The sequence below is a fragment of the Sorex araneus genome, chromosome 4 (assembly GCF_027595985.1).
Source record: "Sorex araneus isolate mSorAra2 chromosome 4, mSorAra2.pri, whole genome shotgun sequence".
NCBI lineage: Eukaryota > Metazoa > Chordata > Mammalia > Eulipotyphla > Soricidae > Sorex > Sorex araneus.
The window spans coordinates 73,351,904-73,493,202 of NC_073305.1; the positions used below are offsets into that span (position 1 = coordinate 73,351,904).

At 50.9% G+C, this 141,299-nt stretch overlaps 2 protein-coding genes across 12 annotated transcripts; one reads left to right on the forward strand and one right to left on the reverse strand.

Annotated features, from left to right (window-relative positions):
• Positions 1-11,227: 11,227 nt before the first annotated feature.
• On the forward strand, positions 11,228-88,516 carry EPN2 (epsin 2). Of its 10 annotated transcripts, XM_055134685.1 has the most exons (13): positions 11,236-11,365; positions 24,230-24,538; positions 33,562-33,625; positions 49,776-49,947; positions 52,044-52,810; positions 54,956-55,126; positions 69,278-69,390; positions 71,486-71,578; positions 72,435-72,609; positions 82,679-82,834; positions 83,183-83,269; positions 85,186-85,401; positions 86,063-88,516. In XM_055134685.1, exons 5-13 carry the CDS (start codon positions 52,216-52,218, stop codon positions 86,332-86,334), a joined length of 1,878 nt encoding a protein of 625 aa, XP_054990660.1. In that variant the 5' UTR covers positions 11,236-11,365; positions 24,230-24,538; positions 33,562-33,625; positions 49,776-49,947; positions 52,044-52,215; the 3' UTR covers positions 86,335-88,516. The 10 variants fall into 10 exon arrangements, with proteins under 10 accessions (XP_054990661.1, XP_054990663.1, XP_054990666.1 ...); XM_055134688.1 differs by lacking the exon at positions 24,230-24,538 and having other exon boundaries at positions 11,231-11,365; XM_055134689.1 differs by lacking the exon at positions 49,776-49,947.
• A 3,821-nt stretch (positions 88,517-92,337) lies between these two features.
• On the reverse strand, positions 92,338-106,479 carry B9D1 (B9 domain containing 1). 2 transcript variants are annotated; one of them, XM_004612868.2, is made up of 7 exons: positions 106,271-106,479; positions 104,779-104,847; positions 101,787-101,898; positions 96,184-96,280; positions 95,934-95,996; positions 94,781-94,848; positions 92,338-94,664 (listed from the first exon to the last, which is right to left on the reverse strand). In XM_004612868.2, the coding sequence occupies exons 1-7, from the start codon at positions 106,331-106,333 to the stop codon at positions 94,522-94,524; spliced, it is 615 nt and encodes a 204-aa protein (XP_004612925.1). In that variant the 5' UTR covers positions 106,334-106,479; the 3' UTR covers positions 92,338-94,521. The 2 variants fall into 2 exon arrangements, with proteins under 2 accessions (XP_004612925.1, XP_054991191.1); XM_055135216.1 differs by lacking the exons at positions 92,338-94,664; positions 94,781-94,848; positions 95,934-95,996 and adding an exon at positions 101,165-101,354 and having other exon boundaries at positions 96,250-98,274.
• Between the last annotated feature and the right edge of the window lie 34,820 nt (positions 106,480-141,299).

Below are 141,299 nucleotides of genomic sequence, written 5' to 3' on the forward strand. Positions count from 1 at the left end.
CACTCCATCAGCGAAGCCCTGCGGTGCCCTCCAGATTCAAGGCCAACCTTCTGGATCTATTCCCAACAACACTAATTTATGAGGTTTGTGGCGCCTGCTCTCACCAGCACTGTTCTACCATATTTCTCTGCATAATCATCAAGATTTTATACCTCTCTATCCCCACAGTTGTTTTTTTTTTTCCAAAAAGTAGGGTGTGACAATATGTCAAACTTTACAAAAAAAAAAAATGTGCGAGTATTACTTAAAAGTAGTATGACTATCTTTTTTAAGCGTGTGGCAGTTATTTGGTGACATACGGTAAACGTTCTGCAAGTTTGTTACCAAGCTGGTATTTTTAATTTCATTTTACAGATAGTGAAGCTTGAGGCTCAGAGAGGAACAGTGACTGGTCTAAGGTCCCTCATCCTTCAAGTGACCAAGTCTGGATTCAGTCATCCACTTCCCTTGTCCCCAGGACCTGTATTTTCAACCACTTATGTGTCCCTACAAATTATGCATGTAGAAAGAAGAGCTTCAAGGTGGAAGAATGAGGCACCAGAAAGTACAATGGGCAGGGCGCTTGCCTTGCAGATGGTTGACATGGGTTGATCAGTCCTCAAAACCCCATATGGTCCCCTGAATCCCACCAGGAATGATCCCTGAGCACAGAGATAGGAGTAAGATCCAAACAAAATTAAACTAAACAAAAACTAAACAGAAAATGGGTAATGTAAGCAATTCCCTCAGTACCAACATATTCCTTTCTACCAAAAATTCCTGCAAATTCTTAGGGTTTTTATTTTGTTGTTTGTGTAGGGCGTTTGCCTTGCACTCGGTCAACCCGGGTTTGATTCCTCCGCCCCTCTCGAAGAACCCGGCAAGCTACCGAGAGTATCTCACCTGCACGGCAGAGCCTGGCAAGCTACCTGTGGCGTATTCAACATGCCAAAAACAGTAACAAACAGGTTTCACAATGGAAGCGTTACTGGTGCCCTGTTGAGCAAATCGATGAGCAACGGGATGACAGTGACAGTGACAGTGCTAAATCCAGTGGTGCTCAGGGGTTACTCCTGGCTCTGCACTCAGCAATTACTCCTGGTAGTACTCAGAGGACCGTAGGGGATGCTGGGGCTTGAACCCAGGACGGCTGAGTGCATGGTAAGCACCTTAGGCCTTGTACTATCTCTGTCCCTGCCAAGACACACCTGGGTTTTATTTTCTTATCTCTGAAGTGGTTCAGTAACCCTGTCTGGCCTCCAGCTAGGATGAAAATACTGGGGACAGAGCTTGGCCCCACAAGCCCTGGGGGCTGGGAGAGGAGCATTGATTCTTTGCCAATACGCCAGGTGTAAGGGTCCTGGAGAAGCTTGGCTCAGCCCTGCACAGACTTCGATAAATGCAGGAGCACATCATTCCTTGCACTTTCCTAGTCTGTGTAACCCAGGTGTCCCTGTCACCATGCCCCACCCCTGCCATTTGACATCTGCCACTGCAGAGGTGCAGTGCGCTGAGTCTGAGGTGGCCCCACCATCAGAGCTGCCCTTTGCCCTGTGGTTTCTGCGAGGCGCAGGCTCTGCAGCATCGGCACTTGATCCCGCAGGTTGCAGGCTTTCCACTTCCCCTCCCCCTTTCCCTCTGAGGAGCAGTGAGGCAAACAACGGGATTTGGGATTCGGGAAGCAGGAAAGCAACAGGGCAGTCTAGCACCTCCCCCATCTTGCCTTCACATGACTCTAAAAGGTCCTCAGTGATATGGGGTTGGGGTGATAAACCCCATGGGACAGGCTGGAAGATTTGGGTCCTCAAAAATGGTGAAACTGGTGAAGACGTGCTTGAATCCTGATTTTTCCTTCAATTTCATGCCCTTGACATTGAAGAGCATTGAAGAGAATGTATGCCTGACCTTTTTGTTCAACACCATTAGCTGGTGCTGATGGAAGAGTATAATGCAGGTCCAGAGTGATGGGACACATCTATTTTTTTCTTTCTGTTTTTTTTTCTTTTGGGCTACATCCAGCAGTACTCAGGGATCACTCCTGGCTCTATGCTTAGGGATAACTCTTGGAGGTTCTCAGGGGACCATATGCAATACTGGGGATTCAACCCATGTCAACAGTGGCCAAGGCAAGTCCCTTACTCTCTGTACTATCTCTTCTGTTTGCTATTTCTGCCTCTTCATATCAAAGAGTAATATTTTGGTAAGATAAGCAGATAATGGTTTTACTACTAAACAAAGAAACTGGGGAGCAGAGACAGAGACACAGAGAAAGAGAAAGAGAAATGGAGAGATAGAGAGGGAGAGGGAGGGAGGAGAGAGAGAGAGGGAGAGGGAGAGGGAAAGAGACGAGAGACAGAGACAGAGAGAGAGATAGCTCAATGTGCTGAATGAATGCTTTGTATGCAAAAATCCCAGGTTCAGTTTGTCAAGAGCAGCCTGGAGCAAGAGCTGGGAGTAACTCCTAGCACTGCAGAGTATGTGCCCAAAACAAACACAATTATGGAGAAAACTTTTTTGTTGTTGTTGTTATTTGTTTGTTTTTGGGACACACCCTGCAGTGGTCAGGCTTACTGCAGACTATACTCAGGGATCACTCCTGGCAGGCCTGGGGACCATATGGGCTGCCAAGGATTGACCTGTGTTGGTCAGTATGCAAGATAAGCGCCCTACCCACTGTTCTACAGCTCTGGCGCAAGGGAAGGCTCAAATTGGCTGGAATTGTCACATGCCCATTTCTGAACCAATCATTATAGCCAGAGAGATGCAGCATTCTAATTGGTCAGTAAACTCTCTTGCCCCCACCCCCAAATGCTAGTGGGAAGTGTTGTTCTTCACCCATATAAATATGCATGGTCCTGGCCCCTTCCCTCCTATTACCTCTGTGCCTCCCTTTTGTACATCCTACTGTCCTGCTAAAACGATGAGGGGTCCATGATATTCCTCCTTCTGGTGTTTTACCGGCCTATCCCTCTCCCTAGCTCTTGTTCCCCTCCTATAACTGCCTTGAATCCAGGGTGAGCTATAATTGGTCTATGTCAATCACCCTAATTCCCTGCATCTAATTCCCCACAGCTGGCTCAGGGATATGCAGGTGATCCAAGTTCTTCTAATCAGGAGGAGCCTCAGGTATCAATCTGCTGGTGGGGAGAAAGAAACACTGCCAGTGGGTAATATGGCAACAGATGTGGGCTGTGGCTCTGCTATGGCCAAATTAAAGCCAGTCAAGGCATTTGTAGCAGGACATATGGACATCAAAGAAATGGATCCAGGACCTTGGTCATACTGCACCTGAAGCCCCAGTGCTGGTTATTTTAGTTAATTAGGTTATTGATACCAATCATGTCATTCAGGTTGAGTTTTCTACCAAACTAGTTGCAAGGGATGTAGTGACTTGTGTGCTAGAAAGCCCAGGGTGTGGTTGTGAGAATATGGCTCAGAGGGGTGCAGCGCATTACTGGCATGTGTGAGGCCCCAAATTTGGTCTCCAGCAGGGTAGGATGCCCAGAGCATTGCCCGGTGTGGCCCAAATGGCCCACAGCACCACTGGGCTGGGCTTGCATTTGGTCACCAGGAGTGGTCACAGTTTTTAAAAAATGTCCAGGGTAGAATCTTTACATAGCACCAGGTGCTCAAATAATGTCATGGAATCTTATCCTTTCTTTCTTCTATGCTATCCTCTCTGCTTGCTTTGTTTTTGTTCTCAGTCTGGCTCTTTCAGCGTGGAACTGTTCCAGGTTTCTGCTCCCTAGATCAGCAGCCTAATGGAATGGTTCTCAGTGGTTTCCACAGAAGATTGGCTGGTGTGTCTGTTCTGTGAGCTGGGACACAGACATGGGTTGGCTCAGATCTCGTTCTATCAACCTCCGGAACTAGAGGAGAGGCAGAATCTCTCCGACTATTTAAATCGGGCTCTAGAACTTAATTTTGAGGTGAGGGGGAATGAAGATCAGAGACTAAAAGAGACATAGTGACAGTGGTGGAGGATCCTGGACCACTTTGGTGGTGGTGGGTACAATAACTTTGTACATTAGAGCCATAAAATTTAACACTACTGTAACCATGGCTTTTTTTTTTTTTTTTTTTTGCTTTTTCGGTCACACCCAGTGATGCACAGGGGTTATTCCTGGCTCTGCACTCAGGAATTACCCCGGCAGTGCTCAGGGGACCATATGGGATGCTGGGAATCGAACCCGGGTCGGCTGCATGCAAGGCAAACGCCCTACCCACTGTGCTATCACTCCAGCCCCCAACCATGTGGTTTTTTTAAACATTGTTTTTTGTTTTGTTTTGTTTGTTGTTTTTGTTTTTGTGCCACATCAGCCCTTTTCACTGTGGCTCTGTGCTCAGGGATCACTCTTGGGATACTCAGGGGACCATATGGGATTCCGGGGATCAAACCAAGGTTGGCTGCATGCAACACAAGTTCCCCACCTGCTGTACTATCATTCTGGTCCCTGAATCACAATATTTAAGGAGTTTTATTTTGGGGGGCTAGAGCAATAGTACAGCTGTAGGGCATTTGCTTTGTATGCAGCTGGCTTGGTTTAATTCCCAGCACCTCATATGGTCCCTTGAGTCTGCCACGAGTGATGTCTCCACAGAGCCTGCACTCAGGAACCACCCCTGGTGGTGCTCAGGGGACCATATGAGATGCTGGGAATCGAACTTGGGTTGGCTACATGCAAGGCAAATGCCCTACCCACTGTGATATGGCTTCAGCCCCTAATATATATATATATATATATATATATATATACATAATCTATCTCTCATCTATCTGTCAAGGGGCCACTCTCAGCAGTGGTCAACAGTGGTTCTTGGGAGCCACTAGGGCTATATTTGGTGTCCAGACCAGCTGTGCTTTTGGGACCTCTGGGACAATACCCAGCAGTGTCGGGACAACTAGGGCCACAGCCAGCGGTGCTCAAGGAGCCACGTAGTGTCAGGGATCAAATCTGGGACTTTGCACAGGTTAGATATGTGCTCTGATGCTTGAACTATCTTCCACCTCCCTGCTCCCCCCAACCCCCCCACACTGATGTTTTTTCTTTTCTTGGCCACACCCAGCTCAGGGCTTAGTCCTGGCTCTGCACTCAGGATTCACTCCTGATGGGGCTCAAGGAACAAGCATCTGTGGTGCTGAGGACCGAGTCTTGCTTGGCTACCTGGAAGGCAAGCACCTTATCCACTATTCTGTCCCTCCAATTTACCCTAACAAATTTTTATCTGTAGTTTCAGCTCTTATATATTTATAACTCCTGACTTTTTAGGGTAAAGATTTTATTTTATTATTTTTAAAGGTTTTATTTATTTTTTTTTAAAAAAAGGAATTACATACCCTAAAAGGAGAGGCAGGTGACATAGATTGGGGTTGCATGATGCTTGTCTTTGCAAAGATGATATTATAGAGTTTATTTTCCAAACTGCCCCTTGCTTGGGGCTTTTTTTGTAGAGTCTATTGCTAGGGTCATAGGGGAGTCTTTGGTGACCTTCTCTCTGGTTCCTATCACCACCTTTTGTTTTTTTAGAAGTTTCTCCTTTTCAGAGGGGTCCAACCTTCTATGGGTGGAGCCAGTTAATCTTATCATGACTCAGTTTTGCATCTCCAAGAGGGGTCCAGGCTTTGGCTTGGCAATAGGACAACTTCTCTAGTATTTCCCAATAAACACCTTGCCAGGCATCCCCTATATACCTTCCTCTTTCAGCTTTATCTGTCTTAATTACAGCAAATATAAAACTCAGCTAAAGTTTTATATTTTCCAAAGCATGTTCTTCTTTTTTTTTTTTTTTTTTTTTGGTTTTTGGGTCACACCCGGCAATGCACAAGGGTTACTCCTAGCTCTTCACTCAGGAATTACCCCTGGCGGTGCTCAGGGGACCATACGGGACGCTGGGATTAGAACCCGGGTCGGCCGCGTGCAAGGCAAACGCCCTACCCGCTGTGCTATCGCTCCAGCCCCCAAAGCATGTTCTTCTTGACATTTTCATCAGAACCCTCATGAGGTGGAGGTATAACTAGTCTCCCTTCACACATGGAGACAGAGAGAAGTGCCATAAGCAAGAGCAAGCAACATATTGGTGGGCAAGAAATTAGGTGTTTCGGGATCAGAGAGATACTTCAAGAGACCGGAGCACAGATTTCCCATGTGGGTGTCCTGCATTTGATCCCTGGAACTGGATGGTCCTGGGAGCAGCCTTGAGCATCACGCCAGTACCCCCTGACCACCACTGAGTGTGATCCCCAAACCCATGAAAATAAGTAAGAAGTCAGGCTTTTCTGGCTCCAGCTCACCTTTTTTGCAGGACCATTGAGCTGAGACTTCAAAGCTTTTTTTCTTTTTCCTTTTGCTTTTTGGGTCATACCCAGTGATGCTCAGGGGTTACTTCTGGCTCTGCATGCAGGAATTACTCCTGGCAGTGCTTGGGGGACCATATGGGATGCTGGGAATCGAACCTGGGTCGGCCTCGTACAAGGCAAAAAATGCCCTACCTGCTGTGCTATTTTTCTAGCCCCAAGACTTCAAACCTTTAAATTGAGACTGCAGAGCTCTCCCTCTGTGGGTGGTGGACAGGCTCCCCTTGCTACACATCCCTTACCACGCACCCACCTCCACCCCAGGCACCTTCTTTCCTGAACCCCAGCGATAGCCATCTCTTTCTGCTCCTAAAGTCCCGCTCCTCCCAGGCTTCTAGAACCGACCTCCAAATCTGAGGAAGGAGAGCTGGGTACCCCTGCCCTAGTACTGCTCTGGGCTGGAGCAAAGCCTACTTGGCAATGCCCCTCACATGCTCGCTCGGGGAGCCGCCTGGCCCACACTGTCACATGCTGCCTATGTCCTCATCTGTAAAATGTGAGCTGAGCTGCTGAAGACAAGGGTTTGTTAGGAGGCTGATTTCATAGGAGCAAGAAAAGAGTGGGGGCTCAAGAAGAATGTCCCCGCCGGTTCCCTACTCTCCGGAGGCCTGCCTGGATTCCCTAGCCTGGTCCAGGTTTCCTGGCTTCCTGGGCTACCCTTACCTCAACACCCCCTTATCTGTGTCCAGATCTCTTTCTCAAGCTTGAGTCTCCTATCAGGCTTATCAGAGACTTGTTAGATTGGGTGGGGAAGGGAATGGGCTTTGCACCTAGGACAATCAGTCTGGGTGACCAAACTACTCTCGACCTCATTCTCTTGTTTGTAAAATGGGTCAATAAGGATGGTTACACCTCCCCGGCTTGAGAGATAGCATAGCAGGTAGGGTGTTTGTCTTGCACACAGCCACCTCAGTTTTAATACCCGGCATTCCAAATGTTCCTTCCGAGCCCCATTGGGAGTGATTCCTGAATGCACAGCCAGGAGTAACCCCTGAGCATCACTGGGTGTGGCACCCTCTGAAACTAAACTAGACCAAAACAAAACAAAACAAATAATAGTTATACCTCACTCAAGTTAGAGAGGCAGTATAGCAGGTAGGACATTTGCCTTGCACATGGCTGACCTGGGTTAGAGCCTTGGTATCCCATTTGGTTGCCCGAGCACTCTGCCAGTAGTAATTGCTGAGTACAGAGCTAGGAATAACCCCTGAGTATCACTGGGTGTGGCACGCCCCTGAAAAACAAAACAAAACAAAGCACAAGCAAAGAAAGAATAGTTGCAGCTCCTCCTTCCCCCCCCAAATGAATAGTAGGACTGTGGTGTGGTGTAAGCATAAGACTTTTAATTAATTCATTCAAGTTAAATAATGTCTTCAAAATCAGCTCCTGTAGGGACTAGACAAATAGTACAGTGGATAGAGTGCTTGCCTTGCATGTGTGTAAAAAACTAAAGCTCGCTGAGGGGCGAGTGCACTCTCGGGCTCTCCGGGCAGCTCTGTCTCACCGCCCGAGTTCAGTGCCCCGGAACCGCTGTGTGTGCTGTCCTGTCGGTCAAGGGCAGGCGACGGAAGGAAGAAGGAAGAAGGCCAAACTGGTTGCTCGATCCGTTTATTTCATTCTCTCTCTCCGCTTCTCTCCCACTCTCGTGGATCTCTCTGGATCTGTGGATCTGACCCCCATGGATCTGCCCCCGTGGATCTGGCCCCATGGATCTGGCCCCGTGGATCTCGCCCCCCAACCCACTCTTCCAGCCTAGTTAAATCTCCACAGCATGAGGGGGTTGGGGCGTACACATAGGTGTGGTCACCATCTATAGGGTAAGGTCCTTTCCCTTAGGGGATGCTTCTCCTAGGACTTAATTCTCTTTCAGCAGGAGGATCCACCCAAGGGCGGAGTCCCATGAATGTTTCTCTTCTCCTCAGCCAGCAAACATATAAGAATTCATAATATTAATTATTTTGTATGGACACAATAAGAGATGCATTAAAGCTTATAGAATTGCTTTCCTGGGGCCATCTCAATCTCAGACTACAGTGCTCAGGCCAGATCAGTCTTTCCTATCCCTGGCAGGGTCCCAGTCTCATAATTACTATTGGATCATGACAGCATTTGTCTATGATCAAGCTCTTAACTTATAGTTAAGAATTAGGCACTTTGGCCAGGCCCATCTCGATGCCAGGGTAGCACACAACTCACCTCTTGCCCTGGGTCCTTCTCGTCCCACGTCGGGGACCCTGCTTTGGGGTGCTAGGAACTGAGGGCAACTGAGGCTTAAGTGGAGAAAGCAGATGCCCGGGAGGGAATACTATTCGAGGCCAATTAATTCCCAAGTTATAAAAACATAATATTGTCTTCTTGTGTCTATACAAAACAGTCATAGCTTTAAAGTAAATTATTCAAAAGGCACAAGAAGAGGAGAAAGGTAATATTAACTTATATAATATAAATTCAGTATCCTAGGAAGGTCTGACCTTGCAAATTAGCAGAGTCAGATTAAGGGAAAACCTCGGATTAACTGTTTTGGGGAAGAGAGCCTGGAGAAGGCTAAACAAAGGGATGGGAGAGATTCGGGAACACCTTGATGGGTGTGACTGGGGTAAGCCTAAACTCTAGGTAAAACCGGGACAAGCTACTTGTGGCAAGGAGGGAAAAGACAAAGTAATGTCATCCTACACATGTGGATGACCCAGGTTTGATCCCCGGCATCCCATATGGTCCCCTGAGCTTGCCAGGAGTAGTCCCTGAGCACAAAGTCAGGAATAAGTCCTAAGCACCACTGGGTGTGGCCTCCCAAAAAACCAAAAAAAAAATAGCACTTTGTGTAAAGCACTCAGCCTACACCAGGCATCCATACAGACATACTTCATCTGAACCTGCAAGTGTCTTGTGAGCAGGGGCCGGCACTTTGTCCACTGCTGCTCAGAAGACCCGGCCTGCACAGAAGCTGAGGAGCAGTGTTGGACAGGCTCAGGATGGAGGTGAACACAATTAAAAATGGATTTCTGGGGGCTGGAGTGATAGCACAGCAGGTAGAGCGTTTGCCTTGCATGCGGCTGACCCGGGTTCATTCCCCAGCATCCCATATGGTCCCCTGAGCACCGCTAGGAGTAATTCCTGAGTGAAGAGCTAGGAGTAACCCCTGGCATTGCCGAGTGTGACCCAAAAAAGAAAAAATAAAGGATTTCCGGAGTCAGAGAGAGAGTTTTGGGGTTAAGGTGTTTGCCTTGCAACCCATGACGCCAGTTTGATCACTGGCACCACGTGTATTTTCCTGAGAACCACCAGGACTCACTCCTGAGAACAAAGCCAATAATATCCTTGAACACCACTAGGTATGACTCTCAACACCTTCCCAAGATACAAAATGGATTTCTTTTCTTTTCTTTGTTTTTCTGGCCACACTTGGTGGGGCTTACTCTTTACTCTGCATTCGGGGATCATGCCTGACTCTGTTCAGGGGACCACATGGGGTGCTGAGGATCAAGCTCATTGTCTGCATGCAAGGCAAGCCTCTAGCTATTGTACTAGCCCAAGGGGCTGCAAATTTGGGAGACAGGTTTCTAGCACCTAGAACTCTCTGTATTGGCCATCTCCAAGTTCAAAAGCAACATTGGACGGTGAATGAACCATCCTTCTCGTTAGCCCTGCTGCGTCCCCAGGAGCAACGCATCCAGGCTCTGGGAAGCAGATACTTGCTCCTTGTGAATGAGGGTTGAGCAGGCACTTCTGGACACAACTTCTTTTAAAGGACAGCTTGGTAGAGAAGTCATATTATTGGAATGTCTTTGGCACAGATAACAGGTATGGAGCCCTCTGAACACCTGAAGCAGCTCTCAGACTGACTGTCTAGGGTCTTTGCTGCTCCTACCCTGGGCGGGGTAGGTTGGTCTGCTGTGTAGGCTCATAATATCTAATTTGTTTGTTACTGGGGTCACTCCCAGTGGTGTTCAGGGCTTAGTTCTGATTCTGCGCTCAGGAATCATTCCAGGTGGGGCTCAGGAAAGCTTATCTGCTGCGCTATAGCTCCAGCCTCAGAGCATTTAGGATCAGTCTCAGGAGCTATGTGCTCTACTCCTGTCCCCTACACCATGGTGGGAAGGCTGAACCGAAGGATAAAGATCTTTCCTGTTGCAGGGGTGAGAGTGTAAGGCTGGATGAAGAGTCACGGTGACAGACAAAAAGGGCTGTGCTATTTTTTTTTTCAAGGGACACACGGCCATGCTAAGTAAAGCATTACTCCTGGCCGTGTGCTCAGGCAGCACTCCTGGCGGGGCTCGGCGGACCATATGGGATGTAGAGATCGAACCGGGTGGACCACGTGCAAGGCAAACGCCCCACCCGCTTGACTATCTCTCCGGCCCAGGGCTGCACTTTTTGTGTCCGGACCCCTTTGGCGTCTAGTAAGGCCTCTTCTCAAGATAATCTGGGGGCATGTCGTATTGACGTGTAACACTATAGAATAGTGCAGACATCTGTAGTGGGCACCAGTGAACTTCCACCAAGTGGACACAGCACCAGATCAAGGATCACCCAGCAGCCCCCTCGCCCCTTCCAGGCTCCACCTCCCGAGGGGAGCGAGATCCTGGAGCGGGAGCTTGGCGTCAGGGATGCGGTGCGCGGAGTGAGGGGGTGTCTGTGTGCAGGGGCTGGTCTGAGTGGAGGTTGTCGAGTGCGTGGGTTCGGGCTTGAACTTGACACGGTGTGGCGGCTGGGGGACGCGGGATGCGCGTGTGGCACGTGAGAGGCTGACGCTGAGCCACTGTTCCAGGGGTGCTCAGCAGCCTACCGTGGGTCCCGCGGCCGGGGGCGGGGCCTCGCGGGCCTGAGGGGCGGGGCCTGAGGGCGGGGCGGGGCCTGAGGCGCGCGCGCTCACGCCGCCGGCGCGCCCCCTCCCGGCCGCCATGTTGGCTGGTGTGTGGGTGTCAAACGGAGCTGGACGCGGCGGCGGCTCCGCGGGTTCTGGTCGCCCCCACGTCTCCGGCGCCGCCGGCGTCTGCGGCCGTGCACGCAGGCCGGCCGGGAGGAGCGGAGGTGAGCGAACCCTTCCCCTCTCGGGCTCACGCGCGGGAGCCACCCGCCGCCCCCGTTAAGTCCCGTCGCGGCGGGACCCGGGACTTGTGGCGCCGGCGGCCTCGGGCGGCAGCGGGCCCTGAGCTGCTGGACCTCGCGCTGCGGGACGCGCAGCCCCTCCGCGGGGCTCTCCGTGTAGCCTGGCGTTGGGGGCTCTCGAGAGCCCCGCGGGCTGGGGCGGTCCCGCCCGTCCTGCCCGCGCGCTTTCCCCCGCCCGGCCGGCGTCCGGCCCCGTACAGCGGCCGGCCTCTCGCCGCGGCCCGGGCTCCCGCCGGCGCGGACGGTCCGGCGTGCGAAGCCGGCCGCCGCGGTCCCCGCGCACCCGGTGCGCCCCGCGCTCCCCGCGCTCTCTGTGCTCCCCGGGCTCCGTGCGCTCCCCGTGCCCCCCGCGCTCTCGGTCTCCCGAGCTCCCCGTATCCCCGCACTCCCGGTGCTCCCAGTGCTCGGAGAGGCAGGCTGCGGCTGCCTTTGTTCCGGGGGCGGCCGAGACTATCCTGCCCTGGCCCGCGGCGCGCCCGGACCCCGCGCCTGGAGAGCCGGCCCTTCCTGCAGGAATTCGTGCCAACAGGTTTTTGTTCGCAACCTGAAGTTGGCCTGGTGGCCGGACCACCGGCGGGGCGCGGTGGGGGCGGGGCGGCCTCCCTCTGCCCCGGGCGCCTCCAAGGTCGGGGTTTCCGAGAGGAGTCGGGAGTGGGGGGAGACCTGGAGATGGAGTGATTTACCCGAAGCCCTGCAGCGGATTGTGTCAGCGTGAGAATGGACACTCGGCCTGGCTCCCGACAGTTGGCAATTTAGGAAGATGTTCAGACCCCTCGTTTATTTTTAGCATTCACACGAGAAAATGCATGGGGAAAAGATGAGAAGTAGAAAGTCTTTACACCTCCGGGAAATGAAAAGAAGGGATCAGAATGGGGACTGACGACTGAAAAGATGAACTTGATGCCCCTCCCCCCACACTTCATAAAGATTTGGTGGAAAACCTCTGCATCTTCCAGCTCTAGACACAGGGTGATGGATGATGCCGAAAAATTCATACACCGAAGCTTGCACTGCAATGATGGAGTTTGCAGATAATTTTCATCCATACTATTTTTTTTTTTTTTTTGAAACCACACCTCTGGACTAGGGATCTGACAGGGGCCTCGGACCTGGGATTCCTCTGTGCATGCTCTGGCATCTCCAGCTAGCTCCTGGGTCCTTGGATGTTTTGAAGACTATCCATCTACAGTCTGTTTCCAAAATGGGCCTTGTTCTAGTGGTTAGGCTTGGAAAAGCTACCAAGATCTACTCAGTCCGACTTGCATTTGTACATTTTTTTACAAACCTATTTTTTTTTGTTTTAATATTGTTGGTCGTCCTTCCCAGTTCACCGGACTGCTCTTTTATAAGTGTCAGATGAGATATGGGACACTAAAGATAAAACGTAAAGGACTGGAAGGTGCCTTTCCGGCTGCCTCCAGATGCCCCTGACTCTGCAAGTTTGGATAATCCTGTGGGCTGAAGTGCTCAGGGATGGGTTGTGGTTTGTGAGCAGACTTCTGCCCCCTGAACCTTGAGCACTGAAGACAGGGAGCCATGGAGATCTCTCCCAGCAGCTGCTTCCTCTCAAGCATGAGGTGGGAAAGGATATCAGATTGGCAAATGAGCATCCTTACTGTGCTGTGTGCAGTCTTGAAAAATGACCCATCTTTTGCAGAAACTTTTTTTTTTTTTTAAATACCTTTGGTCTCCCAAGTGGTGCCTGAAGCCACTGCCAGCAGTACTTGACCCCGTCTTGTCAGGCTACTAGGACCACTGTATTGATGCTTGGGAACCACGTGGAGCCAGGAATCAAAACTAGGGCCCACATGCCTGGCCTGTGCTCCAGCCTGGCAAGAGTTTTCTGAGTTCTTTGAATTAGCCTAGTCCTGCAGAAATTGTATGTAGAATTATTGTTGCTCCTTTATATTAGCTTTCCTCCTTAATACTATTTTGGTATGGGTTTCCTGAGTTGGGATTCTGGTAAGAGTCTGACCAGATGAAAGGTCTTTGGGCGTCTGCTTTATTTTAGTGACTTGGCTTTTCCTGAATGTATGTCAGACTGAGCAGATCTTGGTAGCTTTTCCAAGCCTAACCACTAGAACAAGGTCCATTGTGGAAGCAGACTGTAGATGGATCGTCTTCAAAAATGACAAGTGGACTTTTTTTTTATATATATATTTCATTAGAAGCAGCAGTATTCAGGTCTTTGTGGATTAAAAGTGCCAAGACATATCAATGCATGAAATTGTCGTCCTCCTCCTCCTCGGAACTATGTTCATATTTCCAAAGGACTGGAGAGATAGCTCAGTGGGCCAGGCACATATTCTGCCCACAGAAGGTTGGGGTTGGTTCCTAGCTACATAGCCCCTCCCCAGCCACTTCAGGAGGGACCTTGTGCGCAGAGATGGGAGTAGGTCCCCAGCAGCACCAGGTGTGGCCCAGCATCCTATTAATATCCTCAGAGCTCTGGGCAGTGGTTCTTCTTGTTCCTAGCACTTCAGAGACCAGTGGGTGTCTAGCCTCTGGCTGTTGTCATTTTGTGATGTGAGGTCTATCCCCCTGCATCTTGGAGTAGTTGGAGGGTTGGGTTGGGCATCCGGGAGGACATGAGGAACTGAGCGAGCACGCCTCACCCATTGCTAGACTTGCTGCTCCAGTGTCTGGGGGGAAACGCTTCTCTGTCAAGTCTTTGCCAAACAGTTCTGCCAGTATTTGGGCCCTTCTCACTCTGCTCTGCAAACTTCAAAAGCCTTGTCTATTGAAGCATTTGCCACCTGGGGCTTTTTTGTTTTTGTTTTTGTTTTGTGGGTCACACCCAGCTGTGGTTAGGACTTTCTCCTGGCTCTGTACAAAGTATGGGATGTTGGGTTTAAACCTGGATTAACTGTGTACAAGGAAGACACGTGCTTTAGCCTCTGTGTCGGTGCTCTGTCTGTCCCCATCATGTGTCCCTCCAGCCTCACTTTTTACCCAGGTAGGCCTCTGACTAGATGATTAGAGAAGGCAGTTGTATGTATGCCTCCTGCCGCCTTCGCTATCCTATCTTGCTTTTGCAGAAACCACTCTGCTAGGTGAGCATTCATGTCACTGCCATAAAAATTATCCATTCCCCTGACACAGATGAGGAGACAGGAAGACAGGCTTTCTTTTTCCTTTTTTTTTTTTGTGGATGGTCACCTTGGATGTACCCAGGGCTGACTGCTGGCTCTGTGCTCATGATCACTCTTGACAGGGCTTGAGGGACCATATGGAATGCCAGGGATTGAATTTGGGTCAACTGTGTGCAAGGCAAGTGCCCTCTCCACTGTACTATCTCTCTGGGCCTAGGCTTAATTTAAGTCTTGTACCCAAGTTTATACAACCAGTAAGTGATGGGGCTGGGATTTGATGTGATTTTGCACATCTGGGAGTGGGGTGGGGGCACACCCAGCAGTTCTCAGTGCTTACTCCAGTGTTGTGCTCAGGGATACTCCTGGTGGGGCTGGGGGATGATACAGGGTGCCTGGGATTGAGCCCAGGTCACATGTGTACAGGGCAAGAGCCTTTCTGCTGTTCTGTCTCTCTGGCTCCGGACCCCGACTTGTGAATTCCAACACAGAACTGTTATCTCATTTGAGAAACTGAGTCTTAACTGGGGTTAAGGGATTTGCAAAAAACTATTACAAATGGACAAGGGACCAAGCCCTGCGGGGTGTCTCATTAAGGAGTGGGGTAGGAGAGTACTTCCCCTCCCCCCATGCATTGCGAGAAGAATGTTTACATCAATCAGTCTGTTGAGGTTTTGCAAAAGGACTCTTCTGCTAAGTTCATCAATGGAATGTTCTGTCTAAAAATAGAAAGTTAGGAAAACATTGAAATAAGTGTGTGGCTGGTTGAATGTATTAATTTGCAACATTTGTTTGACCTGGTCTTCATTTTAAGTAAAAAAAAAAAAAAGTTTAGAAAAATATTTTTTAGGGCCACACCAGGAGTTAGGTTGGGGCTAACTCCTGCCTGACTCTCTACTGAGGGATCACTCCTAGCTGGGGATTGGAGGACCATCTCGGGTGCTGGAGATCTAATTCCCATTGGCTATGTGCAAAGCAAGCACCCTGTACTATTAGGTATCCTGGTTATGTTTTTGATGTCTCGAAGTTCAGAGTTGTTTTTATTTTTTTATTTATTTATTTATTTTTTTTGCGTCACACCCAGCAATGCTCAGGGGTTACTCCTGGCTCTGCACTCAGGAATTACTCCTGGCAGTGCTTGGGGGACCATATGGGATGCCGGGGATCGAACCCGGGTCGGCCGCGTGCAAGGCAAACGCCCTACCCGCTGTGCTATCGCTCCGGCCCCTCAGAGTTGTTTTTAATCAAACTTCTTTTTTTTTGCTTTTTGGGTCACACCTGGCAATGCACAGGGGTTACTCCTGGCTCTGCACTCAGGAATCACTCCTGGCTGTGCTCAAGGGATCATATAGGATGCTGGGAATCGAACCCGGGTCGGCCGCGTGCAAGGCAAACGCCCTACCAGTGTACTATCACTCCAGCCCCATTTTTATCAAACTTCTTTAAACAAAACAAAACACAGTTGCCTTTATCTCTGTCTAACATAGGCATTACCACCTGTGTGTAGATACAGAGAGAGGCCAGAGGAGGCATTAGCCAACCTCAGCCTAGTTTGCGTCTCTTCTGTACTATCCACTCCTCTAGAGAGCCAGAGAACCTCAGAGACACATTTGCCATCTGAAAATCAATCATCAAGTTTGTTTGGAAGGCTGAAAATTGTCAGTGAGCTTTGTTTTTCCTAACCTTAGGAGCTGTGAAAGCCACTTGAAGTTTGCATTTAATAGATCACTTATACTGATAGAGACCAGACTTAGGTTTGATGAGGAAAAAGAAAAAGTACCTGTGTGCTTAGAACCAGATCTGAAACATTGTTCAGTGCTCCCTGAACTTGTATTGAGTTCTTTGTGGTGGCTCGTTCTTGGCATAGGCAGGTCTGAGAGTCATTGCAAAGATAGTGGGGTCTGGGGCTGGAGAGATAGCACAGGGGTAGGGCATTTGCTTTGCACATGGCCGACCTGGGTTCGATTCCCAGCATCCCATATAGCCCCCCGAGCACCGCCAGGAATAATTCCTGACTGCATGAGCCAGGAGTAACCCCTGAGCATTGCCAGGTGTGACCCAAAAAGAAAAAAAAAAGATGGGGGTCTGAGGGCCGACTCTCAGCATCTCATGCCTTGCGTCTGTTTATAGATCCTGGATGTTCTGACTCATCCAGTTTTGCCTTCCCCTTCCTCCCCAGATGACCTGTCTGCTAGTAAACTGTTTCTAGCATAGGGGCGAGAAAAGATCCCTGATCTGGGCAGGATGTGTTGCAGTCCCAGCCCTCCAGAGACATACTGGCCACTGGTGTTCCTTTTTAGTCAGGGCTGTGCGAGGCATTGGGTAGTGGGTATTGGAGGATGTAAAGGAAAGGTCCCTCACCCTCACCCCGCCCACTTGTACTAGGAACTGACAAATGGAGCTGGGAAAAGCAAGCTTATCCTGGGCAATGACTGGCCATCTAGGCTGGATTTATTTTTTATTTTTTAATTTTTTTAATTAAAACATTTTTTCCTTTTTGGGTCAAATCCAGCAATGCACAAAGGTTACTCCTGGCTCAAGCACTCAGGAATTACTCCTGGCAGTTGGATTTATTTTTATTTATTGTTTTTTTGCTTTTGGGTCACACCCAGTGATGCACAGGGGTTTTCCTGGCTCATACAGTCAGGAATTACTCCTGGAGGTGCTTTGGGGACCATATGGGATGCTGGGAATTGAACGCAGGTGGGCTGTGTGCAAGGGAAACGCCCTCTAGGCTGGGTTAAAAAGCACCTGTAATCCCATCAGAGTGTGGCCTCCATCCTTGCACTCCCGCCCCTCCTGAGGTAGTGGCTTGGTAGCTGAGAGCCCCCAGTGGCATAAACAGGCTGGCTACAGAAGCCTTGTGGAATCAGATGTGGGTACAAATTGGCCTCCTGGCTGACCACTCTAATCTCTGAACTTGATTTCTTCATCTCTAAATGGGAACCAACTCTGCATGTGTCTCAGACTCCAGTGCACACCAGAACCTCCCAGGGAGCAGCTGAGCACATTTACTGGCCCCACCCTGAGAGTCTCCTCTTCAGCTGGTGTGGGGCGGGGCTTGGGGGTGCGTCTGGAACCACTTCCCGGGGCGCTTCTGTGAGGGGCCAGATCAGGCGTAGCTCCGATGAGGTTGACATTGTTGGCAGTGTGTGGAAGGAAGCGCAGCCGCGCCGCTGGCCCGCGTAGCTCTCCTGAAATGCCTCTGATTGTCACTCACAGGATGATGCATGACGTTTGGGACTGGGTTTGATTTCTCAGAGACTTGATTTTGTTCCTAGGCGATGGTAATTTGGCCTCTGGTCACAGGCCCTATGTAGGTTAGCTGGATGTTGTCGTTAATGAAGGGAATGTAGGAGATCAGGAATCTTCAAAAAGCCTGTAAATCTGTGATTCTGTTTGTACGAAAAAACCACCTTATTGTTACCCTACATCAAGGGAGATGTTTACTGGCCAGACTTGTTAGAGATCTGCTGGGAAAGCTTTGGGGGAGTGATAGGCTGAGCCGACTCCCACAGGACCATTAGGGTGGCCACTGGCCTTAATGGAAGGTGCTGTAGTTCCACCCACAGTTCAGATACATTTAATGTCCTAAATGTGCTGAGTGTCAACTCTCCACCCCCCCATAGTAATTACATCAAAAGCAAAGGTGGATGTGGATGTGAACCCTGATGAGTTTTGTTGTTATTTTTATTTGGTTTCTGGGCTACACATGGTGGTGCTCAGGATTACTCCGGGCTCCATGCTCAGGAATCACTCTTTGTGGTGCTTGGCGACCAGATGCAGTGCCAGAGATCAAAAGGGGCCAGCTGTATGCAGGGTAAGCACCTTACCCCCTGCACTCTCTCTCTGGCTTGGCCCAGATGTTTCCTCAATGCCAGAACCTGTGCTCTTAATACTAAATCTTTTTTTGGGGGACTTTGTGGGTGTGCTTGTGAGGGTTGAGGATGGAACCCCTGTCTTGTACGTGAAAGTATATGCTCTTCCGCTGAGTCACAGTGCGGGCCCTGCTGTTCCTATTATGAATCTTTTTTTGTGTTGTTTTGTTTTGGGGCCACACCTGGTGATGCTCAGGGTTACTCCTGGTTCTGCACTCAGGAATCGCTTTTGGAGGTGCTCAGGGGACCATATGAAATGCTGGAGATAGAATCTGTGTCGGCTGCTTGCAAGGAAAGTGCTCTGTCCTCTATATTATCTCTCCAGCCCTATGCACAACGTTATTATTATTATTATCATTATTATTGGTTTTGGGCCACACCTGGCAGTACTTAGGGCTTACTCCTGATTCTGTGCTCAGGGATCACTCCTGGAAGGCTCAGGGGATCATTATGGGGTGCCAGGAATTGAACCCAGGTTGGCCACATGTAAGGCAAGAACCCTACCCTTGAGAGCACTATTGCTCTGACCCTCTTATATACAACATTAGATTTTATTTTCATTGTGATCCTCTAAAGTGCTTATCCCCTTTTCTTATATGTAAAAGCTGAGACTCAGAGGGGTGCAGCCACCTGCCTTGACCCCTCACCATTTGTCATCTGTGTCAGATCCAGACCACTTTATTTCCCTCACCTGCTGCCAGCAAGGTCCTCTCTTTGCTTGTATACCTTTGGCAGCTCTGAAAGGGAAACATTCAAGCTGAAGCTTCCAGACCTGTCCAGTGGTTGGCACAGTTCTACACACCTGTCTGATTTTAAAGCATCCTGAGGCCTTCCCCCCGCCCTCCTTCCCTCCTCCTCTTCCTTCTTAACACTCATTTGTGCTCAGAGACTTCTGACTCTGTGCTTGAGGGTCACTCCCAGCAGTGCTCAAGGGGACAATGTGTTGCTGAGGGTTGAACTGGATTTACCACATGTACAGGCAATTTCTTAACCCCTGTACGGCCCCGCAAAAGTCAATTCTAAGATGATGCTGTCCACATGTGTATCGCATGAACTGGAGCCCATGCTGACTTGGCTGGAGGAAATCTGTGTGGACAAAGCTTATGTTAAGGGATGGCCCACATTGCTCTTTGGGAAATTCGTTTTCTTTTTCCCTCCAGCCCTACTCAGTACACTGGTTTTATATATGTGACATACAGGATCCCTGGGCCAGGGATCACTCCTGACTGGACCAAATGGGATGCCAGTGATCAAATCTGGGTTGGCTGTGTGCAAGGCAAGCTTCCTAGCTGCTGTACTGTTTCTCAGAACTCATAACTTGCTAGTTTTATGACCTTCATTAGGGCCAGTGAAAGGGTAAGAGTAAGGGGGTTGCCTTGCAGACAGCCAGTGCTGATTCAGTTTCTGAGCACAGTAGGCGTGGCCTCCCATCCAAGTGTTACATGTAAGTAAAAATGTGAAATGAGTCCTTCCTCAGTAGGCATGAAAGCAAGCTCTCGGGACCCTTTTTGTTTTGGGCTCACAGTGTACCAGGAGACTGGGGTGCGATCATTTTCCCAAGGCTTGGGAATAGCCTGCGGCTCCCAAGCTGAGTGATGGCAAATTTGATGTGTTGGTACCTGCAACTTGGCAGGCGCTGCAGGTTTGGCCTCACATTTGTTTTGTAAACTGGTTTAGATTCTGAGGTGACTAAGTCATGAAACCTACAGGTTGGCATTGGATGCCCACCCTCTTCTGTTCCTTTGCCAACAGTGAGTCGTGGCAGTAGAGGAGTATGTTTTCACGGCCAGAGTGAAGGCACAGTAGGCAAGGCACTTGCTTTGCACGTGTCCGGCCTGGGTTTGGTCCCTAGCATCCTGTACGATCCTCTAAGCACCGCCAGGAGTAATTCCTAAGAGCAGAGCCAGGAGTAACCCCTTAGTGTGTGTGTGTGACTCAAAAATAACAACAACAAAAATCATGTTTTCACTTGTATGAGACCTGGGCTCACTCCCTGCATCGCCCCACCTGCCCCTCCAGTCACATATTTTACTTGAAAGTATATCTTCCCTGGAGTGTCTGCAGTGCTGTCCTGGGCTAGAATGACTATACTTTATACCAAAAAATTTGGGGAAATATCAGAAAAAAAGTCTTCACTACTGCTTTGTGGGAGAAACTCTGATTGAAGTAGAATTACATGCATCAGAGATGATTTCATGACCATCGGGCAGTACATTTGAGGTCAGTGTCAAGCTGAAAAATATGTGATGCTCGAGTGTGAAATGGTGGGTGTGGTGGGATATTGTTTCTTGCCCGTAGAATGTTGTCGAGGGGGTTGAGAGAGTGCAGGGTTAGAATAGTTGCCCTGCAGATGGTTGAGCCAGGGTCAACTGCTCAAACTGCATATGGCATCTCCAGGAGGAAGCCCTGAGGAACACCAGGTGTGTCCAAGTCCCTGGTGACCCAAAGAGCACTGGCTGATTGAGAAAATAGAAATTGGTGGTGTGCTGCAATTTTGATTACTTGTTAGGAGATAGATCAGGAATGGAACAAAGTATGGGGGAGCCAGGAGGGTTGGCAGGGCTAGGCAGGGAGCAGCGCCCTGGGAGGAAGGCAGAGGGGAGGCATTTCAGTGTGAGGGAACTGCAGGAAGGGAATCTTGACCTTAATGCCTGCCGTGTGTGTGTGCGCGTGTGTGTCTGTGTGTCTGTGTGTCTGTGTGTCTGTGTCTGTGTCTGTGTGTCTTTGTGTCTTTGTGTCTTTGTGTGCGTGCATGTGGGACTTGCTGGCAGGGTGACTCTTGAGAAGTCTGCTGCCTTAAGTGTTTTGGGAGGGGCTCCTTGGCAGGGGCTCCTGGCACAATGGCATCATTGTGTGGGCGAGGGCCAGACTGGCTTCCTGAGCTCGGGCACATGCTGAAACCAGCACACGGGTGCACATCCGAGCCTGCTTCTCGGGGAGTGTGGAGGTGATGCCCTGAGAGGAGCAGTTCTTTGGCTGTCCCTGCAGATCACAGGGCCTGGGAAGCCTGTGGGAAAGGCCGGGAGCCTCAGGCACCGGGTGGGGAGTGCCCCGGGGCACTGCTAGGCGTGGCCCTCAAACCCAGTGCTTCATGCCAGTGATAGGGCCAGCCTCCAGGCCATAGAGAAGGAGCCGATACTATTTTGGGAGGTATGAACCACACCTAGCTGTGCTCGGGCTGTTCCTGGCTGTGTGCCCAGGAACGGCCCCTGTGGTGTTTGGGGGGCCGGGGTGGTGGTGGTGCCTGAGCCAGGGTCGAGGCTGCCATGCCATGTGCAAGCCTTGTTGCCTGTGTGATCGTTTGAAGGACTCCTGCTGGTCTGTGTGGGTTGAGAAGTTAATTGGTCTTCTGGGAGCTTTTGGGAGCTTCCGGATTAGGTGAGAGAATATGGGTGTCAGAATCAGAATGAGTGAGGAGGTGCAGGAACTAGGGCCCCAGCTGCATGGAGTGTGGACTGGCTGGAGAAAGGGGAGGCGGTGACTGTGGAGGAGAGTGGGCCGTGAACCAGCTTTGGGAGGGGGCTAGTTCCACAGGTAGGCAGACCAGCCCCTGTCTGGAGGCCTCCTGGCCTTAGCCCCCCTCCCCTCTTCAGAGACTTAGAAACAGCCTCTTCCTGTGCCTGATCTGAATGACTATAGCAGACACCTTATTTTTGGTGGTTGTTTGCTTGTTTTGTTTTGGGGCCACACCCAGTGATGCTCAAGGCTTATTTTTAGCTCTGCACTCAGGGATCACTTGGGGAACTTGGTGCTGGGAATCATACCCATGTCAGGCTTGTGCAAAGCAAATACAGAGCCAAGAGTAAGCCCTGAGCACTGCCCGGCATGATCTGACTCCGTACCTTGCCTCCCCCAACTACTGAGCACATATATTGTGTGTTATAGCTGAGCATACATAGATGTTAAGTGGGAAGTTCTTTTTAGGTGTTTTGTGGGGGGAGGGGTACAGCTGGCAGTGCTCAGGGCTGACTCCTGGTTCTGTGCTCAGGAATCACTTTTTTTTTTTTTTTTTGCTTTTTGGGTCACACCCAGCAATGCACAGGGGTCACTCCTGGCTCATGCACTCAGGAATCACCCCTGGCGGTGCTCAGGGGACCATATGGGATGCAGGGATTTGAACCCGGGTTGGCCGCGTGCAAGGCAAATGCCTTACCTGCTGTGCTATCACTCCAGCCCCTCAGGAATCACTCTTGGTCAGGCTCAGGGGACTATATGGAGTACTGGGGATCAAACCCAGGTGGGCTGTGTGAAAGACAAGTGCCCTCCCCACTCGACTCTGCTCCAGCCCCAAGAAGAATAAAGTCAGTTCCGTCCTCAGTGAAGTATGTTGTGTGGTTAGCGGTGTGGGCAAGTCATATCAATCCCCCGGAAGAGAGAATCTGAGAATAAATCTGATGATACAGGAGTCTTCAGAGGAACTGATGTGTGAGTGCAGTCTTGAAGGAGACTGGGAGTGTGGAGTGGCTGGGCCAGGTGTGCAGGTGAAGTGTCACGTTCTGGTTGAGAAAGGGTAAGAGGAGGGATGCCATGTGTCTGAGGCCAGTGAGAGGTCCACGGTTTGAGTGGGGCTCAGTTCTGATAGCATCTTTCATTCTGGTGCTGAGCCGCAGAGCCAAAGGCTCTGTGCGTCCCTCTGACCCGAGCAGCTCAGCTTGAGTCTTGGAGAGGAAGTGCATTTGCTTAGCTGTAGCTCTGGCTGGCCCTGTAGCTGTGGTGTTTTTTTTTTTTTTTTTGCTTTTTGGGTCACACCTGGCGATGCACAGGGGTTACTCTGATGCACTCAGGGATTATTCCTGGCGGTGCTCAATCAAACCCGGGTCGGCCACGTGCAAGGCTAACGCCCTACCCACTGTGCTATCGCTCCAGCCCCTGTAGCTGTTTTCAGAAACTGAAGAGAGCCCAGCTCTCAGAGCTGGAAAAGTAAGAGTCTGCTTTGGCTGGGGGTGAGGGGTTAGGAGAAGGACCTGCCCTTTGAGAATCCTGCAGGAAGTCTCTTGCTTTCATGTGTTGGACTCGAGTTCGAGTCCCGATTCCTGGCATCTGGTCCCCCAGCACTGCCAGGAGTGATGCCTGAGCACAGAGCCAGGAGTAAGCCCTGAGCACCGCAGGGCATGGCCCCAAAACAAAAATCACGTAAGAGAAGATGACAACGGTTCTGACCAGTTCCAGTTTGCCAGGTTTCAGGGGACAGTCATCTGTGCTGACACTGGTGAACAGGTCCCTTGGGAGCAGAACACCTGAACAGAACACCTGTTTTCTAGAAGTTTCTGGAGAAGGTCATGAGCAGCTGGTAATAGTAAGGGGCCTGTTGGGTCACTTGGGCCACGAGTCAGGAGGCTCTCCAATGTCTGGTGCTGAGGCTGTGGCCCTAGACCTCTCCTCATTGAAGCTAGATGCAAGCTGCTGAGTCAGAACCGATTGCGAGAGTGAAAGGTTTCTCTCTCTCCCTCTCTGTCTCTCGCTCTCTTTCCTTTGGTTCTTAGGGTCATACCCAGTGGTGCTCAGGTTTAACTCCTAATTCCAAACTAAGGTTACTCCAGGCAGGGCTGGGAGAACATACATGGTGCCAGGCATTGAACCCTGGTTGGCTACATGCAAGACAAGCGCCCTGCCTGCTGCACTATTACTCTGACCCCAGTCTTTTATTTATTTTATTTCCGGTTTGTGGACCACTGCTCAGGACTCACTCCTGGCAGTGCTTGCGGTATCATATGGGATGCAGGGGACTGAGCCCAGGGTCGGTTGCTTGCAAGACAAACATTCTGCCCACTGTGCTATTGCTCTGGCTTCAGCCTCTATTTCTTTTTCTTTTTTTGCAGTGCTGGAGATCAAACCTTGGGCTTCCCGCATGCATGGCAAGTGTTCTACCACTGAGCTACATCCTCGACTCCTCTCCCTGTTTTAAGGCCAGCTGCCTAGAAACCTTAATTCCATCTGCTACCTGAATTCCCCTTTGTCACACAACTGGGATTAGGATGTGGACATCTTTGGGAGGCCATTGTTCCATATCGGTCGCAGTTGCTAGCAGGAGAATCAGGAGATCTCACATTGTGCTCCAGACTTCCAGCTTCATTGACGAATCAGAAGGCTTGGCAGCCAGGGACCGGGCTGTTGCCTGGCAGCAGCGGGTCAGTGCCAGTGTTGGTGCCGTCTCTGGATGGGCTTATGCTTGCTCATCAGCTCTCCACAGCTCTCTTCCTCCCTGGGCCCGACACTTCCCTTCCACGCCTGGCTCTGCTCTGGGACCCAAGCCTTACACCGGGTGCAGACGTGGCAGTGTCTGATGTTAGGGTTGGTGCACTTGCTCCCCTCCTTGGTGCCCTTCTCCTGACCCTGCACCCCGACCCTCCCAGCCCCCTGGCAGCACCCATTCCTCTTCTCCTTAACCCCCCTCTTCCTGACTCAGGGCCCTACATTCCAGAGCCTCTCTGATGCTATTTTAGTGGTATTGTTTGGATTGTGATTCTTTGCCTCTTGTCCCTGTCTTTTCTGGCACCCAGTACCAGTACATTCTTGTTCCTTCCATCATATGTTTTCTATTGGCATTTGTGAAATTTAAGTCTTTTTCATGCATGACTAGAGTGATCCATTGAAAGCCTGGACCCCAGGTAGCTGGGGTGTGGGCTAAAAGGGCTGGAGCGCATGCTTTGAATGTGGGAGGCCAAGGTTTGATCTCCACTGCCATGTGATCTGCCAGTGATACAAGGAAAGTGACCCCTGAACTGGGAGTAGCCTCGAGTACTGCTGAGCGTGGCCCTCAAACTGAACCAAGCAGTTTAATGCTGAAAAATGGCGTCTTGTACGAAACGTCTGTCTCCGAGGGGTGCCAAGGACTCTTCTGGTGGCTCTTGCTTCTTTGGACAGTCAGACCTGCATCCAGGCAGCTCTCTGAGGGACACACCCTGGTTCTCAGTGCCAGGTGACCATGACTGGGGGTCGAAGGCGGGCATTGGCCTGGCTCACACTGGCTCTGTGGGCTCTCCTGAGTTCTGGGCATGGGCTTGGGCTTCCCACGGAAGGGCCAGTTTCCCAGATATAGGTCAGGCCAGTGCTTTTGTCTCTGTGCTGGTCGGTGAGTCAGTCCGCCCGTGGCCTTCACAGCAGTGGCTGGGGTGTAGACAGAGGCACTGTTGTTGGGTGGAGAGGGAAGTTGGTTGGTAGCTTGCTCTGTACGTGCCGGCTTTGCTTTCCACTAGGCGTCGATTTCCAGTGGGTATCCCAGTGCTGACCAGGGGCACCCTCTCAGTGACTGACCCATGAGGCAAGGTGTGTGGCCTGCAGCCTGTGGGTGGTTATTGATGGGTGAGGGGTGGGGAACCCACTGCCCCACTTCCTGCTGTGTGTCCCCTTGGGAGGGAGTGAGGGACTTTGATCTCAGGCCCCAGAACAAGGGGACTCTTCCCTGTGGGCCTGACTGGGGAAGTGTGAGTCTTTCTTGCTTAGTCTTTGGGAAGCTCGGCTCAGGCAGGCTTTGTCCTTCCTCTGGCAGGTCTCTGCCTCATCCCTCCTGTTTCCTAGCCCGTCTTCTCCCTGTTACCTGGTGTCTTAATTGTGTTGATTGACTTTCTCTGAGCCGTTGATTCTCAGCTGATCCAACTGGACTTTTTTTTTTTTTTTTTTTTTTTGCTTTTTTTGGGTCTCACCCGGCGATGCACAGGGGTTACTCCTGGCGGTGCTCAGGGGACCATATGGGATGCTGGGGATCGAACCCGGGTCGGCCGCGTGCAAGGCAAATGCCCTACCCGCTGTGCTATCGCTCCAGCCCCCCAACTGGACTTTAATTACTTGGGAGATCCTTTTAAATTTTATTTTGTTTTGGGGTCACGCCCAGTGACGCTCAGGGATCACTCCTTGTGGCGCTCAGGGGACTATATGGGATGCCAGGCAAGTACCTTACCCCTGTACTATTTCTCTGGCCCTTATTATTATTATTTTTAAATTTTATTGAATCACCATGTTCTATTATTTTTTATTATTTTTTAATAGAACAGTATATTGGAAAGTAGAAGTTTAGAAAAGGAAGGAAACTCCCCAACAGGGGAATAACTTAGCATAGGGTTAAGTTCTGGGGTTCTTTTTTAAAGTGCAGATCCTTGGTCCCCATTGCCTTCTGGGTTGTTAACATATTTGTTTGCTTGTTTTTGCTTTTGAGCCACACTTGGTGGTGCTCAGGGGTTATTCCTGGGTCTGCACTCAGCAGTTACTACTGGTGGGCTCTGGGGACCATATGGGATGCCATACAAGGCAAACACCCTAGTTGTTTGCCTTGTACTATCTGGCCCATCGCCTTTTAGTGTGTGTGTGTGTGTATGTGTGCTTTTTTTTTTTTTTGTCTTTATCACAGCTGGTGATACAGGGGTTACTCCTGGCTCTGAACTCAGGAATTACTCCTGGTGGTGCTCAGGGGCCCACATGGGGATTGAACCTGGGTCGGCCACGTGCAAAGGCAAGCATCCTACCTGCTGTCCTATCTCTCTGGCCCTTATCACTTTCTGTCTTAATTGTTCTGGATGGGGCCATGGCCTCACTTTGTTTCCTTGGAGATGTGATGTACGGGTGAGCCAGGGCTGTGCCAAATCACCACTGGAGGCTATTTCTTCTTTTTTTTTTTAATTTTTATTGAATCACCATGTGGAAAGTTACAAAGTTCTCAGGTTTATGTCTCACTTATACCGTATTCAAACACCCATCCATTCACCAGTGCCCATATTCCACCACCAAAAACCCCAGTACACCCCCTCCCCCGCCCCCCCCATCCCTTCATTTTCTCTTTACCTTCATTACGTTCCATATTTCAACACAAAACTCACTATTGTTGTTGGAGTTTCCCACCAAGAAAGACAGCCCTACTACCAAGGAAGCATTTGATAATTAGTTTTCCATTAAAAGATTGTATGTTTTCAGTTTTTAGAAAAGGTCACGCGGCCGCGTTAGCAGCCGCGAGGTTCGGAGTTGTCCCAGTCCCACGTCCCGGAGCCGTTTTAGTTGCTGCTCAGTGACGCCGGGGCTCCATCTGGAGAAGGTGTGCTGGCTGTACCTCCTCCGTCTGGATCCCCGGTGTTGCTGGCCCTGTCTCGGGTCCGGAGCATTCTCCGGCCGCGTTGCTCACCAGAAGCTGGAGGCTATTTCACATCTTACTAGCAACCAGGCGGAGATCCATAGATGGGTGGAAGTGGGGAGGAGAGTAGCACTGTGGTCTGGGACAGGAGGTTTATGTGGCTTCCAGTGGTTTTCCTGCCCTTGGTAACCACTGGGCAGTGCTGAGGGGCTTCTTGTCCTTGGTCAAGTCATCGAAGAGCAACTTCTAGACCAGATGCCCAGATATAGGCTTGGTTTGGATCCCTGTGAACAGCCGCGCCCACTGGGGTTAGGCCTGCCTAGGAGAGATGGGTTGCCCTGGGCTGGGGTGGGGGCTCAGGCTGGAGCTCACACTGACCAGGGTTCCAGCTCCAGCATGGCCCTGACACTGACGGTTGTGGCCCCAGACAGATAAACATGGGCATCCGCTGCCTTGCTTTGCCACGTGCTGGTGGAGACTGCGCTTGGACAGATGTGTCACATCACCTCCCCCAGGGGCCCGTTTGCATTTGTGTGCCGCGTCTCACAACATCTGCTGGATATTTTAGAAATCCAAAGGCTACTATGAAAGACTTTGTTTTTCATTTAGATGAGAAATAGGATCCCTTTAAATTTAAAGGGTGAAAATGCTCTCCTGTGAAGAACCTACTTATTTAACATACTGACTTATGTACGGATAGTTTGGAAAAATAAAAACTTTTCCATGAGGCTCATAGAAATAATTTGGTACCAGTCAGCCTAAGGTTTTTCTCCTTAAGTCAGTGATGTGGAAATATGGTTTTTGCTATGGTCTTCTTTTCTTTTTCCCTTGTTTTTCCTTTGGACCCCACTCGGTGTTTACAGGACTTACTCCTGGCTCTGTGCTCAGGGATCACTCCTGGCAGCGCTCTGGGGAGCTGAGTATTGAACCTGGGTTGGTTGCGTCAAAGCAGCACCCTTTTTTGCTGTACTGTTTTTTTGCTGCTTTTTTGAATTCAGGAGCATTACCTTGTTTGGAATCTTTTGACCCCTGATTCAGCTCAGGGGGAAATTTCCAGACAAACATGATCTCTTTGAGAGCCAGAGTCTTTCTTTTCCCCTTGCCACTCTTGTTTTCCCTTTATATACTTGCCCTGTTCCCTGCTTAATAGAGGCCAGGTTGGCTGGGCCTGCCAGAGTGAGGAGAGCTGAGTTCCAGGGGAAAGGCCAGCCAGTGCCTGGAGTGAGAGATGCAACTGCTCATAAGGGTTGGCCTGGAGCTAGAGCTCTCCCAGCGTGAATGCCTGTGGAGAGGCCAGTTGCTCTGTCACTGGCATATAGGACCATCCCTGCTGACCTTTGGGTGGGTGGGCATGATGAACACAACTGGTCATCCTAAGTGTCTACTTCTTGAGGTATTGGGGGGCCAGGAGGTGGGGGGGGATGAAACTCTGCGGCACCCTCTCCCCCTCCAACCTGCCTTTGTTCTAGACCTTTGAGTCTTCTCCCTGGCCTTTGTTCTCACCTCCTGGCTTTACACTCATTTATACTGTGCCAGTCCTTTTTTTTTTTTTTTTTTTGCTTTTTGGGTCACACCTGGCAACGCACAGGGGTTACTCCTGGCTCTGCACTCAGGAATTACCCCTGGCTGTGCTCAGGGGACCATATGGGATGCTGGGATTTGAACCCGGGTCGGCCACGTGCAAGGCAAACGCCCTACCTGCTGTGCTATCTCTCCAGCCCCAGTGTGCCAGTCCTTTTGCGTGGGCTGTCCCTTGCCCGCTGCTCACCACCTGCTATCTCTGCTGAGTCTGGCCTGTGCCCCCATGGCCTCCCTCAGCTGTCTTCGTTCTCCCTGCTTCTTGTAGACGGCTTCCTGTGACCCAGGCACCCCTAGCTGCTGCCCGGCTAGTGCTGAGGCTGGGCCGATGGTGCAGGGCGGTGCTCTGAGGCCTGTGCTTGCCCCAACCTCCCAGCACCTGAGAGGCACAGGGCCGTGTTGAGCGCTGCCGTGGGGTTGCCGCCCAGTCCAGGGGGCACAGGGGGAGGGAGAAAGAGCTTCAGGCCGGCCGGCATCGTGGGTCAGGAGGGGAAGACTGGACTAAGGGTTTCCTGGGCTGTCTTTTTGCCCCCAGTCTCATCAGCCTTCTCCCTGCGTGTTTTGTACTGTGGATAGCCCTCCAGTGTTTCTTCACACAAATGCAGACAGTGATTGTTTTTGTTTGGGGGCCACATAAGACTTCGCTTATAATGTAGCCTAGAGATTTAGCATGTTGTAGTTGAAAAATCATTGTCATTCTTTTAGCCTTAAAGTATTGTGAAATTGTTCTTTTTGTGTTTCTTTGGTTCTTTTTCCTCCCCCTAGGTACAGAATGTCAATTAAATGGTTTTCAACATACCTTTTCCTGGTGACCTCAGGGGGCTTGGGGCCACCTGTGCCCTTGGCTCAGCCCGGCTGGAGGGTTCTGTCGGGGTCTGAGGATGTGCTGTTGCTCAGGCCCTTGGTGGACACCACTAGGGCTTTCCCCGGCGTTCTTTGGGCCTCCAGGACTGGCCTGGGGGTGCTGGGCAGTGGGGGCTGGGGACCTGCCCTGGGATTAACCCAGGTCCTGCACATGCAGAGCCTGTGCCCCTGCTGGTTGTTTACCTCCTGGCCCCCAGCTTGCTTTTGATGGTGTGTCCACGAGGACTTGCCTTGCTTCCGCATCACCGCCCCTTGCCCCTGCACCATGTCCATCTGTGTGTTGGCTCCTGTGGAAACCCGGGGGCGTGGCTGGGCCAAGGTAAACACGCCTGTCTATTGCTGGGTCTCGCCAAATCGATCTCTGCAGGGGTCCGGCCAGGTCGCACACTCACCAGCTTGTGTGAGTGCCCATTTCTCCAGTTTCCCCCACAGGACACCAGCTGTTTGGATTCTTGAAAATCTGACAGAGGACAAGTGTCTTTCTATGTGGTAGAATTTGTGTTTTTATTTTTTGTTTGTTTTTGGGGACACCCCTGGTTGTGCTCAGGACTTCTGGGTCTGTGCTCAGGAATTACTCCTACAGGGCTTGACCATATGGGGTCCAGGTTGGCCATATGCAAGTCAAGAGCCCTACCCACTGTACTGTCTCTGTATCCCACTTCATTCTTTTTTGTTTGTTTGTTTGGGGCCACACCTGTCAATACTTACTCCTGACTACTCAGGAATCACTCTTGGCGGTGCTTCGGGGGCCATATGGGATGCTGGGAATTGAACTTGGGTCGGCTGTGTGCAAGGCCAGTGTCCTGTCCTCTGTACTATCACTGCAGCTCCAGTACTGCGTGTGTATGTTTGTTTTGGGGCCACAACCAGCAGTTCTCAGGGGTTACTCTTGGTTCTGGACTCACAATTATTCCTGGTGTGCATGGGGGGACCATATGGGATGCCAGGGATCAAACTCAGGTCAGCTGTGTGCAAGGCAAGCGCTCTGCCTGCTGTGCTATCTTTCTGGCCCAGCTTCATCCTTTTTTTTTGGCTTTTTGGGTCACACCCGGCAATGCACAGGGGTTACTCCTGGCTCTGAAGTCAGGAATTACTCCTGGCGGTGCTCAGGGGACCATATGGGACGCTGGGAATTGAACAGTTGCATGCAAGGCAACGCCCTACCCAGCTTCATCCTTTTTAAAGGCTAAATGGTATGGACATGCTACACTTTAGTCATTGTTTGCTGAGGGACAAAGTTGTTTCCACTCTGGCTTTTATAAGCACAGTTGCTGTGAGCTTTGCTACCCAGGTCTGTGTGTGGAGGCTTTTCTTTCTCTGGGGTAATTTCAGGGACTCCATCCTGACAAAAACTTCCACTGTTAGCTTGTGCTGGGAATGGGATATGGAGCAGTCGTGTTGCCACCCTGCCCCTGGGGCTGGGACCTGAACCCTGGTCTCCTAGGCTGAGCAGGTGCTCTGCCCTGGCTCTGTTTCAGACCTATAGTTGACTTTTATTGATTTTGTTTTTGTTTTTGGATCACATCCGGCTGTGCTCATGGCTTACCCTAGGTTCTGTGCTCAGGGATTGCTCCTGGCAGTGCAGGAGATCAAGCCAGGCCCCTTAGTACCTGGACTGTACCTCTGGCCTGCACTGGCTTGTACAATGTTTGGCAGGACGAGGAGGCCCAGAGTAACAGTGGCGAGTGCATCGGCCCCCATGTCCTCTGAGCATGAGCTCAACAGTCCTGTTGTTTGGGACCCTGTGCCACAGCAAAGTGCAGTCTCCACTGAGCATCGGTCACGTGTGTGCCTTCAGCAAGCACCACAAGCTTGTGGTGGGCATCAGGACCAAGTACAGGTGAAATGCTGTCATCAAAGCAACAGAGCAGGAGGGAAGGGGGAATTTGAAATAAGCCAGTAAAGTGTTTGAAGGGACTCGGGGTGGAGCTCACTGGTAGATTTGTGTGCTTTGCATGTATGAAGCGCAGGATTGGAACTCTGGCACTTTATATAAAAGAGCGTCATTTTGTGGGCCAAAATGACTGTGGTAGTAGATCACTCGCCTTGCAAGTGACTGATCCAGGCTCAATTCCTGACGCTACGTACAGTTCCTTGAGCAATTCCAGGAATGATCCCTGAGTGCAGAGCCAGGAGTAAACCCTGAGCACTTTCGAGTGTTGCCCAAGTTTCCCACCCCCACTTTCAAAATTTGGGCTGAGATTTTGGGCCACATCTGAAGGTGCTTGGGGGGCTTTGGGACAGTTTGGGTGGTCTCAGGAAACTGCAGTGCTGGGGATTGAACTGGGAGCAACTGCATGGAGTCAGGAGCCCTGACCTTTGTGGGTCCCTCTGCCTCAAAGAGGTTACTTTTTGGTAAAATGAAGTGAGAGAATGAGATACATAACTTCTATCACATTTTATAGAAGGGGGTGGGATAATGCAGACTGTCATAGATCTGGAAGGAGCTGAATTAATGGATTTTCCTGGACAGTTGCTTGGTGGAAAGACTACGTCTTCCAAGGACTGTCTTTTGGGACTGAGGATCTGGCTTGGTGGTAGAGCACTTGCCTTGCCTGTGTGAGTGAGACCTGGAATTTGATTCCTGACACTGCAAAATGCGTGCACGTGTGCGCGCGTGCGCGCACACACACACACACACACAGATACACACAGACACACACACACACACGAAACAAATAGACCAAAGAAATGTTTCTAAGGATAAGATAGCACTGGAGGGACTGGAGTGATAGCACAGTGGGGAGGGCGGTTGCCTTGCATGCAGCTGACCCAGGTTCCATTCCCAGCATCCCATATGGTCCCCCGAGCACTGCCAGGAGCAATTTCTGAGCTCAGAGCCAGTAGTAACCCCTGAGCATTGCTGGGTGTGACCCAAACAGCAAAAAAAAAAAAAAAAAAGCACTGGAGAAGAGGACAGACCAGTCAGTGGAAGTAATGGTAAATTGGCTGAGGTTTAGGAAAGGGATTGTGCGAATTTTTATAGAAAGTGTGGCACACACACGTTTGTGAGGCTGTTTGCGGCTGATCGACCACTATCCAGAGGCCAGCTAGACTACTTTTGGTACCAGCAGCTACTCGCAGAAATGTCCCTAGACAGTGAACTAAGCCATAGCCCCATGCTGCCCCAGGAAGGGAAATGATACAATTTCTAACATAAATCTCCCGGACTTAGTTACTAAAATACAGAAATCCTAAACAGCTTGTCTGCTATTGCGGCTGCACAACTTTGTATCTCTTCATTCTCAGCAATGGAAAACTATCAAATGCTTCCTTTTCAGCAGGGCTGTTTTTTGGGGGGTGGGGAACTCCAGCAACAATAGTGAGTTTTGTATTGAAATATGGAATATAATCAAGGTAAAGAAACTGAAGGGAAATGTATCAGCTACACAAGCGGGGCGGGAGGTATACTGGGGTTTTTGGTGGTGGAATATGGGCACTGGTGAAGGGGTGGGTGTTCGGGTGTTCGAGCATTGTGTAACTGAGACATAAGCCTGAAAGCTTTGTAACTTTCCACAGGGTGATTCAATAAAGTAAATAAATTAAAAAATTAAAAAAAAAAACCAAAAAAGAAAGTGTGGCACAGGAAAGGAGCCCAGACCTGACCTATCTTGGCTCTTGCTTGCTCACATCTTTCTTCTCACCCTTCAGGTGCCTTCTCTGCAGAATCGTCACCCAGAGTAGGCGTGCAGTAGCAGCCAGTCTGTGCCCCTGGGTGAGTAGCTCCCACTTGCCCAGGCCCGGTTGTGTGGAGGCCCGCCCCCTTCTTGTGGCCTCTTTTCCCCAGACTGACCATGGAGAAAGCTGGTTAGATGTGGAGGCATGTGAGCAGTTCTTCCCAGCCTCTGAACAGTGGCTTCCGAAACTGGAGGCATTTCTCGGTGCTCAGAGGCTGGCTGCTCTTGGACTGGTCTGTGAGCTGGAAACGCACCCTCTTATTATTTCTCTAAACAAAGCAGGACAATAGCATTGTGAACACTTGAATAGGAGCACTTGGCGAATGGAGATAAAACCAAGAGGAAAATAACAACTTTGATTTCTTTTTGGTTTATGTGTTTTGACTTTTGGCAACATACTTTTAGTCTTTCAAGAATTAGAAAAATTATATGCTGTGCAGACTTCTGTTTGTTTCAGCATATTTAATTTAGTGTGAAATTGACTCAGAAATCGGTCCCCCACTCCTTTTTTGCCCCCTCTCCCAGTTGGGAATCAACCTTGCTTTCATCCTGCTTTTCTCTTCAGGGTGGTGAGTTGGTCCAGTTCACAGTAAAATCAGAGGTGTCCCCTTAGGTCACACAGCTCATTCATGTCCATTTTCCTGTGGACTCTCACAGTTTCCATTTCCAGAGGCAATTCAGCAAGGTCACTGAGAGTTGGTGGGAGAGAGGCCAGCTCTCCACTGGACTGGGTCATTTTGATCCCTCCCTCCCTATTATAACTCGCAGTGCTCAGACCTTACTCTTGGCTTTGTGTTCCAGGATCACTCCTGGTGGGTTTGAGGACCCATATGGGGTGTTGTGGATATAACTGTTTGGCTGTGTGTAAGGCAAGAACTATACCCACTGTACTATCACTCTGGTCCCTGATTTCTTTCTCTTTTCTTGGTCTTTTCCTAGTTCAATACCTGGAGGTTGCTCCTGGCAGTGCTCGAGGCGGCCATATGGTACCAGGGATTGATCCTGGAGCTCCTACATGTAGAGCTTGTACCCCCAGTCCCTCGAACTATCTCTTTTGCCCCTGAATTGTTTTTATTTATTTTGGTTTTAGGGCCATGTTGGCTTTGTGCTTAAGGATCATCTTGACAGTCAAGGTGACAGTGCCCAGGGGAGTGTCTCTGGGTCCTTGTTTTGGGAGTTTGGTGGGAGGGGAGAGTGCTGGAGTATGGGCGAGCACCTGAGCAGATGCAGCTGGCACTCAGCCCTGTGGAGCTGTTCATCCTGCAGCAGATGTGTGCCAGGCCCTGTGCTAGCAGCCTTGCAGACAGTTGGGGCCTCTGTCTGCCTGAGATACTGCCGTCCAGAGGGCGTGGGAGGAAGGAGGCCAGATGGAGGGAGCAGCCTGGCTCTGTCCGCGGGCTGCAGGTGGTGGGCACCCTCCCTCACCAAGAGCTCTGTAGAGCTGGGGGTGCTGTCGGCCTTGTCCTGAGCCTGGGGTGAGGGATGTGGCCCCCACCACTTGAGTATATGGCCTTGGACTGGCATCACTAAGAGGGAGCTCTGCCCGCTCTCCGCTGCTCTGGGGGCTGGCGGGTGGGGAAGCAAGCATGTTCCTCCTGAGTCCTTCGTGCACTCCTCTGCCCAGAGAGTGCCATCCTCCCCCTCCTGTCACTCTTCTGGAGCTTCGATTTTCCCCTTTTTGGCTGAGGTGGGATGGGGGTTGCCACACCTAGTAGTGCTCAGGTCTTACTCCTGGCTTTTGTGCTTAGGGATCCTATGTGGATGCCGGCGCGAGGTTTGGCAGTGCATAGGTCAAGTGCCTTAATCCCCATCTCTCTCGCCCCCGCCAGCGCTCTTCTGCTTCTTAACTTTGGGCCCTCCGTGCTCTTCCCAGCTCGGCGTCCCGTGAAGGGCGCCCCAGTCCCCTGCCGCTCCCCTCCTCTGCCTCATCTCACACTGACCTTTAGCTGGCACGGGTTGAGTCTCCGGCCTTGTTTGTTCTCTGCTGCCCTTTTCTGTCCAGAGTCAGGTCTTCATCTCCTCATCACCTTGTGGTGTGTTGGTGATCTTCTGGTTCTCACCATCGGCCTCTCCCCTGCCGAGTCATTTTCCTGTGGTGCCCTTAGTCAAGATCGCAGACTCCTCTGCTCTCAGATTCAAAACTGACTTCAGTCTAGCTCCTTCTCAGCATTATTACCTAAAGTAATTTTTTTTTTTGGGCTTTTTGGGTCACACCTGATGATGCTCAGGGGTCACTCCTGGCTCTGCACTCAGGAATTGCTCCTGCAGTGCTGAGGTGACCGTATGGGATATCAGGGATTGAACCCGGGTCAGGTGCATGTAAGGCAAACACCCTCCCTGCTGTACTATGGCTCCAGCCCCATCCCTAAATTAACTTTAATGGTATTAGTTGTTGTTTTTTTTTTTTTTTCTGCTTTTTGGGTCACACCCCGCAATGCACAGGGGTTACTCCTAGCTCTGCACTCGGGAATTACCCCTTGTAGTGCTCAGGGGACCATATGGGATGCTGGGAATCGAACCCGGGTCAGCCGCGTGCAGGGCAAACGCCCTACCCGCTGTGCTATCGTTCCAGCCCCTAATGGATATTAGTTTTAATAGTTCTTGAGCTTGTTTGTTTTGCTTTTGGGGCTGCATCCAGCCGTGCTCAGGGGGCTAGTCTCAGATCAGGAATTGGGGGTCACTTCTAGGTGTTCTTGGAAAATTCCCCGCTTCCTCATGCAAAGCATATACACAAACCCTTTGAACCATCTTCCCAGCCCTCATTTGAATACTTCCTTAATCTTAAAAAATTCTGTAGTATACTGTGAGGTTTCTTCCAGTGTTAAAGAGTTGACCACGCAATTCCAGCCTTTGGCATTTGAAAATGAGTCTCTGCGAGAGCTTGTACATGGGTGTTCACAGCAGCATTTCCCACCAAATTATAGCCCCAAAGAAGGAAAATGACACCAGTTCATATTCGATGTCCTCCACCTGATAAGTGGATAAACAAAGGGTGATGTATCTGTGTGATGGGAAATCACTCTGCCACATAAAGGAATGAAATACTGGTGAGTAATACAATGTGGATGAATCAAACTATGCTGATTGAAGAAGCCAGTCACAAAAGGCCATGTGCTTGTATTTACATGGATGTGACTGTAGATAACAGGCATATCTGTGAATCTAGTGGGTGCCAGAGGCCACTAGTAGTCACTACTAAAATACAAGACTTTGGATGGTGGGGGGAGAAATGGAAATACTGTGGAATTAGTTGTAATAATTGTACAACATTTTGAATATACTTAAAAAAACACCACTGAATTGTGTGCTTTAGGCTATGTGAATTTTCCCTCATTAGAAACAAGATGACCTCTCCAACATACCAGCAATTACACCTCCTTTCATACATATTATATTGCTTAAAATGGGTATTTTTTTATTAATTATTTTTTTAAAATAGTGAGTCACCGTGAGGGTACAGTTACAGGATTTACATATTTTCATGCTTGTGTTTCAGTCATACAATGCTCGAGTACCCATCCCTCCCAGTATCCCTCCCATCCCCCAACTCCATCACCCCCCGTGCCCCCGCCCCTGGCAGGGCATTCCCTTTGTTCTCTCTCTCCTTTTGGGTGTTGTGGTTTGCAATAGAGGTATTGAGTGGCCATCGTGTTCAGTCCATAGTCAACTTTCAGCACACATCTCCCATCCCGAGCGGGTCCTCCAACCACACTTTACTTGGTGTTCCCTTCTCTGTCTGAGCTGCCTTTTTTTCCCTCAGCTTGTGAGGCCGACTTCCAAGCTGTGGAGCCAACCTCCTGGTACTTATTTCTACTATTCTTAGGTGTTAGTCTCCCATTCTATTATTTTATATTCCATAGATGAGTGCAATCTTTCTATGTCTGTCTCTCTCTTTCTGGCTCATTTCATTAGCATGATACTTTCCATGTTGATCCACTTATATGCAAAGTTCATGACTTCATGTTTTTTAATAGCTGCATAGTATTCCCTTGTGTAGATGTACTCAAGTTTCCTTAACCAGTCATTTGTTCTTGGGCACTCAGGTTTTTTCCAGATTCTGGCTATTGTAAACAGTGCTGCGATGAACATACAAGTGCAGATGTCATTTCGACTATACTTTTTTGCCTCTAAGAGATATATTCCCAGAAGTGATATTGCTGGGTCAAATGGGGGTATTTTTTTTTTTTTTCAAATTTAATTTTTGGGTCACACCCACCAGTGCTCAGCGGTTACTCCTGACCCTGCACTCAGGAATCACTCCTGGTGGGGCTCAGGGGACCATATGGGATGCCCAGTTGATTTCCCAGTTTGGCCATATGCAAGGGAAATGCCCTATCCACTGTACTAACTCTGGCCCTTGTCTTTCTATTTAAAGGCAAATTAATTTGTAGCCAAATAGTATCCCTGTTTGTAGGAAGAGTTCATTGAGTAAATGGTTAAGATTGCTGACACACAGCAAGTGCTCGGCATAAGGGGTTTTTGTTTTGTTTTGGGCCTCACTCTCAATGACACTCAGGGTTTATTCCTGCTCTGCACTCAGGAAGTACTCCTGGTGAGCTCAGGGGATCATTTGGGGTGGTCGCGTGCGAGACAAACACCCCACCTGCTGTATCATCCTTGTGGCCCTCAAGTCCTCATATCATGCGGAGGACCATGCAGTCCCCTGTTCGTTCCTCCTCCTGTGCCCTCTAGACCTCACGGTCCGTGCTGCCTGTACTGTGGGTGCTCACTGTCCTCTGCCCACCCCTTTCACGCTTCATTTTTTAGCACCTGCCCCACTAACAGCGCCCCCGCCCTTCCCCGTCACTCCACATCCCAGAGCTGCCTGGAGCACCCGCATGACTCTTGGATGCTGGGTCTGTGGTTATTTTAACTTGAGTCAGGGCTGAAAGCCATGTCTTGTGCTTTCCTAAATCCCTGCACATGTTCACATTGTTTACACACAGTGTCTGAAGGACCCAATCAGCTGTCATGTCTAGATTGCTCTGTAGTGATTGAGTGGTATTATGAAGCAGGACAGCAGATAAGTGTATATTATGATGTGGACCAGACGCAGAGGTGCTCAGGGCTTACTCCTGGCTCAGGAGTCTTGGAGCTCCCCTTAGGTTCTTGGAGGACACTCTGGTGCTGGGGATTAAACCCTGGTTGGGTGTGTGCCAGGAAGGTGTCTTACCTATTGTAATATCTCTCCAGCCCCATGTGTGTTTTGTTTTGTTTGCTTTTTGGTTCACACCCGGCGATGCTCAGGGGTTACTCTTGGGTCTGCACTCAGGAATTACTCCTGGCGGTGCTCTAGGGTCCATATGGGGTACTGGGAATCGAACCCGAGTCTGCTGCATGCAAGGCAAATGCTCTACCCACTGTGCTATTGCTCCAGCCCCTGGGTTTCATTTTTAAAGCAAGGGACAGAAGAACCCAGAACCTAAGGTGTTGGCCTGAGTAATACAGGTGGGGAAAGGAGGGAGTCCTGGATGGGCACCTGTGGTCATACTCTGGTTCAGAGGGTTTACTTTGTGTGTTCTACATATGTTCTTTATTAGGTGCTTGATAGTGCATTAGGGTTGGCTCCTCCTTTTTTTTCTTTTTGGGTCACACCCAGCAATGCTAAGGGGTTATTCCTGGCTCTGCACTCAGGAATTAGTCCAGGAGTGGTGGTACTTGGGGAACCATATGGGATGCTAGGAATCGAGCCAATGCCCTACCCTCTGTGTTATCAGTCCGGCCCAGGACTCCTGCTTTTTGGGGGTAGACCCTGACATTTAAGAGTTAGAGGGAACATTGCCTCCTAACGTATCCAGTCAGTATTGCAGAGTAAATAAAACCCTGGGACTGTTTCCAGCAAGAGGAGGAAGGAGGGAATTTATATTTTTATTCCGTACCAAAAAAGGAAATTTACCTTTTAGCTCTGGGACCAGCTTTTTTTCTGAGTGGTGCTTCAGATGACGGTAGCTATTTTATTTAATATCACTCGCTTAGGGTGTGGCGGGAGGGCATGCCCATGCTGGGGCTACTCGAGGTGCAGTGTGGGGATTACTTTTGAAGGGCGGGCGGGCTGGGGCTGGGGCTGGGGCTGGGGCTGGGGTTGGGGAGGCACCCTGTGGCGCCTGGGTTTGAGCCCGTGCATTGCTGAAATCGGTCGAATTGACTTAGCGGAAGTCACTATTCATCGACAGAGACATAGTTCTTTCTTTCTTTCAAGTGAAAATAAATCACTTATTCCTTTGAATGTTGAAATGAGACATTTCTTTTTTCTTTTTTTTTTTCTTAAATTTTTTTTTTTTTTCTTTTTGGGTCACACCTGGCGATGCACAGGGGTTACTCCTGGCTCTGCACTCAGGAATTACCCCTGGCCGTGCTCAGGGGACCATATGGGATGCTGGGAACCGAACCCAGGTGGGCCGTGTGCAAGGCAAACGCCCTACCCGCTGTGCTATCTCTCCAGCCCCTTCTTAATTTATTTTTTAATTGAGTCACCGTGGGAACAGTTACAGGGCTTTTAGGATGGAGTCTTAGTGATACTATGCTCAAACACCCATCCCGTCACCAGTGCACATGTTCCACCACCAAAAACCCCAGCATACCCCCCTCCCACTCCCCCTCTGCCTGTGTGACAGATGATTTTCACTTTACTCTTTCCTTACTTTGATTACATTCAGTTTTCGACAGGAAATGCACTATTGTTATTTGGAATTTCTCCTCTAACAGTCAGACCTGTCGGAATGGCATCATTAGATTGTATGTTTTCTATTTCAGGAAAAGTCGCATGGCCGAGTTAGCGGCCGCTTGGTTTGGAGATGTCCCAGTCCCGCATTCCGGAGCTGTGTTAGTAGAAGCTCAGTGTTGCTGGGGCTCCATCTGGAAAAGGCGTGCTGGCTGTACCTTCTCCGTCTGGCACCCCAGTGTTGTTTGCCCAGTCTGGGGGTCCGGAACACTCTCCGGCTTGTAGTGCCTGCTGGAATGCCCGGATTCTTCTGTTGGCTGTGGCAAGATGGTGCCGAGGGCGGGTCGAGGGCGTGACTTCCGGTGGCCGAGGCAAATTGGAAACTGGGCTGGTTCCAGTGTGCCCCCTTCCCGCCTCGGTTTGGAGATGTCCCAGTCCCGCATACCGGAGAGACATTTCTTAAAGATGTGAGTTCTGCAGAGCACATTTGGAAAGACAGGTGTCTCTGTAGTTGGTTTCCTACTTCCATCCTGTCTGATTCCATGGTGTTGGATCCTGAAGCAGGCTTCCTGCGAGGCTTGTGGAGGCCTCTCGTCCCTCACCTGCAGGCCTGGGAGTGCCTCGTCTGCGCGTGGAGGAGCAGTGGCACCTGGGGCACGTGTCTGTGTGGAGTCTGGAAGCCTCCACCTTGACACTGCCTGCTGTCTGGGAAAGGCATCCTGGGAGCACTTGGGCGTGGTAGGAAACCATGCGTCTTCTCTCTAGGCCTTTCCTGTGCCTGGACAAGAGGGTTTCTGGTCCTGCAGACTTGGCAAGGAAAACTCCATTGTTCTGAGGACTTTGAGCTCTGGGGCTTTCTAGAGCCAGATTTAAAAAACTAGGGATTAAGAGGTGGGACCAGACATGGGGGACAGGTTTGATTCTAGTGCTTGCGGGCACTGTGCTTTGGCTCCTTGGCTTCTTCCTCTGTGAACTGATGATAACAAACATCTCCTAGGGTTGCTGGGAGAGTCAGCGGTAGGCGTGGGCGATGCTTTTAGAGCATGTCTGGTTCCTGCTTAGGGCATGCTTGTGTCTGCTGGCTTCTGTGTGGAGAGCCTCTTCCATTTCCGGTTCCCTTCTCCCTGGTGCCTCCCTGTGCTGACGTCCCGGCATGGGCATGTCTCTGCCTGGAGGAGACCTGGGCTGGGGCTGTATGGTCAGACAGAGGCTGGGGCTGGTGCCGCTGGGAAGCTGGCCCGCCTTCCCATGGGCACGTCCCTGTGGCCGTCCTTTCCGCTGCTCTGGGGGCCTGCTGAGATGCGCCTGCGCAGACAGAGTTGGCAGGGCCGGGGTGGGGGGGGAGCAGTGCTTTAGCTCTGTCCTTTGCGGGGGCTTCACTTTCTCGTGAAGCCCTGGACAGTGGCTGTCATTGCTTTCCAGGCCCAGCAGGTGCCCCAGCTTGCTCCAGACGGCCCGCAGGGTCCGTGGCCGTGTGCCGCCCTGCAGCCACTGTCCTGTGCTGTGGCGCGTGTTCACCAGGCACCGATGCTTGCTGTCAGGTGGACAGTACAAGCAGTTCTCCAGCTCACTTTACCCCTGGACGTAGAGCCCGAAAGCGAACCAGGAACTAGAAGAACAGGGGACCAGAGCAATAGCACAGTAGGGAGGGCGCTTGCCCTGCCCACGGCTGGCCCCGGCTCGACCCTGGGACTCCATATGGTCCCTCAGGCCTGCCAGGAGTTGTCCCTGAGCCAAAAGTCACTCCCCTGAGATTACACGATGTGACCCCCAAAAACCAAAAACAACAGAAAACTGGGAGAGTAGCTCTCCGTGGTATAATTCTGGTTTCTAAGTCAGCAAGGCTGGAGTCATCTTTTGTTTTATATATTTTTAGCCTCTTCACTCAGCTCACATTTTTTTGAGTGGTCTCTGTGTGTCAGCCTCTGTTCTTGGATCTAAGAGATGTGCTGAAGGCCTACCGAGCCCTTTTTCATGGTGACTGTAGGGATGCCTGGGAATAAACAGGTGAGCAAGGGTGTCAGCATGGAAAGATCCCAGGAAGAGTCTGCGGAGGAGGGGAAGCGGGCTGGTTCTGCGCAGGTGTAAGTGGGGACTAAGGGACAAGAAAGAGAATAGTGCAGTGATGGTGATGGGGAGAATTGAGCAGGCCAGGCTCGCAGCACACTCCTTGTTCTCTCAGGAGTCTGAGCAGATTGGTTCAGTAATGTGGAGAGTAAGTGAAGAGAGAAGGGTGTGGGGAGGGGGAGGGATACTGGGGATGTTGGTGAGGGGTGGGTGTTCGATCAGTGTATGATTGAAGCTCACTCATGAAAACTTTGTAACACCGAGATACTCATGGTGATTCAATTTAAAAAAAAGAGAGAAAATAAACTGTACCGGGTGCATGTGGAAGGGCCACACTGGTTACCTCAGGCCCACAGTTAGGGTGACCCAGCTTCTCATTTGGCCTTCTGTGGTATGGACCTGACCTGATGGTGGGACAGAGACCATCTCCTGGCGATGCAGGGGAGTCAGCGGTGACCAGGGATGCCCGTGGCGGCCCTACCTTCCCTGCTCGCCTGGAAGCGAGCCTGAGACTCTACACCGCCCCGCACTCTCTCTTGGCTTCCACTCTCCCGCTGGCTCCTCAGGAGATGGCGACAGCCCAGTTCTTAGCGCCACCACTGCCACCAGCCAGGTCTAAATTAAGCATGAAATCATGGGAATTCTACAATTTCCCATGCACCCTCTCGCCCCTTCCCAAATGTCACAAACTGGAAATGATACTGGTTAAACCAGAATCCATAGCAGGCCTGTCCCTTGGAGTGGCGGGGTGCCGTCTGGCTCCTGGTCTCTGCTGGCTTTCCTGTTTCCCGGGCGGGAGGGGGTCTTCAGACTGGCAGTGGGAGCCCTGCCTTTGGGACCCCGTGGAGTCCAGCAAAGCATCTGTGTCTAGATTTGTGCTGTTGGTCAGAGCGTGGGCTGTCTGTGATCCCAGGGCTCTGGGAGAGGGCCGGGCCCTGGGCTGTTGGTCAGAGAGGGGGTCTGTGGAAGGCTTTGAGAAAGGCCTGTCATCTTGACCACCTGGCCACAGCTTGCTCATGTGTTCAGTACTGGATCCCTTATTCTGTGAGCTTGACCACAACTTACAGTTTCCTTTTTGCATGATTTTTATTTTTTAATTAAAAAATTATTTTTTGTTTGGGGGTCCATCCTGGCAGTGCTCAGGGCTTACTCCTGGCTCTGTGCTCATGGATCATTCCTGGTCCATGACCGCTTGGGGACTCTTCCTCTCCTGGAGTAGAAGAATGTGCAAGGGCAGTTTATCTGGACCTGCTTTATTACCTAGAAATGCAGTTTGTTTTTTAAGGCCATGTCTGTGTAACAATATAGAAATTGTTTCCTTTTCCTTTTTTGGGCCACAGGTGTTGATAGTGAGGTTACTCCTGGCTCTGCACCCAAGGATTACTCCTGGCAGTGCTCAAGAGACCATGGGGGGTGCTGGGGGTCGAACCTGGGTCTGCTACATGCAAGGTGAGCGCCCGCCCTGCTGTACTATCTCTTTGGCCCCTAGGATTTGTTTTTTTTACCCAGAGAGAAGTTCTTGGAATGTAGAGGCCCATGTCCATCTAGTAAAGAGGTTTCTTTGAGGGACCATCATTGTTTTTCTGGTGCGTGTGAGAGAAAGGACGACTTTTCCCCTTTCTGTCCTCATATGCCTGAGCCGTGGTCACTGGGCTCTGAGCTGTTGCTCGCTTGATCTGTGCAGAGTCATAATAGTCCTTTCTCTTTTGGCTGAAGTGATCGCTGTGGAAAAGAATGTGTCACTGTCCAGATTGTTCTAACTGGGCTGTTGTCTCCCGGAGTGCCAGCGTGGTGTGGTCCCAGGAACTGCAGTCTCAGCCACCCTCTGACCGAGCCTCCTGGTTATGGTGTGGTACTCTAGAACCCCAGCAGGGAGGTGGAGATGTTCCCTTACTCACAGACCACATACAGGAAGCATTCAGGCTGGGTGACTAATGAACGTTTGCTAAGCGTTTCTTCAGTGTTGTGTTTAGGCACCTCACAGCAGTGCCCGGCATCTGAGCATTGAGTCCACTTCTGCTGTGACTGCACTTGGGGACAGTCTCCAGGAGATTCTGGGATGCAGGAGCAGGGGCTGCATTGAGGTCACTTGGTAGGAGAGGGGGCTGTGACCTGCCTGGACAGAGGTTGGCCCCTTTGCGTTCCCCCTGTGGCAGCTCAGGAAGGGGCTGAGTGAGCAGAAGTGCCAGCACCAGTGTGTTACATCCATGGAAAGTCACTGAAGGCTGCTGGATAGAAAGCTTGAGCTGACATCGGGGCAGGGTCTTTGGTTTCCCTTGCGTCCAGCAGTTTGGGTCATGACCATGTTGTCACAGACCTGGATCTGTTGGGTGTCAGGGCAGGCGGAGACAGTCATGACTATGTTTTCTTTTTTTTTTTTTTTCTTTTTGGGTCACACACAGCGATGCTCAGGGGTTACTCCTGGCTTTGCACTCAGGAATTACTCCTGGCGGTGCTTGGGGGACCATATGGGATGCCGGGGATCAAACCCGGGTCGGCCGAGTGCAAGGCAAACGCCCTACGCACTGTGCTATCGCTCTGGCCCCTCATGACTATGTTTTCATAGTTGGATTTGGTTCTCTATACTAGCCCTGGACCCCCACAGACATAGGATGGGGTACATCGCTTCACACGTTGCCAGCTGGACTGTACAGCTGGGGGCTGTCATCAGGGGCCTGCCTGGCTGGGAATCTTGTTGGTGCCCCCCTGCCGCCAAACTTCCCCCCTCCATCCTCTCTCCCAGATCTTCGTCCATGATCAGTTCTAGATTTGGAAGGAATTTCCCCACCCAGCTTCACAGTCCTTGGAGCACATTTTTATGGAATTCCTCTTCCCTCTAGGGGCATCATTTTCCCTTGCCTTGGTATTTGATGTTTGTTTGTTTAATTTTGTTCTGTTTGCTGTTTTAGTCTGTTTCCAGTCTCTGCTGGAAGGCTCATGGGACCTGAAGGAAAAGGGACATTTCTGCTGGAGGCCCTGAGGCAGCGTCGGGTGTGTGACGTGCGGAACATGGAGTTTGCCCGGTGCCTGTGACTCTACTAGGCCCTGCCCAACTCCTCTTGGGTGCGCGTTGCACTGGCCTGATGGCGGAAGCAGTCTGCTCTACATCTGCCCGAACTGACTCACACCACCAAGCAGTCCAGGGACCAATGGCCTGAGCCAGCAGATAGAGGGTCTGAGGAGCTAGTACAAGGGCAAAGGCTCTTGCTTTGCGCTTGGTACGGCATATGTACCCCCTGCACTCCCAGTCACTCCTGAACTAGGAATAGCCCCCGAGCACTTCTGGGTATGGCCCAGAACAAACAAAAAGATAATGACTGGTAAACCAGAAGTTCAGAGGACTTCTTTCTTGCTCTGCTTCTTTCCCTTCCCTGAGCTCTGTGTGTCTCAGACCTGGATTAATGCCTGACTCCTAGCAGCCCAGACCCGTGCTGGTTTCCTAGTAGTTTCAAGGTCTCATCCAGGTACTGTCTCTCTTGACCTCCCTTGGGTCTCTGGGGTTACAGTTGTTCTCCAGTAGTGACCATGAGGTACAAGGAATTCAGCCCATGCTTTATGCCCTTTGAGCCGCACCCCTGGCGTGCAGTCAGCACGATCAGGAGGACGGTGCTTGCCGCTCTGAGTGTGTGCCCACAGTGCCCCGACTGTCTGAGACTGCCCCTGGCCTCCTCTCCCACAGAACACAGAGGAGCTTCCCAAGACAGGGAGAGTGTTTTGTTTAGATAGATGCCTTTCTCACCCTCCCTACTCTGTTGTCTCTGCAATGTTGGTGGCGGGTTTGGGGGCATGTGCTTGGGAGTTCTGGGGAGAATGCACCTGGAGCACTTGGCTGGATGATCCAGTGTGTGAACCTGGTGGCGCTGTGTCGCTCAGGCCTGGCATCAAAGTCATTCGGGGGTGGGGATCAAGTCCTAGAGCCTTGCACATGCTTCCCTGACCCTTGAGCTATCTCCCCTGGGTCTGAAGGCAAGCATATTTTGCCACTGGGCCCTCTCCTTTACAGGGGTATTTTGAATATTGCAGCAGATTCCCTTTTTTTTGGGGGGGGGGGGTCATACCTGGCAACACACAGAGGTTACTCCTGGCTCTGCACTCAGGAATCACCCCTGGCGGTGCTCAGGGGATCATATGGGATGCTGGGAATCGAACCCGGGTCGGCCGCGTGCAAGGCAAACGCCCTACCCGCTGTGCTATTGCTCCAGCCCCCAGATTCCATTTTTCAGATGGAAATACTGTTAAGAATCTTTACTAGGGCCAGAGAGAGAGTGAATGAGCTAGGGGTTAAGGCATTTGCCTTGCATGTGACCAACTTCCATTTCAGCTCTGGCACTGCTTTGTCCCCTGAGCAATGCTGGGATTGACAGCTCCCTGCTCTTCCTCCAAACAAAAACAAGCCAGTTATTCCTGGCTCTATGCTGTGAAGGGAGCCCTGATGGTGCTCAGGGGCTCGTGTGAAGTGCCAGGGATCCACTCTAGGTAGTTTGTTTCAGGGACCATGCACCTGCCAGGTCCTTCCTGTGAGGGTCCACATAGGCCAGGCTCACCTGCTCACCTGTACTGTGGGCATGCCCACTGTGGTCGGTGCTGTGATTCTGGCCCAGTGTGTGTGGTGCTCAGGGTCCATCAGGACCAAACTTGCAGGAGTGAGAGCATGTGATTCCAGGGATTGAATCTGGACCTTGAGCTCACTGGCTGAATGCTTTGTCATCCGTGCAGTCTTTCCAGTTCCAGCTTTCTCATGTGTATCAAAAACTGATTTTTTAAAAAAAATTTTGGGTCCCAGCAGATGGTTTCCAGGGCTTTTTTATGGCTCTGTGCTTAGTTATCTCTTTCTGGGCTTGGGGTACCATGTGGGGTGCCGGGCATTAGCCCCAAGTTGCCTGTGTCAAGGCAAGAGACTTGCTACCCACTGTACTATCTCCCCAGCCCCAGAAACTGAGCCTTAATAAAATGCATTCACAGTGCATCCTTCTCTCTCGCCCTCCCCTGGGGTGCTCTGGGGTTAGGCCTAGCGCGTCTCGGAGGCTGTTCTCTAGTCGTGCATGAGGAATTCAGCCCGGGCTTTGTGCCCTTTGAGCCACCTCCATGGCTTGCAGTTACTACCATTTCATAACAGCCTGTCAGGCTGTGGCTGGATTGAGGTGTCGTGGGGATTGGGAACTCATGGCTGTCTCATTTGGGGGAATGGATGGGTATCCTCAGGGCTTGCCTGGGTCTTGCTTGTAGCTCTTTCGGTATAGTAGGTGCAAAAAAAGACTTGTCTTGAGCCCCAATACAAAGTTAAAATTTAAAAAGAAAATTTTAAGAAAGGGTTGTAACAGAATTGTACAAACTCAGTTCTTTTACTTACCACAAAATAATTTTTTAACAAGTTGTTGGGCCACACTGCTGACCAAATTCGCGGACCACATAGGGTACCGGGTAAGGCCAGCTTCATATACTGTCTCTCTGCCTAGTACTATCTCTGTACCCTGGCCTTTAAATTTTTTTTCTTCTAGCTTGAGTGAGAAAAACGTTTGTTTATTCAGTGCCCCTCCTCCCCTTCTTCATCTCACTGTGCTTGTTGTGTGATGGGACATAGGTCTGCCTGGCTATGCCCACGGGGCTCACATACTGCTGTGCTCAATGGGGTTGTGTCCCACGGGTTTGCCTAGGTGAGCATTCAAAAGACACGGTGGCACTCAGCACGTGATCACTCCAGGTGGCACCTCCCTGCCACAGTACAGGCACCTCTTTTAGCTGGAGTGCTCCCCAGGGGTCACAGCTCTGTTTGTGGTGCTTGCACACAGTGGCTGCCAGTATCCTGTGTGGCGCACATGGGACTCTGGGGTTGGACTTTATGAGCACACACTTTTTGCAAGGCAGGTGCTCCAAGCCCCGTACCTTTCCTCCAGGCCCAGCATGAGGTGGTTTTTGTTGCTGGTGTTGTTTGGTGGTTCGTTCTGCCTTTGACGCCCAAGCAATGCTCAGGGGCCGAGGGCTGTGCCCATCTATGGTCAGTCTGGCTCTTTGGGCCCATGGTTCAGCACTTTGTGTCCCCTGATGCTGTTCTAGGGGCTCGCAGGGCTGTACTTGGTGTGCACACGTAATGCTGGGGGTCGACTCAGGAACGAGGGGGTGGCACTGGACAGTAGTAAGTGGGCTTCGAGGTGGATGTGTGCCACAGAGCCGTGCCTGTCACCGCCTCCCCATGGGCAGCGCCTCTGCCCAGGAGGTCTGTGTGTCCTGGGCTCTCCGGGGCAGAATTGTAGGTGTCGCTGCAGGGTCTAGGCTGAGGCTTGTGTGGCCCTGGAGGCACTTGGATGTCCCTTTCCACAGGAGGTTTTGGGCTTGGCTTGGTTTTGGGGTCACACTTGGGGGTGCTCGCTGCTTACTCCTTGCTCTGGCTCAGGGATCACTCGTGGTGGACTCGGGGGCCTTATGGGGTGCCAGGGATCAAACCTGGGTCTGCCGTGTGCAAGGTGAGCACCCTTCCTACCCTGCGATTGCTCTGTCCCTGAAGGGTTACCCTTACTTTTCCCTTGTCTCTTGAAGGCCACCTCCTCTATGAAAGTTCTGTGAAAGTGGCAGGCAACCATTTAAAGAATATTTATTTGCTGCGCTGCTGCTGCTGCTGCTTCCTTCTTCCTCCTCTTCCTTCCCCCTTTCCCTCCTCCCTCCCCCTCCTTCCTCCTCCTTCCACCCTCCTCCCCCTTCCTCCTTTTGGCTCTCACTTAGGAGTTACTCCTGGTGGGGCTTGGGGGACCAGGTGGGATGTGGGGAACCCAGGCCAGCTGCATTCAAAGCAGATGCCCTCCCCACTGTTCTGTCACTGTCCCTACTCTGGGTTTCTTCTGTCTTACACTCATGCTGTATTGAGTCATCCTTCCGAGGACTCTGTGTTTTAGAGACTCCAGCAGATCTTATGGGGCGGGTCCTGCCCAGAGGTGCTGTTCTGACTGGCTGTAGTCCATGTCAGAGGCGGCTGGCCTCTTCCTCCAGAGGCCCAGGGGCTCAGCGGTGCCCTGGTGACCTGGTGGCTCTCCTGCAGGGACGTGGGGTCCAATTAGAGCTCTCAGGGCTCACCCGAAGATGCCAGGACAAAGTGGGTGCAGCTGTGCCCTTGGCATCATATCTCCCTCAGGAAAAAGTTGTTTTAATTCATCATTGTATTCACCTGGGGCCATTTTTCCTGTTTCTGATTGGACGATTTGTGCTTGTGCTTAATCAAAACAGCTTCATGCATGTTCTGGGGAGAAGGGTGGCAGAGGGCCTTTTGCCGGCTTCTCTGAGAATCGGGGCAGTGGTGCTTGCTGTGTGTCAGCTGGAATGACAAACGGAAGTGCTGGTGGTCCCTGTACAGGCTGGGGCAACGGGCACTCAGTGCATCTGATGCCGTTGCTGACTGTGATGAGCATTTGCAGGACTTGCAGCTGGGAGGTGCTCATTAAAAACCAAAGTCCTCTCTTTTCCTTTTCCAGGTCTGTCCCATCTCTGCCAGCAAGTCTCTGAATCCGCCAGAAATCTCTGAATGTTGCTGTGAATGAAAGGCCCAATTAACTCAGATGTGCAGGTCACTGTGGAAGATTTTAATCCCTTGCTGCCCTGAGAGGCTTTAGAAGATTTCTTAGCGCTGGTCAGATCAGTGAAGAGGTAGGATATGTCTCCTTCAGCAGAAGCCCAGGTCCGGGCTTAGTGTGGAGGCAGGGTTCTTGGCATATTTGAGGGTGCGAGGTGGAGGCTGTAGTGGCTGGAGCAGATGTGGCGATTGTCACCGGATGAAACTCCTCCATTTCTGTATTGCTGCATGTGGTCAGTGGGCATTGTGTGTCCCGTGTGCCCTCCCGCCACTCACCTCTGTCCGCTGGCTTTCCACATGCTGTGTGTGTGGGAGACCTGGCCCTGGGGAGGTGGTTCCCCAGCATGCGCCGCACATACGCCCTGGGCTGCAGGGACTGCGTGGGAGAAGGGCCCCGACCTAGGAATGTCCATTTTGAAATTGGCCCTACATCCTCCTCTCTCACAGGAAACACAGTCCTGGCCTGGCGGGGGTTTATGATTTTTAAGGGAGACAACCTGACGAGTGGTTGCCTGGGCCCCTTACCCAACCTGGAGGAGCCCAGCAGACTGTGGTAGGGTGGAGTGGAGGGCATTGTCTGTGTGCCCCAGACCCTAGCCAGGCTGTGATCTCCTCCCTCTCCCCCCTCCGCGCCCCCCCCCCCCCCCGGCAGTCCTTGGAGCCCTCCTGATTCATAGTGGACTGGTGACTGAGATCACCGCGTCCCCTTTCCCACTCAGTTCCCCACTTCCCTCAGTTCTAACGACCACGCTGCGGCTTCTTTCTGGGAGTGTCTAGATGGCCCCCAGCACCGCGCGCTGGGTTGGTGGTTCTGTCGTTGGCGTCCAGAGCTGCTCAGTGCTCACCTTTGTCTCCTGCCAGATAGAGGGCAGAGACTTCTCATCTGTTTCATTGGTTAACTCCAACATCCATCCTTGCGCCTATTGAGGTGCCCTGGTCTGGATCTGCAGTACTATTTTTTTTTTCTTTTTGGGTCACACCGGCATTGCTCAGGGCTTACTCCTGGCTCTGTGCTCAGGAATTACACCTGGCGGTGCTTGGGGGATCATATGGGATGCTGGGAATCGAACCTGGGTCAGCTGCGTGCAAGGCTAACACCCTACCCGCTGTGCTATTGCTCCAGCCCCTGCAGTACTAGTAACGAGAGTGTCCGGCATCCATTATTGCACCTCAGTGTCCTCTTCCCCCCACCGGTGTATAAGGCCTTTATCCACGCTCAGCTCTGTAGCCGGCTCTCAGCTCTTCTCTGTGTCAGGCAGAGTGCTAGTTCTCTTGGTACTTTGTGAACAGAAGTGATGGGGTCCCCAGAGTCACAGACTCAAGCCTGCTGTTGGGGACGCAGACCTCACTGACTTGGGGAATGTTTCTTCTGGGGAGAGAAGTGTGGACACATGTATTTGTGCTGGGTGAATCCTTTAAGGTGTAACCCTTTCAGAAATGACGGGATTGGGTAAGAACGATGTGGGGGTGGAGGTACAGGAGATAAACCCATAGAACCAGATTATTTTTATTTCTCCAATAGGAGCTACCTCCAGTGGTTCTGGGGAAGCAGCCTGGGGCTGCTTCTGGCACTGCTGAGCCTACTGGTACTTGGCTAGCGGTGCTCGGGCTCCACAGAACTTGAGACCTAACTTAGTACACGCGAGGCCATGTGTGGACTCTTCCATTTGAGCTCTTTCCCCCAGTCCAGAGCCAGACTGTTACTATAGTCTGTAGGGAACAGTGTTGAGATAGAGCTGTAGTGCTCACGGTCTCTTCCTGGGATCTGTGCTCAGGTGTTTGGTGGTTTTCTTTTCTTCTTTAGAAAAAATTTTTTTAATTAAAAGAAGTGTTTTTGTGTCTGGTTCACACCCGAATGGTGCTCCTCAGGGTTTGCTCCTGGCTCTGTGCTCAGGAATCACTCTTGCTGGCTCGGGGGCAGTAAGAGTTAATGAGGATCGAACCCAGGTCAGCCATGTACAAAGCCAACGCCCTACCTGCTATATGCTCTCTCCAGTTCAGTTCTTGTAGTTTTGCAAGAAAGATGGAATCTCATCTTCCTAGGGAGGAAGGGGTAGTCTGTCATCTCCTCCTGACACCTCTGTACCTGCTGGTGACAGAAATGTCTCACTGTTGCTTGCTTTTGGCCCTGGGAGTGGTGGCACAGTCAGTATTTTCTTTCTTTCTCTAGGTCATGGCTTCCAGCCCTTCAGACTTGAACCTCAAGAGGAGGAAATGACCGTCAGGGCACTTGCTCCGGATCTGTTTTAAAGACTAAACTTTGCGGGGCTCAGACTTGCCCAGGACAGAAAATTGGCTTTTTCTGAAGGGCTTTACATTGTTCTGTAACTAGGAGAAGAAAAATGACGACTTCATCCATTAGACGGCAGATGAAAAACATTGTGAACAATTATTCGGAAGCGGAAATCAAAGTCCGGGAAGCCACCTCCAATGACCCCTGGGGCCCCTCCAGCAGCCTGATGACGGAGATTGCGGACCTGACCTACAATGTGGTGGCCTTCTCCGAGATCATGAGCATGGTGTGGAAGCGGCTCAACGACCATGGCAAGAACTGGCGCCACGTGTACAAGGCGCTGACGCTGCTGGACTACCTCATCAAGACCGGCTCTGAGCGGGTGGCCCAGCAGTGCCGCGAGAACATCTTCGCCATCCAGACCCTGAAGGACTTCCAGTACGTCGACCGTGACGGCAAGGACCAGGGTATCAACGTGCGTGAGAAGTCAAAGCAGCTGGTGGCCCTCCTCAGGGACGAGGAGCGGCTGAAGGCGGAGCGGGCCCAGGCCCTCAAGACCAAGGAGCGCATGGCCCAGGTGGCCACAGGCATGGGCAGCAACCAGATCACCTTCGGGCGAGGCTCCAGCCAGCCCAACCTTTCCACTAGCTACTCGGAGCAGGAGTATGGCAAGGCCGGGGGGTCGCCCGCTTCCTACCATGGCTGTAAGTAGTGGAAATGCTCCCTGTGCCCTTCGAGGGTGCTGGCTGTGGCAGGCCAGGTAGTGCCTAGGGGCTGGAGGAGGACTTGCTTCTGTGCATGGCCCAGGCCATACACGCTCTGGTCTGCACTGTTATGACTCCACAGTGGACTTGGGGTCCTCGGGTACCCGACTCACGGTCTGGAGACCTGCTCTGTGTCCTGGGCCTGCCCGTGTGTGCAGGGGTGCATGGAAGGAAGTTGGGCACAGCAGGCAGGCGGGGCGTGCCTGTCGCTGCCTCAGGGGTCAGCCTGCTGCTAAGTCTGGGGAAAGAGTGCGGGGTGCAATATTTGGAGGAACAGATGCTGTTTCCTTATAATCCTGTTCCTTCTTCTCGTACGAAATGTCTGTGACTGGGCTGCAGGTCTCCTGACTGGCTCAGTGTTTGCTTCTGCTTCTGCGGCACCAAAGGTGAGACATGGGGTGTTGGTGTCTCCAAACGAGGGAGCAAGCACAAACCCCTGCAGGCGTCCACAGGACGAGGCTCCCTCCATCGAACGTGGGGAAGCATTTTCGGTGATGTGGCTGCATGGCTAGATCTGCTGGGTGGGGCTTCTCTGGGCTCTTGTTTTGCATGTCACATTACTCTGGGCTTTTGCCCAGTGTTCAGAGGAGATATCAGCTGACAGAAGTGGGGTTCAGAACCCCTGGATGTTGGTCCTCATAAACCACATTGCATTGGCATCCTGCCCACTCGATGGCAGTGGCCCAGCATGTGCTCCCTTCTGCCATGCCACACAGCCAGTGTGGTGGCCCTGGCAGTCTGTGGTGTGGGGTGGGCATGCAACACTTGGGTCTTCGGGCTCTGAAGACACGACACTGGTCCCTGCACCCGTGCTTTCTTTATTCTTTTTTTAAAATTAGTGACACTTTGTCAGCATAGCTGAACTTTTTCTTTCCCCCACCTTGTATTTTTGTTGTTGTTTTTTGTTTTGGGCCACACCCAGAGGCGGTCAGGGCCTACTCAGGTTTGGGGCTTGGGGCTCTCTTCAGGCAGTGCTCAGGTCATCTTGTGGTTCTGGGGGCAAAGCCTGGACCTCATACCTGCAAGGACATAATTAGCCCATTGAGCTATTTCTCTGGCACCAGATTTTTTTTTTTTAAAGAAAATTGTTATTTGCTTAGTCAGTGGTATTATTTATCGTTTATTTATTATTTCTTAGTTAGTTCTACTACCAGACCACCTCCTAATATTTCCTGCTTTTGCAGGTTTTAGCTGGTTCTAAGCAGCATTGTGAGAAATAATGTCAAATGTATCAAATAGGAGATTTCGTATAAAATCACACTCCCCACCTTGAGGAATTATTAGGAATTATTGCTATCCAGTTTGAAGTAGGTTAGCATTTTCTTGTCCCCTTACTGGCTGTTGCCATTCCAATCCCCTTAGTTTGAGTTGCTCTGTTGTGACTTTGTGAGACCACTTCAGGGCCAGAGAAGAGTGGGAGGGGCTGGCGCCATAGTACAGTGGCAGGTGCTTGCCTGGCGTGCAGCTCCCTGGGTCAATCCCAAGTATCCCATGTGCTCCCTCCCCCCAGCTCCTTAGGAGTGGTCCTGAGTGCAGAGCTGAAGTCCCCAGAACTGCTGGTGTGGCCCCCAAAACACAAAAAGAGGGTGGGGGGTATTGTGGGGTGGGGTGATGTGGGATTTTCCAGAAATTTCCCCTTGGGCTCAGTTACACCAAAAAGCGAAGCTGCCCTTTCAGAAGTAAAGTTGTGTGTGTCTCAGGGCGCCCAGACACCCTTACTGTGGGCCTCGGCTGCCATGGCTTCCCCTTCGGCGAGTGGCCGTGTGTGAGAGACGCTCTGCCCAGCACAGCCCTGCGGCCAGTATTCTCGGGGCTGGGGAGTCCTCGCAAGTAGTGGCGGTGTGGCCCGCTTCATTCGAACTTTGTGGGGCGTGCAGGGGTGTGCCTGGGCCGGCCTGGACTGGCCTCTCATCACAGGCGCGTTGTGCCCCCAGCGGGTCGGCTGCCGAGCCAGGCTCCCTGCTTCGTGACTCCTGGCCCACAGGCTGCACTCCAGGCACCAGCCACCAGCCTTGCCTGCACCTCTGCTGCTCCCTCCCTCTAATGGCCTGTCTCTCTCTGTGTGTGTGTGTCCCTGCCCCACAGCGCCCGAGGCCTCGCTGTGCCCTCAGCACCGCACGGGGGCCCCGCTGGGTCCGAGCGAGGAGCTTCAGCCACTGAACCAACGCCACCCTTTCCTGCCGCACCTGGGGCTGGCCTCCCGCCCAAATGGTGACTGGTCCCAGCCTTGCCTCACTTGTGACCGCGCAGCCCGAGGTGGGACGGCGGTTTGCTTTTCTCCTTCCTAGAAATGCCGGGTGCTTGCCGCGGGTGAACTTGAGTCAGTACAGCCAACTCTCTCCCTGCCTCCTTCGATGCCTCTTGGTCCAGCTGCCCTCGGACCAAGGGCCCTGTCTACCTGCTCACATCGTAACTTGCCCCTTGCTGTCTGGGCACAGCGTGGGTGCTTCTTTCCTCCTGTGGCGCTCCCGGCGTCCTGGCTTGTTGAGTCAGAAACCGGTGTGGCGGGGGAGCTTGACTCTGACAGAGCCAGGTGAACCCCAAGCCTCCACCGACAGCTGCTGGAAGCCACTGCCCTTGATGTGATGATACTGCCCAGCTGAAGACAAACTGGGATTGTTTTTGCTTCTCAGCCAACACCACCCTTTCTGAAAGCCCCATTACCGTGGTAAAACAGAGAGTTAGCTGTACTGTCGATTCTAGGTCAGCATTTGACGATACCGAATTCACTGGGTAACTGAAAATGGGGCTTTTCTTTCGACTGATTCATAATGTATCTTGTTCAGGGCCTGCAGTGATTAAAGGCTAAATGGGAAGCAGATTCCTTACGTCACTAGCACTGCCTTTTGTGCCCCCACTTGTTTTCCCAGGCAGGGCCCCTGCTCTATGGAGCTGCAGGGACTCCGGGCCCTGGCATGGCTACTGCTCGTTCATGCCTTGTCACATGAACGAGCATGTAAGGCCACTCCTGTCCGACGTGGGGAATCGTGTGACCACGGGATTTGGCTCTGGGGTGCTTTCTCTTGGGCCACCAGGTTCTCTTGACACTGTTGATAAGATTTTGTGAGCGAACTAGCTCTGTACCCTAGAGTACCCTAGAGAACAGAAAAGTCTGAGTGTTTGTTTTTTTTTTTTTGCTTTTTTTGGGTCACACCCGGCGATGCACAGGGGTTACTCCTGGTTCTACACTCAGGAATTACTCGTGGCGGTGCTCAGGGGACCATATGGGATGCTGGGATTCGAACCCGGGTCAGCCACGTGCAAGGCAAATGCCCTACCCGCTGTGCTATCGCTCCAGCCCCAAGTCTGAGTGTTTTAAAGGCTCAATCAAAGATGCTTGTGTTAGACGCCTGTTTCTCCCTTCATACTCAGGTTGTTTCTGGGAGGGTCCCATGTTCCTCAGAACCTGTCTTGGTTTTTCGTTTGCTTTTATTTATTTTTCATCATCATTATTATTATTATTATTATTATTATTTGCTTTTTGGGTCACACCTGGTGATGTACAGGGATTACTCTTGGCTCTGCACTTAGGAATTTACTCCTGGTGGTGTTTGGGAACCATATGGGATTCTGGGACTCGAACCTGGGTCAGCCATGTGCAAGGCACATGCCCTATCCGCTGTGCCTCTAGTCCCTTTATTTGCTTTTATTTGGGGACCATACCCAGGAATATTCGGGAACTGTTTGTGACTCAGGGGTCACTACTGGTGGGGCAGGGGGAGCATATGTGGTGCTGGGGCCCTAACCTCGGTCAGCTGCATGTAAAGCAAGTACCATAACCCCCGGACTCTTCTCCAGACCCCCAAGAATCCCCCCTTCGGTGTCCTAGGTTGCATTGTGTGCAGAGGTGGAAGGTCTGTTTTAATTATCAGTAGTTCTTTTTCTTAGGGTTGTTCCCTGCCCCGTGGCTCTTCTGGGAGAAGGTGTCTTTCCTGTTAGTCAGGCCCCTCCACAGCACAGATAGTTGCCTGCCATGGGTTCCTCCCCACACACCTGCCGTGACAAGTAGCTCGGGGTATCATAGGCACTCGGGTTTCTGATGCCCTTCAACTCTGGAAGGAGCCAGGGATAAGAATGATTTATTTTGACTCTTTCTCATGCCCCAGGTAAGGGTTGGGCATGTCACATGCTGTCACATTTTGTCCATTGTGCCACATTCTCACTCCCTGCCCTGCACCTTACCTTCCTGTCACCGGGTGCTGTTGGGAAGCAGGAACAGGGTCCTGTCCCTCTCACTTCTGTTTCTTTCTGCCTAACGTGTTGAGCAGAAGGTCAGTGCTTGCATGCACACTGGAATCCAGTACCAACCATTAGGAAACAGTCTCTCGAGCAGTGGACAGTGTTCAGGGTGGGTGCTGGTGCACTGGCCTGCACTCCGGGCTGGGCTGGGCTGGGCTGCAGAGGCCCACTGCTGAGGGGCTTGGGGCCATATGGAATGCCAGGGGTTGAAATGGGGTCGGCTATGTGCAGGGCAGGTGCCCACCTCCTGTTCTATCTCTCCAGCCCCAAGTGTTCGTCTTTTGGAAGTACTTCTTGTAGGATTTTACAGAAATAGAAATGTTTTGCATATTTGTATAGTTTGTGTATTTGTATATTTGTATAGTTTCTTGATGCTTAATATTGATTTTAGCCACATGATTCAGTTGCTCGTATTTTAGTAATAGAATTTTTTTTTTTTTTTGGGTCACACCCGGTGATGCACAGGGGTTACCTTCTGGCTTTGCACTCAGGAGTTACTCCTGGCTGTGCTCAGCCAGTTTTTTACACACACACACACACACACACACACACACACACACACACACACCCCTATATTTTGTTCAATGGGGTGTTGCCCCATACCTGCTGGGAAGCCAGATTTTTACACACACACACACACACACACACACACACACACACACACACACACACACACACACACACCCCCCTATATTTTGTTCAATGGCGTGTTGTCCCATACCTGATGGTGCTCAGGGCTTACTCCTGGTTCTGTGCTCATGGATCATTCCTGGAAAGTGCTGGGGATTCAACCGGGCCAGCTGCATGTAAGGCAAATGCGGTGAAGTATCACAGAATCTGGGACACATGTCTGACCTAGATGGTGGGCTGAGCCTGGCCATGCTTGCTTGCTGGACATGGTGTCCGGTTCTCTTCAGCGGGAGGCTGGGGCTTTGAGTCACAGTCACAGACCTCACACCTACCTTCAGCAGCCAGAAACGGGGGGTGCCGATGGAATCTGTCTCCTCAGGAGGTGCTTCGTCCAGCTCTGCCGTGACCAACCTCCTGACCAGTTCACTCACTGTCCCCCCGACTCCGTTTCTCTGCTTCCGGCTGGCAAGTGTGTGAATGTGAGAGAAGAAACTACTGCTGTTTCCATGATTGTGTGGTGTGTGTCCTCATTATAGCATACAAAGTGCAAGAAGATGAAAAAGCAATCCTGTCATCTGTTATACGGACAGCTGTTGGAGTTACTGGCTTCTGGAGCTCTTCTCCAAGCGTTCTGTTTGTCTGTTTCTGTTTCTGAGTCACCCACTCAGTGGTGCTTAGGAGTCACTCCTGGCTCTGCTCTTGGGAATCGCTCATGGTAGTGCTTAGGGGAGCAGATGGCACGCTAAGGATTGGACCTAGGTCAGCGGCAGGCAAGGCCAACTCCTTACCTACCAAACTAACACCCTGGCCCCTCCCAGTATTTCTTTCCTGCAACTGTAGGAAGGTTGTAGATGCTGTGCTGTGCTCCTGTTTTATTTCATCATCTAGTCACAGAGCATGTTCTGATTAACCCAGAACTCTAAGCTTCGCACAGCTGCACTCAGCACTCTGCAACCCCAGCGACTTGTATTAGCTGCCTGCACTGGGGAGGGGTTGGGGGCCCCATTTTGTGGTTTTGACAAGGTTCTTAAGTGAGAGAAGTTGAAAGTCAACTCAGGGACCCATATTCCCCCAGACTGCTGTCCTCCCAGACACGGCTCAGGGTCTGGCCTGTGCCCCATGGAAATAGAACAAACCTCCTGTCCTGTGGTGTGCAGATAATAAAGGCTTATTCAAGGGCGGTGCATAGGTCCATGCAAAAAGTGCCTGTTTTCAGAACATTAGTTATGTGTCCATTCGTAAGCTTCCATGTGCCTTTGACCATGCTGTTGGCAGTGAGGGGCTCCCAGTCTGGGAGCCCGTAAGGCCTTGTTCTGAGTTGTCTTCTGGTTCCGGAGAGGCGAATGGTTGAACAAATGCCCAGGGGTAGCTTTGGGAGGGAACTGGACAGGCAGTTTGGAACTTCTATGACCTGGGAGTTGTTCTCGCTCCTGTCACTGTGGGGCTGGGTCGGTGAATGGAGAGACTGGGGCTGCCCTGCTAGCTACTGCCGACCCCTGTGCAGTGACCACAGATGCTCCCCTTCAGCTAACTCCTTAGCGGCCATTCTTATGATAATACTGTTGTACAATCTGATGATGATGATGATGATGATGATGATGATGATAATAATTTTTTTGTCTTGCTTTCTTCATGTATTTGCCTTAGTGCTACAGCCTTGCATTTTCAACCCATGACCCATCTTGGGTGATGAGGTGGGACCGTGCTAGTACTTTCTCACTGCCTGTGTGAGGAAGCCACCCCCAGTAGGGGCGCATTGCCTTTCAGGATCAGAGTCATCTCTAGGTTCTCTCTGGCATCAGTGGCGTCATGACAGACTCTGGACCAAAAGCTTTTCTAAGCTTTCTGCAGGTTCACTCTCATGCATTGTCGCGCTTTATAGGAGATTATTGGAACATTGCAGAATCTTTGCAATCATGCCAATTAGCCAGGACCCAGATTGGGTACAGGGATTGGTTTTGTGTTTATGTGTGTGTCTAAGATCTGGTAGTAATTGAATAGAAGGAAACTGCTGTCATCTTAAACTGGGCTTCCAGTTAAAAGTAACAGCGACAGTTGCTTTTCTGAGAAGCTACTGTTGACATTGAACTTATTGTTTGGGTGGGGGGTGGGCGCGCACCTCACGGTGCTCAGGGTTTACGCCAGGCTCTCTGCTCAGGCAGGGGTTCATATGGGAGTCTGGGATTGAGCTCCAGTAGGCTGTGTGAAAGGCAGACACCTTCTCCACTGTACTGTCTTCACCCAGCATTGTCTTGGACTCCATATATATATATATATATATATATATATATATATATATTTTTTTTTTTTTCCTCTTGATGGGGGACCACACCCAGTGATGCTCCAGGCTTCCTCCTGGCTCTGCTTTCAGAAATCACTCCTGGCAGATGCTGGGGACAAAACCCAAGTTGGCCTGGTGCAACATGAGTGCCCTACTAGCTGTGCTGTCTCCTGCGCTGGCCTCTTACTCTTGTGACCTTTGAGGTCTCTCAGAACTGCTCCTTTTCTGAGAGGGTCCACCCTTCTCTGGGTGGTGCCTCAGTTTCTTCCTCTCCAAAGAGCTCGGGGGATTTGCATCTCAGAGGGTTGTGTTCCTCCTGTCTTCTTCAATGCTGGGTGGTTTCTTCTTACTATTTTACAATAGGCTTACAGTGAGCCTATTTTCTGAAGCTCATTGCCAGGCGCCTTGCCTACTTCAGCAGGTCCATCAGCAGCTGCCATCTGTTGTTCCAGAGACTGGATTCTCTGCCTTTTGTCTCTGCCTCTGGCTCAGCTTCCTGCTCAGCTTCTTGCTCTCTCCATCAGGCAGAGTGGGGCGGAATGTGCCCATTGATGGGCTCTACCTCCTTCCCTCCTTGGGTTTCAGCTTTTGTATCTGTGACGTAAAGCCTCAGACCCCCAGATCTCTGGTGAGTTAGAGCTCTGGAAGTCATGGTCTTTGTCTAGCTTCCACCGGAAACTGCATGTAAGAGTGTGTTGATACATGTTGTGCTCCCATTGCCTGCCAGCACGGAAGCTTGTGCAGAGGAAGGTCGGAGTCTCCGCCGGGGCCTGAGGGGTGGCCTGACTGCAGCAGGTCAGCAGAGGTACCGATGGGCTAAGTGGGCCTGTTGGGCTGGTGCCAGCTGGGCTCTTGCCATGTGCCTGCCCTGCTCTGTTGGCTGGCAAGGGTAGGGAGAGATGATGGATGAGTTGGGTTGGGGAGTCATTTGTGAATCAGGTTGAGCCCCATGGTTCATCCTGTGGCACAGTTGGGAGAAGAGGTAGTTGAGAAGGTGGATGGGAATGAGTTTTCCTACCCACTTAGGGAGTAGAAGTAGAACACAGCCTGTGGAATATTCTAGAACTGAATGCAGCAGGTGAGATCTGTCTCCCAGGGAGCAGTGGCGTCTTGAAGCAGAGAAGTCTAGGCTCACTCTCTTGGGGAGTACAGGTGCCGTGCCGCCAGTTCTGGTGTGACTCAGAGGCCGGCTTTGGCTTGCCTGCGGAATGGTGCTGACTCGGTGGCTTCCTGCAGCTCCAGATGACAGGCACAGGCTGTCGTAGAAATTCCAATGGTGGACAAGCCCAGCCTGCCCCTGGGAATTCTCATTGCTCTTTCCTGGCTCTTCCCCGGGCTGGTCATGATGGTATCGACAGGCCTGGGGTGCTTCTAGGCTATACGCTCCCCCACTCCTGTGCCACCCACATCCTCCCCTCCCATGTCTGCCCCTCAGACAGCAGTCGTATGGGCCTGGGGGCTCCATCTCACCCCCTTCCAGATCAGGCCACACTTTCTGGGGGGTGGGGTGTCAGGGCCTGCAGGAGAGAGAGTGCTTGCCTCGCAGATGGCCAGTGTGGATTCGATCTCTGCCCTGCCGGGAGTGAGCCCTAGTGCAGAGTCAGTAGTAAGCTCCAAGCACCACCGTGTGTGGCCCCAAGAACATACCGACAAAAAACAAACAGAAAAGGACCAGTCTGGAGTGCTGAGCCTCTGTTCGCGCCATGTGGATGAAGGGTGTCGGGTCAGTGAGGGCCAGGGCTGGGTGGGCAGGAACATCCTGGGTGTAAGGAGTCTCTTGGCTGTGCCTGTATCTGCCCAAGCTTGCCATTCCCAGGCTGCTCATCTCTCTGTCTCCTCGCATCCTCCAGGCTCAGGCCACCCTTTGCAACTCTCTTGTTTATACCACCTTGGACCTTCGCCCTGTGAGTGAGGGTCCATTCTGCTTAGCCTCTTCGCCCTCTGCCCCAGGCTTCTGCTCCTTCCTACCCTCTGACACGCTGTGTGACCCTTCATGGCAGTATTTGTGTGCATTGTCTTTCCTTACTGGGACACAGTCACCTGTCGTGCGCCGCTTCGTCCAGTGAAGAAACACGCAACTCGGAGATCCTTTTGGCTGCGATTTATTTAGGAACTTTCTCATGCGTTAGAGAAGAAATCAGGAAAGGGGACGTGGAGTAAGGCGGAAAAAGGGACTCATGAGGGAGAACCCACTAGCTAGGTGACCTCCCCCCTTATATACCTCTCCCTGCCTGCTTATGCCCACGTGTCCGCATCTGATAGGTTAGTCACAGCTTATGGGCGTGGCAAGACATCCTGTTTCCTTATTAGGAGTTGTTTTCGAAGCACACAGGTGTTGATTACAAAGAGCGCTACAAAGCATGGTCCCATGGTGGCTCTCCACAGTCACCCATTTACAGGGATTCCGAACATGGTGTCTGACAGAGAGTGGGGGAGGTCGGGCCTTTGAGCAGCTTCAGGAAGCAAGCCTGGGACTGACTTCTGAGACTTGACTTTGGGTTCTTCCCTGCTCTGTGGGAGGGAGCCCTTTCACCTCTTTGTGCCCAAGTTATTTCTCTGTGAAAAGACTGATAAAAAGCAAGGCCTTCATGGTCAGGCCCGTCTCTCCTGGCTGGGCGACCTTGAGCAAGTCCTGTTGTCTCAGAGCTTTGGGCGTGATCTGAGAGTCGAGGGTTAGGAGGGAGGGTGGAGCCCTCCCGAACCGAGGGTCCAGATACCCTGTGAGTACTGGGTAAGTGTCACTTCTCATGGCTCTTCCTGACAGTCCTAGGAGCGCCTGTGTCTGTGCTGCAGACGGGGAACTGAGTGCAGAGAGTGGCCTCTGTGCTGAGGTTCTGTGTGGAGGGAGAGTGGCAGTTCCCAGGTCTGGGCGGGCAGCCAGATAGCCCCCGCTCATGCCCCGAACACTCGCTGAGGTCGGGCCAAGACAAGCGAGTGAGGGATGTGGTTCTGTGTGTGGCGCCTGTGCGTGGAGCGTGTGTGAGCAGGCACTCAGAGCGTTTCCCGGGCAGTCAGGGCAGACAGCTGCAGCCGTCCTCTGGGCAAGAGGAGGGATTCTACTTCCTCTTCTGCCAGTGTCTGAAAATCAGCCATGGGCATCGCCGTGTTCTTCAGTACGCGTCTTTCCCTGGAGAGAGGGAGGCTGTCCTCACGGCGGGAGCCGCCCCACTCACGCTGCCGTCCTCAGAATGCCCACGATGGCTTTGTCCAAAGTGAGGCCATCCCGGCCCCAGGCTGCCTGTGCAGTGTCTGGTGGTGGCCCAGCCCAGCTGCCTGGGCTGAGGCGCAGAGGACGGCCCGCACACAGCGGCTCTTTGTCTGCAGCTGCCGGCCTGTGCCTGGTATGGCGTGGGCTCCTGTCTCACCCTGCCCTGGTGTAACCCAGAGATGATCTCCAGAGTCTGGTCGTAGTCAGTCACTCGGCCAGCACTGTCTGAGGGTGAAGGTCTTGTGAGTGCAGGGTGGGCCTGGTTTGTTCCCATGCCCTCTCACCCCGTCTCCGTCTGAAGGGTGCACTTCCTGTCTTCTGCCGCTCGGGCTCTCCCACTCTCTCTACACTCACTCTTTTAACTCGGGTAACCTGAACTTATCCTCTCTTCATTTGCCTTTTTTACTCAAAGCTCTCTCTCTCCCTCCCTCCCTCCCTCCCTCCCTCCCTCCCTCCCTCCCTTTCTCTCCCTCCCTTCCTCCCCCCCCCTCTCTCTCCCTCTCCCTTCCTCCCCCTCTCTTGCTCTCTCCCTCCCTTTCTCTCCCTTTCTTTCTCTCCTTCCCTCCCTCCCTCCTTCCCTCTCCCTTCCCCTCCCTCCCTCCCCCCTGTCTCTTCCTCCCCCTCTCTCCCTCTCTCCTGCCCCCTTTCTCTCTCTCCTCCCATGAGGCTGAAATGTGAGTGCTGGGTAGGGCCTTCTGCAGTGCTGCTGGGCCGGCCTGTCCTCAGTGACCGAGGCTTATCACTGACTCAGGAAGTGGTCCGTGGAACTTCAGGAAGATGTCGCCACTTGAAAACCCAGTTAACACTTGAGTGTAGTTGAGTAACAAGGAAGGAACTTGGCTGGACTGGAGAACTGGGCGCCTGAGAGAGGAGGCGGCTCTGGGCTCAGTGTCCCACCCTCGGATGTGCCAAGAGAGGAGGATGGCCGTGTCAGATGCCCCCCATGGCTGCTGCTCTGGGGGACAGTGGGCAGGAGCGCCCCTGAACTCCAGCTGCGGGATGCTGGGCTGCAGCAGGGCGGGCCGTGGGGCTACATGCATCCTCTGGCCCTGCTGCTTAAGCTGAAGCGGAAACCCAGCGAGGGCAGCCTGGTGTAGCCTTGGCGTCGTCAGCAGCAGATGGGCCAGGGTACAGCTAGTGGGGCTTCACAGCGCCAGCCAGAGACACATTCTGCAAGTACTAGGCACGTACGAGCTTTCCTAGAAGTCACAGTGCTGGTCCTGGCTGCCGGTAAGGCCTGCCACAGCTCTGTCCCCTTGACTCAGCATGTATGCACGTGCTTGCTGTTGAAGTACTTTCTAGGAAAATTGCAAAACGACTGATGAGAAGCAGTTTCCTGTTTTTCTATTACCTTGACTGCTCTTCTTTCAAAATGACTTGAAATTGGCCAGCCGACCTTAGAAAATGTTGTCCTTTGTTGGAGGAGGGTGTTGGGGTTCGGGCATCTTCTCACAGGCTGGGGTTCCGGGGTCACTAACCCGGTAGTTTGCACAGTCCAGGCCACCAGTCCAACAGGCTTGTCCTCCTGAGCTGCATGATCTTTCATCTTTCTCTCAGCCTGTCTTGGGAGAGCGGTGCGGCTCAGTGGACTCCCTGCTTCCGCATTCCCAAGGCGTCAGCGCAGGAGGCAGAGGTGGTGCACGATGCATTTGTGGTTCCACTCGCATCGCTGCAGTGCGTCTGAACAGAAAGCATCAGCTCACTGAGAGTGGGCAATCTCTCGGACCCTTGTTTCCCGCTTTGGTTCCTGACAGCTGAGACCCTTCAGATTCTCAGCAGGACCAGGGCTTGGCCCAGGTGGTCAGTGGGCTTATTCAGGTCAGCTCACAGGTGTCTCTGTGTTTTCTGTCACCTGCATGGACACAGAGGCCATTTGTGGGGCCAGGATGTGGTCAGGAGGGTGGGAGTGTGTCTGTGGAGCCCACCCGTGCAGCCCAGCCGCCACTCGCGCCGCTGGCGGGACACTGCCGTCTCTGCTGCCAAGAGCTGTGCATCAGCTACCAGACCACAGTGTCGCGGGGAAGCCCCGTGTTTAATCTCTCATTGATGTGGTAAGCTGTTTCCATACGTGCTGGCTAGACATTGTTCCTATTCCAACAGCCACTGTTAGGGTAGACAGAAACGTGCACATGCGCTTGAGGCCGGCGGGACTCCTCAGGGGAGAGGGAGGCCACGTTTCTGCCTAAGGCCTTGCTCAGAGCCCCTCTTCCTCTCCCGACTGCACTGCTGCTTGCTGCAAAGACAGGGTATGCTTCAGATCACTCGTTTTGGAGTGAGCAACTCAGGAGATCTTCTGCTTGTTGCCTCATAATTACCACTGGGAGATAAATGAAGGGTGTGCTGTTATCACCGGAGGCTTTGCTAAGCGAACTTCCAACGAGGCTAGGCACAGGGGTGAATGGTTGATGATCCGGTTGGCAAAGTCCCATTGGGTTGAGGAGAGTCCCCCAGCACCGTCCTCCAGGACCACCTGGCCTTGTTTCCACCAGTCTGAATGGTGTCATCTCTGCTTTTTGGACACAAGAGGCCCTAATAGGTGGTCTCTGCGATGGGCACAGGTATTTGGCAGCAAGCACCGCAGAACGTGTACTTCCTGTTCCAGTATACTTGGGGGAATCAAATAAGCAAAATGACTTTAAGGACATTTTGTTACCAAATGTCTCTATTCCTAAAGAAATACTTTGGAAAAGAACCAGGGTGGTGCAGTAAGATGGGATTTGATTTAATCTTCCTAAGGAAAAAATTTGTGTATTTGATAATGGCAGCATTTTTGTTTTTGATTTATTCTTTGAATTGTTTGTATTACTTAGAATAGACATGTAATTGCTGACTTAAAAAAAAAAATTCTGTTGCTTGAGAGTAATCACAGCCAGCCCTGAGGCCCCACTGCAGACTGTTTCAGATGGCCCCTGACTGCCTTGGATTTTGTGTGTTGTTTGAAAGTTGGGTTACAGAGTATTGCTGGCTCTGCCCGTGCTGCCCCTTCCACCTCTCCTCGCCCCTCAGTGGCTGACCCTCCAAGTGCAGACCGGCCCGTGCCATCCCTTCCTGTCTCACATGCTGTAGCCTGAGCCACCTGGCAGAATCCCTCACACGTCAGGATTCATCCCCAACCTTTGACTTTCTCCTATAGGCAGACCCTAAGGAGCCCGTTTATTTTTATATTTTTTGAATTTTAAATTTTATTTTATTTCTATAAAGTTCACAATAATTTATTATGTTTATTATATTTAATATTCCAGCATCAATCCCACCACCAAGACACCTTCCACCACTATAAAGCCTGCCCCAAGCAGGACCTAAATAATTTATTTTGTATTGCTTATAAATTATCCGCTAAAAATGATAAGGAGCCAGTTTAGATGGAAAATTGGACAGATGCAGCACTTGGGGGAGACAGATCTGCTGGTTAATTTGTCCAGCTGGAAGTACTGGGAGAAGGGAGTAATGCAGTGAGAGAGCTCACAGTGAGGAGCATTTCCAAACTCATCAGCTGTGAAGCTGAGCCCTTGTCTGTCTGTCCTGCCATCTGTGTGTGCGTCCATCTGCCCACCCAACACTGCCAAACTCTGGGGATAGATGTGATGCTGTGAGGGTAGTTCTGGGTCCTCCCTGCCAAGCAGTCCTCTAGCGTGACCCACCCAGTTGCAGAGGGTGAGTGCTACCCCAGCCGGGGCGGAGGGTGGCTGGGCAGATGGGGTATGGGAACTTGTAGCTGAGTGGCCCACAGAAGCCCCTGAGCCGGGGCAGAGGGAGGCACACACAGGCCTGGGCACAAAGCTTCCCTCTGGGGATGTGGGAGCTCCCTACTGTACATCTTGCTGGCCCTCCCCAGGTGCCCATGTGCTGTGGACGCTCCTCTCCCGGCACTGCCCATCAGTGAGGGAGTCTTGTCTCATTCCTCCGAGCTGCAGCTGCACAGGAGCTGCTTAAGGCTTTGTCTAAGTGCATAGAGCAAAAATTGTCAGTATATGTCCATTATTCCAAGTCAGGGTCAAGTTTTACTTTAAATTTTGTTTTGTTTTTGGGTCATACCCGGCGATGCATAGGGGTTACTCCTGGCTCATGCACTCAGGAATCACTCCTGACAGTGCTCAGGGGACCATCTGGGATGCTGGGAATTGAACCCAGATTGGCCGTGTGCAAGGCAAGCGCCCTACCTGCTGTGCTATTGCTCCAGTGTAAAAAACTAAAGCTCGCCGAGGGGCGAGTGCACTCGCGGGCTCTCTGGGCGGCTCTGTCTCACCGCCCGCATTCAGTGCCCTGGAACCGCAGTGTGTGGACTGGATGGATCGGGATGGCCGGTGGTCAAGGACAGGCGAAGGAAGAAAGAGGACCAAGCTGGTTGCTGATTAGTTACCATTTATTCAATCTTCCATCTTTCTCATCTCCCGCACTCCCAGCTCCAGCCTCTCTATGGATCAACTGCCGCCTCTCCCTGGCTTCTCTGTCTCCTCCCCCTTCTCTCTCCCACCTTGCCTTCTAGGCTACACCCAGCCTGGTAGCAAAATCAACATAAGAAAGCCCTTCCTGAGGGCAGGGCATTCCAAAGCCCTTCCTGACTGCCAGTAGGCAAAATACCTCCTCTCCCCATTCCAAACACTCATTAACATCTTAATACTAGTTATTTTTGCATGGACATAGCAAGAGATACATTGAGGTTTGCAAGGCAGCTCTCCTGGCAACATCTTGCCACAGGCTCAGACCACAGCACTCAGGCCAGATTAATCATTCCTCACCCTAGCAGGGTCCGAATCTAGTTATCACTGTTTGGATCATGACAACATAGTGTCCATGATCAAGGTCTTAACTTACAGTTAAGCATTAGGCACTTTGGCCAGGCCCATCTTGGTGCCAGGGTAGCACACAACTCACCGCTTGCCCTGGGTCCTTCTCGTCCCACGTCGTCGGGACCCTGCTTTGGGGATGCTAGGAAGTAAGGGCAGCTGAGGCTTAGGTCAAGAGAACAGATGCCCTGGAGGAAAATATCATGTAGATTCAAATGACTCCCAGGTTACAAAAGCATAACATTTGTTAGTTAAGTCTTCCTGTGTCCATACAAAAAGGAATTGCTCTGAATAAACTATGCAAAGGACTCAAGGAGAAGAGAAAAACATTATTTACAAGTCAACAGAACACTAAGAAAGAAGCTACAAATAAACAAAGAGGAGTATGGAGCACTGTACCGGGAGTAACCCAATAAACCTAAACTACAGAGCTATGTTATCCTACACTCCAGCACCCCTCAAGTTTTACTTTAAAGCCCAAATTTTTAGGGTTGCTCTAGAAATGTTTGGGCTTCATTTTCACTGATCTTTATCATACTGAGAGTGAGTTTTTTTTTTTAAACAGTTTTTTAACACTTTTTTTTTTCTTTTTGGGTCACACCTAGCGATGTTCAGGGGGTTGCTCCTGGCTCTGCGCTCAGGAATTGCTCCTGGTGGTGCTCAGGGGACCATATGGGATGCTGGGAATCGAACCCGGGTCAGCCGCTTGCAAGGCAACCGCCTTACTCGCTGTACTATTGCTCTAGCCTAACACTTTTTATTTGTTGGGTTATTTATGTATTTATTTTGTTGTGGGGCTATATATTCAGTGATGCTGGGGGCTGACATGCCTATGCCCCATGTTGCTTTTTGGAGTAGGGGGGCATTTGGATCACATTCAGGGCCTTGTCTGTACTCTACCCCTTGGGCCATATCCTGGATTTCTAGGATGAGTCTTAAATGTTGGGGGTGTCCCATGCTTGCTTGAAAGATATTCTTTGGTTCTTTTCCCTAAGAACTATATATATTTTCTGTCTTCTCTGCAGTGGCTCCACTACAAAGGTCTCTTTTCTTGGTTGGTACCACATGGCTGATAGAGCTGTAAAACAGTATCTGATTGTGGCTCTGTTTGCACACTGAACTGTTGGCAAACCTTCCCTATGCAGGTCCCGGTGTTGGGCTGTGGCCAGGCCGGGTGGGGATAGAGGGGGAGTGGGACGCACTGTGGTCAGGTAACTGCCGAGCATTTCCCCTGCCTCTGGTGACTCTGCCTTGTCCCGCAGCCACCTCCCCGCGGGTGTCCTCCGAGCTGGAGCAGGCCCGGCCCCAGACGAGCGGAGAAGAGGAGCTGCAGCTGCAGCTGGCGCTGGCCATGAGCAGAGAAGTCGCCGAGCAGGTCAGTGCCTAGGCAGGGGTCCGCTTGGGGGCTGTTCTGCAGGAGGGAGGACAGTGACCCGGAACTTGTCCTGGGCATTTCTGATGAGCTTCCCAAGGGTCACTGCATGCTTCTCTCTCAGGAGGGAGTCCTCTGCAGAGTGAGGTACCGAGTTTCCAGGTTATTTTTGAAACCTTTTCCAGGAAAAGGTTTCAAAGTAGGTGCCGAGGAAGGAGCCAGCCAGCAGTGCTTCCAAGGACTGGAGGGACAGCAACGCGGGCAGGAACGTGGCCTGAGTGTCTGGAGGCCTGGCCATGGGGGGTGGGGGAGGGCATGTGGCTTAGCACCCTGGGAAGATCATAAGGCAGGCGAATCAAAAACCTCGAAACACTGTGTGTCGGGGAGATTGGCTGGAATGAAAGGTCTCAGGAAACAAGAGTGACAGAAGTGTGTGTAGGCTTAATGTTTCCAGTTCCTGGTCTGTGTTAGTAAGCATGCAGAATTTGGGGGGGCTGGGAGGGGGTGGAGCTGCTGCCACAGCCTTCCCAGGGTCATAGTTCTCAGGCCTGTTTCGTCAGAGTTGCCTTTAAAAAGGGTGAGTGTGGGGCTGGAGCGATAGCACAGCGGGTAGGGTGTTTTGCCTTGCACGCGGCCGACCCGGGTTCGATTCCCAGCATCTCATATGGTCCCCTGAACACCACCAGGAGTGATTCCTGGGTGCAGAGCCTGGAGTAACCCCTGTGCATCACCAAGTGTGACCCAAAGAGCAAAATAAATAAACAAACAAATAAAAGGGCGAGTGTGAGGGCAGTTAGAACAACAGAGAAGCGACGGTAGGGCAGTGGTAGCTGAAAATGATTCCCTGCGCAAGAACTGCGTGCTGAAAGGAGGGAAGGGGACTTGTGTGAGAGGCTGTCAGTACCTGTATTGCAAGAAGAATAGTGCCTAGGCAGGAGGAGAACTGGGGACATCAGTGACAGGAAATGTGAACTGGTGAGAGGGTGGGTGTTGGAACATTGCATGACTGAAACCCAAATATGAACAGCTTTGTAACTGTGTCTCACAGTGATTCAATTAAAAAAATAAAGCAGAAAAAAAACGGGTAACTAGACCTGGGCAGAGCCAGTGCTTGCTGCTCACTTAGAAGTGGGGTTCACTTGGGGGTGATTAGGTGGCAGTTCATTACCACAGGATTTGTGTCGAAATATCTGGAATTCCTAACGCTGCTGTCCCGGGCAGCTGTAGGGGAGACACGGCCACTCAGTCTGCCCCTGTGCCCTGCATGGTCCCCACAGCCAGCTCCAGCCCGTATTCGCTCATCACTCATCTCCGTTTCTTCATATTTATGAGAAGCAAAATATAATGAATATATTTATGCTTAGCTATTATAGAGGATAAAAGCCAGATGATCCTATCTTAACTTTGCCTTGAGTAAATAGGAATTAAGTATAATGAATCATTTCTGTTAGAAATCTTAGAAACAAATACCTACAGTCATCTCTGCAACACACCCCGTGGGAGGGGGAGTGTTAAGTGATTCTTTTTTTTGTTTTTGTTTTTTGTTTTTTTTGGGTCACACCCGGTGATGCACAGGGGTTACTCCTGGCTCTTCACTCAGGAATCACCCCTGGCAGTGCTCAGGGGACCATATGGGACGCTGGGACTAGAACCCGGGTTGGCCGCGTGCAAGGCAAACGCCCCACCCGCTGTGCTATCGCTCCAGCCCCAAGGGGGAGTGTTAAGTGATTCTTAACACTTCTGTTTCCTTTCTGGATTGTCGTATTTCTGTGTCTTATGAGGAGAATATTGCTTCTGTCATTGGAAAGAACTATAAAGCCATTTTCACACGATCACATTAGTACTCTCCCCAGTCTGGTGATGCTGACGCCCCCTTCTCCCTGTCGGGACCCCCAAACTGGGGAGGCTGCTGAGGTATAGAGAGGGAGAGTCGTATTGGGTGTAGAAGTGTAACCGTCCCACACATGTTACCACGAGCCTCCTCTGGAAGAATCCGTCGTGTAGTCTTGTTTTTCCTGCTTCTTGTCTGCGGTGCATTGTTCTTCTTAGTGATGTTGTTACAGTGATCATCAGCCTCAAGGCCCATTGTCCCCTGCAGGAAGAACGGCTCAGGCGGGGGGATGACCTCAGGTTACAGATGGCCCTTGAAGAAAGCAGAAGAGACACAGTGAAAGTTCCAAAAAAGAGAGAGGTGAGCACATCCTGGGAAGGGCACTTCTGGGACACCTTTGGCAGGGGTGAACCACCACAGGGACCTGAGAGGTGGTGCAGGGGTGAGGGGCTGGCCTTGCTCAGTGCCTATCCTGCTTCTGTCCCTCACAATGCATGGTGAGGCCACAGAGCTGGGGGTGAGCCCCGTGAGAATTGCTGGCCGTGGCCCCCCCAAGCTGCTCCTAGGCCCTCAGATTAGCGCTAAGAGGCTCTAGTTGAAAACACATCTGGCTGCCGTGGGCCAGTGTGCACACCCTGCATTCCCTGGATGCTGAGTGGACCCTCGGTTCCTGCTGCTCTTTGTCCCAGGAACCCCATTGACTGGGCCCCCGCTCAGTTGGGGCACGGCAAGTGATCTGGGACTGTTCCTGATAGAGAAGACCCTTCCTGACTCTGGTCTCAGTCCCTCTCTCCACTGTCACTCCGGGCCAGACTCCCACTTGGGGCCTGAAGGTGGCAGGGCCCAGCTCTGTGCCCAGGGATCTCACCCACCAGGCAGGGACAGAGCCCCTCACACAAGGACCCAGGGCTCCATCCAGTGCCCTGAGAGTGGGAGGGCACAGCCGTGGGGCCTGACTGCAGGCCAGCAGCGGGGAGGGCAGGCCCAGGGGAAGGGCAGCCGCCTGCTGGGTGGCCCCTTGTTGCACCCACTTAGCTGCAGTGGGAAATGGCGATGGAGGGTTGGTGGGATGGTGGGCAGGGGCAGGAGATAGGGGCTTAGTGTCTTCTGGGCTCCTCTCCTGCTCCACTAAGAGGCGCAGGCAGCATTTACAGCCACCCTGTGGATGTTTGCTGTAGCAAAACTAAACCCTGTCTCCTTCTGTTTATCTCAAAAGCACTGCTCGCACCCGCAGCAGACTACTCTGTTGGACTTAATGGACGCCCTTCCCAGCTCAGGCCCTGCTGCCCCAAAAGCAGAGCCCTGGGGCCCATCAGTCTCCGCCAACCAGAACAACCCCTGGGGCGGGCCAGTGGCCCCAGCCAGCACTTCGGAATCCTGGTCATCATTTGGTAAAGACACCCCTGCTCTCTGTGCCCTCCTGCCTGCCAGGGGCCTCATGCTTGGGCCGAGCTGCTTGCTCTGACTGGGGGCGGGGGAGCCAGTGTGTAGCATATTCTCAGCTGACACCCCGCTCCTTCGGGCTGCGGCCCTGCACTCCCCTTCCCGGGAACAGTTTTCTACTGTTTGCCACATGCATCTGAAACTTGGCCTTTATCTGGGACACGTGTCAACTCACTTGGACTACATTTGTACCCAGAACCCCAGATTAAGAAACTATAATGTATGATGTGAAATATCTAAGTCAAGTTGTTATAATGAATAGAAATGATATTTTGTACTCGTTTAAAGCAATAGTGAATCAGCTTAATAGGCTAAATGAATACTTTATGGTTCTTCTTATTTCTGTTTTATTCCTATTATTATTTTTGTTTTTGGCCACACCCAGCTGGCTCTGTACTCAGGGATCACCCCTGGCGGGCTTGGTAGATCATCTGGGGTGCCAGGAATTGAACCCAGGTCAGCTGCGTGCAAGGCAAGCACCTTACCCACTGTACTGTCCCCTTGACCCCTGATGGTTCCTTTTAATGCCAAACGTAAGAGAGTTTGTGATAGAATATTTGAAACAGGAGTGATAAAATTAGTTTAATCTGGGTGGACATCTTGGGCATCTTGGATGCATCTTGGGTTTCCCAGCCCCTGGACACAGGCCTTAGCCTGTGAGTTTGGGGTAGTCACATACCGCGCCCGAGAGGGAGGCTTTCAGGCTTTGAAATTTAAATTGTATATTTTGTGGCCACTTGCTGTGGCGTGTGTTTCCTTGACCTGGAACTGTCTTCGCCTTCATCTCAGTCTCCTGATGCTTGCCCAGGTGTCGCAGGTGTCAGGTTCTCCCCTGCCGTGTTGGGGCCAGGCTCGACTCCCATGTATCCTGCACAGGCCTGGCAGGACAGGAACACCTCAGCAGTAACCCTGGCAGGGGCTTCCAGGCAGGAGGCATCTGCAATGGTTCCCCTGTGCAGGAGGCACAGGTGAAAGCCTCCGTGTTCCAACCCAGGCCGCCTCCCTTTGTAACTGAGACGCTTTAAGGAAAGATTGCCTGTCCTGTGAGAGCTGGATAATGATCACTGAAGAGACTAGGAGTTTGTGGGAAGGTGGGCAGGGAGTTTGGGCCTCACTGTGTGGTGCTGGGGATTGAGCCAGGGTTGCTGTGTGCAAGGCACTCACCTTAACCCCTGTCTCATCTCGCTGGCCCCAGAGACTGGTAGCTTCTCATTGCTCAAAAAAGAATGTGGTCACACTGGAGCCAGTTGAGTTCGTAAGTTTAAGTGCTGCTCAGCAGGTGGTTCATTGTAGCACTGTATCTCACTTTCACCTTTTGAGTGGTTTCCCTTGGTTGTTTCTGCGTGTGGGACACATGTACTCTGCTGTGCCAGAGGTGGCGCACATCTCGTGTGCTGGGCTTCGGGGATCCACTCAGCCACGGCCTTGTCTGTAGGCAGATACCTGATTACCAAGCCACACCACTATCCCCCAAAACATTGTTTTCCCTTTTTGATGGGGGCTGCTACACTTGGTGGGGATTGGGGACCATATGAGATGCTGGGGCTCAAACCCTAGTGGGTTGCATGCAAAGCAAGCACCCCGCCTGCTCTACTATCACTCTGGCCCCAAAGGTGTAAATTTTCAATGGAGAGCTTTGCCCTGCACTTCTTTTGGCTGGCAGACAGCCTGTGTTTAAGGTCATGGGCAAGCTGGGAAGTACAGGGCAAGCCCACAGGGACTGACTGGGATCTGCACCCCCGGTATTTGAGCTTCTCACAGTTCCTAGGGAACAAGACCCCGAGCTTGCCAGGGCAGCTTGAGAGGCCCTGAGTGCTGCACAGGGAGCTGCCCACAGAGACCTCTTCTCTCTTTGGCTTTTGTTTTCAGGCCAACCTGTCACTGCTCAGGGGTTACTGGTTACTTCTGGCTCTGTGTTTAAGAATCACTCCTGGTTGGTGCTTGGGGGACCATATAGGATGTTGGGGATTGAACCCGGGTCAGCTGTGTGCAAGGCAAGTGCTCTACCCACTGTACTATCAACCTGGCTCCATCCTTTAGTTTTTGGGCTCGTATCTGCAGACACATCATTCCTAAACTGCAAGTTTCTTGTCTCTTGCCATTGGCCCAGCTCAGGACCCTTGTCATGAGCCAGATGCACTGGCATTTCACCAGTGACTTGGAAGTGTGCAGAGCGTACAAGTTCCAGAGACTTTGCTGGTTTCTTTGGTCACACTTTAAGCTCGTGCTTAGGATGCCTTGCTCTGTTCTCCTGAACTGTGGCCAGGCAAGTCCTGGAAAAGGCACCTAAATTTTCGCATCAAGAAATACAGGGTTAAAATTGAACAAACAGGCCAGAACGGTAGCACAGTGGGCAAGGCACTTGTCTTACACTTGGCCGACAGATTCAGTCCCAGGTACCACCTATGATCTCTTGAGCACCACCAGGAGTGAGCCCTGAGCACAGCCGGGTGTGGCAAAAATAAACGAAAATTTTCAAATAAAATTGAAATTAGCTTATCTGTTTCCTTTTTTTCTCTTATTTTCCTGGCACTTAATGTCTTCACATTGTCCAAGCAGTTATACCACTGTATGTATACTTCTTTATAATTCCATATAGATCCTTAAATTTGCAATATTTGAGCATCTCCAGGCATCCGTGAAAACGTCATACAACTGAGGCACCGGGTCACTACAACTCGATTGACACACAACTCCTGAGGCCACCACGGGGTGGTAACAGTTTACTCCCATCTTTCCAGACATGTCAGTTTACCAGATAAAAGAAAACCTCCTGGTGGCTGTGGCATCACCCCCCAGTCCCCAGACAGGCTTTGAAATGAGAAAGATGGGAGAGACTTTGCCCTGTGCCTTTGGTGGCACCTACATGGGGAGGGAAGCGGCAGTTTGGAAAGCCGTGGTGTCAGACCCTGCCATCCATCACCCATGCTTTCCCAGTGCTGGGCAGCGTGGCCGTGTGGCCTGGGGAGAAAATGCTCAGGGCCGAGAGGGGGGACATTGGAGCCTGCCAGGTCAGCGGGGCACTTCCTCCTCGCCTCCCGACACACAAAACAGCCACCTGGTACGGGAAGGCGCACAGGCTGCTGATTCAGAAGGCTTGGCCAGCTTGGCACTCTCACTCCCCACCCGCCCACTGCCTGGCTTGGGGCAGAGCTGGCGGCTTCCGGCGGTGGCAGCAGGTGGTGCTTCTGGTCTCTGGTGACTCCGCCTCCTTGGCCCCCCAGTTCATTCTGTGACCCTGAGATTGACTGCCTCTGTGCACATGAATATTTATGTGTGGGTGCTGGGGAGGCTTCATGCTTCTTCTGAACGGGCCCACAGAGAAGGAGACGGAAGCTACTTGATCTTTCTGCCCCCACTTCCATCCTCCTTCCGTCTTATTCACTCGTGCTTTCAACAAGCATTTATTTATCTGGTTGCATGCCATGGCTTGGCCCCTGCCGGGGAGGTGGCAGGCAGAGCACACAGGAACCTTGCAGTGAGTGACTGTTCATTCACGGGGGAGGCTGGCCCTGGTCTTGCTGGCAGCAGGTGGTGAGTGGGGGCTCCTGAGGCGGCCCCCAAGCTGCTTTCCCACAGGTTGGCTTCTGGGCTCTCCGGCCATGGGAACTCGAGGGCACATCATTGGTCCCCAGGGAGGTCTGGGGAACGTGAGGCCCGGCAGCATGTGGCTGGTGACTCCTCCAGAGCCTGGCCAGAGCTGTCTTGCACGCACCCAGGTCAGAAGCTTGGCCACGCTCCCCAAGCTTGGGCAGCCTTCCCTGGTCCTCTGACTCTTGGGCCTGACTCGCTCACCCCTCTGTCCCCTCCGGTGCTCTTCTCACTGACTGACTGCGCAGGGCCTGCCTCCGGGCCGGAGCTTATTGCTTCAACATTGCGCCTTTCGGATGTTGCTGGTTTTTAAGGTTCTTGGCCGTTCTGGAGGGGAAGCTAGTGACTGGAGGTATCGGCAGAGGCCCTGCAGCAGCTCTCAGTGAGCGATAGCGGTGGGGGCTCCACGTCGAAGCTGGGATGGGGTTGCTTGGCCCGTGCAGACTCGTGGAGAAAGCACTGGAACCCGTGTAGTGTGTGCAGCTGTTCTTTGGGTGTGGAGTGTGGGGATTTGGGCCACACCTGGTATTGCTAGGGCTTGCTCTGTGCTCAGGGGTCACTCCTTCCTGGCGGTGCCAGGGATCTGACCAGGTCAGTCAATGTGAGGCCAGCGTCTTGCTCCTGTCACTCTTAGGTCACAGTGCCATAGTAGAAAAAAAGGGAGAATTTCGGGAACATTGAAAAGGTTTTTTTTTTTGCTCTGAGCAGTTGGTTTATCTGTTTTGGCTAAAACCGGTATGCTTGGCCCTTCCTTACCTGAGATTAAATTGATTAGATTCAGGTGATGCAGGGCTGTTTTTGCACATGTGGTGGTCACTGAGGTGTTTTCTCGTGTGAAGTTGGGGGAACAGCCCAAGGTCTGGGACTGGCGGGGCAGCCAGGGAGAGTTCCAGACTTGTCTCTGCTCGACACAAGTGCTGTAGTTGCTGAACCTCTGTCTGCCTAGAAAACTGCCTTTGAGAACACAGCTCAGAAATGCACACGCTGGTGAGATGCTCCTGGCTGCCTTGGGTGCTGGTGCGTCCTCGGCCACCGTGGTCCCTGACCGGTGCAGGTGCTATGTCTGTGCTTGACTCTGGGGGACAGGACCTCAGCCTGCTCCAGGGGCACAGGTACGGCTGAGAAGTGAGGGGACTGCCGAGAGCCACGATTGTGGGGCAGGGCTTGAGTGCCTTCCCGCAGGGTCTGTCCGTTTGGGGCTCTGTCTGGGCAGGGCCTTTGGACAGCGAGTGCTATAGGCCCGAGGAGGCTTGACCTGCACACGAGAGCTTAAGGCACGCCATGGCCCTCACACACTCTGGCCGCGTGTCCAAATCATGTGGGAGCTCCTACAAACTGCCCTGGCCTCGCCAGGATCTGTGTGTGGGAATGTGGATGGGGACGTCATCGGTGTTTTATTAAAATGCCTCTGGAGCCCTCAGCTGAGAAGCAGCAGTTCTGAGGGAATGAAATCCTGCCGAAGCTGGGGCCTCCACAGGTGTCGTGGACAGAGGGGCAGCTCTCAGCTGGGCGTGCTTCCGACTCCTGAGTTTCCCAAGAGCCTTCATGAGCAGGTGTGGCAACTTTTCATCCCGCAGACTGTAAAAGCCCAGCACATCCTGTGGCTGGCCCTGGGCTGTGCGAGACAGACAAGATGCCTCTTGTTGCCAACACGTCCTGTCTGCCTGTGTGGCATCGCCATGAGTGATGCTATATGTACCCAGGTACCCTGGGCAGAAAAGAGGTCCCCACCCCTTCTCTCAAGTGGCTGTTGACCGGTCAGTCACTCAACGTCCCTGGTCTTGCTCAGGGGGATTAGGGCAAATGAACCTCAGGCTCCTCTACCCCAAGGTTCTGGGGCTTTTGTTTGTTTTGCTGTCAGGACTCATTGTACAGTTCGTTGCTGTGTACACAATGTGTACAGCATGTCCCTTGCTCAGAATTCACTACATCTCGAGCATACATGCCTTAATTGGGGGTGGGCTGGGAGGTGGGCCATACATACTGCTCTCTCCACAGGGATCACTCCTGACAGTGCTTGGGGGACCGTTTGGGCTGCGACGGGCTGTGTGCAGGCAGAGCAACTGCCCTACCTGCTGTACCTAAACACCTTCAGTTTTAAGGAGGAGCTATGTTGGGGCTGGAGTCATAGCACAGAGGTCAGCACCACATAGGTCCCGTGAGCGCAGGCAGGAGTGGGCCCTCAGCACTGCTCGGTGTGACCCCAACCTCCCACCCCCTGAAAAAAAAAAAAAGAGAAAGCTGTCTGCTCTCTCCGATTCCAGAGACCGCACCTAGCACCAGGAAACTGCCTTTGGCCAGCAGCCTTCAGCCCCGGAGTGGTACTCCTAGTTCTGCGTGGTTCCTTGAGTCCCAAGTTGCTCAGCACTGTACCTTCAATGTGTCTGGCTCCGTTCTGAGCTCTGGGGGCGTTGGAGGTAGCCTGGCACCAGACCCTAGGGCCTTTGTGAGTCAAACCCATGTCTTCTGCGTTGCCCCACGAGCAGCTCAGAATACGTGCCCCCGCCCTTCCCCCTCCCCACACAGCCCCACGAGTCGTGGGTGGAAGCAGAGAGCAGGCTGGCGCCAGCTTCAGGAGAAATCCTGGGGCCACATGGGAGGCTGCAGGCTGGGGTGAGGGCTGTCCCTCCTGTCTGCGGGTGCTGCTCTGAGGGCTCCTGGGGCTTCCGGGCTGGCAGCCAGGTGCCGCTCTGCGCTCTGGGCTGCTTCAAATGCCTTCTGCCCGCTGGCGCAGCCTCAGAGTGGCTCCCTCCCTCCCCTGTTCTGTCCCGTGGTCTGCCTGCTCACCTGTCCAGATGTTCACGGACCCGCAGGGCTGCAAGGCGGGCAGCTTGTTTCTTGTTTCTGGAAGCCACAGCGCTTCCAACCCTCATGTCCATCCGTGAACAGGCTCTTGCAGGCATGGCGCAGGCCTCACCCCTGGGAACTCCCTCCATGGGAGTCCCAGGACACTGGGAGGGCTGAGTGGAGGGCGCCCCAGGCGTGGGGAAGGCTAGAGGAGGAGGGGATTGGGAGCAGGACTGAGCCCTGCGTCTTTCGTCTGTCGTGTGAGGGGGAGTTGAGGATTGAGGATTTACGCCTGGGTCTGTGCTCAGGGTGTTGAGACTCAAACCTGGTTGGCCATGTGGAAGGCAAGGGCCCGCCTGCAGTACCAGTGCTCGAGGCCCAGTCTGACCCCAGTACTGGGATGTTCCCTGAGCACCAAGTGTGGCCTCCAAATAATGAAAACTTCACTACCTCACATCTGAAAAGTATTACAAACCCTAAGACAAGGAAGTTGTTTTAATAAAAATCAGAAATATTTAGAACAACCAAATAATCATGTCAGAATTTGTTGGGGAATTGAAGCAATAGATAAGTGGAGTTTCTGGCTTTAAATGTTTATTTTTTTATTATTATTATTATTTTTTTTGCTTTTTGGGTCACACCCAGCGATGCACAGGGGTTACTCCTGACTCTGCACTCAGGAATTACCCCTGGCAGTGCTCAGGGGACCATATGGGATGCTGGGAATCGAACCCAGGTTGGCCGCGTACAAGGCAAACGCCTTACCCGCTGTGCTATCGCTCCAGCCCCTAAATGTTTATATTTTCAAAGAGAAAAAGAAGTGCCAAAGTATTGAGGTAAAATTAGAGGCTAGAGTAGCACTCTAATACAAAATAGAAGGAATGAAACTCTTAACTATAGAAATCAGCAACTTAGAACACAAACACATAATATTCACAAGACAGAAATCGGTCATTGAAAAGATTATTAAACCATCTCTGGCAAGGTAATTATCTAAAGGTAATTATCCCATGAAATTCTATAAAGTTGTAAATTAATGATGTTTGTGGAAAAAAAAGTTGAAGTGAAAAAACAAAAAAGACACCAGTAGTATTAGGAGAGAAATGAACAGTATAAGTACAGACACTATTAAGACTTAATAGTGGGAGGCTGTTTGAACAACTTTCTGTCTACAAATCTGAAGACTTAGAAAAAAAGAATAAATTTTAAAAACCTTAAAAGATAGTATAAGGTAGCATAGTGGGTAGGGCTCTTTCTTGCCTTGCACGTGGCCAACCCAGGTTCAGTCTCTGGCATTCCATTTCATTCCCTGAGACCAGGAATGATTCCTCAGCACAGTCAGGAGTAATCCCTGAGTACTACTGGGAGTGGCCTCAAAACAAAACAAAAGTAGTAAAATTGAAGAAAATGCAGTTCTATAAACCATAAAAGAAGTTGTGTCAGTATTTAAGCCCTGATTTGCTTAAAGGGCTTAACTGGCAAATTTTGATGGTATTTCATGAAACAGTTGAACCTTTATTTCTTGGCTTTTGGGTCACACCAGATTTCGCTCAGGGATGTTCCTGGCTCTGTGCTCAGGAGTGACCCCCTTAGTGCTCAGGGACCATATATGGTGCTGGGAATTTGAACTGTTGGGTCAGTGGGATGCAGAGGAAACGCCTTAACCCCTGTTTTACTTTTACACAAGCTTCAAAGGCTGGGAAAATGGTGTCTATCTCCTTGTAAGTTAGCATAACCGTGGCATAGAGCCCGGTAGGACACCTTGGGTGAGGAGACCAACATCAGGTTAATTCCGATTAGAAACAAAAACCCTCAGCAGAGAAGCAGTCACAAAACCAAAGTGGGAAAGAGCATCAGCATTATCTAGTGCAATCTGAAAACCTGCTTGCCACCAAGGTGTTAGCCAAGGTACTGTCTGTACAGACTGAGCGGAAAGTCGTGTGTCGCAGAGGCAGAAACCCTCTAGTACAAGTCATCCACCAGCTCCTGCCAAAGTCTCAGCAAACTTCAAACATGGGCACTCCCATCTGCTGAGGGCAAGTTTGTTGGTAACATTTGGTTAGGGAATGTTAAGATCATGACAGAGCAAGGGTGTCTGCACCCAGGCTTTCCTTGGACCTGGTGGTCCCTTCTGGTGGGAAGAAATGGTCGAAGGCTGAGGAAGAACCAGGCAGCCCTGGGCCCCCGGCTCTTGGCCGCAGGGAGAGCAGCAGCGGAGGGAAAGGAGAACATCTCCCACGGGTTCGTTACTCGGATTAATAGCTAGCAGCGGAGCCAGGAAGGTGGTCAGGGGTCAAGGTGCTTGCCCTGCATGTGTGACCCCAGAGTGATCCTCAGCACCAGACTCCCCCCTGAGTACACAGGGTGTGACCCAATTCTCCCCTCACCCTAGAAAGAAAAAACTACTACCACATTCAGCTCCATTAAAGTTCACAAATTCTCTCTTCAGCAAAAGATACTTTTAAGGAGAGTGAAAGGAAAGCCCCAAATTGGGAGAAGTTATTTGTAGCACAAGTGAAAAGAATCACTATTCAGAACATGGAAAGAATCCTTGGATCAGAGATAAACAGGCCCCCGAGGTGGTTGGGGGCCGAGGAGGAGAGGAGAGGAGCCAGGGAGGGGGGTGGGGGACAGTGCTCTATCTGCATCGAGGAGCGGTGGACCCCTGCCCATGGACGACAGTGGCTCCTCTCAAGGGACTTGGCGGTGGACGGTGCCACGACTGGGCCGTGCCACAGCTCCTGCGGTGCCAGGATTTGCCACCACCCGTGGCAGCCCCTTGAGTGCGGAGCCCAGGAGCCTTCTGCCCACCTGGAATGGAATGTACCATGGCAGTAGAATGAGTCCCTTTAGTTAGCCTCGGTACAGGGGAGTTCCCCGTTCGGCACGAGCGAGTCTGGTCATTGATGCACACCTGTGCTGAGTTTAGAAAAAGGCCTAGCTGAGTACTTGGTCTGTGACTTGAAGGTGCTTCTCTGTGACCAAACCAAAAAGAAAATCACTTCTGGGCTCAGCCCCAGCTTCACACAAACCATGACGGGCTGGGTCTGGGGATGTGCTGCCTTTGGTGACTTCATTGGCGTGCCCCTCTGGGAGAAAGGAATCCCCACACCGGCCACAGACCGACACGGAAAGGAACCGGAAGGAGCATTTGCCTTGCACGCAGCCAACCTGGCTTCGATCCCTGGCACCCTATATGGTCTCCTGAGCTCCACCAGGGTAAGCCCTGGGCACGACCACTGAGCACCGTCGACCACCCCAACACCAAAACACAGACACAAGGTTTTCTCTGAGTCTTCAGCCTCTGAACGATAGAAAAAGGCCATTGAATTGAGTTCCTCAGAGCTCAGTGATGGCTGTATGCGTTGGCTTTATTTCCCCTGTCATGCTAGTGTTTTGTTTGTCACCCTTGAGAAACTGCCACAGCAGAGCAGGAGCGGGCCTGAGCAGAGCTCGGGAAGCCGCCTGCATGGTGGGAGCCTGCCCTGCGCCCAGGAGGAAGGTGCCTGACGCCTCCTGCCGGCGTGGATGCACTTGCAGCTGTTTCTCCTACGCTGGCTGTGACTTCCATGGCTCCAGTCTCAGCCTTGGATGCCCAGAGCTTTCTGTGGGCTTGAACTCCATCTGCTTTACCCGCAGGTGCCAAGCCAGCCACCTCTGTGGACCTGTGGGGAGTGGGCATCGGAGCGCGCACACACTCCACCGCCAAGGGCTCAGACCCCTGGGCGTCCCCACAGCCCCCTGCGCCCAGTGCTGGGAAAGATTCTGACGCCTGGGTGGCTGCCTCTGCCTCTGGTGAGCCTCCCTCTGCCCGGCCTTGGGGAGAGGAACCTGCGCGTCTGCCTGCACTTGATGGCTCTTCCTCTGCTGTGTTGGTGTGAGGGGGAGCTCAGGCCCCCGGCATGCCGCTCACCGGGCACCCCTGCTTGTGCCTATAGCCCCTTCCTCAGGTTTCAGGCGCAGCTCAGATGGGGTCTGGTCACTGCTGACCCTCGTCTGGGATGGGATTGTGGGAGCGGCATTAGACATGTGTCCCTTGCGCACCCAGGGGGCAAGGGAGGAAGAGGTTCCTGGCTAGCTGCCCTCGCTGCTGGCCGGGAAGCACGGTGAAGCCATATTCATTGGCCTTTTGTGTTCACCCAGGGGCCTTGGATCTCTTCAGTAATTTGAATGGTACAGTTAAAGATGACTTTTCTGAATTTGACAACCTTCGAACTTCAAAGAAAACAGGTATGTAAAGGTGGTAGCAGTTTCTGTAATAGTCTGTATATTTGATTAGCCCAGTTTCTGCAGAAGTAATAATCCGTTCTCAAAACCTATCAGTTTTGGGGGAGTGGATAAGGCACTTGGCTTGTGTGTGACCAACTTGGGTTCGATCCCTGGTATCCGAGAACTGCCAGGAGTGATTCCTGAGTCCAAAGCCAGGAGTAATCCCTGAGAATTGCTGGGTGAGGCCCCCAAACAGAACAAAGTAAAAATCTACAGTATTTGTGCATTTGCTTTATGTTTTGATCTTGGGAGCCAGATGAGTTGAGTTGCAGTGAACACTCTAGTGATTGCATCTCTCTCACTCTTCCTTTGACTTTGCCTCCCTCCTAGGGTCCCTCACCCCACGCCCCACCTCCCATCCCCGATCTGATCCATCATTTCTGTTCGTATCTCCAGAGGGAGGGCCACCCCAGCTGGGCGTCTCAGCCCCACTTCATTACTGTGTTGGGATTCCTGCTCCCCCGCTTCACCATCAGATCACCAGCCCGCTGCCGTGTGGGCCCTGGTCTGGGGGCGCAGGGTGCGGTGTGGAGGCTGCACCCGGCAGGCAGAGGAGGACAGCAGGGGTTCTCGTGCACCCCCTAGATGGAGGTGGGGGCAAAGCCAGACTGTCTGCGCCTCTCGGGCCGCGTCCCCCAGCAACTTGTCTCCTTTCTCTCACCTCTCGGCTTCTCCCCGTGCCTTTCCCACCTCCCTCCCTCTTCTCTGCCTCTTCGCCCAGCTGCAGCCACAGGCCTGACTTCCCTGGTGTAAGGTATGGTCAGCTGGGCACCCGTGATGGTCCCCTGGGCCTCTTCTCAGCTCAGAGAACTAGAGGCATCTTGGAACGTGCTGCTTCTTGGGGTCTTTCTTTGCTGCATTAAGAACAAGGATCCTGTTTTCTCTCCAGGCCAGAGCCAACCTAACTGTCCTTGCCTGCACCCTGCCCTGTGCCCCAGCTGCTGTGAGCGTCTCCGCACTTGCAGAACATTTGCCCCCAATTCTAGCAGAATATTCACCCCCAATCCTGGAAGTGTTCCATTGGAGAAAATTTGCAAGTGTGTATGAAAGAAAAGGAAAGAATCTGTGATTCTTCCATCTAGCCTTAGCTTTCGTGTTCCCATCTAGTATTTCTGAGCTCTGGGACTCTGGTTTGGCTTATTGTGTCAGAGTCACAGTTAAATAGTCAGGCCCCTCCCCCTACTTTTGGAGTAGCAGACTACTCCATTGTATCACTGTGTTAACAGCTCTTCAGCGGATATTTCAGAATGCATATCTCTCTGGATGTCCTGGCAGTCATTTAATTGCTGCTTTGCAGGAGGACATTTTAGGTTGCTTTCAAGTTTTTCTGAAGTAAATAATGCTGTGGTGAACATCTTTGTGCTTAAGTCCCTGTTCACAAGTTTGCATTATTTCCTGAAGCTGGGTTCTTAGAAATGTCACTACAGCGGGGCAGACAGGGCCATTTTTAAGAACCCGTCTTCCTGTTGTCACATTGCGTCTTGGCACAGCAAACTGCATTCCCGCTGGCCTGTCTCAGCATACCCTCTGTTGGCTGAATTTTTTTAAAAGAAAAAAAGCTTTCTTACTGTCAAAAACTTATGTTCATTGCAGAAAATTTTGAAAATAAAAAACATGAAAAAGTCATTCCTGCCTTGCCACCAGTCCAGAGCAGCATCGTGTTTGGGGCTGCTCTGGCTGCTTCTCACCTCCTCCCTGCATGTCAGGGGCTGACACAGGCCGTGGCGACAGTGACTGCCTTCTGCAGTTGGGACTGTTGCAACCTGCAATGAACATCAGGGCCTCTCTGCGCAGGGGGACGTCTCTGTTCTTCACCGGGGTCCCCATCTTGGAGCCGGGCCTACTGTCAACTGTGCCTTTGTTTCCTTGTCTTGTAGCCGAGAAGGTCACCTCCCCACCACCTCAAAACAATGGCGCTGCCAGCCCTGAGTCCTTTGACGCTCAGCCCCTGAGCAGCTCCTCGAGCAAGCCCAGCAGCGCCCGGAAAACACCTGAGTCCTTCCTGGGCCCCAACGCCACCTTGGTGAACCTGGACTCCCTGTTGACAAAGCCGGCCCCGCCAGCCCAGTCCCTCAATCCTTTCCTGGCACCAGGTACGCTCACAGCTGGCCTCCCTGGCACTCTGCTGATCTCAGTGGGGCTGGCCTTGAGCCTCACTGTTCCTCTTCTCTCAGGGCTCCTTCCTGGGGCCCATCTGGGGGTGTGGCAGAGCAGGGTGGCGCCCCTGGCCAGCCCTGTCCACTGGAGGACAGGAGTGCTGGGCGGGAAGAGCCAGAGTCTGCTGCCTACCAGCTCCTCTGGGCATGGGAACACCCTCCGGGGACATGAAGGTCCGCAGTCCTCTGTGGGCTTCTGCCTTTCCACGCTGGAAGCCCACCCCACTGCCCCCAGGAGACCTGCACTACCCCTCGGGCTCCCCAGCCCTGGCTTTAGTGTCCGCACTCCAGGCCCAGAGTCCTGCCCCCCTCATGGCCCCGTGTCCGCTGCCCTCTGTGTCCCTCTCAGGAGACCTCCAGGGATGCTCTCTTCTTGCCCCCAGTTTTTTCTTGCAGGGATTAGGGTGCTGGGGGCAAGAAACAGGTCCTGCTCAGAATGGCCTTGGGACGGAGGGTCTGATGGCACTAGAGGGGCTGCGGTGGGGGTCCTCGCACCAAAGGGGAGTGTGTGGGACCCCGCCTCCGACCCTGCCAGAGGGAGAGCATGGCTCCGTGGCGCTGATCGTCCTGACCTGCCACTGTCCTGTTCTCTCCCCAGGTGCAGCCGCAGCTCCCGCCCCTGTCAACCCCTTCCAGGTCAACCAGCCCCAGCCACTGACCCTGAACCAGCTGCGGGGGAGTCCAGTTCTTGGGACCAGCATGGCCTTCGGGCCTGGCCCAGCCGTGGAGCCCTTGGCCGGGCCCTCTGCAGCCTCACGCACAGCTCTGGGCTCCAGTGGTTCCTCCCTGGCGATGAACATGGTGGGTGGCGTGGGAATGCCCTCAGCGGCAGCCCCGGCTACCGGCACCACCAACCCGTTCCTCCTCTAGTGCCTGGGCCTGGGACCTGAGCAGACACATGGCCGGAGTGGCGGTGCACAGAAGGACGCCAAGCAGGGGTGCTTGTGTGACGAGTCAGGGGCAGGGGCGCTCAGGCTTCCGGTCACAGGCGAATCCAGCCACCCCACCCAGCGCCACTCTCCTGCCGCCTCCCGTGGAGACGGGCTTGGCTCTTGGTGGCATGGGACAAGGAAGTGGTCAGTGTCGCCCTGGCCCTGGCCCTCCCACAGAGAGGGTCCAGACCCCACTTCTGCCCCACCGAGACTGCAGACTAGACCCTGGCCTTTGGGGCATGTGCTTGTGCATATTCTCTTCTCTCTGACTCCTGTGTGAGTCCAGAGTCAGCGCCAGCCCTCGGAACTCTGGGATGAAACCCACTAGAGCAAGCTTTAACTAATCTGAGCATAACTCTGCCATGCGGCTCTATGCTTGTATACGTTTGCACATATTTTGTTTAGTACAGTTTCATATTTGAGTTTGCAAAATTATCTAATAGTCTTTTTTTGGCTAATATTTTTATAACGTGGTTCTTATTTAACTGTCTAGTTTTGATAGAATTGACCAGGTCTGGCTGAATTTAAGATTTTGGCATGTGTCATGTCCTTGATATAAAGCCTCTTATTTATGGTTTTAACTCTGTAAGAAAATTTTAAAAGGAAGTGACAAAAAAATGCCTTATGAAAAAACTAAAGCAAATTCTTTATAGGGAAAAATATGGGAATTGATTATACAGAAACAAAACTACAACAGCCACAAAATAATTTCCAGCCTCCAGTTGCCTTTTCCTTTCTTTAACTCCATTTTTTTAGTGAATTACCAAATTGACTAGTTTTCGGGCTTTTTGCCTGGATTCTGAGAGAGACGCTATTTTTCTGACTGATGATACCAGTTTCAAGGAGGGTAAGGGTAAATAGTCCTGTGAGAATGTGGCCTCATCTCCGTGGCTCATGCTCTCTGTGGCTGGGTGTAGGGTTGACTAGAACTCCCCCCCGCCCCCCAGAGGACTGCAGACATGGACAAGTCACCTGGAAGCTGGGGTGTCTGGGGCCTCCTTGGTCTTTACTCTCCCCTCCGGGGCTGGCAGGGGGTGGGGGGCGCGTGGAGGGTGGGAGGGCGGTGGCTCTGGTGCCCATGGCTCCTGGGCTGTGGCCCTTGACTGGCCTGGGAGTGAAAGAACAGGGCTGGGCCCGACCCACCCACATGCTTACACCTGACACATTTAATTGTGACATTAAAAATGATCTCGTATTTTGGAGAGAAAGAAAATCATTTTCACAGAGTAGATTTTTAACAAACATGCACTAATAATACCCTCTTCCACCCTCCTGCTTTTCCTCCCCAACCCTCCACCATCAAAACAAGGAAATTGTCATGAATGGGAGAGTCAGGGCAGACTGACTGCTCCCAGGGAAGGGCCGTTACCCTGGCAGCCACACACCCGCAGGCCTGCTCGGCCTGGCGAGGGTCTAGACTGGGCTTTCTTCTGTAGACTTCCCAGTTGGCCACTGGCAGGCCCTCTGCTGTTCCCTCTGGCTCAAGAGAGCTGAGCCTTAGCAGGAGGCCCTGGGGAGATGGCCCAGGCCAGGTGGTGTCCACTCAGCCATTCTCCTCCTTCCTGTGCCTGCCCACCATAGCCACCCGTGAGGGTCCTGGAGCCAGCTGCCCAGAGTTCCTGGCCGGCCATGCCTCTGCCCTGGGGCATGCCCACAGGGCTCCCCACTTACTTACCGAGTCTCTGGTCTCTTCCAGCTTGGGAGAGGCTAAGGCAGAGATAGGGGCTTCCCCCAGACAGGTGTTGTCACTCACATGGGTCTGTGGGCCCTAGCTCATTGTCACAGACCAAACTGCTACTTGGCTTGGTGATTCTTTGGGGGACAGAACGAGTCCTTCCCGAGGGCAGGCCCAGGATCACCACCACTGGGACGGACCTAGGAAGACTCCGGCCCTTTCCCCAGCAGTAGCCTGGCCCCTGCCCCTCCTGTTGCCCATGCACTGATCATGAAGCCACCGGCCACAGCCACGTGTTGCACATACGCCCTCGTGGATCCTGGCATTGTGGTGGGGGGTCCCCAAGTCCTCTGCTCAGTTCCAGGGCCTGGTGGCTAGTTTTGAACTTGTGTTGACTATTGATACTTATTTACGATATAAATATAATTTATCATTTGTATCATGATGCGGTTTCTGCCTGCGTCTTTCCCAGGGTTTTTGTTTTGGGGCCACACCTGGTGATACTAAAGAGCTACTCCTGGCTCTGTGCTCAAGGGTCTCTCCTGGCGGGACTCAGCACTATATGGAGTGCTGGAGATAGAACCTGGGTCAGATTCGTGCAGGCAACCACCCTCCTGTTGTACTAGCTCCTGCTTCTGCAACCCCGTCTTTTATCCAGCTCATCGTATAGGAGAGGCAACTGGTTCCCACCCAGAACCCAGCCTGGTTCTGGAGATGGGGATGCCCACCTGGTCCTGAAAGCCCGAGTGGACCCCATACCCGGTACCTCGTACCCTGTACCCCGTACCTGGTGCTCAGCATGGAGGGGCATTGTGCTGGGAGGTCTGGTGGGCCTTGGTGCGAGTGATGGCCATTGGCCTCCCCTTGCTGTGGCCGTGTATCGGGGGGTATTGCACTCCCTGTGCGTGGCACAGTGCCACAGATGGCAGGCCGTGCTAAGCCGTGTCCTTGCACCTGCAGAGCTCCTCTGGCAGGGCCACAACACAGAACAGCTGCTCCAGTGAGCTCTGTGCCAGTGGCTGCTGGGTAGCTCCATGTGTCAGAGCTGGCTGGTGCAGAGGCCCCAGTGTCTTCCCCAGCATGTAAGGTCCCTGGCACCTGTGATTTGAGCGGACAGTGGCTGCAAGGACCTAAACCAGCCCCCCAGGTAGCGTGGCCAGTGCATGGGGCGGGGCTGGGAGGGCGTGCAGATGGGAGGCCATGCGAGTCTCCTGCCAGGCTCTGGGTGTCAGCCTCTGCTCTGGGGCTACTCTGACCCTGCTCATTGTTCTGTGGCCTTGAGGTGCACACACACGGTGTGGGGCTGGGCCTGAGACCTGAGGTAGCCGAGGTGCTCTGAACAGATGAGTGCTTTAAGGGTGCGTCAGGTCATGCTGCATTAGCCAACCTGGTCGACCCCACACGGACACCCCCTCGTGTGTCGGGGATCCCCGCTGCTGCCCACGCAGTACGGCCTGAAGCTGGCTCAGAAGGTGTATAGCAGTGATCTGCTCAGGTTCCCAGGGTCTTGCAAGGCCAAGAGGTGGAGGAAGGAGGGAGAGAGGACACAAGACTGACTCTCACGGCTGGTCCTCTGGCCTCCTGGCTTTTGTTTCCTCCCACAGGAAGACCGGCCCCTCCCTGAAGCAGCTCTCCCTTTACCTCAGCACCCCTGCTAGCTGAGCCCGAAAGTGCTGCAGGGAGGGCGTTTGCCTTGCACACAGTCAACACGGATTCCCGGCATCCCATGTGGTCCCCTGAGCACTGCCAGGAATGATTCCTAAGTGCTGAGCTAGGAATGCCACCGAAGTGTCACCAGGTGTGGCCCCCAAACAAAAAAAGAATCCTGGTAACAAATGATGGTGGTTTTCTGGTTTCAGGCTACACTTGGCAGTGCTCAGGGTGGATTTTGGGGTTTTTTTCCCTCAGCACTATTAAGTTTTCACTTGTCACTGAGGCAGGAGGTCCTTACAGTTCTTTCGTAGACAAGCCTGCCTTGTTTGCTGTTTCATCCCCAGTTTTTCTTTCGCTCAGTGGCAGCCACTGCTTCCATCTCTAGTGAACAGACACACAGAGACACACAGACACCACCAAAAACAAAACACAAAAATCTGTTGACCTGAGTTTACTGGGCCTTTTTTTTTTTTTATAAAAAAATTTTGGCTTTTGTTTTTATTTATTTATTTTTTTAAATTTAAATTTTATTGAATCACCATGTGGAGGGTTACATAGTTCTCAGGATTATGTCAGTTATACAATACTCAAACACCCTTCCCTTCACCCGTGCCCATATTCCATCACCAACCACCCCATTAAACCTCCCGCCCCCCCAGTCCCCGCCCTTGTAAATGATAAGTTTCACTTCGTTTATGCTTTATCTTGGTTACAGTCCATGTTTCAACACATAACTCACTATTGTTGCTAGGGTTTCCCCCAAAAAAGAAAAGACAGTCCCACTGTCAAGGAAGCATTTGATGGCTCTCCATTGCTGAGAATGTAGAGATATTAAGTCCCGCTGTTTGTTACATAACTTTTCTATTTTTTTCCCCCCTCTTCCCGCGCCACCGAGATCACGCCTGTTTAGTAATCACCACGCTGCCTGACAAAGGGAAAACAAACCAAAAAAGATGGTTATTTCCCGTCATCAGCCGGCGTGGGGCTCTGGCTTAGTTGATAGCCTGGTAGAATGTCTGCAAGCAGTTTCTGGAATCAAAGGTAATATGCTGGTATCGGCCCCGGCTCGAGATTCCACCAGCATCCCGCTGTTCCAAGTACATAATAATTTATTCCCTTGTATCCCATTCCCACGCCACCAGGTCCATGTCAGCTTAATGGACATCATACTATGGTTAACGCCACGCCGCGTTTCTTCCCGAGAAAGAAGGATATTTCTTCTCAGCCGGCGTGGGGATATGGCTTAGTTCAGTCTATAGAGATGGCTACCACTTTGGTAGCCTTCAATATTTCAGCAAAAGACTTACTATTCTTGTTAGGATTTCCCACCAAAGTCCGACCAGCTAAGAAGGAACCATTTCATATTGGTGATGATTAAATGACAATAGGTTGCGCGGCCATGGCAGCGGCCTCGCGGCTTTGAATTTCTGTATAAAGTCCAGGGAAAGTACAGCCAGAAATTACACGTCGCTACAAACTTTAACCCTATTATGGTCCCCCCAAAGTCCAACCCATTACAAAGGAACCATTTCATATTGCTGATGATTAGATGACATTAGGCTGCCGAGGCCGCGCGGTTTTGGGTTTCTATATAAAGTCCAGGGAAAATTCTGCCTAAAATTCTATCGCTACAATTTTTTACCCTTCAACAAAAAACTCAGTACTATTGTTTGGAGTTTCCCCCCACGGTAAGCCCTGCCAAAAAGGAACATTTACACATTGCTGACAATCAAAAGATATTAGGTCGCGAGGCTGCGATAGCAGCCAGGCGGTTTTGGATTTCTATATGAAGTCCAGGGAAAATTCTTTTGGTAATTGCATCACTCGCTGGCAGCGCCTGGGCCAGAAGCTCCGGGCACACAGTTTGGAGGCATTTTGGGGGGCGCCGCTCGTGTCCAAAGTGGTTCAGTTGCCTCCGGGGTCGATCTCGCGCAGGGCCGGAAAGGCTACTGGGCCTTTTTTATTCAGAACATTTTTCATTTCATCTCTCACCATTTCTTTTGCTCTCCTTGCTTGGTTTGTGTCTTGCCGTTTGTTGGTACGCTGTTAGCGTACCAAGCTCATCTCTAAAGTGACAGCTGAACGTCAACCGCCAGCAAACCCACACGTCCTTTCCTTTGTCCTTGGCTCCACTCACAATTGGGTTCTCCTGCTACCAGTCTGTGTTCCTGCCCACCACCCAGCTGCTCAGCCAGTGTCACCTGCATATGGCCTTGGGTCCCAACTGCAGTCAGCTTTGCAGGAACACAGTGATGGTGCTGTCCTGACAGCTTAGTGGCTCGGGCTCGTCCTCCTAGGACAGGGCCTCAGGGTGCCAGAGAAGGAAGAGCAAGATCAGCCTGGGAGGGGTCTGCTTTCTTGTGCTCCCCTGCCCTTCCCTCCCCTACTCGTGACTGTGGGTGGCATACTTGGCCTCAATGTGTCCCTGTGCATTCTGGTCACTGGTGTCTGCTGCAGTTGTCATTCAGATGCTTGCACGCCTTTCTCGCTGTGGTGTGGCTGGAAGCCACATGCAGTGCCGGGGGCCTCAGACAGAGCCGCCAGCCACCCTCCTGCGTGCATCGGTGTCGGGACCAACCTTGCAGCTTCCAGTTACAGCCCTGCTGTGGGAAGTTTTAAATGGGTTGTAGCTCAGTACCGAGCAACTGTTTGACACACACTTCTACCCTGGAAAGGGAGTGTCACATCTGGCAGTACTCAGGTCCCCAGCAGTGCCTAGGGGACCAAGTGGTACTGGGGTTGGCCCCCAGTCTGCTGCAGGCAAAGCGTGAGCTGAGCCTCTGGAGCGCGGGCTTTCATCCCCGCCTAATGTAGCCAGAGCTAGCACAGGAACCACCCACTCCTGGGCTGGGAATGTCTTCATAGCTCTCTAGGAAAGGACACATGGGGAGCCACAGCTTGACTGTGGGATGGGGATGCGTAGCCGGGGGGCCCGTCTGTCCTGTCATGGGACACTCAACATCGCTGCCCACCCCCCAGCTCCCAGACATGCCGCTGTACCATCTGGACTTTGGGGTGCGGCTGGGGGGAGCACTGTGTGGTGGTGATGGGAACACAGGCTGGGCACACGCTGGTCTCAACAGCAGCCTCCAGGACTTGGCTGTTAGTGGTTGTCCCTGCACGGTTGCTCCGGTTGGCGCGAGGCCACTGCGCACAGCACACAGGCAGGGCAGGGGCGGGGGTCCCTGCAGCTACCGCAGTGTAAAGTTGTTAGCCATAAAACCGTTTCAACTTCCATGTGATTGTTTCAATGAGTAAAATGGGTGCTCTCTCCTAGAGCTGCCTGCACCCAGCCCTTCACTCTGGGATTCCCCTCTTATTCCCTAAATTAGACAAGTTACTCCACCGAAGAAAAGGAAATAGGAAAGCAAACACAACAAGCAGAGCTGCTCGGAGGTTCTGGTGTTCAGGGCTGGGCCAGGAGGCCGGATGTGAGTGGAGGGAGGGAGGGAGGGGCTGACGGCTTGGGCTCTCCAGGGCAGCCTTCGAGCAAGAGGCAGGTGTTCGGGGCCGGGGTTTTGGGGGTGGTGCGATAGGACACACCCTGAGAAAGGAAGGCCGGCTGTGGGCTGCCCATGTGGGAAGCCTGAGAGCCAGTATCTCCACACAAGGGGTTGCTCCGGTGGGGCCCCTGGCAGGGCATGATCGTGGTTCGGCAGAGGGACAGGGCACTGGAGGCCTTCGGGGAAACTCTGTGAAAGCGTTTCCCAAGAATGCCAAGAGTGAACCAACAGAAATCAAGTGTTCGTGGGCTGGTGGCTTTGACCAGCTGTGCTCGGTGCGAGCAGAAGCAGGCCCAGGTCAGTGAGCTCGGGAGTGCGGACAGGTGAGAATAAGCACGGGGTGACAGGTGAGGGTGTGTGAAGAGCAAGTGTGTGTCCAGGACGGCAAACTTAGCGGGGTCAGACTAGCGCCAGGACAGGAGGGACCGACACGGGCACAGGCAGGCTGGTCTGTGACTCGAGGGCCCGGAGGTTGTCACTGGGACTGTCTCTGGCCATGGGAATGGCGGCTGTTGTCCATTGCAGTGGGGAGGCTGAGAAAAAGGCTGTTTGGAGGAATTGGGCGGTGATGCTGCCAAGAAAGGCTGCACAGGAAGATGACCTGGGGAGTCTGGGGGAAGGGCATGCACATCCGCATGGGGTGTGGGAGAAGACATTGGCTGTGTGGCTGCAGGTTGGCCTAAGGTGAGGGGCTCCTGCTCGGTCACGGGGGCGTTCTGAGATGCCAGCATGACCGGGGAGTTGGGGCAGAGTGCTTGGGAGCGGGGCCGGGCCCAGTGGGTACAGGCTGTGTGGCCTTAGGGTGGACCTGCTTCCTGGCTCCTGTTCAGTTTGCTCCACTGCTGGTGGGCTGCGCTGAGACCTCCCACCTGCACTGTCCCTGCTGGGCTCTGTAGGGAGACGGGAGGCCTGGTGGAGGGGGCTCGGCTCCTGCATCAAGTTCCAGGAAGCAGCTCAGCGCCTCCAGGAGCCAAATGCGGGGGTGAGCCGGCTTCTGCTGCACAACTGCCAGGCACCATGCGCCAGCCTTCAGAACCCCCAACTCTCTCTTGTGGCTACTGAGCCCAGTTCTGGGTTTTAGGGCTGGAAATCCAGAGCTAGGACTGAGCGCCAAGGCCTTGTGCTGTGGGCACCTTCCCCTTCCCCTGGGGGATGCCAAGGGAGCTGCGGGACATAGCCCAGGGAGACCGAGGGGCTGGACTTTGTGAAAAGGTGACACTTTATTGGATAAAGTGGGTGTCCCGCCCGCGCTCCTCCCAACTCCCGCCTGGCAGAGGCTGCGCATGTGCAGGCTTCACCGGGGAAGGTCCTCAGGGGGGCTGGCCCCCAAGACACCGTGCGTGTCCAGCACCCCGCAGTCATAGCCCAGCTTCCTCATATCCTTTGTCACTACATTGAAGAGGAGGGTGACGAAGCCCTGGGAGCGGACGCGGGTCACTGGAGACAGAAGGGCAGGGTCAGCAGGCTGGGGGGCAGCATATCCTCCCGGGCTGTGGGGTCCCTTGGGCTGGCACCGCCCTCCGTGTGGACAGGACTGGGGAGCCGTGCTTTACCTTCCCGGCCTTCACCCTGGGCCACCACCTTGGGGTCTGTGTACTCAGGCCGCCGTCCCATGAACCAGCTGGGGAGACAGGGGGCACCGGGTGCGCCAGGGCTCAGGGCACAGGCCTCTTCTGGTTGCCTGGCGCTCCTGACCCCTCGCAGTGGGCCCAGGTCTCAGCCCACAGCCAGTGTCGGCTTTCGCTCATCTCCACGGCTCCATTTGTGGGGAGCATGATGTGCAGGCAGGTGGGGGCGCAGGGGGCAGAGGTGAGAGCCCCAGACAGTGGGTGGCAGGTGAGGCCAGTGGGAGCCGTGTCTCCCATCCCACGCCACGCGGCTGGCAACCCTGCTTCTCTAACGTGGGCTCTGTGCCCCCTGACACACTAGCTGCTGGCATGCGTGTTTGGTCCTGGGCCACTGGCTTCCCGCAGTCCTAGTGGCTGAGTCTGCTGCAGGCCCCCAGGGCGTGCCCTGCCAGCTGCCCACTGCTGAAAACAATGCCAGCCTGTTCCTATGCCTAGTCCCACGCGCGCCCCTGCTGTGTTGCCCGCACCTGAGCCATCACAGCCAGGGAGCAGTTGGTTCTGAGGAGGCGGGCAGGGCGGAGAGGGTGGCTAGGAAACTGGTGCATACAGGTATCTGGCCTGTTTCTGGCATGTGGCACAGGAAGCAGCTGCCTCACACCTGCACCCTTGGGAAAGCTGGCTGGTCTCTGGTCACGCGAACAAGCACGTGCTGCCTCCCTCCCGATGTCTCTGTCGACACTTCTGCTCACCACACGTGTCACACACCCTCCTGCTCCTCTCACAGGTTCAGGGGAGTCTCCATCCAGTTATGTGATGCTGCCTCCCGGCAGGGGCCCAGCTTTGACCATCACAGGACGACTTGTTTCCCCCCTGGCAGTTTTTTTTTTCTTTTTTGGGTCACACCTGGCAATGCACTCTGCACTCGGGAATTACTCCTGGTGGTGCTCAGGGGACCATATGGCATATGAGATGCTGGGAATCGAACCCGGGTTGGCCGCGTGCAAGGCAAACGCCCTACCCGCTGTGCTATCGCTCCAGCCCCGCCACCTGGCAGTTTGAGGGGCTGGCGAGGTGCCCTGCAAGGCCTCTGCTCCAATACCCCCTTATCCCCACCCTCCACAGGCAGGGCGAGACTCACCTGGTGAACTTCTGCAGTTTAGATGTAGATTCTGGGACAAACATGGGGATGGTCCTTTTGTGCCTGAAACAAAGGTTTTTACAGGTGCCTGTGGAGATTCCACCCCTCCAGCAGACAGCTCTCAGGCCTGACTTATTCCCAGCCTGAGTTGGCAGGAGGAAGCAAGGAACCATTCCAGGAAAAGGCGGGCTGAGGGTCCTGGATGCTGGGCCACCGAGCCCCAGAGAGGAGCAGTAGAGGGGGAACCTACCGCCCGGGCGAGAAAGGCACGTGCACCGCCCCGTAGCCTCGGACCACGTCGTTCCCGAACATGTCTGGTCCATACACGCTGAGCACGATCTGGGGCCCTTGGAAGGATAAGACGAGGGCTTGGCCCACAGGCAAACTTGGGGGTGGGGCAGGTCCGCGAGGGATAGTGCTCAGGGGGTTCCATGGTCAGGGGTGGGCACGAGGCTGTGTCTGCACTGCAAGGTTCCACCGGCCTGGAATCCAGGGATGCAGAGCTGGCAGTACAGCGGGGGTTTGCCCTGCTCGCGGCTGACCCAGGTTTGATCCCAGCATCCCAACATGGTCCCCCAAAGCACTGCCAGGAGTAATTCCTAAGCAGAGCCAGGAGAAACTCCTGAGCCAGGTGTGGCCCCAAAACCAAACCACAGCAAACCAAACAATCCAGGGAGATGAGAGACCCAAGCTCAAGGGCAGGCCCGGGGGCTGTACCCAGGGAGACACAAGCCAGACAGTTGATACTGCTTGAACACCTGCTTCAGCACAGCCAGTGCCTCTGGGGTCCAGGGACCTGCCGAGAACTGAGCGTAAGGCCGCTTCTGGGAGCAGGAGCGCACAGGCCGGACAGGCTAGCTCAGGGGCCCCGGGAGAGGGCAGTGTGCAGCAGACCCGTGTGATCTCCCTGGAGATAAGCAAGGAAACCTGCTCTCTGCCCTGGGAGGAGCTCAGGATCCTCTGGACGAGTGGGAGACAGTAACGGCAGGAGCAGGGGCCCGGCCACTTCTGTTCCCACCTGCTGCTTGCCCAGCTCCGACACCATCACAGGCCGGAAACGCCCTTGAGGCCTGTCCCTTCCAGTGCTACTCCCACAGGGAGTGGCCACTTGGACTTCTGCTTGTGAGGGGGCTACACGCGGCCATGCTCAGGGGTCACTCCTGGTGGGCTCGGGGAGTCAAATGGGGAGCCAGGAATAGGACCCAAGGCTAATCTGTGTCCAATACTCTGGCCCTGCGATTTTCTTTAGTCACCTCTCTTCACAGTGCAGTCCAAAAGTTGGACCCCAAACTCGGTACTTCAGCTTTGCCCATTTTAGGGGAGGGTGTTTGGGCCATACCCTGCAGTATTCAGGAGTATTCCTGGCTCTGTGCTCAGAAGTTACCCTTCACGGTGCGGAGGGGACTCTATGAGGTGCTGGGATTCAAAGCAGGGTCAGCAAGATGCATGCCTAGTGCGTTAGTCCCTGTACTTTCTGGGCCCTGTGCTCTGCTCATTTTAAAACACTGTTCTCACAATGCCTGTATGTGGTGCCAGGCATCAAACTCAGGCCTTCCCGCATCCAACGCAAGCGCTCCACTGCCGAGACACCTCCCCGGCCCTGGAGCTCTGGAGCCAGCTTCCTCGGCTCGGCCTGCACCTGTGTGACTCCGTTTGCTTCATGCTGCAGGTTCGCTGGTCTTCAGTGCTGGCTAAAACCTGATCTCTGGCGGGACACAGGCACTGGCTCAGTGCTTGCTGGTAGGCTCTGCCCCCTGGGCACTGATGGATGTTGAGGCAGCACATCCTCCATTCCCTTGCACCAGCTCTTGTCACCGCCTGCAGTTTCTGTTGGGCTGTTTCAGGAACACACACATGGAATGCACAAGCTGTTCCTTATTGTGTGTGTTGAAGTAAAACTCACTTAGAGAAATATGAGTGGAGAGAAAGAGTGAGAGGAGAGCGAGTGAGAGCAAGAGGCACAGAGAGAGAGAGAGAGAGAGAGAGAGAGAGAGAGAGAGAGAGAGAGAGAGAGAGAGAGAGAGAGGAAGGGAGAGGGAGGGAGAGAACACAGGCTTCTGCAGAGGGGAAGTCTGCAGCTGCGCAGTGGCCACTCATGGCGCTGTGGCTTGCCTTTTCCCTCCTGTAGGTGCTTGGATTCAGAGTTCTGTTGTGACTGGGGTGACACACTGGCTGTGGTGCTGCTCACACACATGCTTGCCCTCGTGGTGCTCACTCCTTGTGGTGCTCGAGCACTGTCAGGCTGAAGTGCTCGTGGGGATGTGCTCGCCTGCTCTGGCAGTGCACCAGGATCACTGTGTGCTGGCCCCAGACAGCCGAGCAGTGGGCACCGCACAGACACCTGTGGGTAGCACCGGGGGGGTCAGTGCGTCACACCTGCAAGGCACCCGCTGCCATGGAGTCTTGCTTACTCATGCGTTTTGGTCAATAAAAGCTGTGAACAGGGCTGGGCTTTCATTTACTTTACTGCTGTGGGGCAGCCCAGTCGTGCCTGCAGGGTCAGGAGGGGGCCCAGGCCTCCAGCCCAGCAAAACGTACGCGGGGCCACCTGAGCGATGTCCTGGCCACTGCAATGCTTCTGGAAAACTCTCGCTCCAAGTATGGCTCTAGCCTCGCACGCTTTTTTTTCTTTTGGGGGTGGTGATGGGTTGGGGGGCAACTGGGTCACGCCTGTCCATGCTCAGATGTCACTGCTATTGGTGTGTGGGGAACCACAGATGATGCTGGGATCAAATCCGAGTCGGCCTTGTGCCAGTCTTCAGCCCCTCCCCCCGCCCCCGGTGAAGTTTCCTGGCTTCAGGGATCAGGTCTCACTCTCGCCTGTGCACATTTAGTCGCTCCCATACCACCTATCATGTCCCTGTCTCATCCTGCCCTGAGGCGCGACCTCTGTCCCAGTCCAAGGGCACAGGTCTGTTGTGGGGCTTCTGTGGGTCTGGATGTCTCTCCTATGCCAGGATCACCTGTCTTCATCGCTGGGCCTTAAAATGGTCTGATATGTTGGTATTATTTGATAATGTCAATAATAATAAAAACATTTAAGATATAAGTAGGTGCCCGGGATTCAAATCCACTTTTATATTTTATACAAAAATATTCTACTTTTATTTTTGAGGGGGCTACACTGAGAGGTGCTCTGGGTTTCTGGCTCTGCACTAGGCATCACTCCTGGGGGTCTTAGGGGACCATTTGGGTGACAGAATCAAACCTAGGTCAGCTGAATTGCAAAGCACGCACCCTAGCTGCTGTATTACTCCTCTGGCCCCTTTGTTTAAAAAACAAAACAAAAAAACACCTGATTCTGTTTACCAATCTTATTCCTGGCATTTTAGCCAATTTATTAATTCTACTAATTTATCTGTAAATTTCTGGGAAACTTCTACAAATATAACTATCACCTGTGAATGATATCAGTTTTGTTCATCCTAATACTTATGTCATGTTTGTGAATGAAAAAAAAAAGCTTTGGGTCACATCTGGTGATGCTCAGGGGTTACTCCTCTGCACATAGGAATTACTCCTGGCAGTGCTTGGGGAACCATATGTGAAGCCAGGGGTCGAACCCTGGTCTGCTGTATGCAAGGCAAATGCCCTACCCGCTGTGCTATCAATACAATTCCGACAACACAATTTTTTTTGTTTTGTTATGTTTTTGGGTCACAACTGGTGGTGCTCAGGTGTACACTCCTGGCAGTGCTCAGACCAATGTAGGGCCCAGGATTCAAATCCAGATTGGGCACCTGCTAGGGAAGCGCCTTCTCACTGCACCATCTCTCCTGTCCAAAGCAATCTGATCTGAAGAATGAAATCTGTAAGCCTTTCACTGAAAATAGTGATGCTGGCTCTCAGTTTTTTTGCAGGCAGCTTCGATCAGATTTTAGGGAATTCCTCCTAGTCCTGGTTTGCTAAGTATTTTCCATCAGTGGGTACTGCATTTCATCACCTTTTCCGCCCATTGATAGGTTGAGCATGACTCTGTAACATGGTGACTTCAGATGTTACAGGCTCTGATTCTGAAGCCCTCCTGGCACCTGCCGCGGTGCCCGGCACAGCTGCTGCACTCAGTTGTGTTTGTTTGGGATGGTGTACACAGACACGCGGGGCTCTGGGCACAGCTCTCCGACATCCTGGCGCAATTTGTAGCCACCTTGGTGGGACTCAGCACATGCTCCCAAGGTGACAAGACGGGGGCTGTATCTCTGGAGGCTGTGTTTTTCTTGGTCTCAGCTTGTCCCAGGACTCCTTGATGCCTCAACTAGTTGCTCCTGCTTTCTCGCAGTCCCAGCCCAGGAGGGAGCTAGGCAGACTTTGGTCCTAACCCTCTGCTCCCAGCGAGCCTGAGCCACGCCAAGAGCACCAAGGAGACCTGCACTAAGAAACCAGGAAGGGTTGAGGCAGACAGCTCAGCACTTTGAAGGTAAACCCCGGGGCTGCAGGACCTTATACCTCCTCCCTTACTGTGCCCTGCCAGCTGTAGTCCTGGCAGGCCTCAGCCCTGCTGGGTTCGAACAGCACCAGATGCTGGGCTTCGCACTCAATACAGGCTGGGCTGGGATTGGCACCTGGACACCCTATGCCGCCTGCTTGGGGAGCCAAATAAGAGGAAGGGAGAGGGGGAGGGAGGGAGGGAGGAGGAGAAGGAAGGAAGGAAGGAAGGAAGGAAGGAAGGAAGGAAGGAAGGAAGGAAGGAAGGAAGGAAGGAAGGAAGGAAGGAAGGAAGGAAGGAGGAAGGAAGGAAGGAGGGAGAGAGGGAGGAAAGGAAGGAAGGAAGGAAGGAAGGAAGGAAGGAAGGAAGGAAGGAAGGAAGGAAGGAAGGAAGGGAGGGAGGGAGGGAGGGAGGGAGGGAGGGAGGGAGGAAAGGAAGGGAGAAAGGGAGGAAGGGAGGGGGAGAGAAGGAAGGGAGGGAGGGAGGGAGGGAGGGAGGGAGGGAGGGGGAGAGAAGGGAGGGAGGGATGGAAGGAGGGAGGAAGGGAGAGAGGGATGGAAGGAGGGAGGAAGGGAGGGAGGGATGGAAGGAGGGAGGGAGGGAGGGAGGGAGGGAGGGAGGGAAGGAGGGAGGGAGGGAAGGAGGGAGGGAGGGGGAGAGAAGGAAGGAGGAAGGGAAAGAGGGAGTCAAAAGAACTTGAAATCAAATCCAGGCTCAGCACCAGAAGGTTGAGTACTGTCACTTTCCTGGGAGGAGGGCTCTCTGTTTCCTAATACAAGAAACAAATGGAGACAGACCCACTTACCAGACAGGCTCAGGGAAGTGCTGAGCCTGCAGTCTTCTTACCCCTAGGGCACGAGTGCGGGCTTTCCAGACTTTGTTAAGTGGGAGTGAGCAATTGGAATGGTTCCGGACTACAGGTGAAGCAGAAAGCGCCGCCTGCCTGGAGGGAAGGGAGTGGGCAGGGCAGCAGAGGGGACCACCACAACTCCAAGCTGCATGGGAAGCACAGAAGGCAGGCGCTGGGCACTGGGCCGGAGCGCAGCACATGCAGGGAGGGGCACCAAGGCAGCTCGCCAGGCCAGAGCCAGTCTCAGACACGAGCTACACAAAGCTTTCAGGTGGCCCCGAAGAGCCAAACTGCACAGCAAGCGTGCATGGACTTGTTTGTTTTTGATTTTGGGGGGCCACACCCAGCCATGCTCAGGAGTTACTCCTGTTTGTGCACTCAGGAATGACTCCTGGGAACTATATGCGATGACAAGGTTTTAACCTGGGTTGGCAGCATGCAAGGCAAGCGCCCTATCCACTGTACTATGGCTCCAGCTCCCAAGGATGGGCTTGTTACGGAGGGCTGGGTGGCAAGAGACCAAAGAACACAGCAGGCGGGTCCTGGAGGCTCCAGGCCCCTGCCCCCGCAGACTCACAGCCATAAGGGTTGGTGCTCTTGAAAGTGATGTCGATGGGGAAGTTCCACACCAGGGCCTGCTGCACATCTTGGCTCTTGGAGGTGATCTGGGAGATGCCTTCCTCCAAACCCTGTGGGACCAGGCCAGCGACAGTCAGCGGCCAAGCGCTCCCGAGGTGAGGGCGGCAGGGAGGGCATTCACTCAACTGCCTTCTGCTGAGGGCTGAAGAGCTAAGGGAGAGCTCACAGCTCTTCTCCGTCCTCGTGCACTCAGGCCTGACCAGCAGGAGCCCCTTCTCCTGGCACACCTCATCTCACCCACTGCCATCCTCTCCCACCCAGGTCCCTCCTGCCAGCAGCTGCCCCCCATCCCCTCATCCTCTGCCTCTGCACATAGCACAAGTGCTTTGGCCCTTGATTCTCTGGCCGCCGTTCCTCTGCTCTCCTCGTGTGAGGCTCACCAGAGGCATCTCACACAGACCCTCGTTTTCAGACATTTCCCCTACTGGGTTCGGGGATCCTTCGGTCTGTGGGTCTTTCTTGTTGCTGCCCCTGCAATGACTTCTTCCTACACATGATCTCAGTGCACGACAGGGCTGGGGTGCTCTCCGTGCCCAGCCTGGACCCTCCCGTCTCCACTGCCAGCCCCCCAGCTCCACCTGCAAATCTGGTGGGAAACTGGACCACACCCAGGCCAGGCTGGGCTCTGGAGACCCCCGGATCTGCTGGGCTCACACCCCCCACCCAACAGAACTCAGCTATCTGGGATGTTCTTTTGTTTTTTTCTTTCTGGGTCACACCACCGATGCTCAGGGGTTACTCCTGGCTCATGCACTCAGGAATTACTCCTGGCGGTGCTTGGGGGACCATATGGGATGCTGGGAATCGAACCTGGGTCGTCCACGTCCACGTGCAAGGCAAAAGCCCTACCCGCTGTGCTATCGCTCCAGCCCCCTGCCTGGACGTTCCTAACTCTGCCTTCCCTTATGGTCCTCCTCTGTCCAGCAGGAAAACCTTGGCTCTGTTTTCCAAATAAACTTGAAGCTCAATGACTTCTAGCCTTCCTAACGGCCACACCTGTTCACCTGCAGTGGCTGCCGCCCTCTAGGCCTTGCTCCAGTCTGCCCAGTGCAGAGGAGCCAGAGGGAACATTCACCTCACTCATTCATGTAAGTTTCTGTTTTGTTTTTTTGAGCCACACCTGCAGTGCTTAGGGCTTACTCTTGGCTCTGTGCTCACAGATTGCTCTTGGGGTGCTGGGATTGAACCAGGGTCAGCCTTGTGCAAGGAAAGTGCTTCAGCCATGATCGCCCCAGGTCCTATTTACCTTTTAAAAAGCATACTCTGCATGGGGCCAGAGACAGTGCAGGAAGTAACGTGTTTGCCTTGCGTGCAGCATACCTGTTTTCAGCATCCTGTATGATCTCCTGAACAACTGAGTCAGAACTGAGCCCTTGGTACTGCTGGGTGTGACCCCAAAAACACATAACTGGAAAATAATAAAACTGGAAGCATAGTTTGGGAGATGGAACAATAGTTCAGCAGGTTGGATCCCCAGTGCCACATATGGTCCCCCGAGCCCTGCCAGGACTGATCCCCGAGCACAGCTGGGTGTGTCCCCCAAACGACAAAACAAAAAGTACACTGGCTTTCTTCTACTCCTGCGGGTCCATGAACTGTGAGGTGTCAACCAGGCCACTGCCTGCTCTTGTTCCCTGCAACTGCCTAAATCTATTATATTTATTTACTTGTTGTCTTTTTTCCTTCCTTTCTGCAGCACTGGCAGAATACATGCAAGGCAAGTGTTCTACTACTGAGCCACATGTCCAAACCTAGATGTCTATTTTATCTTATTTTAATTATTATGATTACTATTGTTATTTCGCGGCAGAGCCTTGCAAGCTACCCGTGGCGTATTCAATATGCCAAAAACAGTAACAACAAGTCTCACAATGGAGACGTTACTGGTGCCCGCTTGAGCAAATCAACGAGTGATGAGATGACAGTGATTGTGCCCAGGACTAATTCCTGGCTCTGCACTCAGGGATCATTCCTGGTGGGGTTCTGGCAGGATATGGGGTGCTGGGATGCTGCCTGAAAGGCAGGTGCCTTACCTGGTATACTATCTCTCTAGCCAGTACAGGGTTATTTGGAATGCAGAGTTTCATCACTTTTTCTCTTTCCAAAAGTCTGACGGAGGCCAATTCCACCAAGTAAGGGAACAGGCCCACTCTGACCTCTCCCAATGGCACCCATGATGTGGCCCCTTCCTACTCCTCCGAATCTCTCCTCTCTCTCATTCCTGCTCCCTGGCCATGTGGCCTTCATGCTGCTCTTGCCCCGGGGCCTTCACACTCTGCTACTATCAGTCTGAACAGTTCTGCCCACACATGTCCACACTGGCTGTTCCCCACTTCCTCTAGGTCTCGACGCAGTTACTCCTCAGAGAGGCCGCTGCTCTGCTGCCACCTGCTCGGGTCTGCAGCACCTTCCTATCCTCCACCCCCAGCCCACTGCCTCTCCCAGCCACCAGCCTGGAATACTGCCACTCGCTGTCTGCCCCCCTAAGAGCGTGAACTCCAGGTGGGGAGGGGTCTTTGTCCATCTCCCCAGCCCGGAAGCACCCAGAAGACTCAGCCTATGTGGGCATCAACCAGTGGGTTCTGGATATGAAGTATTTTCACCTCAGCCATACGGAGGAGAAAAAAGGCTCAGAGAATTTAACAAACTTGGGTCTCCACCTCCTCCATTGCTGTGAGGGAGAACTGAGGGCTCTTGGGTGGAGCAGGCCCAAGCTGCCCTCCCAACCCCTCTCCTGGGGACACAGGTGCTCCCCAGGGAGCTTTGGAAGGAGAGTGCCCAAGAGGGCAGACGAGAGGCTGAGGAGACAGGCCCCGAGTGTCCTGGGGGCTTCTTGGAGAGGGGTGAGAGAGCGCAGCCTTGGGGAGTGATCCAGGAGCCAGTGGAGGTAGCGGGCCACTGTCATGGATCTGTGGGCAGGGTCAGCTTACCGCCGTGGGAGCCCAGTCCTGGCCATACACAAAGCAGTACTTGCAGTAGAGATCATCGTACTCAGGAAACTGTGGAGACAAGACATGAGGTGTTTGCAGACTCAGGCTGAGACCAACGTGCTGCAGCTGGGAATCCAAGCGAGGCGTCTGGTGTGGGATCTGGGGGACAGTGCAGGGCACATACCAGCAGAGGGGCTAGAACTCAGGACCTATAGACATGTGCCCAAAGGACAGCTCGGGCTACCTAACCCCTTTCTTCTGCCCCTGTTGGACAACCCCTTCCCATTCCTTCCCCTCCCAGTCAAGCACCTTCTCTTCCAACCAAACTTTCCCTCTAGAGAAGGACCTGCTCCACCTTCCAGAACCACCTCCCAGGCCCTCCAGCACATTCTGGGGTCAAGACTGAGACTGGCAGTGGGATTTCTTGCCAACCTTAGCAGGTCTAATGCTTCTGTGTCCCTGGCAGCTAGCAGGGGGGGGCAGGCTCAGAGGATACCCAGGGTTCTGGGGCTGAAATGAGGATCTGAGGCTGACAGGAGCTCTCCGGACGGCATCATATGCAGGCCGACAGCTGAGTGTCAGAGCGAAGTGGGTGGAGGAGCAGGATGAGGGAGAGGACGGAAGAGGGGAAAGGTGGACTGGATGATGCCTGGGGCCACATTCCAGGTGAAACAAGGCAAGGAGGGGCCTGGAGCAATCACATTATGGGTAGGGCACTTGCCTTGCTTGCAGCTAATCTGGGTTCAATCCTGGGTACCATATATGAGCCCTGAGCCCACCAAGCGTGATCCCTAAACACAGAGGCAGAGGCAGGCGCAAGTCTTGAGCACTGCGGGTGTGCCCCCTCCCCCTCAATAAAAAGGCAAGATGTCCACTGCAACTCAGGCCCTGGCAGAGCTTTATCCAAATCATTTGAATCCTCACAGTGACAAAACAATATACACCAGCTCCAATGCCTTGCGAGGGTGGAACAGGGCAAAGCTTTGCCATCAACAGCCTGTGGTTCAAATGTCAGCTCTGCCTTCTCCCCTGGGTAAGTCTTCCCGTCTATAAAACAGGAGTGGGCCGAGCTGCAGCACCAACTCCTGAGGAAAGGCCCGACGAGGGGGCTGAGTGGGGCTTGCTCTGAAAGCGCAGGGAACCAACGCTCCGCAGAGGTGCAACGGCACACAGCCTCCTCCGCTCATTCCGGGAGGGCCACCCAGTGGGATGAGGCCAATCAGATGAGCCAAATCATCTCCGTTCCAAACCAGTCACGGGTCTCGCGGTTCCGCCGCGGCACAGGGACAGCGCCCCTTGGGGGGGAAGCGTGTGCGCAGTGCTGGGTGTGCCCCACACAGGCCTCCCCGCCCCAGGTCTGCACACAGCACCCAGGCTACAGAGGCACCACGCGGCGCCGGCGCCCCCACACCCGGAGGGCTCCGAGAAGGGCACGCGGCCCGGCCCCGGGCGGCGGGAGAGTGTGGACGGGCCGAGCGCGACCCCGGCTCACCTGGGCGCTCTCGACCTGCCCGGTGACCATGAGCAGGAAGACGCTGGGACTCGCGGCGGCCATGGCGGGGAGAGGGCGCGCGGGACACCCACACGGCGCGCGCCGTCTTACTAGGCGGCTCCGGGGTTTCCTTGGAAACCGACGGCGAGGCGCGCGGGACACTCTTATAAGGGAGACGTTCGCGGAGGCCTGGGTACGTGCTAGGCACTGCGTACGCTCAGTGGGCGGGAGCGCGAAGGGCGGGGCCTGAGGGGCGGGCTCAGCAGCTCCACTCCGCTCAGTGGGCGGGATCGCCGAGGGGCGGGGCCTGAGGGGCGGGCTCAGCAGCTCCACCCCTCTTCAGGGAAGTCCGGAAAATTCACTCGTGGCTGGGGCGCCCGAGTGGAGTCTTTCCATCGCCCGGTCTGGTTACCCCCACCGGCAGGATGTGCTCATTAGGCCGGCCCTGAAGCCTGGAGGCTCTCCCCTGACTCAGGTCCGCCGGAGACCTTGGGGTAGAGCAAGTTCTCAGCCACGAGGTGTCGCTCTGCTCTACCGGGAGAACAGCGGGACAGGGGATCGCGGGATGGGAGAGGTTTTCTGGGCACGGGTCACTACTGTCCAGTGACAGTTCTGTAGCTCCCATCCTAGATTATGTCGCAAGCTTTAAGACAACCCCTGGTGAGGGGTTTGGTGTTCGAACACTGTACGCCTGAAACTATGTAGCTCTGTAATTCACTGTGATTTTAAAAAGACTGGCCTGAGCTATTGTGCAGCGGGTAGGGCTTACAGGGGGCTGACCGGGGTTCGATTCCTGGCGTCCCGTCTGGTCCCTGAGCACTGCCAGGAGTAATTTCTGAGTGCAGAGCCAGGATGTGACCTGTAGAGCCAGTCAAGCTTAGAACACTGCAGGGTGTGCCCTGCAGTGCCTCTTTCCCTGCTGCTCCCCAGCGCCTCCAGGCCTCTTCTCACTAAGGAGCAGTAACAGCTGCTACAGCCTCTGACAGGCCCCGGATCTGTTCCTCTCGGGTCTGGTCTCCTCTCTGCCCATCCAGGAAGGGTCTCTTCTTGCATGTGTTCCTCTCCAACGCACCCCCTGATAAAGGAAAACTGGGGACTTGCTGAGGACAGGGGTCCTGCTTATAGATGGAGGCCCACCCTGGAGCAACATTCTACATGCAGGAGACCCAATCTGGTGTCCAGCACTGCATATTCCCCACCCCCAAACACCACTGGGAGTGACCCCTGGACACTGAGCAAAAGTAGCCCCTCTGCACTGTTGGGTGTGCCTGACCCTAAAACAAAAGAACGTGGTGAGAAAACCCCATCATCCCTCGCTACACCTCCACAACACTCTGCAGACCACACTATAGGGCTATCCACCGTCACCTTGCAAGCACTCAGTTCCTGTTCACAAGTGGGACAGTCAAGTTTGGAAGGAGGGGTAACTGCCAAAGGTCACAGCGACTAGGAAACGAGTTGGATTTGGGCCTGGGACTCTATGACTTCCAGTCCCCAGTTTCTTCTCAGTACCTTCAAAGCGCTTCCAGGCTCTGCCTCTGAGCTCCTCAAAGCTTGGCAACGTCTATGGTGTCACGTGGGCCCTGTGGACAGTGTAAGGCCAGGTCCAGGGCAGAATTTTATAAAAGATACAAGCCAAGTCTTACAGAGTTTCTCTGTACTCTCCTACAGCTTCTCTCCATCCCTGCCCCAGCACCATACCGGCATGCGCTGTGGACTCGAATCCCCAGGATCATGTGTAGTCTCCTGGGCAATGCAGGGGTGAGGCAGGCGGGTGCCACTGAGCACAGAAGCAGCCAGGAATAGCTCCTAAGCACTGTCAGGTATGTCCAGCATCCTGTCCCCCAAATAAAACTCCAAATCCAAAGAATGAGACAGTAGATAATGAACAGCATAGCCCTCTCTGCCATCAAGGACCCGTCAAGGCTCCCTGCATTGACCCCCTTCAGCACAGGGCATTCATGCTCACAACCAGTCACAACACAGCTGACTCGGCCTAGATGACCACGCTCTAGGTCAAAGAATGGAGAAGACTGTGGGGGGGTTTCCAGAAAGGCTTCCTGTCTGCAGGACGGTTTGGGCACACCATTGGTGGTATGGAGATTTTCAGACACAACCCCTTATCCAGGATTGAAGCACCAGGCCACTTTCCGTGTGGACAATCAGAGCATTTCCCACAGACTCTATGGGTCAGGACAGCAAATGAAAGGCAGAATAGATGAGCCAGGTAATTCTTCATTTCTGATGATTTGGGGGAAGGGGCACACTTGGCATTGCTCAGTGCTTATTCCTGACTCTGCACTCAGGGATTACTCCTGGCAGGCTTGGGAAACATACGGGGTGCCAGGGATCATGCTGCATGCAAGACAAGCACCTTACCTGCTACACTATCTCTGGTGCCCATTTCTGTAGATCATAGCAAACACATCTCCACATCACATTTTTGCCTTCCCCCCATTAAGAAAAGTATTTCTCTTTTTTAAGAAACACAGAGTGTCTCTTGCCTGCACGCCTGGCTGTCTTCCCTGGGGCCCCTCGGAGGGGATGGGCTCCAACTTCCCTCCCTGTAATCCTAAGGTAGTTTAGGTTTATTGGGTTCTCCCGTCACAGTGCTCCCATTCCTCTGTGTTTATTTGTAGCTTCTTTCTTAGTGTTCTGTTGACTTGTAAATAATGTTTTTCTCTTCTCCTTGAGTCCTTTGCATAGTTTATTCAGAGCAAGTCCTTTTTGTATGGACAAAGACATTTAATTGGCTTTGAATATTATTAATTCCCGGGCATCTGCTTTCTTGACTGTAGCCTTGATTGCCCTCAGTTCCTAGCCCTCTAAAAGGCAGGGTCCCAACGGGGGACGAGACGGACCCAGGGCAAGTGGTAAGTTATGTGCTACCCTGGCATCGAGATGGGCCTGGCCAAAGTGCCTCATTCTTAACTGTAAGTTAAGAGTCTGATCATGGACAAGTGCTGCCATGATCTTAAAGTAAGACTAAGACCCTGCTAGGGATAGGAAAGACTAATCTGGCCTGAGCACTGTAGTCTGAGATTGAGATGACCCCATGAAAGCAATTCTAAAAGTTTAATGCATCTTTTGCTATGCCCATACAAAATGATTAATATTAAGAATGCTTATATATTTGTTGGACAAGGAGAGGAGAAACACAACCCCATGGGATTTCATCATTGATGGGTCCTGCTGAAAGAGAGAATAGGTGTTCTGCTATTGTTATTGAACCTTTTAAGCTTGAATTGTTACATTGTAGATTCCAGGTTCTGGCCCAGCCTAGTCTTTGGCATGTAGATTTCAGGTGCTGCCTAGTTTGTAATTGACAATGTAGATTTCATGTGGCAGCCCAGCCCAGTCTTTGGTATGTAAATCCAAGTGCTTTTCAGCCCAAGGAAGGCTTCGGTTTTGGTTTTATATCTTCTTTCCGGAGGCCTAGATTACTGGCCTGCAGATACAAGAGAATAATGTTGCCTCAATGTTCTTCCTGTAAGATCTTTTGGTGCCTTTGGTAACTGTCAATGTATTGCACCATGAGCAAAAAGGGTGAGAGAGAGACATGGGGAAGGAGAGACTAGAAAAGGGAGTGTAGTAAATCCAGGGACAGACTGGAACTGGCATTGTAGGTAATAGAAGTTTAAAGATTGAATAAACAGTAACAAATCAGCAACCAGCTGGGTCCTTGTTCTCCACCCTTGACCACTGTTCTGATCCAGTCCCTCTGTGTGCAACCTAGCTAAAGCCATGCTCAAGGCTCCTCCACACGTTTGGACAAGCCTCACACGTGAAGGTACCAGCAGAGGAACCCAGGTGTATGTAATCCCATTAATGGCCAACATCCAGAGACTTAAAAGCAAGCTCCCAGAAGTTTATAACCTACTTCTAGCTACTGAGTTTCCTGCCCACATGGGACAGCCTTGCAAGCTTCCCATGGTGTGTCCATATGCAAAAGTCAGTAACCAGCTGGATCTCATTCCCCTGACCTTGAAAGAGCCTCCTCTCAAGCAATTTGACAATCAATGAAATTTCGTGATTCGTGAAGAAGCACAACCATGAGGCCACCTCCCACCGACCCTATTCTTCAGATTCATGAACTAAATCTCTCCAAGGAGATGCAAGCCAAAGAGCTGAAAGGCACTCAGGAGTGTCTTTAGGAAGGAGGCAAGTTGAGTTCTGCCCTGCTGAAGCCCCGGCAGCTGCACCTGCACCCCACTGTGCCATTGTGTCAACAGCCCAACAGCCATGTCAACTCAACAGATCAGTTCTACAGATCCAAATTCCACAGTGTTAAATTCTAGTAGGAGCACACCAAATTAGATAGGAAGGTAACATGGAAACCAACTAAACTCAACAAACAAAAGCAATGACTTAATGACTCAACTAGCAACAAACAGCCTGGTAAATCTTCAGACAAAGACTTAGCCCCCCATGAGATTTAACAATGTTCACAATTTTTCTTTTACTGAAGTATTTTTGATAATTTCTCTATTCAGTTGTAACAAGAAACATAAAACAAAATATTGTGTGCCCAAGTCTGGTAGGCTTGGAAGGTGGCTGGGAAAATGGAAACTGGGGACAATGGTGGTAGGAAGGTCACTCATATGGAATTGCTGTTGGAACATCACAAGCCCTTAACAATTGTATTATAAGCAACTTTGTAAATCATGGTGTTTAAATAAAGTATCTTCTTTTTTTTGTTTTTGGGTCACACCCTACGATGCACAGGGGTTACTCCTGGCTTTGCACTCAGGAATTACTCCTGGCGGTGGTCAGGGGACCATATGGGATGCTGGGAATCACACCCGGGTCGGCCGTGTGCAAGGCAAATGCCCTACCCACTGTGCTATCACTCCAGCCCCAAGTATCTATTTTTTTTTTTTTAAAAAAAGAAACACATCAGAGATCCTTGTCATGAAAAAAGAAAAGGAAAGAAAAGAAAAACACAGCCGGAAACTATACCACCATTCATGAACGACATAGTTACTACCTAGACCAGAAATTTGGGCCCTGCGGACAACTTCAACATAAACATGTGGTCATGAATGCCTTCACCCCAGGAAGGCAGCAGTCCCTAAGAGAGAAATTCAGGGAAACTTGCTAAAATGTACAAGACCACTTTTGTGTCAACTTTGCATTTGGATTCAGAACCCATTTTGGTGGTAGCAAAACCACTGACCTTGGGCCAGAGCGATAGTACAGTGGGTAGTGCTCTTGCCTTGCACTCAACTGACCTGGGTTTAATCCCCAGAATCCCATACGGTCTCCCAGGCACTGCTAGGAATAATTCCTGACTGCAGAACCAGGATATGGTCCCAAAACAAAACAAAACAAAGGCTGCTGGCTTTGGCATGATTTAGAATTCCTTGAACTAGCCAGAGAAAAATGAACCCAGACACAGACCAGCCTGTGAGAGAAAAAAAGACCACAAGGAAACAGAGAAAGGAATGTAAGGACAGAATGAAGGAAGCCAGGTGGGCTGCAAAGCCAGTGTTGAAGCTGGCAGAAGAAGTAGAGATTCTGCAGTGATGATCTGTGGTTGTGCAGCTTGTTCACAAGGATTAATACATTTTAATAAACTAACTAAAACAGACCAGTTAAACATAGAGGTAATCAAAGGAATAACGAATGAAATATGCTTAGCTCCAGGCAGTGTTTAAGGATGGGTGCCAACCAGTCCAGTCAGATGCCAAATTAATTAAAACATGTGGATGCCTGCTGCTGGGACAGACTGCTTGGTGCCAGCAGAACAAGGTCTGGTTGGAGGCATTTGGGTTCCTGTTGCCTGGACATCTGCTCCTTAGAGAATGCTAGGAAGCGGTAAGACAGTGGGTAGGGCGCTTGCCTGCACACAGCTGACCAGACTCCATCCCCGGAACCACATATGGTCTTCTGAGCCTGCCAGGAGTAATCCCTGAGACCAGAACCAGGAGTAAACCCTCAGCACAGCCTCTTCCCTCCCCTCCCCACATACCTGCAAAAGGCTAGGAAATCTACATGTTCTCAGACATCTCCCAATTGAGCTGGTTGGTCGTATTTTCCCATACCCTGTATAGGCTGAAGAAAGCCCATTTGTGGCTCCATCTTTGGGTGAAGTTGTGGTATCCTGTGGCTCACTGGGGAGGGCCAGGGCAAGTACCCATGGCTCTTTATGGTTCTGGACAGATGACTTCTTTTCCTCCTCTTCCTCCTCCCCCCTCCTCTCTCTTCCTCCTCCTCCTCTTTCATCTCTGCTTCCTCTTCCTCCTCCTCCTCCTCCTTTTTTTTTTTTGGCCATACCTGGTGATGCTCAGGGGTTATTCACAGCTCTGCACTAAGGAATAACCCCATCAGTGCTCAGGGGACCATATGGGATGCTGGAGATTAAACCGAGGTTGGCTGCTTGCAAGGCAAGTGCCCTACCTACTGTACCATTGCTCTAGCCTCTGGAGAGATGATTTTCATGGTTTATTTCTTGAAGCACCACTGTTTCTCAGGCACCCCAGAATTTTAGGGCATGCATATGCATGCAGACAGTGTGTGTGTGTGTGTGTCTGTGTGTGTGTGTGTGTGTGTGTGTTTAGAAAAGAAGCCAGGAGATAGTGGTGGAGGTTTTCTAGACGACTATGAGAATAAGGAGAATTTAGAAAAATTATGAATGACATCATTTTAAAAAATTGAATCACCATGAATCACACTTACAAAGATAGTCATGATTGAGTTTCAGACATACAATGTTCCAAAACCAACCCCTTCACCATTGTCCACTACCCTCTACCAGTGTCCCCAATTTCTCTCCTTTCCCCAGTATGCCTCTGTGGCAGGCACTTTTCATCTTCACCACTGTCCTTCCCTAACTTATCCCCTCGGCCCCTCGCCAGTGGTAAGCTTCCTTACTGAATATCAGTTCTTCTGCTTTTTGTTTCTATTGCCTTCGGACATTTGACATTCCCCTATAAAATTCCTTTCTGTCCCACATATGAGAGAGATCATTCTGAGTCTGTTCTTCTCCCTCTGACTTATTTCACGCAACATGATACTCTCCAGATCTATACATGTAGCAGCAAATTATATTGAGTAGTAATCCAGTGTATATGTACTATGGCTTCTTTATCCCATTTGTCTGTTTTGGACATAGGTTGTTTATGGAATTCTGGCTATTGTGACTAGTGGTACATGGTAACATAGGCATGCAGGTGTCTTTTCTGCTTTGTGCTTTTGGGCTTGAGGGGATATTCCCAGGAGTAGAATTGCTGGATCCCTGGAAGTTCAGTGCCTGGCTTTTTGAGAAATGTCCACATTAATAAGTCTGTGTAGTAGACATTTGCACCAGCAGTGAACTACAGTCCCTGTTGCCAACTCTGGTTGTTGTTCTTTTTGATGAGTGTCACTCTCTCTAATGCTGGTGTGCGGTGATATCTCATTGTTATTTTGATTTACTTTTCCCTGATGATTAATGATCCAGAGTAATTTTTTTTTGTTGTTTTACCATACACCTTTTGGTCATTTGTAGTTTTTCTTCGAGGTTGTTTATGTTCATCTATTTTTTCCATTTCTATTTTATTTTGGTTTGGGGGCCACATCAGGTGGTGGCCAAGGGTTACTGCTGAAACTTATCATTTTTGGCAGTCTCAGAGGACCATAGGAGACACTGGAAATCCAACCTGGGCCATGTGCAAGTCAAGTGCCCTACCTATTGTACTGTTGCTCCAGCTCCTCTTCTCCCCAGTTTTTTTTTTTCTTTTTGGGTCACACCTGACAATGCACAGGGGTTTACTCCTAGCTCTTCACTCGGGAATTACCCCTTGTAGTGCTCAGGGGACCATATGGGATGCTAGGAATCGAATCCAGGTCGGCCGCGTGCAAGGCAAACTCCCTACCCGCTGTGCTATTGCTCCAGCCCCTCCCCAGTTTTTGATAGGGCTGGATTTTTTTTCTCTTGTAGAGTTCTACAAATGCTTTGCAGATCTTAGATATTATCCTTTTATCAGATGAATGGTGGGCAAATAATTTCTCCCAGTTTGTGGACTTATTTGTATTCTGGTCATCATTTCCTTTGAGGTACACATGCTTCTTAATTTATTGAAGTTCCATTTGTTTATCTTTGCTTCCACTTTCTTAGTCAGCTGCATTTCATCCTTAAAGATGCCTCTAGCTTAAATGCTATGGAGAATTCTGCCTATAAATATAGGTATAGGTAGATGTGCTATCACTCCAGCCCCTCATGTATACCTCTTTACCTACTTTTAACACTGTTCTTGTTCAGCATGATCATTCCAAGCTATTATTGTCATACGTCCCTTGTCTATCTTACCCACTCTCTGCCCTACACACTCTTGTGGTAGATTCCAACCATAGACCAGTCCACCTAGCCTTTATTCTCTCTGACCTTGGATATTAGTCTTGTACTATGTATGTTTTTATATACTGTAAAAAATACAAAGGTGTGCGCACATGGGAGGGTGCGATGATGTGATGATGTGTTGTGTTGTTCTCGGGCTCTTGGGGTGGCTCTCTCTCTCTCTCTCTCTCTCTCTCTCTCTCTCTCTCTCTCTCTCTCTCTCTCTCGCTGCTTGCGTTCAGTGCTCTCAAGTCGCTGTATATAGACCGGATCGGAATGGGTCCTCCTTGTGCTCTGTTTCTGTGTGTGCCTCTGTGATCTCTTCTGTCTGTCTCTCTACCTCTGTCTCTATAGTCTTTCCTCTGGTCTCTTCTGACCTCTCTCTGTCTCTGCTTCTGTCTTCTCTCTTGCTTCAGTGTCTTCTCTCTCTGCTTCTGTGTCTTCTCCTGTGTATTCTATCTTGTCTCTGTGTCTTCTATCCGCTTCTGTCTCTTCTCCTTGCTTCTGTCTTACCTCTGCCTCTTCTCCCTCGCTTCTGTGTCTTTTCTTTACTTCTGTTACAGTCTTAGTTTATATAGCAATCACATAGGGCAGTAATACAAAGGTGGGTTGAACATTAACGAATCAACAAAGAGGGGTAAAACCAGTTCTCCAGGAGATTAACAAAATCTCATCTAAGGAGATTACTCCAAATTACTAGGAGATCCACTCAAGGGTGGGATCCAAACAAGGGTGTGTCGCTTTCTTCCTTCCTCAACTAGTAATCCACTTAAATAGTTGTAGTAAATCTAGTTCTAATATTTCTAGCAATGTCACTCTGTATGAGCACAGTAAGAGATATATCAATCTTAAAGTTTGGTTCTTCCTGAGGACAGCTCACTATATTTTCTAAACCACGGTCCTCAGGCCAGGTTAGTCTTTCTAACCCCAGCAGGATCTTACTCTCATCATTATTTTTATATCATGACAGCATTTGTCTATGACCATGCTCTGAACTTATAGTTGAGTATTATGGCGCTTTGGCCTGGCCCATTTTGATGCCAGAGTAGCTCACAGCCTGCCCTGGGCCCATTCCATCCCTCATCCGGACCCTGCTTTTGGGGTGCTAGAAACTAAGGGCAATTGAGTTGAGAAAGCAGATGTCCAGGAGTAAATATTATTGGAGTCAATCAGCTCCCAGGTTAACTGTCTTCCTGTGTCCATACAGAAAGGACATTGCTTTAAGGTAAACTAAGTTCCCAATGTTATCCTACAATATACCACACATTAATGCAGTCATTCTATAGCTGTACCTCTTTTTTTTCTCCTTTTTTTAATTGAATCATTGTGAGATACAGTTACAAGTTTTCATGTTTGAGTTACAATCACACAGTAAATAAACACCCATCCCTCCACCAGTGCACATTCTCCACCACCAATCTCCCTAGCATACCCCCCTTTCCCACCCTCCCACTTCCCCCTGGCAGGCAATTTCCCCCACACTCTCTCTCTACTTTTAGGCATTATGGTTTGCAATACAGATACTGTGAGGTTATCATGTTTAGTCCTTTATTTACTTTAAGCAAACATCTCCTATCCCGACCGATCCCTCCATCATTTTCTTAGTGATCCCTTATCTATTCCAACTGCCTTCTCCTCCCACTCATGAGTCAGGCTTCCAGCTATGGAGCAATCTTCCTGGCCCTTGTGACACTTTCTTAATAAGAAAGCCAGAATATTGTAATTTGAGGGACAGTAGTTTTTGGTCCAGAATTGCATTTGTAAATATGTTATTTTTAAATTTTAATTAATTAATTAATTTTTAAACTCCAGGTCCATTTTTATTTTTATTTTATTTTATTTTAATTTATTTTATTGAGTCACCATGTGGAAAGTTGCAAAGTTCTCAGGCTTATGTCTCAGTTATACAATGCTCAAACACCCGACCCTTCACCAGTGCCCATATTCCACCACCAAAAAACCCCAGTATACCTCCCACCCCCACTCCCCACCCCCACCTGCCTAACTGATAAATTTCACTTCATTTTCTCTTTACCTTGGTTACATTCCATAATTTAACACAAAACTCACTATTATTGTTGGAGTTTCACCCCCAAAAAAACAGCCCTACTGACATGGAAGCATTTGATAATTAGTTTTCCATTGCTAAGAATGAAGAGATATGGAGGCTACCATGCCACGCGCTTTAGGATTTCTGTATTTTAGTATTTTAGTAATTAATTCCAGGGAGAGTTATGTTAGAAATTGCATAATTTCAGCATCCTCAATGGGGAAAAACCAAGAGCCTTCCCTCTGAGAACAGGGACGAGACAAGGATGCCCACTCTCTCCACTTCTGTTCAATATAGTACTGGAAGTACTTGCAATAGTGATTAGGCAAGAAAAAGATATTAACGGCATTCAGGTAGGAAAGGAAGAAATCAGGCTCTCAGTATTCGCAGATGATATGGTACTATACCTAGAGAACCCTAAAACCTCTACCAAGAAACTCTTAGAAACAATAGACTGGTATAGTAAAGTTGCAGGCTATAGAATCAATACCCAAAAGTCCATGGCTTTCCTATATGCAAATAATGAGAGAGAAGAAAGCGACATGATAAAAGCAATCCCGTTCACAATTGTGCCTCAAAAAATCAAGTACCTCAGAATCAGCTTAACAAAGGAGATAAAGGACTTGTATAATGAAAACTACAAAACGCTACTTCAGGAAATAAAAGAGGACACGAGGAAATGGAAAGACATCCCCTGCTCATGGATTGGAAGAATTAATATTGTCAAAATGGCAATTCTCCCCAAAGCATTGTACAAATTCAATGCGATCCCTATAGGGATACCCTTGACATTCTTCAAAGAAACCGAGCAAGCGCTCCTGAAATTCATATGGAACAATAAGGCCCCACGAATAGCTAAAGCAATTCTTGGGGAAAAGAAAATGGGAGGAATCAACCTCCCCAACTTCCAACTCTAGTACAAAGCAGTAGTCATTAAAACAGCTTGGTACTGGAACAGAAGCAGAGCTGCAGACCAATGGAACAGGGTTGAATACTCTGACACCCCCCCCCCCAAAAAAAAATATGATCATCTACACTTTGATAAGGGAGCAAGAAATGTGAAGTGGAGCAAGGAAAGCATGTTTAACAAATTTAACAATCTGGCAAAACTGGACAGCTACATGCAAAAAAATGGGCTTAGACCTCCACCTATAACCATGTAAAAAAGTCAGATCAAAATGGATTAAAAACCTCAACATCAGACCAGAATCTCTAAGGTACATTGAAGACAAGGTCAGCAAAACCCTCCACGACATTGAAGCCAACGGTATCTTCAAAGCTGACATGCCACTGGCCAAGCAAGTGAAAACAGAGATAAATAAATGGGACTATCTCAAACTAAGAAGCTTCTGCACCTCAAAAGAAACAGTGACCAAAATACAAAGACAATCTACAGAATGGGAAAGTATATTTACGCAGTACCCATCTGATAAAGGATTGATATCAAGGATATACAATGCACTGGTTGAACTCCACAAGAAGAAAACTGCCAACCCGATCAAAAAATGGGGTGATGAAATGAACAGAAACTTTCCCAAAGAAGAAATCTGAATGGCTGAGAGGCACATGAGAAAATGTTTAACATCACTAATCATCAGGGAGATGCAGATCAAAACAACAATGAGATATCATCTCACACCACAGAGACTGGCCCACATCCCAAAAAACAAAAGCAACCGGTGTTGGCGTGGATGTGGGGAGAAAGGGACTCTCCTTCACTGCTGGTGGGAATGCTGACTGGTTCAGCCCTTCTGGAAAACAATATGGACAATTCTCAAAAAGTTAGAAATTGAGATTCCATTTGGCCCAGCAATACCACTCCTGGGAATATATCCCGGAGAGGCAAAAAGGTACAGTAGAGATGACATCTGCATTTCTATGTTCATTGCAGCACTGTTTACAATAGCCACAATCTGGAAAAAACCAGAGTGCCCAAAAACGGATGACTGGTTAAAGAAACTCTGGTACATCTACACAATGGAATAATATGTAGCTGTCAGAAAACATGAAGTCGTGAAATTTGCATATAAATGGATCAACATGGAAAGTATCATGCTGAGTGAAATGAGTCAGAAAGAAAGAGACAGACATAGAAAGATTGCACTCATATGTGGAATATAAAGTAGCTGAGAGGTACAAGCTTACAATGATGCAATTTCTGGCATATATTTCTCTGGACTTAGTTACTAAAATACTAAAATACAGAAATCCAAAACCATGCGGCCGCTAGTGTGGACACTCGACCTCATATCTCTTCATTCTCAGCAATGGAAAACAAATTATCAAATGCTTTCTTTTCAGCATGTCAGACTTTAGGGGGGAGAAACTCCAAACAATAATAGTGAGTTTTTTTGTTGAAATATTGAATGTAATCAAAGTAAAGTGAAAGTAAAGTGAAATTTACCAGTTACACAGGCGGGGTGGGGGGCTGGGGAGGTGGGGGGGCGGGGGGGATGTATACTGTGATTCTTGGTGGTGGAATATGTGAACTGGTGAAGGGATGGGTGTTCGAGCATTGTATAACTGATACTTAAACCTGAAAGCTTTGTAACTTTCCACATGGTGATTCAATAAAAGAATGAATTAAAAAAAAAAAGAAATTGCATAATTTCCCTTCATTGTATGGGGCAATGGCTTAGTTCACAGTCTAGAGACATGGCTGCAATATAGCTGTACCTCTTGAGGAGACTTTTCATTACCATTTTGATTTCCTCAATAGTGATAGGTCTGTTCAAGTGTTCCATGTTATATTGTTTCAATCCTGGAAGGTTATAGATGCTCATAATTTACCCATTTATTCTAGGTTCTCTCATTTTATGGCATAAAGACTTTCAAACATCCTACCTTTTATTTCTGATTCCACTAATTAGGGTTCTCTTTCTCTCTCTCTGTGAGTCTTGGTAGCAGTTATAGATCTTGTTAATTTTTTTGAAGAGCCAAGTCTTTGTTTTGCTAATCTTTTGAATCATTTATTCCAATTCATTAATTTCTGGTCTAAGTTTTATTACTTATTTTCTCCTGCTTGATTTGGGCACCTTTTGTTTGATGTTTTCTAGTTTTTTAAGTTATGCAGTTAGATTATTTATGTGGGCCTTTTCTTTCTTCATGATGAAACTTTGCACAGATAATAACTTGCCTCTTAATACTGCTTTTGCTGTATCTCACAAGTTCTGGTTGCTAGTGTCCTCATTCTCATTTGTTTTCAGAAATCTCTTTTAAAAATTTTAATATTTATTTTTGTTAATGGGCTGGAGCATTAGCACAGCGGGTAAGGTATTTGCCTAGCACTCGGGCAACCCGGGTTCGATTCCTCCGCCCCTCTTGGAGAATCCGGCAAACTACCAAGAGTATCTTGCCCCCATGGGCAGAGCCTCACAAGCTACCCATGGTGTATTCGATATGTCAAAAACAGTAACAACAAGTCTCACAATGGAGACATTACTGGTGCCCGCTCAAGCAAATCGATGAACAATGGGATGACAGTGATTTTTATTAATAACACTGTGACTTACAAAGTTGTTTGTTATACAGTCATTTCAGGTGTTTAGTGTTCCAACACCACAGTGTGAACTTCCCTCCACCACTGTCCCTGGTTTCCCTTTCATCCTCACCCTGCCCCCTTAGTCACATAACAAATTCACTTATTTATTTTTTGTTTTAGTTTTTGGGCCACACCCAGAAATGCTCAGGGGTCACTTGTGGCTCTGCACTCAGGAATCTCTACTGGCAGTGCCCAGGGGATCATAAGGGATGCCAGGGATCAAACACAGGTTGGCCGTGTGCAAGGCAAACACCCTACCTGCAGTACTATCACTCTGGCCCCAATAAATTTATTTTCTATTACTTGTTTTAACAAAACCTTAAGAAATGGCAAATAGAATGATCAGAAAAAAAATCAGTAAGAGCCCATTTGTGATTTCTATATGATTTTAACCTATGTAAATAAGGAAAATAAAACCCTTTAACACAATATAGTAAAATGCTTATTCTCATTTACATAATTCTCAACTCTGCAATCTAAAGTATGTTGCATTAAAATGCATTTTATATTTGGATCTCATTATGATAACAGTCATGCTTTATTGTCTTTCACAAAAGTTTTGAAGAAATTATGTTCTAATATATTTTGGAGTTTACATGAAATAGGTAGGGACTACTTACGTAAATTTCCCCCTATTATATAAACACTGTGGTTTGCAAAGTTGTTCATGATGATTTGCTATAGGCGTTCAATATTCCAACACCAGCCCAACCACTGTTACCACCTTCCCCCCACCACTGTCCCAGTGTTTCCAACTATCCCTCAGGTCAACCCCCATAGCAGGTCCATAATAATGTATTTTATATTGCTTATTATCAATAAATTGCTAACAGAATGATCAAAAATATTTCCCTAGAAGAAAATTAGTGTAAATTATTGCATCTCACCATGGAGACATTAAGTCCTTGTATGAGGTATGTTGTTACAAAGATGTTGTTACAGGCTAAATCTTCTGTGTTACTGTCTGATAAGTCAGGATTGATTGCCTTCGGTGTTCTATCCCATTCAATCTGTAATGCTACCACTGATTGTCAGTGTTATAGAGTTTGGAAATGTTGTCACAGCTATGTGCTCCAGGAAGTTCAAAATTTTTAACTGGAGTTAAATTTTTAACTGGGTGGCAGCTTTAGGATGTGGCCATGACTACTGGGATTCTGGATGGCAGCGGTGGTGGGGGGAAGGTGCCCTGTTTCCAGGAATCTTTTTATTTCCTCTCTGATCCACTGGTTGTTTCGTAGTGAGCTGTTGAATATACAAATATTTGAGTTATTTTTCCATTTCTGTTTGTGGTTAGCTTCTATTTTCAGTGAATCGTCATTTGAGAATATAGTTGACATGATTTATGTTCTCTTAATTTTATGGATGTATATTTTGTGGCCTAATATGTGGTCTATCATGGAGCATGTCCCATGTGCATTGAAGAAGAATGTGTTTTTGGCTTCAAACAGTAACACAGGATGCTTAACCTGTAATAACATCTAAGTAGTTCCTCATATAAGGACTTAATGTGTCCATGGTGAGATACAATTTTTTTTTTATTTTCTTCTAAGGAAATATGTGTTGATCATTCTCTTCTCAATAAAGTTAATTTATTGAGAACAAGCAATATACAAGGGCATGAAAAGCCCTTTATATATCTACAAAGCCCCTTTCTTCCTTCAAATTCATTATTTCCTTGATGTATTTTTTTTTGTGGCAGAAGGTGAGGAGAGTACACCTGGTGATGCTCATTGATTACTACTGGCTCTGTGCTCAGAAATTTCTCCTGGTGGTACTTGGGGGATCATATGGGATGCTGGTGATGGAACCTGGTTGACTGCATGCAAGGCAAGTGCCCTATCCTCTGTACAATTTCTCCAACCCCTCCTTGCTAAGTTTTAGTCTAGTCGATCTATCAAGTTGTATTAAAGTCTCCACTGTGTTGCTACCAATGTTTTTATTGTGTTACTATGGATGTCTTCCTTTAAGTCTACTAGCAGTTGTTTTAAGTGTTTTGCTGATCCTCATTAGGTGCATATATGTTTAGGAGTGTGAGTTCTTCCTGATATACATATCTCTTGATCATTAAGAAATAACCCTCTCTATTTCTTATAACTTTTTAAAGTCTGAAGCAAATGTCATCTGATACCTAGCTTTTCTTTTTTCTTTTCTTTTTTTTTTTTTTTTTTTTTGCTTTTCGGGTCACACCCAGCGATGCACAGGGGTTACTCCTGGCTCTACACTCAGGAATTACTCCTGGCGGTGCTGGGGGACCATATGGGATGCTGGGAATCAAACCCAGGTCGGCTGCATGCAAGGCAAACGCCCTACCCGCTATGCTATCACTCCAGCTCCTGATACCTAGCCTTTTAGTGGAGGTTATTTGCTTGAAAATTTGTCTTCTAACCTTTGACTCTTAGTCTGTTTGCCTTTACTGTTTTCACCTAATGTTTCTTATAGGGTGGATTCGATTTTTTCATTCACCCTCCATTCCATGTCTCTTACTTGGTGCATTTAGGCCGTGAACATTGAATAAGATTATCATGGAGTTTTGTGCAGTCTTTCAGTAGAAATTTCAGTAGAAATGTTTGTGAAATTTGTCTTGTCATTCTTCTTGTAAAAAAAAATTTTTTTTTAATTGAATCACCGTGAGAACAGTTACAAAGCTTTCAGGCCCAAGTCTCAGTCATACAATGATCAAACACCCATCCCTTTACCAGTGCACATGTTCCACCACCAAGAACCCCAGTATACCCACCCTTCCACCCCCAACCCTTCCTGTGTGGCAGATGATTTTCACTCTACTCTCTCTTTACTTTGATTACATTCAATTTTTGACAGAAAACCTACCATTATTTATTTATTTTTATTATTTAAATCATTATAAGATTTATTTTATACTATATTACCCTAATTTGTGTATCATCAATAAAATTAATTAATAAATTACTTTTTAAATGAATTTATTTTTTATTGAATCACCGTGAGAACAGTTATAAAGCTTTCAGGATTAAGTCTCAGTCATACAATGATCAAACACCCATCCCTTTACCAGTGCACATGTTCCACCACCAAGAACCCCAATATACCTCCCATCCCATCCCCCACCCTGCCTGTGTGGCAGATGATTTTCACTTTACTCTCTCTATACTTTGATTACATTCAATTTTCGACAGAAAACCCACTATTATTATTTGGAATCTCCCCCCCCCAACAATCAGACTTGCCGAAAAGGCATCATTAGATCATTTGTTTTCTATTGCTGATAATGAAGAGCATATGATGTCCGCACGGCTGCGACAGCGGCTGCATGGTTTTGGAATTCTGGTACTTTAGCGACTAAGTCCAGAGGTATTTTTGCCATCAGCCGCTGTGTTCTGAGATTGGTTTGTGTGCCTCTGGGATCATGGCCATTCAGGAGTGGAGGAGCCATTTGTGAGCAGCCACTCGGGGTCTTGTCTGGGCGGGGAGCAGGGCTGCTTCTGTACCCACCAACTAGAGTTTTCCCACACACCCCATCACTGCAAGTTCCTACTTCTCTGTCCAGTTGCCTCTGAAATGTGGTGGCATGCTGCCGCAAAGGGGAAAAGGCTGAGGGACAAAGAACCTTCCTCTCCCTGAGTGGCATGGAGCCATAGCTTAGTTCACAGTCTAGGAGCATTTCTGTCAGAAGTCGCTGCATTCCAAGATTAGTTTATGTGCCTCTGGGATCATGGCTGTTCAGGGGTGGAGGAGCCAGTCCTGAGCATATTTTTGCATATCAGGAAAGGTTTGGAGAAATAGTCCTGGTCCCCATATACCAGAGCCATGTTTGTAGAAGCTCATGGCTGCCGGGATTCCATGGAGAAGGCGGGGAGACTGCAGGTGCACCCCATCTGGGGCACCCCGGTGTTATCAGCTCGGTCAGGGGTCTGGAGCATTCCCCAGCATTGTGGTGCCCGCTGGCCAGGATTCTTCACTGCTGAGTCTGAGTAGAGTATTCTTGACGAGGTCTTCATTTCATTGAGCTTTCTTCTTTAATTTTCTTTTCTTTCTTTCTTTTTTTTAAAATACTATATCTAACCATTGTCTTTGGGCCCCCAGGATCTTATTTGATAAATATGCTGTAAGTCTTAGGGACACTACTTTATATGTAATTTTCTATATTGATCTTGCTCCTTTCAGTATTCTATTTTTATCATATGGCTTTCATCATTCTGATTAGGATGTGTGTCAGAGTTTTTTTTATTTGGGTCTCTTTTAGCTGGTATTATTTGGGCCTTTTGAATCTTGGGGCATGTACTCTTCAAATATGGAAACTTCTCAGTGATAATTTCTTTGACTAATGCTTCCTGGGTCTCTAGGATTCTGGTGATTCTTATGTTGTTCCTCTTGAATTCATTCCAGAATTTCTCTGTCTACTGTTCATTAAATTTACTTATTACATTTTGGTTTGGGGGCCATATATCAATGCTCAGGGGTTACTCTGGCTCTGCACTCATGAATTACTCTTTTTTTAAAATTTTTATTTTATCACCATGTGGAAAGTTGTAGGATGACATTACTTTGTCCTTTCCCTCCTTGCCACAAGTAGCTTGTCCCGGTTTTACCCAGAGTTTAGGCTTACCCCAGTCTCACCCATCAAGGTGTTCCCGAATCTCTCCCAGCCCTTTGTTTAGCTATAATCACTTCTCCATGTTCTCTTCCCCAAAACAGTTAATCCGAGGCTTTCCCTTAATCTGACTGCTAATTTGCAAGGTCAGACCTTCCTAGGATACTGAATTTATATTATTTAAGTTAATATTGCCTTTCTCTTCTTCTTGTGCCTTTTGAATAATTTACTTTAAAGCTATGACTGTTTTGTATAGACACAAGAAGACAATATTATGTTTCTATAACTTGGGAATTAATTGGCCTCGAATATTCCCTCCCGGGCCTCTGCTTTCTCCACTTAAGCCTCAGTTGCCCTCAGTTCCTAGCACCCCAAAGTAGGGTCCCCGACGTGGGACAGGAAGGATCCAGGGCAAGCGGTCGGTGAGTTATGTGCTACCCTGGCATCGAGATGGGCCTGGCCAAAGTGCCTAATTCTTAACTATAAGTTAAGAGCTTGATCATAGACAAATGCTGTCATGATCCAATAGTAATTATGAGACTGGGACCCTGCCAGGGATAGGAAAGACTGATCTGGCCTGAGCACTGTAGTCTGAGATTGAGATGGCCCCAGGAGAGCAATTCTATAAGCTTTAATGCATCTCTTATTGTGTCCATACAAAATAATTAATATTATGAATTTTTATATGTTTGCTGGCTGAGGAGAAGAGAAACACATTCATGGGACTCCGCCCTTGGGTGGATCCTCCTGCTGAAAGAGAATTAAGTCCTAGGAGAAGCATCCCCTAAGGGAAAGGAACCTTACCCTATTGATGGTGACCACACCTACGTGTATGCCCCAACCCCCTGATGCTGTGGAGATTTAACTAGGCTGTAAGAGTGGGTTGGGGGGCCAGATCCACGGGCCAGATCCACGGGCCAGATCCACGAGCCAGATCCACGAGCCAGATCCACGGGGCAGATCTACGGGGAGAGACCCAGGAGAGCGGGAGAGAAGCGGAGGGAGAGAATGAAATAAACGGATCGAGCAACCAGTTTGGCCTTCTTCCTTCTTCCTTCCGTCGCCTGCCCTCGACCGACGGCACACACTGCGGTTCCGGAGCACCGGACTCGGGTGGTGAAACAGAGCCGCCCAGAGAGCCCGCGAGTGCACGCGCCCCCTCGGCGTGCTTTAGTTTTTTACAGAAAGTTACAAAGTTCTCAGGTTTATTTCTCAGTTATACAATATTCAAACACCATCCCTTCACCAGTGCCCATATTCCACCACCAAAATCCCCAGTATACCCCCCACCCCGCCCCCCACTCCCAACTGTATAACTGATGAATTTCACTTCATTTTCTTTTACCTTGATTACGTTCCATATTTCAACACAAAACTCACTATTGTTGTGGGAGTTTCCCCCCCAAAAAAAGACAGCCCTACCAAGGAAGCATTTTATAATTAGTTTTCCATTAAAAGATTGTATGTTTTCAGTTTTTAGAAAAGGTCGCGCAGCCGCGTTAGCAGCCGCGCAGCTCGGATGTGTCCCAGTCCCGCATCCCGGAGCCGTGTTAGTTGCTGCTTCATGAATTACTCTTAGTGGTGCTCAGGGAGCCATACGGGACACTGGGGATCAAACCTAGGATACGATTTCTCTGACCTCTGTTGGTCATTTATTTTGAGGGTTTCCTCTTCCCACCTCCCCCAACAACTCTCCAGTTGTCTGGAGGTTTTCTGTGTCCTGAGCTCACTGATTTTCCCTCAGCTGCTGTTACTCTGCTGTAAGGCCTTCCAGTGAGTCTTTCATGTAACCTACCAAATCCTTTAGTTCTGTCATTTTGTTTTTTTTTTTTCTTTTCTGGTTCGTTTTATTTACTTTTTTGTTTTTGTTTTTGGGTCACCCCTGGCAGTGCTCAGGACTTAGTCCTGGCTCTACACTCAGGACTTAGTCCTGGCTCTACTGGGATCAATCCTGGTGGACTGAAGGTGGACTGAGTTGCTGGGGATTGAACCTGGGTTGGCCACATGCAAGTAGAGAGCCTTGCTTATTGTACTATCACTCCAGCCCCTATCATTTATTTTTCCTTTTTTTTTTCATTTTGGGGCCACATTCAGTGAAGCTCAGGGGTTACTCTTGCCTCTACACTCGGGAATCATTCTTGGTGGTGCTTGGGGGACAACATGGGATGCTGGGACTGAATACAGGTTGCCATGTACTAGAAGTGTCTGACCTGCTGTACTATGATCCAAGTTCTGTCACAATAAAAATATAGGTTTTTTTTTTTGCCTTTTGGGTCACACCTGGCAATGCACAGGGGTTACTCCTGGCTCTGCACTCAGGAATTACTCCTGGCGGTGCTCAGGGGACCATATGGGATGCTGGGAATCGAATCCGGGACATCTGCTTATAGTTTTTTCACGTCTGTTCTTATATTCTCTTGTGGTTTACTAGCTGTTTCTTCCATTATTTCATTGAGCTCTTTAAACATCCTCCACATTTCCACTTTAATGTCCTTATGTAAGAGATTTAGTACTATACTGACTGGGTCTTCAGAAGACTTACCAGAGACTAGCACTCTACTGGCTGAGTCCTCAGAATGACTACCCTCCCTCACTCAGCACGGCAGGGCCTTGTTCTGTTTCCCCTTTGTGCCAGTACTAGCTGGGAGTGAGTCTCTCAGGTTCACTGCTAAGCCTCTGCTCCTCCGGGGAACTCTGTGGATAGATCAGTTGATTGGTGCTCTCTTTGTTCTCTATCAAAGCTATCTAACATAATTTGTTAGAACTTGTTTTGGTTTTCAATATTGGTTTTCAAAACGATATTTTCTTGTTTTGGTTTTCAATTTTGGTTTTCAAAACAAAACTTGTTTTGGTTTTCAATATTTGGTCCAGGAAATATTGTGTTCCATGTGGGACATGCAGGAGGGGTGTAATTCTGCTACCATATTAGCACCAGAATGGCTGACTACACCTGTCCTTTCTACTGTGATGTAAATTAAGTCCCTAGTTCTGGGCACACTCCTTTGGGCACCCAGACCAATTTTCTGCAGACATAAATTTTATATTGTTTGATTTGTTTGGTTTTAGGGCCACACCCAGCATTGCTTGGGTACTACTGATTAGGCTTGGGAGTCACTTCAGAAAGTGCTGAGGGAGCTGTGGAGTGCTGGTCATTGAACCAAAGCTGCTGCAAGAAGAACATTGTTCCAGTCCATTGAGTCATTTCCCACCCCCATAGCATGATATAATTTGTAAATAAGCTGAAGTCACTAACATTGGTAAAGGGACAAAAGGAGGATGACCCGGGGGAGGGTGTGCCGGGATGAAACCCAGATCTCATATCTGTGAGACACATGTTCTATCCTGAGATCATCCCAGCTCAAGTGTCCCAGATGAGCCAAAGCCATGCAGAAATCTCCACCACAAGCACAAAGAATCTAATGAAGAATGCATCATTCCACACACTTCCTCAGTTTTCTGCTTGATGGAAATTGTGATTTTTCAAAAACATTATTACATAATAAACCAAGAAAATATGGTTCAAAAATTCTTTTTTGATTTTGTTTTTGTATTGGGGGTTCTCTAAGGGTGAAGGGTGCCACTAGGTTATGCCTGACAGTGGCTGGGAACCATTGCAGATGCACGTTAAACCTGAGCTCTTCAAAGGCTGGGCATAGTCCTGGGCATAGACTCAGTCCTTCAAGCATCTCTTAAGTCTGCTGTCTCTCTCTTTTTTTTTAATAGATCATTAAGGGAATTGCCTGCTCCTCCCACTACCTAAAGTGGGTTTTCGTTCTCTTTTGTTTTGGGTACCATAAGCACCAAGCTTGGGACTTACTCCTGGCTCTGCACTCAGGGATTACTCCTGATGGGGGATTGAGGAACCATATGGGGTACCAGGTATCAAATCCAGGTTGGTTGCTTGTAAGACTGCCACCCTACCTGATGCAATTCATTCTGGCCCCTAGAGTGTTATGTTTTTATATCACAAATTGTAAAATTACAATGTACACTATGAGTTGTTAGTTATGTTTTTCACATCATATGTAACTGATTACAATTCTTTCAAGAGTTCCAGGCTGTATTTAATACTTCCAATACTTTTTCCCTTTGCGAGAATAGAAAAGGTAAGACCTTATCCTGATGCTATTTTATGGAGCTGGTGTATCACAAGGTGCTTTCTGTCCATTCGGCCTCCTGGTCCCTGTAACAGCTTCATTAAGTAGAAGTTAATAGCTCCCCCACAGAGGATAAAATGCTGGTACTCAAGACCTCATCAAAGTTACACAGCAAGAGATAGGTGTAGCTGTCTGGCTCCAGACTGGGCGCATTGGTTAGATGCCTTGGCAAGGTCTGGGGTAGAAAGAATGAAGGTCTGGAATGGGTCTCTCTCAGATATATTAGATTGTTACAGAAACGCACAGAAAATTAACATCAAGGTCAGAAGAACTGAGCCATTGACCTTAGAATTATCACCCACCCAATAGGTCTTTATTGTGCGCCTACCAAGTATCTGGAACCATGGCAGGTATAAAGCTGAAAAAACGAGACGCAGTAGTACCTTCATGGAGTTAGTTTTGTGGTGAGATAGCAAGCAAGTAAATAGATGTCCAAAAGAATGATTAAAGTAGAAAGTTCTAGGAAGAAAAGAATGATGGGGCTGGAGAGAGAGTACTGCAGTGGATTTGGGTTCAATCCCTGGCACCTCACCACAAGTGATCTCTGAGTTCAGAGGCAGGAATAAGCCCTGAGCACCGTCAGGTGTGGCCCCCCAAAACAAAATAAACAAACCCTAAAAGAGGGCCAGAGAAGGATGAGGGTGGGGGATCTGAAACCCTCAAGACTCAAGTTCCCTGGCAGGACCCCAGGTGACCTGACATAAATGGAGTTGGACAAAATATAACTCCCGCATTAATTTTTGCAGGAAGGCACACCCAGTGATGCTCCTAGCTCTGCAATTACTCCTGGTAGTACTTAGAGGATATAGGGAATAATGGGGATTGAACCCAGCTGGCCTCATGCAAGGCAAATATCCTTACCCACTGTACTATCACTGCAGACCCAACTCCTGCGTTCTTTGCAGGAATTGTTTTGCAGAGGATGTGTTAGATAATTAGAGAGCTCATGGGATGTACAGTTAGGTCATACAGTCTTGAGACTGGATGGAAAAGGGCAAGAAATGCTCCAATCCAGGCACCAGTCCAAACTGATGGCAGGAAAACCTTAGTGGAGGTTTATGGCCCTTGCAAAGAACTTTCAACCAGGGGTCACAAACTCAGATCAGCCTTATGTGACTCTGAGTCCACTCTAGCATGTTAGACATTCATTATAACACTTTTGTTTCGGGACCATACCTGGTAGTGCTCAGAGTACTCCTGGCTCTGCACTCAGGAATCACTCTTGGTGGGTTCAGGGAACCATATGAGATGCTGGGAATTGAACCCAGGTTGGCCACATGCAAAACAAGTGCCTACCCACTTTACTATTTCTCTAGCCCTCATTATAACATTTCAACAATTACCCCTGTCAGCACCATGAACGTTATAATTACTGTGGCAATCCATGAAAACTACCAGATAGTCAGGGCATTAGAATCCAAGTCCTGAAGAAGGTGCTTTGAAGGGCTATCACTTCTCTGATTTTCGTGTGTGTGTGTGTGTGTGTGTGTGTGTGTGTGTGTGTGTGTGTGTTTAGGCTTTGAGCCACACCCAAATTTAGTCCTTTAGTGCTCAGGGATCATCTTGATAGTGCTTAGGGGACCATATGTAGCGCTGGGGATGAAGCCAGGGTCAGCAGTTGCATGCAAAGCAAATACCTTAACCTGGTACTATCTCTCTGGCACTACAGCTCTGCTTTTATCCACTCAGTCCCTGGCAAGATATCCCCATCCCCCACTGGCTATTTTCTCCATATGGAGTGTTCAGGCAAAGCCCCTCCCTTTCCTCACCCTAGCCTACTTCTCAGTCATTCCTGCATCTGCACACAACCCTCAGTCCTTTCTTTCAGCCTTTTCCAGCACAGGTGACAGTGGCTGTGTTGGGAACTCACGGGTGGAGATCACTGATGGAGAAAGGAACGGTTTCCCAGGAAACCCTCTGGAGTAGCATTGCTGCTGTGCCCATGAATCTTGTTCATCTTTTTTTTTTTTTTTTGCTTTTTGGGTCACACCCGGCGACGCACAGGGGTTACTCCTGGCTCTGCACTCTGGAACCACCCCTGGCCGTGCTCAGGGGACCATATGGGATGCTGGGATTTGAACCCGGGTCGGCTGCGTGCAAGGCAAACACCCCACCCGCTGTGCTATCTCTCCAGCCCCATGCCCATGAATCTTGACTCCATATCACATCTCAGAGAAGCAGGTCCCACTCTGATGCCACCTTCCCTGGCTCCTGACCATGCATTACAGGCCTGGGCATCAAGCTGAGAGGCTTGCATAGGGACCCTCATGCAGGGGCACTATCTCACCTGTGCTTTTCAATAGCGCTCTCTGGCTATGTGTGCCAGTGCATTACAAGAGCAAGGGGGAAGTCAGGAGGACTCCATGGGGTATTGCGAGACTGACACCCAGCTTCTGGGCCTTTTTGCCGACTGTTCCCTCTGCCCAGAATATTCTTCCCTCAAATCTTCTTGGGACTCATTTCCTCTCCTCCTTTAAGTCCTTGACCTAATATTCCCCTCTGTAGGGGGTATCTATTCAAAGTTATAACATCCTCTCTCTTACTTTTTATTCGTTTATGTTTTGGGTTTTGCGGGTGCTACAATGCTCAGGGATTACTCATAGCTCTGCTCTCAGGAATCACTCCTGGACAGAGGTACCATATGGGATGCCAGGGATCCAATCTGGGTCAACCGCCTGCAAGACAAGCCCCCGACTCACTGTGCTATCACTCTGGCCCCAGAACCTCCTCTCTTTTATCAGACCTTCTTGCCTCTGTTCCCTGCTTGATCTCTGACTGGTCCTTTGTTAGAGCACAGTGTGACAGAGTGATCACTCACCACATAATGAGTTGTTTCCTCTTAATTCTAGTTGGAGCTACTCAAGGTCATAGATTTGCAGCAGTGTGGTTCCCTGCCAAAGTCGTGGAATAGCACCAAGCTTAGGGTGGGTGCTCATCAATTATGGTTCAAGGACTTGGATTTAAGATTGGGGGCTGCTTTGAAAGCTTTGAAGGTAGGTGGGGAATTAGGGGAGGGAGAAGGAAGGCTCCTGGGTGAGTTCCTGGATGGCTGGTATCCTGTGCAGAGTGAGGGGCCCGGGTTGGGGGGAAGCTGTCAAGTTATAGATTTGGAGGGCTTTTGGCATGTCCCTCAGGAAGTGTCTTGGGAGCACTGAGCACAGGATCTGTGGCTCCCTGAGAGGGCTAGGCTAAAGCAAGATGAAAGGGGGCAGCCTGGAATTCAGGGAGAAGAAGAAGAATGAGGCAGGGGAGGGCTTGGCTCAGCCTTAAGCACTCAACTCTGCAAAGATGGGAGAAGACCAGGAGCAGAGGGGCTCAGGAGATAGACGTGACCCTGTGGCTGCGTAATGATACTCATCCTCATGGACCTGTGTCTCTGAGGACAGAGAACAGATATGATTCTCCAGGCCCTTTCCCTAGAGCAAGCACAGACAGGCCAGAGGAATGATCTGGGATGGGCAATGCCAGCCTTCGGCTGTTTGCTCAACTACTGGGTTCTCCAATAGTTGAACTACGAGGCCAACCATGCCATTTCAGGCACTGTGACAATATGACAAGCCAAACCTTGCTCTGCCCTGGCTTGGCCAGTCCCCCGCAGCAAGAGTGGGGTGCTGAGAAGCCACAAGTGGCCTCAAGCTGGAGTTATCTGGCCATAGGTCAGCCACCCACCCTGGCCTCTGGAAGTTAGAGATGACCACTTCCCAGCAGACTTCCTGCTGGCCCCTCACCCAAACCACCCTCACTCCCTGGGCTGCCTGGGGAGGTCCCTTTCCAGAGAGGGCACTGCCATGTCAATACCACTGCTGGAGAGAGGACAGGGCCTGCTGTAACGGGTCGCGGGGCAGCTCTACCTCCATGCTGAGCCCAGGCTAGGGGGTCTTTGTTTCTGGGAAGTTACAAACCATCCACTGGTCACCTTTGCCTCTCAGGGCTAAGCATGGCCCTGGCCCAGTGTCCTGTATAGAAGGGATCTTTGGGCAGAAATTTTCCCTCTTATTTTCCTCATGATCTGTGGAAATGGGGACAGATATCCTAGTGACTGTGTGCTGAGGCAAAAAAAAGACCATGTAGAAGCAGTGGGGTAGGGAGGGTGGGAAGGTGTTTGCAGGCATGTGTGAGTGTGTCTGTCCCAGGAGTTTGCATAGCTGTATGAATATGTCTGTGCGGATATACTCATCGTCCCTGTGTGTGTATATATGTCAGTTCCTGTGTGTGAACACAAATGTGCATGTAAGCGTGTCTGTGTGTGTCCCCACATTCTTGGGTATGCAATGTTTGTGGAGCAGTGTCCCTGTTCATGGTGTTTCCTGGATGGGTACATGCATGCCCATATTTCCATGTGGATTCAGGTGTAGGTGTGAGCACTGTGGGGGACCGTGAAGTGTGTCTGGACATTGGCTGACAATGGTGGTTAGAACAGGACAAAGTTGCCAATCAAGGGCTGAGAGATAAACTAGAAGATGGAGCACAGGTTGTACATGTGGGCAGCTGGGGTTAGGTTTCCAAAACATGACACCCTGAGCGCTGCCAGGAGTGACCCCCAAACGCCAAATGGGATTAGGCCCTGAGCACCATTAGGTGTGTTCTCAGAACCAGATGAAGTCAAACAACCAGCAACTGTCCACTGCCAACTCTTCACTCCTCCTGCTTGTCAGCAGTGAGAGCCTGGGATCTGCGGCGAGACCTCTCTGGAAAGAGCCCAGGAGCCCCAGGGCTGGGTGACGCTGTGGTCTGTACTGGGGGTACCGCTAACCCCAACTAGGGAATCCTGAACTCCCTCCCAGCTTGCAGACCCCTCTAGAAGAGGCCCTACTTTGGTCTTGGGCACAAGGGCACTGCCCCACTGCCCTTTTGACCAGAAGCCCTGGTCATAGTACTGGCACCTATGACCTTTGCCCTCTCTTCTCCTGATTCCTTTCTAAAACCTTCATGTTGGCTTCTGGCAATGTTCAGGGAACCATGTGATATTGGGGATTGAATCTTGAATCAGAGTGGCTGCAGGCAAGGTCAGCACCTTAACCCCTGTACTGTCTCTCCAGCCTAACCTTTTCCCTTCTTTATCCTATCTGGAACCTGAATGTGATGGCTGGAATACAGCAGTCATCTTGCATTCCTGAGAGCAAAATGTCATGAGGGTGGAAAAGGCAGATAGGAAATTAGAAATTCCAGCCAAGAAAAAAAAAAAAACCAGCCTTAGTCCTTGACAAGTGTCAGTGCAACAGCTCAAGTGGAACTGACAAAGTCCTCTGGATTTCTTCAATAAAAATTCAAAAGTCAGGTGTTTAGCTATGGTTAGTGTGTTTTTATTATTTGTAGTGTTGTACCTTCAATGAGAGCCACTAAGGCCAGATAGAAGAGATAGACAAGAAGCTTTATTCATCCTTCTATGCACTACATAGCTGGTAGGTGCACAGACCTGCGTCCCAGGACTCAAGCCTGTGTTCACATTTGTACCCTGAAACTATATTCCAGCATACAGTAAAACAAAGCATAGAGGTTCAACAGGATTAACTGCAGTGTGTAGTTGCGCAAAGCAGTACCATATTTGAGGGAGCAAGATATGACTACAGACATATGATTGAATAGGGAGAAAATTAATCTTTTTATACTGCTCAGGGCCAGAGCATACAGAGATCCAGTCCAGAGGCTACCAAGGAGTTCGAGTTGGCACATCATTTCAGAGTAAGCACAGATGGTGCTTGTCAATTCCAGGGACAAACCTTTAATCCTTCTTTGGTCCAATAGTGCACATTGTGTGACTGACATTTTCTTTTCCAATTCAGTATTATTATGGTCTTTACGAAGTGGGGGTCTAACAGTCAAAACAAATCTGATGCCATCTGAACTCTTCTTCCTAGCTTAGGAGCTGCCTAACCTAGAGACTTTGGCTTCTTCTGCTGCCCCCCCCCTTGTGTATACCCCCTTCTCCCTAGCCCCTGCCGTTGCATGGTTAACAGCAGAATCCACATTCAAATCAAGCCCATTCCCCATGTTTAATGTTGAAGAGATTCTGCCTGACAGCAGAGATCATCCTCATTACGGGGAATGGGAGACTGAGACCCAGAAAGGCTGAAGCTTATCTGTGGTTACCAGCTGAGGGGATGTATCAAGGGCTCATGGAGGAGTTCTTATTCCTGAACTCCTCCCACCCCCACCCTTACTCCACAGGTAGAAAACAGTGTCTTCTTCAGGGTCATGGTTGAAAGTGCCTTTGCTCAGGAAGCTGCTTCTGGCCTGCCCATCCAGGACCATACTGTCCAGTAGGGGACCCAGGGCAGGAGCAGGCGGGCCCGCTGCAGAAAGGAGGACTGGAGGGTGTGTGTGTGCTCAGATGGACATTTGCCAGCCCCTCCAAGAGTGGGTCCTGAGAGCCACATCTGTTGGCTCCACAGCTGAGGGTGTGATCTGACCTTCTGGACTTCCCACCCTACCCCACCCTCCATCATTGCAGGCACTCAATGAGGTTGTGACACAGATGACTCATGGCTGTGTGTTAGTCTGTGAGAGGTGTGTCTATGTGAGGAACGGGGTACAACACTCTGAGTCCCAAATGCAAAGGACTCCCCCACCCCCACCATGACAAGGTCTTCCATTAATTACCTTCCCTCTGGACTAGGTGGACCTCTTTCTGCTGTTAATGGGGACCATGACTCCAACTCAAATAAGGAAGAAGTTGAAGATAGAAATGTTTATACACTCTTACACACAGCCTACCCAGGTTCCCTAGTACCCCACATGGTACCCCAAGCACTGCTAGGAGAGTTCCCTGAGTCAGGAGAAAGCCATGAGCACTGCCAGGTGTGGACCCAAAAACGGGACAAACAGAAGTTTACATACTCAAGATGCACCCCAATACCTCCAGGTTTAGGGAGTTCTGAGTGATAATGGGGCAGAACCTCCCAAAGGCCAGACCATCTCTCAGAATTCACCAGACAACCCAGTCTGGAAGGCCTCGACACTGAGATCAGTCCTGGTTTCCCGCATGGCTGCAGGTATCAGCCCTGAGTTACCGGCTGCCCACCTTAAGCAGGTCTGTGTTTGGAGCGCAGCGCCCTCGCCACACCAGCTTCCACATATGCTGTCCTTTCCTCACCCTCTGTTCCTGTTACCTGGCTTCTCTCCAGGCCGTGTCAGTGCTCTTGGCCCAGGCTAGCTGGGCCTCTGATCTCCCCTCTGGGATGGGACACAGGGTCTTCAGCACATAGAAGGTCTTGGTCACACTGTCACTTGTCATCTCGTTGCTCATCCATTTGTTTGAGCGGACACCAGTAACGTCTCTTATTGTGAGACTTATTGTTACTGTTTTTGGCATATCCAATACACCAGGCGTAGCTTGCCAGGCTCTGCCTTGCAGGCATGACACTCTCGGTAGCTTGCCGGGCTCTCCGAGAGGGGCGGAGGAATCGAACACGGTCAACTGCGTGAAAGGCAAACGCCCTACCGCTGTGCTATCACTCCAGCTCTAACCCATGCGATACTGACCGTTGTCTTTAAAGCGGAGTTTGGGGACGGGAAGGGATACAATGACATCAGTCAGGCAGCTTCCCCGGATGGAGACCCACCCAGTGCTCCTGGCCTCAGCAACGCCTTCTCTTCTGGCTTGGAAGGGTGGGTGCAGCGTGAGAAGCACGTCTATGACTCCCCAGGGTCTGCAACCCACCTTCCCTAAAACTCAGCTGGCCTGGCCCGCCAGCCTCTAGCCGGGGTTTGGGAGAGACTCCGCCCCTGCAGGAGCGACTGGGCCTGGCCAATCAGCGTTCACCGGCTGGCTGAGTGGTCCAATGAGAGGCGAAGCCAACCTTCACTGGCCCTTGAGGGGGGTGGGGGCGCAGCCCTTAGGCGACTCCTCACCCGTCCCTGACCTGTTATTTGTCCGAGTCTGTCTTTGGGACCTCCCCGACACTTCCCTAATGAAGAGCGCGCAAGCCCTGCAGTTCCGGAAGCCCCCTGGAGCCCAATCTGTGTGGGAACTGTTCTGGTTCCTGGCGCAGAGCCCTAGACAGCTTTGTAATTTCCTGAGTGATAAGAGCACCAGGACCATCTTTTGTTCTAATGTGTGATCTTTGACCCTGTCCCTGACACAGGCCTTTCAAAGGCCTTGTAATTTCCTAGAGATAACTGCACAGAGAACATCTTTTGTTCTAATGGGGTGGAACTGGGGAGCTTAGTCACAAGAGAAAAAATACCAAGTTTAGAAACTTGGACATTTCAGACAGGCCCCTATTGTCAAGAGACCGGTGCAGATGAAGATAATAATTCTTTTTTTTTTTTTTTTTTGGTTTTTGGGTCATATTCGGCGATGCACAGGGATTACTCCTGGCTCTGCATTCAGGAATTACTCCTGGGGGCACTCGGGGGACCATATGGGATGCTATGGGATGCTGGGAATGGAACCCGTGCCAACCGCGTGCCCTACCCGCTGTGCTATTGCTCCAACCCCAGAGATAATAATTCTTAATGTCAACCTTCAGGCCAAGGCTCTGTGAAAATCCCCAAAGTGAGCATTGGAAGTGGTCCAGATTGGTTTACACCTGCACCCAGGGAGAGGCACCCCCAGGGACAGGAGCCCCTGAGCCAGGACCCGCCCACACCTGCCTATTATATCTCTTCATCTGACTGTCATCTGGAAAGTTGATCATATCCTTGAATAACCTGGTAAATCACTTTTGAGTTCTGTGAGTTAGAGCAACTATTTGCTAGAACAGCAAACAGTTAAATTTGAAGAAGAGGAAGCCGCCCTCAATCTTTGAACTTTTCAAGCCAAGCTGCAAGCTGAATGGAAACCAGGCGACCTCCGACTTGCTGTTGGCCTCTGAAGTGGAATGGGTATTGCATGACTGAGGCCTTACCTGGTGGCCACTCTCCAGGAGTGTCAAAATGAAGGCAATTGTTGGACATTGGCTGGCTAACAGAGGGTGGTGGCTAAAGGCTGCTGTCTTCTCTTCTTCCTCCTCCTTCCCCCCTTCTCTTCCTCCTTCCCCTCCTCTCTCCCCCTCCTCCTCCTCCACCTCCTCCTCCTCCTCCCCCCTCCTTCTTCTTCCTCCTCCTCCCTCTCTCCCTCCACTCCCCCTTCCCTTCCCTCACCCTCCCCTCCTGCCCTGCTCTCCTCCTTTTCTCAGGCACTCAGGGCTTATTCCTGAGCTGTGTTCAGGGCTTGTTCCTGGGACTATGCTCAAGGATTACTCCTGGATGACTTTGGGGACCACATGCGGTACCAAGGATTGGATCTGGGTTGGTCATGTGCAAGTCAAGTGCCCTAACCACTGTACTACATCTTTAGCCCTGCCTGTGTTTCATAAGTGATCAAAGCCACACTTCAGCCAGGATTGTACCTATAGCGCCAGGAATGTACTATATGCGGGGATCTGGTTCGAGGCAGGTGTTCTGCCTCTGAGCCACATCCCTGAACCTGGGAAAGCAGCTCTAAAATTACCAGTGGGCGTGTGGAGAGAGCCAGAGGGCTGGAATGAATGCCTGGCATGCGCAAGCCCCTGAGTTTGATCCCCAATACTTCATGCCAGCCCATGCCCTCCAGCACCGCTGGGTGGAGACTTGGTAGACCCTTAACTCCTGTACTTCAATACGATATAAAATACAGTGGTGGCAGCCCAGCAGTGAAGGGCATCTGGCAGGGAAACTGTGCTGGAAGGAGTGAGTGGAGGGACATGGTTAGCCAGAAGCTCGTGCTCTGTTATTGTTTTGTGGAAATGCAGATCTCCATGAAATTTGGAAAATTCTGATGGTTTTCCAGAAGAAATTAGAATTTTTAGCAGATGCCCACCCCCCATGTTAACATAGGCAAATGATTCCAAACTTTTCAAAAGCACTATGTGAGTCATTTGCTTATACTGCTGGTGGGAGTCTAAATTGGTACCACCTCTAAAGACAGAAAATTGCCATTAGCTTTAAAATTGCAAAGCACAGTACTCTTTAAGGGAGCTCTCCCACCTCCTGTTATGCTTCCTGCAGGGGCCCTTGCACTGTTCAAAAGTATGTGTTCAAGATACTGTTTCCCATAGCAAAAAGAATTTCAGTTAATCTAAATGTCCCCTATGGGGTGTTGGTTATAGAGATTATAATTGTAAAAGGAACAATAGCTATCTTTAAAAAATGAAAGGTTTCTTAGATACAGCACTCAAAGTACAAATGACAAAAGACAAATTATTGTTTTTAAAATGACAGAATGAGATGAGAAGCTTAACTTTATAGCAATTAAAAAACCACACAAACTCTAGTGTTTTCTATGACACCATCAAGAAAGTAAAGACAGGGGCTGGAGAGAGAGCCCCAGGTTAAGGTATTTGTCTTCTCTGGGCCACAGAGCTCAATCCATAGCACCACCTAAGGTTGGTTCCCCAACCACTGCCAGGAGTGATTCCTAAGCACAGACCCAGGAGTAGTCCCTGACCAGTACAGAGTTTGGCTTAACCTCCAACTCAAAAAGAAAGTGAAGACAATGCTAGAATTGAAATAAGTATATCTGAGTCACATATCCCATAAGGGTCTTTGAAGACTATATAAAGAATTCTCACAACAATAAAAAGGCAAAAAATGCAATTACAAATGGACAAAGGATTTGATTAGACACTCCCTCAAAGAAGACAAAATGGCTTGGAGAGCCCGCTCAGGATGGGAGATGTGAGCTGAAAGTAGACTATAGACCGAACATGATGGCCACTCAATACCTGTATTGCAAACTAAACACCCAAAAGGAGAGAGAGAGCAAAAGGCAATGCACTGCCACAGAGGCGGGGTGGGTGGGGATGGTGGGAGGGATACTGGGATCATCGGTAGTGGAGAATGGGCACTAGTGGAGGGATGGGTACTCGATCAGTATATGACTAAAATGTAGGTACGAAACTTTGTGAGTCTGTTACTGTACCTCACAGTCATTAATGTAAAAATAATAATAATAATAATAGAAAGAAGACAAGATGGTCCATGACCAGATAGAAAGGTGTTTATGTCTAAACTCATTAGTCATCTTGAAAATGCAATTCAAGACCACAACGACATGTGACTTTTAGGAAACCTACTAGGATTCTTATTGTTAAAAGTAAATAAATGAATGAATGAACAAACAAAAAGACAGTGGGTCCAGTGGCTTAGTGGAGGAGCTCTTGCCTTGCATGAGTGAAACCACAGTTCCATCCTGGGCACTGCCCCACACATCTGAATGTGACGCAGGTACTGCTGGTGTGATCTCCAGAGTAACAAATATCATTCCCAGAACATCTCAACCAAGTGTGTGAGCACCACAGTCAACTGAGTGTAACTCCGGACACTGCAATAATGACAACAAAATTAAAGGAAAGAGATAAAGGGAAAAAATTTCTACTGTGAAAAAAAATTTCGTGTGTCAGTGGAGTCATTGGAATCCTCAAATATTGTTGGGGAAGGCCAGAATAATAGCACAGTGGGTAGGGCCCTTGCCTTGCACGTGGCCTACCCGGGTTTGATCTCCAGCATCACATACAGTCCCCAAAGCCCTGCCAGGAGTGATCCCAGAGCATCGCCAGGTATGGCTCCAAAATACACATATGTGTGTGTGTGTGTGTGTGTGTATGCATATATATGTATATATATATATATATTGCTGGGGTGATTGTAAAATAGTGTAGCCACTATGAAAGATGGTTTGACATTTCTTCAAAAAGTTAAGCACAACCAAACATTGTGCACTAATTACTCACTCACAGCATTCTTTAGAATAGCTAAAAGTGGAATACTCCAAATAGATACCAGCTGATGAATGGATAATCGAAATGTGTTCTAAACAATGAAATATCTCGAACTTTGACAACACTCAAGGTAGGTGCCTTATTCACTTTACTATGGCTGTAAAGTGGATCTGGCCTTTGGCCAGATCCCAACAACTTGGGGCCAAGCTTACCAAAAATTAAACGGCCAAAAGTTAGGTACGTGGGAGACACACCCACAAACCACCTCTGGCTCAGCTGTATAAGCTTATTTTATTGACCTTATTTCAGAGACCCATAAATCTCGAAAGAGATCAAAAGATGCAGTTAAGGCCTGTAGTGCAGAGGTAGGTGGGAACTCATGACTGAGAGCCCCAGGCTCACTTGGACTCAGCCTCCTCCCACCAGGTCCCCAGTTTTCCAGTAGCTTGACAATCACACCCACAAACTGCCTGTGGTGCCATCTCATCAATCTCATCAATGGTCAAGACCCAGAGACTAGGGGCCGGAGCAATAGCACAGTGGGTAGGGCATTTGCCTTGCACGTGGCCGACCCAGGTTCGATCCCCGACATTCCATATGGTCCCCCAAGCACCGCCAGGAGTAATTCTTGGGTGCAAAGCCAGGAGTAACCCCTGAGCATCGCTGGGTGTGACCCTAAAAAAAGCAAAAAAAAAAAAAAAAAAAAGACCCAG

What these genes read in the sequence shown, in the direction of transcription:
- EPN2 (XM_055134686.1), top strand. Translation starts at nt 52,216, where the DNA reads ATGACGACTTCATCCATTAGACGGCAGATGAAAAACATTGTGAACAAT. An exon ending in GCCCGCTTCCTACCATGGCT is followed by an intron (nt 52,811 to 54,955) that starts GTAAGTAGTGGA and finishes CCTGCCCCACAG; the next exon opens with CGCCCGAGGCCTCGCTGTGC. An exon ending in TCGAACTTCAAAGAAAACAG is followed by an intron (nt 83,270 to 85,185) that starts GTATGTAAAGGT and finishes CTTGTCTTGTAG; the next exon opens with CCGAGAAGGTCACCTCCCCA.
- B9D1 (XM_004612868.2), bottom strand. Translation starts at nt 106,333, where the DNA reads ATGGCCGCCGCGAGTCCCAGCGTCTTCCTGCTCATGGTCACCGGGCAG. An exon ending in GGCAGGTCGAGAGCGCCCAG is followed by an intron (nt 104,848 to 106,270) that starts GTGAGCCGGGGT and finishes TTGTCTCCACAG; the next exon opens with TTTCCTGAGTACGATGATCT. An exon ending in AGGACTGGGCTCCCACGGCG is followed by an intron (nt 101,899 to 104,778) that starts GTAAGCTGACCC and finishes CTGGTCCCACAG; the next exon opens with GGTTTGGAGGAAGGCATCTC.